Source organism: Dipodomys merriami, unplaced genomic scaffold, assembly GCF_024711535.1.
Source record: "Dipodomys merriami isolate MVZ:Mamm:240054 unplaced genomic scaffold, mDipMer1.0.p SCAF_10, whole genome shotgun sequence".
NCBI lineage: Eukaryota > Metazoa > Chordata > Mammalia > Rodentia > Heteromyidae > Dipodomys > Dipodomys merriami.
In genome coordinates, this window is record NW_027202271.1 from 33,793,751 (window position 1) to 33,937,929 (window position 144,179).

The window sequence follows — 144,179 nt, forward strand, 5'->3', positions numbered from 1 at the left end:
GAAGAACCAACTCTTTGTTTTGTTGATTCTTTCTATAGTTTTTTTGGATTCTAATTCATTTACTTCTGATTTAATTTTGATTATTTCTTTCCGTCTACTGGATTGGGGTTTATCTTGCTGCTCTTTTTCAAGGAGGTTTAGATGTGTCATTAAATTGTTAGTTTCCGATCTCCCCAATTTGTTGATGTAGGAGCTCAGAGCTATAAACTTGCCTCTGAGTACTGCCTTTGCTGTGTCCCAGAGGAGCTGGTAATTTGTGTGTTCATTTTTGTTGAATAGCATGAACATTTGAATTTCCTTTCTAATCTCTTCCATGACCCACTCATGATTCAGCAGTGTGTTGTTCAGCCTCCATGTGATACCGGACTTTCTTTGGTGGCTTTTGGTGTTGAGATCTAATTTTATTCCCTTGTGGTCAGAGAGAATGCAAGGTATAACTTCAATGTTTCTGAATTTAGACAAGTTTGCTTTGTGGCCTAAAATGTGGTCTATTTTAGAAAACGTTCCATGTGCTGCTGAGAAGAACGTGTATTCTGTTGCTGCTGGGTGAAATGTTCGGTAAATGTCTGTTAAGTCTAGTTGATCTATGCAGCTGTTTAGATCTGCGGTTTCTCTGTTGAGTTTTTGCCGAGTTGATCTATCTAGTGGGGAGAGTGGTGTGTTAAAATCCCCAACAATTAATGTCTTTGGATCTATATGGGATTTGAGGGAAAGTAGTGTTTCTTTGATAAATTTGGGTGCTCCATTGTTTGGCGAATAGATATTTAGAATTGTAATATCCTCCTGAAGGAGAGATCCTTTAATTAGTATGTAGCGACCTTCTTTATCTCTTCTCACGAATTTTAGTTTGAAGTCTATTTTATCTGATATTAGGATTGCAACTCCCGCCTGTTTATGAGGGCCGTTTGCTTGGTAGATTTTGTTCCAGCCTTTAACTTTGAAAATATGTTTGTTTTTACGGGCAAGATGTGACTCCTGCAGGCAGCAGATAGAGGGTTCTTGTTTTTTAATCCAACTAGACAGTCTATGTCGCTTAATTGGATAGTTCAGTCCGTTAACGTTAAGAGATAGGACTGAGAGGTATTTGGGGATTCCTGCCATGTTATCCACCTTCTTGGGGGCTGTGAAAACTGGGTTCTTCCTATGGTTCTTGGATTCTCAGTTTGGGTGCAGTTTCTTGGCCTTTGTTGCGTTCTTGTTGGTTTTCTATGTGTAGGACATCTTTAAGAATCTTTTGCAGGGCTGGTTTGGTGGAGATGTATTGTTTCAATTTTTCTTTGCTATGGAAGGTTTTTATTTGGCCTTCAGTTATGAAGGAGAGTTTAGCTGGGTACAGTATTCTTGGTTGATAGTTGTTTGTTTTTAGGGCATGGCATACGTCATTCCAGGCTCTTCTTGCTTTGATTGTCTCTGCTGAGAAATCTGAGGTGATTCTAATTGGTTTCCCTTTATAGGTAATTAACCTTTTCTCCTTGACAGCTTTAAGGATCTTTTCCTTGGTCTGGGTTGATCCTGTGTGGATTATAATGTGACGGTGGGATGTCCTATTCTGGTCTGGTCTATTTGGGGTTCTAAAAGCTTCTTGTATCTGAATAGGCCTATCTTTTTGTATGTTTGGGAAGTTCTCTGCTAGGATCCTGTTAAACAAATTTCCTAGACCATTAACTTCTGTTTCTAGGTGCTCCTCTACACCCATTATCCTTAGATTGGGCCTTCTGATGGTGTCTTCCAGGTGTTGGATAGACCTATCATATTTCTTGGACTTGTCTTGGATGGTTGTATGTTCTTTCTCTATAATGTCTAGGCTGTCTTCAATCCCTGAGATTCGATCTTCTGCATGGTCTAACCTGCTGTCAAGACTCTCTACTTTGTTTTTTATCTCTTTTCCTTCTAATTGGTCAGCTTTGATGGCTTCAAGTTCTTTGTTGAAGCTCTGTTTTAGGTCTTTTATGATTTTCTTTACTTCCTTAATTTGGTGTTCAGTGTTTGTTCTCAAATCACTTAGTTGATTGGTTATGGTTTCTTTGGACTCCCATTCCTTCTGTTGGGTTCCATTCAGCATTCCCTTTGTGGTCTCCCTGACTTCCTTCAGCTCTTTGTTAATGGATTCCATGAATGTCTTTAGTGATCTTTGTGTATTCTCTACCTGGTCTCTTAATTCGTGAATTACTCTTTGATTAGTTTCCTCCCTTCTGTGGGATTCCTGGAGTTCTCTTTGAGTGTTCTCTGCCTGCTCATGCCATTCCTCCCTTTCTCTTTGAGTATTCTCAAGTTGTTCACGCAAATCCTGTATCAGTTTTTGAGAAGCTTCCTCACGCTTATGATATTCCTGTATAAACTTCTGGGATGCCTCCTCTCTCTCCCTATCACACTCATACAGAGTCCTTTGTACATTGTCAAACTTCTCATTTATCATGTTTGCTATTAGTGTTTGTAGAGCTATTTGGGAACTCTCCTCTGGATTATTCTTTATCTGTTCTAATCCCTGATTATCAAGGTTGGGAATTGAGATACCGAATTTGCCATTTTTCTTGTGTTTTTCCGGCTTACTCGGCCCATTTGAGATAAAGATTGCACCAGTTTTGTGCTAGAACACTATCTTAAGGCAACCATCAACCAAAGTTTGCATTTGTACAGTCAATAGTCTACAGATACAATCTAGTTCAACAGATACATCTATTCAACATCAAATGACTATATGTTAAAGGACTTTGAACCGCAGAAAAGAATTTGGAAAACCAGAAATTATTAGGATTAGGGAGAGATGTGGGTAAAAAATAGGAATAGATTGGTGTGGGGAGGCACAGGGAGAGTTAACTATGTCCTAATCACAGTGCAGGAAATGAGTTGGGTAGGATGCAAGTAGAGAGAGAGAGAAAAAGAAGAGACGGAAAGGGGAATAAAGAGAGACCAGAAAAAGAATAGAAACGTAAAAATTAATGTTATTATAGAGGTTAAAAGACCGTCTATTTAGAGAGGAATGTGAATATGTTCAGAGAAGGGGAGGGACATAGAGGAGATGTGAAAAGCTTTAAGGATGGGAACGGGAGAAGAAAAGATCAGAAGTTCAGTAGAGCTAGATAAAAAACAAAAAGATAATTAAGAAAGAAAGAAAAAGAGAAAGAAGACAAGAAAAGAAAGGAAAACTCTTATTCACGTATTCCTAAAATAAAAATTATAAGATGAGAAAAAAAAAAGGTTACTGGAAAACAATTATTTTTTCAGAAGAGGCAAAAATTAAAGATTAATAAAAGTTTTAGAAGGGAAAAAAACTTATATATATATATATATATAAGGTAACAAAAAACAAAAAACAAGCAAAAAAAAGAAAAGAAGAAGAAGAAGAAAAAAAGAAAAAAAAAAAAAGAAAAAAAAGTCTTTTGATTTTTTTTGGGGGGGGGGGAGGAGTGGGAAGAATCCTGTATCTCCCTTTTGTCTGCAACCAGTCTCTTGTTGGAGTCTCTGGTCAGCTTGAGGTCCTGTGGCTTGATTGGTTTCTTAAGTCGGTTGGTTGGAAGAGGCAGAAAAATGCTCTGCTTTACCCAAGATTTTGAGATCCCCCTCCCAGGTTAGTTTTCTGGGAGGGTGGTCTGCTTTGAGAGTCACAAAAGAGGGGGATGTGGTGATGAGGCTAGGTTCTGGGTAGAGTTGAGGCCTTTCAATAAACAGTAGCTTTTCCCTGGGGCTATTTTGTGATAAAGCTCACAGCGCCCAGCCTGGAGCCATTCTCAGGGTTTCTGTTTTTCAATTGATTGTCGAGGCTGCTAGAGGGAGGGGCAGCCTCTGGCTCTGGTTACCCAGTGAAGCAAGGCACTCCGATGGCTGGCGCCTGAGCTGGGTGACTTTTCCCTGGATGGAGCTGAGTCTGGCAGGTCACTTCGCCTTTAAGTTCTTGTGACCTGCTAAATGACTCGTTTTATTCCAAGGCCTGAGCTGAAGCTAGCAGCTCCTCCGAACTTTGTCGGTATCCAAGATGGAGATCACCGGTGCTGGGGGGGGAGGGGTGGCCTTCCCTCCTCTGCTCCCTGAGGAGTGAGGATGTCGGGCTTGTACTCACGCCGAGTCTTGGATCCTGGGTCGTCTCTGGTCTGCAAACAGCAGGATGAAGATGTTCGCTCCTTGTCGGTTCTTGTTGGTGTTGAGTAGAATCCGCTCGTCCGCTGCGTCTGGCTCCTTCGTCTCCGACTCTCTGTGTCTCAGGTATGTCTCCGCGGCGGTGGTCGCCGCCGCCGCGGCCCCCGGAGCGGCAGCTGCTGCGTTTCCTTGGCTTCCCCTCTCTTGTCTAACTCTCTGTCCTGTGATGACTCACTTGGTGTGATTCTCTGGCTTAGGACTGTTCACTGGAACTCTAAAACTCCTTTCTATGCGAGAGCTTGTTCAGATTCCAGCTTCTCCTCCGCCATCTTCCCGGAACTCCTATAGTGATGTTTTAAACTTGGTCATAGAAATTATCTTAAGATAAGTGGCATCAGAAAATGCCAATTATAAAATGCTGATTATATAAATGTAATTGATATATAAATTATAATTTATAATTATACATTGACTGCATATAATTTATATTATAAATTATATATATATACTATATATCCTATCATATGCTCTGTAAAAATATATAACTATATAAACTATATAACTATAAACTATATATATATACATATATATGTGTATATATATATATATATATAGCCTATGCTCAGTACTATCCATAGTTTCAGGCATCCACTGATAAGGGGAGATTCAGATAAGGATGGATGACTATATTCCTGCCATTATTTTCTATGGAATTTTTTAAAGCATTCTTTTAGTTTTGTGCAAGTACTGGGGCTTTAATTCAGGGCCTGGACAATGTCTCTTAGCATTATTGCTCAAGACTATCATTTTACCACTTGAGCCACACCTCCATTTCCAGCTTTTTCATGTATTGGAGGTAAGAGTCTGACAAACATTCCTACCCAGCCTGGTTTCAAACCATGATCCTCAGATCTTAGCCTCTGTAGTGGCTAAGAAAAGGTTTTACCAGGTCTGTTATGAAAGTAAGAGTTATACATTTATTTACCACAACTTCAATGTTAAAAGTAGAGACTATTTCTTTCTGGAGACTCCAAGATTTTCTTTTGGAATATTGTACCTTGTAACTAAAAAGAAATCCTGACAAATCTCATAAAACAATCTTAAGTTGTAATAGGTGCTATGTGTCACTGAGAAACTAGATGGGCAGGGTTAAGATTGCAACAGGAGCTGCATGCCATATAAGGAGAAAACTCATTTCTTCAAAGTTCTGATGACCTCGTTTCTGCTTTCTATCTTCTCAAAGCTGAGGTCAGCTATGCTGTGTAAAGCAAACAGCTGAAAAACTGAGAGAGAACATAGAGAGCATTTGCACAGCATGGAAAGGCTTCGGGTACAATTCCCAGCATAAAAATCTGAAGACTCTGAGAGTAACAAGCACATTCTTAAAATCAGAGCTCTGGAATCCAGCCCTCAGGCTAGACGTCTGCAGTGAGCATGCAGGTCATACTTGCTTCAATGGCCTGTCTTCTTTCTTTTACTGCTACGTTTTCATATACAGTAACTACTTTGCCAGATATTGACAATGAAGATTTCATCAAGGGATGTGTTCACGCTCACAACAAGTTCCGGTCAAAGGTGAATCCCACAGCTACAAATATGCTATACATGGTAAGAAAACTTAGAACTTTGGGGATAAATTCTTGGTAATCCTAAATGATTTTGCTTTGCTTGTAATTATTGTGAACAGTAAAATCACCATCTGCACTCAAACACATTGTTTTAACCTTAACGCTTGCCATAAGCAAGCTATACAGTTTTAATTTTCTTTTTTGTGTACTTCCTTTTCTCTGGTTATGGGTAGACTTCTCTTTTTTGTCATTTGCTTCTCTGTTATTATTTGTGAGATTTTTGTTTTGTAGAAATAGTTTATATTTGTACAAAATACTGGTATGAAATAAGCCAGTATTTTGTATTACCAAACTTATACTAAATTATTCCAACACACACGAAGTTCCCACATGTAAATGATGTACTTTGAAACTATATACCTCTTACTTACCTTTTACCCATCTTATCTCTCTCTCTGGTCCTCTTTCTCTTCCCTAGAAGTCCCTCTTCTACTTGGGTCATCTTTATTTTTCTCTAGATACTACTTATTAAAGAAAACATGGGATTCTTAGTTTTGAGTCTGGCTTGTTTTTCTTAACATGATAATCTCCAGTTTTGTCTCTTTTCCTGCAAATGACATCATTTCATTCTTCTGTGTAGTTTAATAGTACTTTTATGGTGTATACTTAGGGTATGTATAATATTCCATAGTGTCTCTTCACTCTGGTAATATTTTTGTCATTAGGTAGAAGCTTTTAATTTGTATATATACACAATGGAATTCTATGCCTCCATCAGAAAGAATGACATTTCCCCATTTGTTAGGAAATGGAAAGGTTTGGAAAAAATTATATTAAGTGAAGTAAGCCAGGCCCAAAGAAACATAGGTCCCATGGTTTCCCTTATTTGCAATATCTAGTATAGGTATGAGTCAGGCGGAAAAGGTCAGATAATGTGATGTTAGGAAAATGAACCCTTAAATATGTATTTTAATGTTTTCGTTTCTTTCATGCATGTGTTTCTAACGCATTTATAAGATTATTTCTTTGTTGTTTTGTATGTCCCTACCCCACAGTGTAACCTCCGCTTTCACTTTATTTGATGTCAGTATAACATGTGGAGGAGATGGGGACAAACAAGTCGTTTAAGGATTCAGGTGGACCTGTTGCAACAAGGAGAATTACAAAATGTCATGTCAAAGCAAGCTTTACAATGTCGGTGTGGGGGGGGGGGAGGGGGGTATGATTGGGTGGGGGGGAGGGGGGAGGCTGGGAAGGGAGGTGAAGGGTAAACAAAGGAGGAGGCTGCAATGCTTGGTAAGAAATGTATGCATTATCCTGCCCATGTAATTGTAACCCCTCTGTACAGTATGTTCTCAAATAAAATAAAATAAAAAAGAAGCTTTTAATTTATTAATTCTATTTTATAACTTATTTCCTGAGACATTGCAATTCTGTTCAGAAAATTGCTGCCCATACTTATATCTTGAAGTGTTTCCTTTCTGTTTTCCTCTAGTTGCCTCAAAGTTCCAAGTCTTACAGTAATGTGTGATCCCCTTTCAAGTTTATTTTTGTACATGGGGATAGGTAAAGTTCCACTTTTATTCTTCTACATGTGGCTACCTAGTTTCCCCAGCACCATAGTAAAGAGGCTGACTTTTCTCCATTGTGTACTCTCAGTATCTTCGTCTAGATTCAGGTGGTTGTAGATAGGTTTATTTCTCAGCCCTCTCTCTTCCACTGACTGGTGCACATGATGTTTTTATGCCACTACTGTGCTGTTTTAATTACTATGGCTCAGTAGTATAGTCTAAATTAGATGGTGTAAAGCCTCCAGCATTGCTTTTTATCTCAGTAGTATGGACATTATAACAATATTAATTCTGCCAGTACATGAACATAATGTATTAGGAAGGTCCTTCCATTTTCTAATGCCATCTTCAGTTTCTTCATTGTTTCACTGTAGAAGTCTCTTTCCTCCTTAGTTAGGTTTATTCCTAAGTATTGTACTAGGAGAAAAGGAAGGAGTTGTTTTCTGATTTCTCAGCCAGTTCATTAGTGTATAGAAAAATGACTGATATTTTGTGTTGATTTTATATCCTGCTACTTTGTTGAACTCTATTATTTCTAGGGTTTTAGTGTAGGGGCTTCTAGGTATAAGATCCTATTACCTACAAACAGGGCATCCTACGTCAAAGTCAAGGGATTCACATTCGTGGTAGGTCTCGCAAGAGTGGGGTTCCTCTGGAAGTTGAGGCAAGCGTGCTGTGTGTGGAGTGAACCTGCGCGCTGTCCCTTCAGCTCAGTCAGCAATGTAGAATCTGAAGGAGGAGGGCACAATAAGATTTTTCCTAGGTGTGAGGTCTGCTGCACTTGTGATCCTCCTGCTCCGTCTTGCTTACCCCAGTTACATTGTCAAAAAGTAAATTCCATTCTTAATCATTATTTTTGCAGACTTGGGAACCGGCACTAGCCCAAACAGCAAAAGCATGGGCAAAACATTGTCAGTTTAAACACAACCCACAGCGGGAATCAAACTTGAACTTCACATCAGTGGGAGAAAATATCTGGACCGGATCTCTAGTCCTGTTTTCAGTGTCTTCAGCCATCTCAAACTGGTACAATGAAATCCAGTATTATGATTTCGCAACTCAGAAGTGCACAAATGTCTGTGGCCACTACACTCAGGCAAGTACTACCCATCTTTGCAGGAGAGAGGAAACAACTAGAATTCAGTGTTTTAAAAAAAAAAATGCCACAGGGCATCCTAGTTACTCAGGAAACTGAGATCTGAGGATCACAGCTCAAAGCCAGACCCGGCAGGAAAGTCTGTGAGACTCATATCTCCAATTAACCACCAGAAAACCGGAAATGCCCTAGGCTCAAGTGGTAGAGCCCTTTCCTTGAGCTGAAGAGCTGAGGGACAGAGCCCAGGCCAAGTTCAAGCCCCGCAAGCCACCAAAAAAAAAAAAAAAAAAAAAAAAAAAAAAAAATGGGAAGAAGTCTAGCGAGCGCTGGTGGATCAAACCTGTAATTAATTCTAGCTACTCACGGGCTGAGATCTGAAGATTGTGATTTGAAACCAGCCTGGGCCATTAAGTCCATAAGATTCTTAGCTCCAAGGAGGTTCAAGCGGTGGAGCACTAGCCTTGAGCAAAAAGTTCAGCGGCAATGCCCAGGCCCCAAGTTTAAGCCCATGGATGTACACAAGAAGAGGAAGGAAGGAAGGGAGGGAGGGAGGGAGGGAGGGAGGGAGAAGAAAAAAGCTAGTTCACCTATAAATGTAAGGGTAATAGCCTTCTTTAAAATAATAAATGAAATAGAATCTAGTGCCAGAAGAAATAGGGCTCGAAGAGGCTACTTATATCAACAAAATATGTGAGGCCCTTCAATCCAGACAGCACTAAATGCTAGTTATTCCATTAGTTTAGGTACATTGTATTATTTAAGGTTTTACAACATATATGATTGTCTGAATCTGAACTCTTTATCTTACCAGCTAAATAACACTGGGGAAGCAATTTCTTAACCTCTCTGAACCCTTCTGTTGATCTACATAAAACCTCACACTCAGAAAGGGACTATTTCAGCTCCATCTTCCCAGCTCCAGGCAAGCTCTGGACATCCTCCTACTGATGAGGCCCCTCTTCTGAAGTGGAGGCATGGTGTAGGAGTCTCCTGAAGAGGAGGAGAAGTTAGGATCACTCCTTGGCCTCTGACAAAGCTACGCATGCATGTAAGCAGTTGGAATTTAAGAAAATTAGTTTTCTCCTGTCCAAAATATTGTCTTTGTCTCCTTCTGTGAGAAAATTGACAAATCATCTCAGTTATTTTCAGAGGTCCAACTCTAAAACCTCAAACACATTTGACATTAACTTGACTTTCTTCTTTTTGTTTTGGCTCCTTGGAAGATGGATAAACCATGCCTTAACTTGTACATGTGAGTCTGGGTAAGGACTCAGCTAAACCATCTTCTCACCTCTATACATTCGGCATGCCGAATCACTTGTAATTCTTCTAGAGTACCTGGCTGAGGTTCCTTATTGAAAACAGATGTAAAAAATACAAACCAAATTCAACAACACATTAAATAGATCATACACCCTGATCAAGTTGATTTCATTCCAGGGTGCAATGATGGTTCACCTTACACAAATCAACAATATAATACAACACCATAAATAGAATTGAATGAAAAACACAGGCTTACTTCAATGAGATGAATGAGAAGCCTTTGACAAAATTTAACATCTCTTCATGATGGAAGGAAGGAAGTAGGAATAGAAGGAATATGCTGAGATAAATTAAAAGGTTATATATGACAAACCTATAGCCAACATTGTACTAGATGGGGAAAAACTGAAACCATTTCCTGTAAAATCAAGAATGAGACAAGAGTGTCTACTCCTATTCAATATAGTGCTTGAATTCACAGCCAGACTAATCAAAGCAAAGAAATATAAGAGATATGGATAGGAACACAAGAAACCAAATTATCCCTATCTGCAGGTGATAGAATCCTATATTTAAAAGACATTAAAGGCTGCATGAGTGTGTCACACATTTATAATTTTAACTCCTCAAGAGGTTGAAATCTGAAAATTGAGGTTCAAAGCCAGCTTGGGCAGACAAACTCAAGAGACTTAACTCCAATTAACTAGCAAAAAGTCAGAAATGAAGGTGTGGTTCAAGTGGTAAAATGGCAGCAAGGAATGAAAAACCCGAGCAAGGGAAGCTATGAGTTCAAGTTTCAGTATTGGCATGGGCATGTGCACATGCACACACGCATGCATGCATGTGTACACACGCATGCACACACACACTCCACCAGGAAACATCTTCTCACAATACATTGTTGAAAGACACCAAATCTACATATAAAAATCAGTAACTTTTCAGCAGTATGTCAGTGGGTCATATGTATAATCTTAGCTACCCAGAAGACTGACATCCGAAGACCACAGTTCAAACATAGCTGGGGTAGGAAAATTCTGAGATTCTTATTCTAGTCAATTGCCAAAAAGTTGGAAGTGAACCTGTGGCTCACAATCAGTAACTTTTTTACATGCCAATGTAAAATATATATGTTGAGAAAGAAATCAGGAAAGCAACATCATTCAATATAGTTTCAAAAATACTTAGGAATAAACTTAACTAAGGAGGTAATAAACCTCTGCAGTGAAAACTACAAGAAAATTACAAGATATTAGAAGATGGAGAGACTTCCCATGCTCATGTTCATGTAGAATCAATATGGTGAAAATGGTAATACTCAAAAGAATTCTACAGCTTCAATGCAATCCCCATCAACATTCCATGCACTCTTCAGAAATTAGAAAACAACCCAAAAATCCATATGGGTGCCACAAATCAAATAGGTAATGCAATACTGATCAAAAAGAGCAACATTGCAAGTATAATACCTGACTTCGAAAAGAGAGGGATGAAGGGACAAGAAGAAATAATAGAGCAACTATGATCAAAGTATATTATTGCATGTAAGGAAATATCACAATGAAACACCACACTTCATATAACTAATATATACTAATAATTTAAAAATAAAGTGCCTGACTGTACACTGTACACTGTACACTTTGTGTGTGTGCACATGCATGCATGCATGCATGTGTGTCTGTCCTGGGGTTTTAACTCAGGGCTTGGACAGTCTTTGAGCTTTTTTTTTCTGGTTAAGGCTGGCACTCTACCACTTGAGCCACAGCTCCGCTTTTAGATTTTTGTTGGTTAATCGGAGATGAGTCTCAAGGTCTTTCCTGCCTGGGTAGGCTCTGAACTAAAGTTCTCAGATCTCAGCCTTTTGAGTAACTAGGATTACAGATGTAACGCACCGGCACCTGGCCACATAAACCTCATATACTTAGTTAATTTTGCCTGGAAGTGTCTAACTTTTCACTTGACAAACTCTCAACTCCTATGTCCCTGGCTGTGTGAAGCTTGTACTTCCTCTCAGTTGAGAAGTTGCTTTGTTTTCAGTATTCATATGCTATTTTGTCAGTTTGTTAAATTGCACTAGCCATGCAAGTATACATGTATTTATCTATGTCTCTCCCAAAACAAATCACCTGCTGAGGGCCAGTGAACATTCCTGTATTTATCTTTCTGTCTTACTCTTTCTCCTTACTTCTTCTCTTCAACTGTTCCCTAATAAAAATGTTAGCCCTTAAGTTACTGTCTCAGTCTCTCTGTTCTAGGAGTTCACACCAAGGTTCATACTCAGTAGACAATAAACAAAACTTAGATCACTCCCATGAGCTGGTTTTCCAAGGCATATTGGAAGAAGCTATCTTCTATAGCTAAGCTATCTCAAAAGGGCATTATAACCTCACAATTCTCATCTGACATTTAAGGTATCTGCACATTTTGGCTATTGATATCTAGTTATATAATGCGCAAAACATTTTGTAAAAGCTATGCCACTTCCTAATGTGTTTATTCAACAACACACTATCTTTGTCTTCATTGGATATAGACTAGCATTTAGGAACACCAATGTAATAATATCAAATTATTTAGAATATATAGAACATATAAAACTCTTAGGATCATGCTACAATTTCCCACTAGATGGCACTACTGATTTGACTGTTGTTTTCATCTATCTCTGCCTCTATTCTCACTCTCCTAGATTTTTTTGCTATACTTTCACATTAAAACATGAAAAAGGGGGCACGTTTTACTGCATATCATATTTCTAATAATTATCTAGCTTGATTGATAGACTTAAAAGATAAAAATAATATGAAAAGGTTGTTAGAGAAGAAAGGAGAGACAAACCCTCCCTGTAGGTTCCCTAAACACAGTGCTTTTGTTAAGAAAGTATGGTGTTTCTGGTTCTGGAGGGCTTGCTACAAGGGAAAATACCCCACAAGCACATTGCTTAGGACCTGAGGGTTTTGTGACCAGGCAGGAAGAATTAGGTTCCAAACTCTCATTTCTAAATATGGAGGCACTAACATCTAGTTACAGTCCTTTGGGGGATCATCCTGCTTGTAAAGCATTTAATCCTAACCTTCACACTAAGCTTCAATAGTTTTTAAGGAATTATGTTGCTCTTGTACACTAAGAGAAGACATCACTCCGTCTGATAGAAGTTAGTTTTATCCATCAAGTTACGCTTATTTTATTTCTTCATTGTAATAACTGCCAAAGATCACCTTGTGTTTATACACAGATGTACACAAATGGTAACAATTGTTCCTAGCTAAATTTTGAGCATCTATAATTTCTTGGTAGTAAGAGTTGTTCAACTAAAATGGTATGGATGGATGTTCATTCCATTGTTGCCCCCTTCAGTAAAAAAAAAAAAAAAAAAAAAAAAAATCCTTGTGTGTCTCCAGGTTGTTTGGGCAGATAGTTACAAAGTTGGCTGTGCAGTGCAATTTTGCCCTAAAGTTTCTGGCTTTGAACAACTTTCCAATGGAGCACATTTTGTATGCAACTATGGACCAGGGTGAGTCTGCATTAACTTTTTTTTGTTTGCTAAGGAGTAACTTGAGGAGTACTTGAGGTAACTCAAAGAGATGGATAGGGTTGGGGAAAATGGGAGAGAAGAGAATGATGGGGCATAGGATACTGATCAAGATGCAGCACACTCACAAATTAATGTTGAATTGAAACCATTTATACAATTAAAGATAATTAAAAATTTTAATGTAAAAATAAGTTATATCTTAAAGTACTTATCTTTGTTATAGAATATACAATGTACTGCAAAGAAGAAAATTAATATGATTCTTAATTGTTCTGCCCAGATCTACTACAGTAACACAGTGGTACTTTTACTATGTGTGTGAAACATTTATGAATACCATATACATACACATATTTTTAAGAATAGCAAAACTATAATGGTTTTAAGGAATATTAGTTAATTCAGTACGGCAATAGCACTCAATGGGAAAATTAAATACAATAAAGTTAAATTTTAAAAGTTAACTTAAAATTTTCCAAGTTTTAAAATGTGGCCAATTTGAAAAAGTGTTGCTGATTTTTGAGAAGTGATCCTTTGAAAAATGATCCTCATTTCCTCTTTATATAAACCTACGCATACATTTAGAAAACTGTAATATTTTTCTCATTAAAGCTTTAAATCTGATTTCAATCGTTACATTACTGAAGAATGCTGCACACTTACAATGTGCCAAGCACTTTCTAGGTACAATTGTTTTAGTGTGTTGTTGGGTCTTCGTCCGTCCCACAAAAGACGGATGGAAATTCTCTGAATCTTTGTCTCCAAACAATCAAAATCATAGCACCTGCCACTTAAGGTAGCTATGAAAGTTATAAGCCCCACTCTACCTACGTGTTACAAGAAGTCCAGTAGTCTCCTTTCTGAGAATGCCTATAGCTTTCTTCATATATTTCACTCCATATATATGGCATTGCATAACAGACTATCCAAAAGGAATAGTAGAGAAGAGGATTAGAGAAAATTTGCTGTACCTAGAATACTTACTGTGCCTTGGAAAATACTGCTTCAGAGACACTCAACTGGTGGGCTTCTCTTTTTCCTAGGATCCCAAACCTCTAATCTCTCAGGCTTATGAAGCCAAATATGAAACTACTCCACTTCTTCACTAGAGCATGTTAGGTTCTTGGTCACTTGAGGGAACTAGAGAGATTCCTGGTTTGAACTCGGGGACTGCACTTAGCTTAGCCTAACACTCTTAACATGAGACACACCTCTGAAAAGCCTGGCTTTAGTCTGGTTATTTTTGGAGCTGAAGTCTCACAGACTTTTCTATTTGGTTTGACTTCAAATCATGATCCTCCAGATCTCAGCCCCTTAAAAAAGGGGCCAACTCTGCTGGCTAAGCTTTTGATATTAATCCCTTACAGTTTACTAGGCCTTCCCAGAAGCAAATTTTCCCCAAGATGATTGATTCTTCCTTTTTTCTGAAAGTTACAACTGCCTTGTTTTTAGCGTAAAATAGCAAAGTTTTCCTTCTTCAACTTGAAAATAAGGTAGCGTTAATGACTTTACTAAAATCACTCTAAAATTTAAAATGACTTAGTATTGTTCTGCCTATTTATGGACATCTTTTGAAATCTCTAGTATACTAGACTGTTTTCCTTTAAATAAAGTGGAATAACAAATTTAAATTCTGAAGCAACCCCAATTTGAACATATTTAACAGGTTGGAAATGAAGTGTTAAAATAAAGTTATACCTCTAATAGTGACTTCTTAATTTTGGAGGTAAAGGGAACTACTGAAAATAGGAAAGTCCATAAATCTGGATTACCTCTATCCAAAGTAACATTACCTTTTTGTATGAAGAGAACTTACCACAGGCATCTTAGCAATATCTGATTTTATATTAACAGAAGCTATATTCTTGGAAATATTGGATATTTTCACATCACCTTCTAGTTGCAGATACCTCAAAATACAGTTTATGATCATCACTACCTTGAAAATGAGTGTATTATACCAAATGCTAAATCTTATTTAATATTCAATAGATGTAACACTATCACAAACCTTTTAAAAATTTCATAGCTACTTCAGTTTAATCAGCTTCCTTTCTAATTGTGCATTTTATTTAAAAACAACTGAGACTCCAGTTTTCAAAGGGTATCACTATACAAATTTAAGAGTTCTAAAAGTTAGTAAAATGACAGATTAGCTTCAGTTTCTATTTCCCATTCTTCATGAATTTTACCAACTATGAATTTTTGGACTTTGAGCTTATTATTCTTCTGGATCTGGTTAAGGATGTATATATAAAAATTGCGAGTGAAAATATAAACAACAAAAACCCAAAATGCTAACAAACAGCCTTCTACTTCACAGAGGAAATTACCCAACTTGGCCATATAAGAAAGGCGCCACATGCAGTGCCTGCCCCCAAAGTGACAAGTGTGTGGAAAACCTCTGTAGTGAGTAAAAGTAACCACCTATCATAAAGCAATGTAAAAGATATTACTGTTGTCTTTATAAAAGAATTAAGAGTACAACTATTTGTTTTGTCTAAGTTACTATTTTTTTTTTTTTTGGTCCAGTTGTGGGGCCTGAACTCTGGGCCTGGGCGCTATCCCTCAGCTCAGCTCTTCAGTTCAAGGCTAGCACTCTACCACTTGAGCCACAGCACCACTTCCGGCTTTTTTCTTTTTGCTTATGTGGTGCTGAGGAATCGAACCCAGGGCCTCAGGCATGCAAGGCAAGCGCTCTACCACTGAGCCACCCTCCCAGCCCATTACTATTTTCAAGGAAATCAACAGAAGCTGGGCTGAGGGCCAGTGGTTCATGCCTATAATTTGTTACTCAGGAGGGGATCTGCTGATTGTGGTTCGACACCAGCCCCAGAAGGAAAGCCCAAGAGACTCCAGTGAACCACCAAAAAGTCAGAAGTGGAACAGTGGCTCAAATGGTGGAGTGTTAGTCTAGACCTAACACTCAAAAACTCAGGGAAAGTTATAGTAGCTGCTTCATTTGTATCAATTAATCCCAATCCCCGGTATGATCACAGATGTTCATAAGGGACCAGACTAACAGGAAGATGTTTGAAATGGACAACAGAACGTACTGTCTATCACTGATTTAGTACAAACAGTACCATCTTTCTGGAAAATACTTCATAATCTTTTGCCTCTATTAGTTATTTCTAATATTTCCTTATTTGAATGTTTTAGTGTTCCAGTTTTTGGGGTTTTTTGGGTCCGGTCATGGGGCCTGAACTCTGGGCCTGGGCGCTATCCCTCAGTTCTTCAGCTCAAGGCTAGCGCTCTACCACTTGAGCCACAGCACCACTTCCGGCTTTTTTCTTTTTGCTTATGTGGTGCTGAGGAATCGAACCCAGGGCCTCAGGCATGTAAGACAAGCGCTCTACCACTGAGCCACCTTCCCAGCCCCTAGTGTTCCAGTTTTAAATTGAATTTTAACACTATCTACTATAGTATAATTTTCCAGCAGTGATAATTTCCATTATCCTAAAAACATATGTATTAAACTTTATGTATATAAAATGTTAAATCTACAAAAAAAGCTCTGAATAACTTTTTCTTGGTCAGTGGTGGGGCTTGAACTCTGGGCCTCGGTGCTGTCCCTCAGCTCTTCAGCTCAAGGCAAGGGCTCTACCACTTGAGCCACAGCACCACTTCCTGTTTTCTGATGGTTTATTAGAGATAAGAGTTTCATTGACTTTCCTGCCCAGGCTGGCTTTCAACTGTGATCCTCAGATCTCAGCCTCCTGAGTAGCTAGGAATACAGGTGTGAGCCACCAGTGCCCAGCTTGAATAACCTTTGAAAGTCATTGCAACAAAGTTCTGTCAATTTAATGGTTCTAAAGATTTATTTTTTTCAACACAACAGCTTCACCTGTACCTAACCTTTTTTCAAATTCTCCCTGCTTTTGCAGCTAATCCACAGCGAGACAAAGTAACACGTATGTATATTACCTTGTTACAAGAAGCATTATGTGATTATGACATTGCATTATATGAAACAATGTGTAAGATGTCATCTATGTTTATTTCACAGGTTACTATTCTGTTGATTATCCCGACTGGCCCATATATTCTCGGAACAGATACACATCTCTCTTTCTCATTGTTAAGTCCATAATTCTAATACTGTCTGTTATAATGACAATTTTCATAAAGCACAAGTACCCTAATTTAGCTATTATGGACTAACAAATCAGGGGCAGAAAGAAGAATGTGGCTTCTAAAAAAATTATATACATTTTCATTGGGTATATTTTCTATTTTAAATTGTTTTTATTTTTTAATGTTCCTTCAGTAAAAAGCCTTATTTAAATGAAAACTATTCAGTATCTTGTCTCTATGAAACACTCACCTAACTTACTTTCTACTTTTTTATTAGTATTATTTTTAGGTTGCCATGTTAGACTTCTAGGTCAGTGGGCTCCACATTTCAACTTCCAAATCTACAAAATCAGTGATGTAGATTTAGGTGGTTTAATTACCTTCTGAGTTAGTTAACTTCCCACTAGTTAAGGAATTAACATTTGAGGGGAAAAAGACATTAACATTCTGGTAAGCATGTAAGACTGAGACAGGAGGATCAAAAGTGCCAGGCCAGCTGGCCCAGACTACACACAGAACCCATCTCCGAAGACAAGAAAGCTATCATTGATCCTCACTGCTCCTTCAACTCTTACCACTTGGTTTTCTATGTTTTCTTCCAACTGGTTGTCTTTTCCTTTACCACTTACCCAGACTCAAAACAGAGGAGTAACTACAGGATTTGATTTCAGAGGCCTGCTTATAAACTTGAATTGAGGCATAAATAAAATTGTAAAAAAAGAGAAAGAGGGGCTGGGAAGGTGGCTCAGTGGTAGAGTGCTTGCCTTGCATGTCTGAGGCCCTGGGTTCCATACCTCAGCACCACATAAACAAAAAAAAGAAAAAAGCTGGAAGCGGCGCTGTGGCTCAAGTGGTAGAGCGCTAGCCTTGAGCTGAAGAGCTGAGGGACAGCGCCTAGGCCCACAGTACAGGCTCCACGACCGGATCCCCCCCCAAAAAAAGAGAGAAAAAGGACAAGTCAAAATATTAGTATCAATAGAGAGGAATAAAGAGCACTGAAATGTTTGCATTAAGTTTTCTCAAAACCAAATGCTGGGAGATTATTTTATCTAGAGACTAAGCAATAATATCAGACATGGGATTTAATGTATAATTACAATTGCCACATTCCCAAAATACTGGATATAAAACAAAAACTAGAAGCTAGTATAGTTGTTCAATCTTAGTATAGTTGTACAATCCTAGCCACTCACAAAGCTGAGATCATGGGGCTCATGGTTCAAGGCCAGCCTAAGAAAAAGATTAGTGTATGCCCTCATCTAGAAGAAAATATTGGACACAATAGTGTGCACCTGTTATCCCAGCAACGTTAGGAAGCATAAATAGGAAAACGACAGTCCAAGCCAATCCGGGTAGAAAGCAAACTCAGATCTCAGAGAACAGAAAGGGATAAAGGCATAGCCCAAGAACTAGAGTGCAAGTGTAAAGCCTTGCATCCAAACCCCAATACCACCACCACCCTTAAAAGAATCTGAAAGTTACTGCTAAAATTAAGCTTCCACAAAACCTGCCTGTCATTCATTGATTAAACAAAATGTTCACAAAGACAAATTTTTCAAAATACACATAAAAGATTTTAAATACCGTTCTATTAACAAAAAAAAAGACAAAAGAAAAAGTATCAATATTATTTCTCACAGATAGAGGCAAGTAATGCCCTGGTTTCTAGAAATCCTTTACAAAAGGAGATAGCTTCATAAGTACTACTTTAGATTGGTGTGCGCCAACCAATACAGGGCTTGAACTCAAGGCCTGGCTACTGTTCCCTTTTCACTGAGCTTTTTCACTCAAGGCTGGTGCTCTATCACTTGAGCCACAACTTTTTGCTTTTTGGTGGTTAATTGGAGGTAAGAGTCTCACAAACTTTTCTGTCCAGGCTGACTTCAAACTGCAATCCTTAGAGCCACTAGTGCCTGGCTTCTAGTTCAGATTTCTATGTTATTTTTTCTTCTTTTTCTTTCCATCTGCTTCCATCTTAAGCTTAACTTCCTCAGCTGTAAGAGCTCCCAGCTTCTTCATCTTTGCTTTCTTAACTTTTTCTTTGATGCTCGCCACGTCAATTTTAGTTTCAGTAGAAGCTAGAAAAATTATAAAGAAAATATATGCAATTCTTTAGAAAAGATGTTAAAGGCAGTAACTTCACAGTATTATTTTAATAACTGTAGGTCATGTTACAAAATATAAAGCACCTTCCTAAAGGGAAGTGAGGAACTCATCCATCAGTAAAAACACATGAAAATGGCATGGTAATTTATTGATCCACTATGCTAAAACTATAGTTTTTCAATAATTCCAGACATTTTGACCTATATTTTCTTCTATATTTTAGAAATTCAGAAAGGTCACTAACACATCAATTTTCCATCTAGCATATAAAAATAATTTAAGTTACTTCTCATGAAAAATATTAGCTAAATAGGAAGCTACAGGTCATAATCATGAAGACCACAATAAAAACTTAAATAAACTGGTCACAAATTATTTTTAACAAGACTTTTGGTAGTAAAGACAGTATTTGAGAGTATATGATGGTCTTCCTAAACAATGCCAAAAGCATAAATAAAACAGAAGCAATAAAATAAACATAGCCTTTTCTTATCACTTAAGTTACAATATTCAGATCATAAAACAAGATAAAATGTCACTATACTAACAATATAGCCACCAGAGGTATAAGATTTAAGCTTCCACTATACAAAGCATATGCTATCCTTAATCAATACAGACCCAGTTAACTAGCTACCAGGTAATTCCAATATGCTGAAAACTATAATGAAATACATTTATTTATAATTATAACTGAAAATTATAATGCTATGATACTTTACTTTTATAAAACCAATTATATTCACAGAATATAGTGTTTTAAGCAATCCTGAGCAGAGAGAGAAATGCTGGAGACCCATTGTAATAAAAAAGGATGGGGCTGGCACAAAAACTGACATCCAGACCAATGTAAAAGAATACAGAACCCAAAAATAAACCAAGCAGTTACTGTCATCTGGTTCTTCACACAGGTACTAAAAACATGCACTGGAAAAAAAGAAAAGCTCTTGAAACAAGTAATGCCAGGAAAACTGGATAGCACACGTACAACACAGAAATTAGACCACTATAGTTCACTGCACACACAAAAAAATTCAAAATGGATCCAACACCTTAATATAAAACCTGAAAACTTCAAAAGTATTACAAGAAATATAGGGAAAACATTTCAAGAACAGAACTCCAAAAGCTCATAAAATAAATGCAAAAAAAAAAAGAAAAAAAATCAAATGAACAAAAACAGTAAAGCAAAACAGGATTTCCACAGAGTAATGTGGTAGTTCTGTAATTGACCTATCGTTTATATATAGCATTGCCAATAATCCTTTGGTTGTCCATGTGCCTGCCACCTGACTTTGGAGGGTTGATCTACTCAGAACACAAGTGCTACTAGAAGGAGAGGATGAGGCTAGAAATGGAGAAAAGGCAAAAGTGTTTCTTCCTCTTAGTTTCTTTTGACCTTCTGTCATTCCTCTGTCAATGCTCTACACAGTAACACCAAAACAAATGTTAAGCCAAAGATCAAATAAGTAAAAAGGATAACTTCTGAAAAGCCATTTCTGAGATGCATGATAGCAGACTATAGGATCTTAGTCCTTCACATACTCTTATTCTTATCAAGGATATAAAATGCTCTGGGTTTATCTTCCCAAGCACAGGTCAGAGCTTGGAGGACTACCATTCCTGGGCACTCTAACAAGCATTAACTGCTTGCTACTAATTTCCTAACTGCCTCTGTCATCTCTTGTCCCTAAGCTTAGTAACTAATGAAATGCCAAGACAAAATGAAGAAGAACATGGTTATTTCCTAACATGAGACAGTCAAATAAAAATCACTGTAAGTTTGTCATGAATAATATTAGGTGAAAAATGAACATTACCTTCCTTTGGTTTCACAACTGGTTTTTCTTTAGGTGGAATAAATGCTTTGTTTCTTTCCTCTTGTCTCTTACTAAGAACTTCTGCTTGTTTAGCCTACATTAGTTAGAAACATATTAGTAAAGTACAACTTAAACTTAATAAGATTTCAAGCAGCTATGAACTTTTTCTATTAATAAGACAGATATAATGAATTTTACCTTTACTGCTTCCATTTTCTGTCGTTTCTTCTGATTTGCCTTCAAAAAGTATTCACCACTAGCCAGTTCTTTATCAATCTAATGAAAACAGTATTTATAATTACATCAGAAATAATGCAATGACAATTTTCTAAGAAAGCTAGGGCATAAAAACAGTGGAATTAACATTCTATGATGAAATAATAAGCTTTAAGAAGGAACTATACTCAAAGCTGAAATATGAACATGGAGTTAGCTAGGAGAAAAAGGATTGTGTTCACTAATACTAAACAGACTAAATCAGGTGGGGAGGAAGGTCAGGATTCAGAAAAGAGAGAGAAAAAAAGATAAGTTTTAGGGAAGCTTGAAGAAAACCAAATACTAGGCAAGGAGGTGGAATATGACTTTAAAATGACTGAAGGTAAGGTGGGTATGGTGGCATGCTTTGGGATCATAACAATCAAAGGTTGAGGCAGGAGGATCATGAATTTGAAGGATTCTGAGTAGAAAGAAGAAACAAAAGCAGTATTTTTCTTTTAGACTGATCTAAAGTTTTAGAGTTCTGATGGAAAGTTGTGATACAAAGCAAAAAGGGTACTTAAAACCAAGATGGGGGGGCTGGGAAGGTGGCTCAGTGGTAGAGTGCTTGCCTTGCATGCATGAGGCCCTGGGTTCAATTCCCCAGCACCACATAAGCAAAAAGAAAAAAAGCTGGAAGTGGCACTGTGGCTCAAGTGGTAGAGGGCTAGCCTTGAGCTGAAGAGCTGAGGGATAGCGCCCAGGCCCAGAGTTTAGGCCGCCCCCCACAACCGGACCCAAAAAAAAAAAAACCAAGATGGGTATGAAGAAAAAAGGAAATTCTGGTCATGGTTAGAAAGGAATTTTACCAGAAATACAGCTGACAAAATGAAATTTGAAACTCAAAAAAAAGGTAGATGTTATAACTTAAGATGTAGTAAGCTACATCGCTCTTTAAAAAAAAAAAACAACTGTCCATTTACAGTGACTACCAGTGCACTAGTAACACTAGCCATCATATTCACAACATGAAGGCTCACTCTGAACAGCCCAACATTTGCTTAACTCAAAATATGCCTATTTACGCCTTACCTTCAATTTCCTGTATTTCACCTAAACTACCCTCAATAAACTTCCTGACAAAATAGGTTGATGTTTCCCCTTCATGTAAAGGTGGGCACTCAATACTGACCTGGCTTTCTGGCTGGGGTGGTGGGAATGGTGTATACTCCTTCTTAACACTTTTCTTCTTTGGTTCTTTGCGTTTGTTCACATTTTTGTGTTTGAACTGTGGCAAAAATCTCTCCCAACTTTGTGATCGTAATTCAGAATCTTTTGCTAATTCTCGTTTAATCATTAAGGTCTATAGTCATACACACAAATAAAAAATGTAAATGTCAAATTCATACATACTGCTTGGATAAATAAAATTTTTAAAGGGACTATTTCTGACCTTTCCAAATGCACCATAAAAATGCCATCTTAAAAATGCACAATTTGTCAAGCACCATAAAAGAATTACAAACTTAGATAAAGAAACACAATTTAATGAAAATTAAGCTTTTCAACCATTATTTCATTAAAGCATAGTAAGGAGGGTTCTCAATTAGCTGATGATTCCTTATAAGCAAATGGGAACTAGATAGGCTAAGAGAGAAGTAAATGTTTAGTGGTTTTGACAAAAGTCAATTCTATTCTCCTATTTCCCCAGTGCATTTCAATTTTGTAGAAACTGAAGCAAAAGAGAACATCAAAAAGACATCAGAATGTACAATTAGTTTTCCTTTTATCTGTAATGTCCTGATGTAACTCAAACTCACTTTCAATCTAATCTACTGATTTTCAAGCTTTCAAATTCAAGGGAACTGCTCAACAAATACTCACCATAAAAGAACTCAATATACTATGGTTATATTTCCAATTCTAATCACAAACTAAACTTTTTTCACACAAAAAAGGATATAGCAATGCTCTCTCAGAGAGGCTACAATGTTAGTAGTAACTTTCAAAAAAAATTTTAATGTTGGGCTGGGAAGGTGGCTCAGTGGTAGAGTGCTTGCCTTGCATGCATGAGGCCCTGGGTTCGATTCCTCAGCACCACATAAGCAAAAAGAAAAAAGCCAAAAGTGGTGCTGTGGCTCAAGTGGTAGAGCGCTGGCCTTGAGCTGAAGAGCTGAGGGACAGTGCCCAGGCCCAGAGTTCAGGCCCCATGACCGGACCCAAAAAAAAAAAAAAAAAAAAGAAAATTTTAATGTAATCTGAGTCTAGATATTATTAGAAAACAGACTCCTAAAAAAAAAAAAATCACATCTTTAAATACAATACATGGGCTTACTGTCCAATACAATTGTTATCATCTATAATTATAAATTCTGTGAGGTTTATTATTATTGTATTAGAAATATAAAATGAGTAACAGCATTTCTTTCAATATCTTTTACATTGGAGATATAAGCCTCAAATGACTGCAGAAAAGCTGTGCGGGCTGAATTCATCCCAAATAGCTGCTTTATCTGTCTATATATTAGGCTTTGATAAGTTTCATAAGAATTCAATCAAAGTTCCTTTGACTGGAAAGAACTTTCAATAAAACAAACTTGATGATCATTGCTGTGGTGATTTGACACTTACTTTAATGTTATAAATTGGATGAATATTCTTCATGGTATCTAGTACTACTTTTCGAACCTGAAATTTGCAAAGTAAAATTAGTAACTTACAAAGATCTAAATGAACATGATAGAAGAGAAAAATCCTATGACTCAAGAAATGTTTACCACACTGAATCTAATAATTTCTTCAACTGCTCTAAGTGGCTTCTAGACTTTTCAGTCAAGCACCCTTGAATACAATAAAGTTTCTCTATTATTGCTGAAAGATGGCATATTCCAACATGTTAAGCTAGTAATTTAAGGACAGAGGGTAGTTTAGGAGCAGAATATGAGAGTTCAAATTATGGGGCAGTCACTTCATATAAGAAAGTCAATTGATACTCCTATTCCAGCTTTTTCATTTGTAAAAGATAAAATTGTATTAAAAACTCAAGTACATTATAAGAATCAAATAACAAGTTTCAAAGACTTTACAAAACTGCAAAATATATTCTGATTTTCCCTTGTAGTGCTAGGGATCAAACACAGAGCCTTATGCATATTAGGCAAGCATTTTACTACTGAGCTATATCCCCAACCTTCAAAATAATGAAACATATAATATATGAAGCTATTAGTACTCCATGACAAAAGGGCAGTCAATTTGTGAGAAAGAAAGCCAATGGGATAGCTATTAAATGATTCCTAAGACGGAAGTAAAACAACACAAACAGATACAGATAGTGATAACATTAAAACGAGCTTACAGAAACTTATTTATTCCTTAGATTTCTCTCAGAACATTTTCAAGTTAAAGAAAACTTTTATGAGGAATGCTAAAATTCAAACAAAATATCTATTTTGAAGGAAATATCTATTTTTCAGTGTGACCTCTACTGGTATATAGATCAGTGCAAATTTTTAATTACTCGAATACATGGAGAATACCAGGCTTCTTTGTTATAGAGCAGGAACAGAAATGCCCATTTACATTTTACAATGGGAGGAGTAATGATATAAGACCTAATTCAGAAATGGATGTTTCCAGCCATTTTGATTGTCCAAAATACATTAGGAACCAGGAGTGATGATTCCCTCACATTACAGGACATATAAGTATTTACTGAAGGGAAATCAAACAGCACATTCTAAAAATGCAAAATGACTATAACACAATGTTATCCAATGAACTAATACAATCAAATGAATTTGTAAATTTGCTTAAAATAAATAAAGATAATAAGTCTTACCTCCTTTAAGCCACTAAAAGGTCCGATGGCTGAAACTGTATTTCCTTGAACCATGATATAACAGTTTGTTAGGAGTTCCAATGCCTACATCAAAGGAACATTAAGCAGAAATTAAACAGAATGAAAAACTAATGAGAAAAGACTTCAATTTTTCCATTGACCAAAAAAAGTACCTTCAATGTAGATCCTTTGGGACCAATAAGTCGTTGTCTTCTTTTTACAAATCTCTCTTTATTTCTTACTAAAGAACCTATTTTAATAATATCACATGCAACATCATCCTGAAGAATTCGTACTGCCTTTCCAAAAAAAAAGTAAAATAAAATCAGTTGTTTTTTTTTTACAACTGGTATTTATGTCCCAAGGCCAGACTAATAATGTCTGCACACAAACAGGAAAGTCTATGATAGAAAGAGGACAGGGAGGAAATAGGAATACAGGGGTAAGGAAGAAGATATTATATTACAGGCTGTCTAAACATGTAGATAAAGCAAAGTACTTCTCAATTTACCTGTTCAAATGAAACACTCCTTGCTAACAGTTTTATTAGGTCTCTGGCTCTAACAATAATGTATGGATCAAAAGTCTTCTTTGTAGTACACACAGTCATACTGCCCTCAATCAGGTCCAGAGTTGCATTAACATGCTACAAAAAGAAACAAACAAAAAAGAATGGCTTAAAATGAATTTAGTTTTTGATAATTACAAAGTCTTTCTCATCCTAACTTAATTTCTGGGCCTTAAAAGGCTAGGCTACCTCTCAAATCCTATCAACTCTTTCCCTGGAAAAAGCTGTGTAATTACATATGAGTATTTGATTACTTTCAAACTTCACAAAATCTAAGAAACTGAAGAAATTGAAATCTTTTACATCTGGCTTTAGAATACTATGTATTTATTGGAATAAAGACTATGTCTAATTTTAAATATATGCATGTGTACATACATACATCAACCCAAATGTGAGCAAAGTGAGTCCTATCTAAGATACTTTGGTAATTAAAACTATAGTTTCTCTATCCTGAACCCAGGATGTACCCTCAAAAGCGAAAAATAAATGTTGCTTTCAAACTTTTTTTCTGGTTAGGGTATGCAATATAAAGCAAAAGAAAATTATAACAGGTTCAGAAAGAAGCAATCAGGAAACTGCAGCATTAACACTGAATAGCCCAAATCAGATATCCACAAAGGAAATAAAAATGCTATTTTCTGACTTTACATAATATGAAGAATGCTTTAGTAATGAGTGATGAACACCTCAACATAAAGTTGGGTTTTCATGAGTTTCCAAGAAAAAAAAATTAGTTTAATCTCAGACTTAGACAACTAAAAAGTATAGTCTGTTGCCTGCTAAGCCATGATTGTTTCCAATAGGTATAACCAACTCCACAGCTGTCCACACTGAGATACACATTTTATATCACAACTAGCATGTACGTGATAGTTACCCATACCAAAATCTCATAATCACTTCAATCCTCAATTTCAAAAATAACAAAAATACTGCTCTCGTGGGACACAGTAGCAGACAAATAGAAGATAGGCCATATATCTTTCATCCAAAATGAAAGTTAAACAATTACAAACATAAGTCCCTCAGACTGGACAAAGATATGGTCATGATCATGGCCTAGAATAGGCAGTCTAAAATCTGTACTTCACAGGTGATAGTTTATTTTGGCTAGTTTACAAAACTGTAAATGGTTAGAGGTGTGTGAACATTTCAAAGCACTTTATTACTGACAAAGTCAAAAGTGCAAGAATTGTAAAAATACAAAGTTTACCTATAATGTTTAAATACCAAAGAAACTAATTTAGCCAGCTACCTTGTACCTCTAAAAACAAAACCAATCAGCATGCACATAATTACTTAAAAGTAATGGCATAAGCAAGAGCAAAATCTCAAAGAAATGTACAAAATATGCATACATGTTCACTCAAGGCTTTCTGCACCAAAGGCCAACACTCTTTCAAGTAAGCCTCTCTATATTTTGGAAACAAAGTTGCAAAACTGCTTTCTTCCAAGAGTCCTCTGGGATTGTCTTCTTTAGAAAAAGGGGGCTCCTTCCAACCATCAGGAACAGTAAGGAGTTCTGGTTCATCTGTAGAGGGGAAAAAAATGTACCCAGTACATTTTAATGGTCTTTTTAGTACTTTGTAAATATCACATGCACACATTCATAAATTCCCAATACTCTCCTTGCATTTCCTCTTCTTGGTTTTTGTATTATACAACAATCAAAGAACATGACTCAGTCATTATTAACCCCCTATAAAATTACCAACACATTCAACAAGATTATCAAAACATGTTACAAGTCTAGTAAGAAAGAAAACGGTTAGGGCATGGGCACTTCCTACATCCACATTAGTTAACATATGCAAGACAAAAAAGATGATACCTAAAAAACTTCTACTTCCCTGCACCATGGTAGAGTTGAAGGCTCACATTTGTTTATATCACTATGTTAAGTACTAATGACCTTTACTGACTTTCCTGGTGTGGAACTTCACTGTATAATTAGCATTTTAGGGTTTGGGGATCTGGAATTCCAAAGGCCTTTTCAGGGGCCTATTTCTACAAGTCTTTGACAGCAATACAAAGATAAGAAGAAGCTGTATTTTGAGTCCGACTTTATACAAGACATTCAGTCCATAAAGAGTCAGTGTGATTTTGATCTTTTTATATCTATAGTCCGTTCTGTGTGTTCGTGACATTTTTGAAAGCAACAATTAAAAAAAAAAAAACCAAACAACTTTTGATGCTTTCCCGACGGATCTGGAATGAAAGTTCAAGCTTTTTTTTTTTTTTTTAATTTTTTTTAACACTTTCTACAAGATTGGCTGAGCAAGTCCCCGGACTATTTCTCTAGTGATCTTTTCCATTGCTTCACATTGTAAAACCAAACTACGGAGCAGACAATTTAAAAATAGCGCAGCAAGGTAAACGAAACGCGTCGTCTACGATGCGTATCGCTGTGTCTGACCAAACACAAGCCAGAAACGGCAGCTACACATTTCAAATCTTCCTTACTGACTGAATAACTAGAGTGAAGGAGCAGGCAGTAACTTCCGGCCCGGTGGCTGGTCGGCTCCACGCCTTCCGTCGGCTAATCCCATCCCCTACCCGGCGGGGTCCCAGTCCTCCTCCGGCCGGTCCCGGTGCGGCCTCCGCGCTGCTCCCCGCCACGTCTTCACACCCGTCTTTTTCCAGGCCACGGGTTCCACTGCGGCTCGACTCTGTGGGGCTGGGAACGCGTGGCCGGGCCCCCCGCAGGCGGGTCCCCGCCGGCGCGGCCGAACCCCCTCCACCGCCCGGAGCAGGCCACGGACGACCTCACACCGTCACAGCCACGAAGGGGGCGGGCAAACACACTCAACACCCACCACTGCCAGGCTTCGAGTCCCCCACGGCCTCACCTCGGTTTTCTGTATCCGGCTTCTGACTTCGAAATTCTTTCTTCGTAGGTCCCACCGCTCCAGAGGCAGGACTGCCTACCGTGGAGGACGCCATTTTCGAGCGACTTCCGGTACCACCGGAAGTGACACGGTTCTTCAATCCTGCCGGCTAAAACAGCTGCCCGGCAAAATGAGTTCCGTGGAAATTCAGGCGAGATCCTCACAGTCTCCGTACGCTCAAGCACCAACTTCGGCGCTTCCCCACCCCGGGGCCCAGGCAGAGCTGAGAACATCCTTCCCAAGATACACTGCAACCTCGGAGTTCAACTGCATCCTGGGAATTGTAGTTTAGCAATGTGTTGATCTGTAGTTTGTTGGTCCCAGGGTCTAAACTGGAATCGTTTTGCTCCGAGTTTGGCCACTGAGTGCAATGAGACTACAGTTGATATCTCTCAATAAACATCTGTATGCTTGACAGGTATGTTCTAGGGTTTAGTAGGAGGTGCAAATAGGAAAATATATGGTCATCCAGGCAAGGAATGGCAAGAACATCCAGTATTCATTGAGTGGTGTGTGTGTGTGTGTGTGTGTGTGTGTGTGTGTGTGTGTGTGTGTGTGTGTGTGTGTGTGTGTGTCTGTCTGTCTGTCTGTCTGTCTGTCCGTGGTCTCTCTGTTCCTGAGCTTCTTTGCTCAAGGCTAGCGCTCTACCACTTGAGCCACAGTGCCACTTCCGGTTTTCTGGTGGTTTATTGGAGATGAGTTTCATGGCTTTTCCTGCACAGGCTGGCTTTGAACTGCAATCCTCAGATCTCAGCCTCCTGAGTAGCTAGGATTACAGGCGTGAGCCGCCAACGCCCGACTTCCACTGCTAACCTTTTGCAACTTAGTTTCACGCACTTTCATGCCATGAATGGAATAATCAGTTCTCCGCTGAGTAGTTAGGATTACTGGTGTGAACTACTGGCACCCGGCCATTTACATTGTTTTTAATCCTTAAAAAGTTAAGACAAACAGAACTCTGTAACATGGATGTAATTTTGTGTGAAGTAAGTTTTCAAAGCCGTTGTTTCTGATGGTCTCTAAATCAGAGAGAATATCTAAACAATATTTCTGAAGACAGTAGGGTCCACCAGCTTCATTTTCCACGGGGGAGATGTTCTAACGTGCCCAGTGGAAGCCTGAGGACAATACTGAATCTGTATATTCTGCTTTTTCTATATATGTATAAAAGTTTCTTTAATAAATTGTCACTATAAGAGATTCGCAACAGTAATTAACAAACTAGAACAATTATAACAATGCAATAAAATCATGTAACTAGTTCCTCAAAATATCTTATTATACAAGGCTTATTTACTGGATGATATAATATGTAAGGATATAATACTTACTTCATGTGATAAAGTGTGGTAGATGACAAAAAACATGTGACAGCATTAATCTGTAAGCCATTCAATATATTCAATCCTTTGAAGGAGGATCATAGATGAAGAACTGATTTCCTGGAAATCTGAAGAAGAGAAATAAGAGTAAGTAGAAACTATTATAACAACTAAACTAATACCCCCCCCCCAAATGACTGACTCCTTTCTATCCCACTACTGGATATGCCTGACTTAAAGATATATGGAGAGGCTCATCACTGATACTCTAAAAATCATCTTTGTCCAAATCCTAAGCAGGTTCTTGTCTAAAGACTTCTGAAAATTGATCTTCTTTCTTTCCCTTTCTAAAAATCCTTGTTGCAAAAACAAGGGAGTCATTGGTAGAGTAAATATCTATGAAATGAAATGGGATGGGATGGACATTGTCTGAAATCTACTAAAAAATTAAGGTTATCATGTACAAAACATAGGGTTACTTGTGGATGATCCCAAGACACCTTTTTGTTTTTATCTGTAACAGAGATTTCATTCCGTCCTTACAATTTTCTTAGACAGGCAATGATATATCTCTATAATAGAACAATCAACAACATGTGAAAGTTATGAAGTAGTGAATGCATCCTTCCATGTTCCCAGCAACGCTGCAAAACAGGTTTGTATTATGCTTACTTTAAGCAAGTCAATCGCTGATGCATGGTTGGTCAGACTTCAAGTCCAGGCTACTTGACCATTTGCAGCTCCAGAAAGACTACTGGGCATTAGGACTAGCACATTGGAAGGAGGGCTGATGGGATAGGTTGCAGGTGGTAAGAGACTTGGTCTTAAAGTATTCACAGCACTTTATTTTATAGCAAAAATTTCTACAGAAGCTTTGTTTTCAGGTGCATACATGTTTCAATGCTGTCCATTCTATTGTTAAAAATGACTATGGGTATTTGAGGGACCTTGGTGTCTGAAGACATTCTTTTCTGCTTGACTCTTAGGCTCTCTAGGACCCAAGCCAATAAAACATTCAAATTTCTTGGGGAATCTAATATAATCTCTCCTACTATTTACAGAGCAATCTTTCCTCTCTCTCTTTATGAGTGTTCTTATTGATAAATAAGACTTAATTTTCAGTTATAATATTCTTCCCCCTGAAGTAAAGCTGTAACGCTCTTCATACCATTAGGATCTGCCATAGCAACAGAAGGCTTTTAAATGAATGCATGAATATTCAAGATTTAACCAGCGGCATATGAAATATATTGATACTGCTGAAAATTATTTTATGCAAATAGAATAAGCTACAGTTTTTTATTGCAATACCCGACACAAAAGGAATATTAAGCTTTCTGAATATTAAGCTTAAGTCATTTGTTACCCCTATATGCTTCCCACTTCTTTCAGCTATAGACATCACAGATGGCTGACAATGAGATGAAATTTTTACACAAAGAATTTTAAACATTTAATGGATTTATATCTAAATAAGTCACTTGATTGTGTTGGTAAGATGTTGGCATTACCCTTCATTGTTTGAAATTCTCTATCTAAAATTCTAACGTGGGTTGGGGGGGAGGGGGGAGGCTGGGAAGGGATGTGAAGGGTAAACAAAGGAGGAGGCTGCAATGCTTGGTAAGAAATGTACGCATTATCCTGCCCATGTAATTGTAACTCCTCTGTACAGTATGTTCACAAATAAAATTAAATTAAATTAAAAAAAATAAAATTCTAACGTGGGTATAGTGACTCATGCCTGTAATCTCAGGTACTCAGGAAAAGCTGAGATCAAGATAGTTATAATATGAGGCCAGCCATACAAATATCCTCAAGATCCCATCTCAACTGATAAAAAGCTAAGCTCATTGGTACATTCTATCACCCAAGCAATATGACCAACATATATAGGAGTATCATGGTTAAGGCTACCCAGGCATAAAAAGAAACACTGTTCAAAAACTAAGGAAAAGAAGAATGCAGGCGTGGTTAAGTGGTAGAGCACCTGTCCGGCACGTATAAGGCCCTAAGTTCAAACCTCAGTAGCACCAAAAACAAAAACAAAATAAAATTAAAAGGTTATCTCCCTGACACACTGAGAGATATGCAGATTCAGCTTTTTAATATTACACACTTTACTAATGTGATAAAGCTCTATACACATTTTCCCCAGAAAGCACATATATCTGAATGCATATAAAGTACACTTGTCCATTGAGCCAAGGGACCAGATAATCAGAATCAGATTAAGTGTCCTTACCTTAAGCAATGTGGGAGTGATGTCCTAGGAACTTGGATCTGATCTTAGTAGCACTAAGTCCTCTGTGCTTACAGCATCCTGGAGAGGTAGAAGGGATTGAGACTTTTCTTTACCTTAGTAAACACATACTATCTACAATTAGAACTTCTGTGTGATTTAGATGCATTACATACAGGGATATATCTGAATACTCATTTACTCTATTGCAAGCCATAGAAGATAACTTAAAATAATTTAAGTAAACAAGAAAACTCACTGTCCTATAAAACCAAGTCTATGATCTAGGAGCTGGACAACACAAAGATACTAATGTTCCCTCTCAATTCCTAGCTCTCTCCTCTCTTCCTTTCTCCTCTCTTCTCCTCTCCTCTCCTCTCCTCTCTCCTCTCTCTCTCTCTCTCTCTCTCTCTCTCTCTCTCTCTCTCTCTCTCTCTCTCTCTCTCTCTCTCTCTCTCTCTCTCTCTCTCGATCTTTCTCTCGATCTCTTCCCTTTATGCCTTTCTCCTTTCTCCCTCCTCCCCTCTTTCTTCACTCCCTCTTCCCTTTTCCTCTCTGCCAACACTATAGAAGCCAGCTACCATGCTTCAAGTAAGCTGATGGTGAGACCCTCATGCAGAGGAAGCAAAGACTTCTGACAACAGACCTATGCAAGAGCTGAAGCAGATCCTGCAGTCCACTCCGGCTATCCAGTGGCTGATGGCTGCAGACTTAGCTGCTCCTTGGTCGGCAGATTCTGAGAGGCCATCAGCCACAAGCTGGCAGCTACGCTACTCACAAAGTCCTCACCCTCAAGACATGTAAATGTCATTTTAAACTGCTAACGTTTTGTAGTATTTTTTTACACGAATATGACTGGAGTGTGTCTAAACATCATAAAAACACCAGATTTGGATGGGAATGGAACAGGAAACTTTTTCTCAGTAGAAATAGTTGTCTCAGGTTCTTGCCACTAGGGGGCAAGTGGTTACAAAGGATAGCTTGTGTGAAAAATTGAAAGGGTTATAGGAAACTTATTATGTAGTGCTTAATATTTATAATAAGGGGTAAAGAGGTATGTAGAAAAAGAAGACAGCAGTCCTGACATATTGTAATCTGTAGCAATATGTTGCACTGATCTTGAAATGTTTGTTATGGAAAACTTATTGAAAAAAATCCCATGATATTAAAAAGATAGGTGAGATACATCCTTGTCTGAAACATCCTGTAGAAATTTTGAAAAATAATTCAACTGGGTGCTGGTAGTTTACACTTGTTATCCTAGCTACTCAAGAGGATGAGAACTCAAGGTTCAAAGTCAGTCCAGGCAGAAAAATCTGTAAAGAGTCTTATCTCTAAATATCCACCAAAAAGGTAGAGGTGGAGCTGTGGTTCAAATGGTAGAATGTTAGCCTTGAGAAAAGAATCTAGGGACAGTGTCCAGGCCCTTAATTAAAGCCTCAGTACCAGCACAAATAATAATAATAAATATTATATCATTATATTATATATCTAATAATTATTTAATCAATGATAATAGGATAGAGGAGAACAAATCTCATAATGTTGTCATTTTTATGTTTATCACATATTGTAGACTACATAGATGGAAAAGTATTGGTATAGAATCAGAAACTTTTTAATTAATTATAATTTTAGGACATTAACTTCATTGTAAGATGAAAACATCTGAATGAGATGAGTTCTGCTTTGAAATCAGTGATAGTGAGATAATTCTTTGGTTAAGGCAATTAGATTAAAACTAACAGACATCCATTAGGACTGTAGCTTAACCAAAAACAAACATAATGTTAATATTATTAATATTCATTGGTAGGATAGTCGGTAAGTGGTAAAACTTTCAGCCTTTACAAGTTCAAACTGATGCTTTTTTAACCACTGAGTAGAGGCTTATCAACTCTAAAGAGGCCCTAAAATAACTGTCTGATTTTTCAAAATTGCAATCAGTCCAAATACTGTGGCATATCATCCTACAGTGAACATAAGGGCTTATAAATAGAAATAGCAACAAGTGCTTTCTTTCCATAATGAATTCTTACCTTGGACAACAAATGACTGAGCGATGTTTACCTTCCTCACATGCCTGTCTGACTAGACAATGTGACCAGTCTGAGGACATTCTCCAGCCCCCAGATCCTCAGTAGTGTCTGTGTGTGGGATAAAATTAGAAAAATTATCTCTTTATACTTAAGAATACTGAGGGTACCCCCAAAGCAAGGCATTGAGAGCAGGTGCCAAACACACATGCACACACGAATTGTAGTGCTTTTCTCAATGGATTTCAGCAGGGTAAAGGGCCTGTAGAAGGAGGGACATGGAAACTAGTTAAACATTCAGTGTCACCTCGAATAGCTCAATGAAGATTCCTTAGGATGTACCACAACAGATACTACTATAATATCTTTGAATTTCTATTTCCAATATATGTTTGGTTCAGTCCCAATCCAGAATTTCTAGTATCCTAATTTCATTGGTCAAGTAACCATCATCTTGTCAGATAATGCAACATTTCTCTTCACTTGCAGATTCACAAGTAAGAGGGACTTAACAGTTCCTGATGAGAGGGCAGAGAGAACAGATCAGTAGGAAAATCTGTACTAGTCTTATTCAGTACTAACTCTTTAGACAATTTCTGCTGATGACTGAAACAACGGTGACCTTGAACATATCTAGTGGCTACTTCATATTCTAAATTGTACTAGACTCAAAAAATATTCCATTTAATGAGACAGGCACATTGCTCCTCTACTTGGTATAGAGGAGAAGGCAGACACTGAACTAAACTAAACTAAATGGTGGCTGTTAAGCAAATATTTGAGGTGTTGCATACAACAAGAGCATAGTGTTCTACAGGCATGATAGAGGAGTTTTCCTACCTCTTGGAAGTGGTACAAAGAAAAGGATTACAAAGGGATTCTGAGCTGGGTATACTCTACTGCAGTAAATGGTTTCATTTCTGAAGCTTTCATTTTCCCTGAAAATAAAGAACTCAGAAAGCTTGTAAGAAGTGAATTAGAAGGTCCCTTCTGGTGATTAGGAGCTGGAACCCTATTCAAAGCATAGTCAAGGCCTTTCTTTCGCAAGGTCAGTTTGAAAGTTTCTTAGGGGTTAAGTTCTGGCAGTAGTCTTATCCTTGCTCATCCCTGTAGCCCCAACAAGAAAGCTCAACATCAGGATCCCAAGATGCTCCATATCCTCCTTTGCTTGGATATACCCTGCAAAGACCATGTGAACATGGGGTTCACACTCTGTTTCCCAAACTTTTTTGTGTATGCGCTAAGCTAGCTGGTAATTGCTTCTGGATTGTTGATAGCCATCAATGCCCTGAAGGTTCTAGAGATTACTAGCAACTCCTTCAAATTATTCTCCATGGGACCTCACATATGAGTCTGAATCTCCATATAGAGACACAGAACATCCCTATGGTTTCCAAAGTAAACACCCAAATGACTTCCACTGGATGCTAGAGTATGCCTCTTTCAATATATCTCTCCTGTTTTATTGTACTATGGAGGCTATAAAAGGAAAATACTAACTCTTAGTCCTTTTTTCAGGTGAAGGAAGCTATGACATTTACTTCTGGCCAATCAAATGTTCCCAAGTCATCTTTGGGAACCAAGAGAGTTTCATGTTGTTCTTCTTTTTGCTTTTCCTGCTTAGATTATACCTGTGTTGGCTGGAAATGTAACAGTCATCACAAAACCAGAAAGATGAAAATCAAATGTACCAACCATCTTCAAAACACAGATAAGGGTAAGAGATTATCAGTAATAATTCTTCATTGTCAACACATAAACTAGCTACAATCCTGGAATTCCTGGGAGCTTCCTGAAGGTATGGAGCTGCTTGTGTGTGTGTGTGTGAGTGTATGTGTGTGTGTGTGTGTGTGTGTGTGTGTGTGTGTGTGTGTGTGTGTGTGTGAGAGAGAGAGAGAGAGAGAGAGAGAGAGAGAGAGAGAGATTGAGAGAGAGAGAGAGAGACAGGGAGAGAGGGAGAGAGGGAGAGAGGGAGAGAGATTGAGAGAGAGAGAACTGGTCCTGGGACTTGAACTCAGCATTTAGGTGCTGTCCTGAGCTTTTATTCTCAAGGCTGGTGCTCTACCACACAAGGCACAGTTCCATTTCTAGCCTTTTAATGGTTAACTGGAGATAAGAATCTTATGGCTTTTCCTTTGTTGGGCTCTGAACAGTGATCCTCAGATCTCAGCCTCCTGAATAACTAGGATTATAGGCAAGTCCAATCAGTGTCTGCCAGGTAAAAAACATTTTTGCCCAGTGTCAAGCACAGAGTTTGTCACATGCCACATATGTAATAAACATTTTTAATAAAACCACAGAGTGAGAATTATGAAAGGAGATGAAAGGAATTCCCTCAGGCAACTCTTTATCACATTACATTTCCAGGGGGTCAAACATAAGAGTTATATTTAGAGCCCAGCAATCACTCAGCAATCACTATGATCCTCACAGCAGAAAAAAACAACTAACCCAGTTCTCTGATGAAATTTGGGAGCAACTGTCTCCGTCTTGGAAAAGTTATACTAAATCTGATATTTTTTTATTTTTCACTGTATGTAAGAGATAAGAAACATCCTAACTGATCAACTCCTAATAATACTGATCATGTATCAATGGGTCATGGTCAAGAAACTCAATGCAGCCTTGATATACTCAGTCTAAAAACATTATCAAAACATGCTGACTTACATGGCATAAAAATCATTTTATTTTTGCACAGGATTTTTATCTTCTAGATATGATAAATATATACTAGAATAGTCTAGGTAAATAAGAACAAAGCTGTATGTGCCAACCTTGTCTCTGTAAGATGAAAATACTTTTAATTCTGAGAAACCCAGAGCTGTAATGGCTCCTAGTCCAATGGTAAGCTGTTGTGCCTCATTCAAAGAGACAGACTGAGACTGCTAATAGGTTCTTTTAAAAATGAAAGGCTGTTTCAAGCTGCATGATGGGGCATATTTCCTTCTCTATGGAAAACACTCCCAACATATAACATTTGGAGAATAACATTAGAGGCTTTGTTTTATAATAAACAAAAGGTGTTTTGAAAATATCACCACAGTAGGCTCTAAAATCAGATTACCACATATTTCTGAAATTCCATAATGTCTAAAATTGCACTTTGCCTAACCCCTATTGCCAGCTGAATTTTAAACAAGCTATAGAATTTCCGAAATGCATGGTTTTCTCATAGCTTCATCTGTCTGGAGTTATTACAACAAAATATCTGAGGTGGGCTACCTTTCTCAATAATGAAAGCCTTATTTATCTCGCCGCTTAGGAAGTTCAAGCCATGTTGTACATGCCATATTGTAAAAGGACCCGTGTAGTATCAGTTCTTAAGATTTTATACCTATACAACTAAACTTCCCACCACTGTTATGTAATACAGTTGCCATGGAAGAAGCGTTAACTTCAAAGTTTGTTTATATTTCGTTTTATCTGATGTAAACTTTCTTTCCTTGTGTGTAAGTTCTATCAGACTTTATGGATATCATTAGACTCACAGTTCTGGGGCTGGGAAGTCCAAAGTACTAGTACTGGCATCTCTAAGCTTTTAATGAGGCCTCATGCTACATCATAGAAAACAGAAAAGCAAGTTGAAGGTATAGAAGAAATAAAATAGAAGGGCTACTTAGAGCAAGAACTCCTAAAAGATCCTCATTTCACTCAGCAATCTAATCATCTCTGAAAGACTGTTCTTCCCAATACTACCACAGTGGTAACCAAATCTAAACATGAGCTTGGAGAAGACAAACCACTTTTAAGTATAGCAACTGTTAAGTGCCTACCAATAATACTTCTATACCCACTTCACTGCTTTGATTTCTAGTAGCTCCCTAAAGGCAAGAGATATTTTTGTTTAGTGACAGGCATAATGTTTGGCACATGGTAGATACCAAGCAAACATTTTTTAAATAAACAACCGAGTGAACACCCTGAAAGGAGATGAAAAGAAATCACTTAGGCAACTCTTTATCAGATTCCATTCTGAGAAGCCAAATATAAAAGTTACTTTCAGAATATAAAGACCCCAGTGTCTTTTGTATGTCAATTTCTAAATTCCTGGGTCTTGTTTTGGTCTACAATATTGTTTACATTATAAAAAGACCTCAAATTGCCTGAGGGTTTTTTTTTTACTAGTTTTGTTTATTTTGTTCAACTTGGATAGCTGTGATATGGGAATTACATTTAAGTCACTGAATTATTTATAAAAATATTTTCAAAATGGATCAAGAAAATGTGGTATATATACACAATGGAATTCTATACCTCCATCAGAAAGAATGACATTGCCCCATTTGTTAGGAAATGGAAAGACTTGGAAAAAAATTATATTAAGTGAAGTAAGCTAGACCCAACGAAGCATAGGTCCCATGGTTTCCCTTATTTGCAATAACTAGTATATGTCTGAGTCAAGTAGAAAGGGTCAGGTAAGTTGATGTTAGGTAAAATGAACCCCAAGATAAGTATTCAAATGTGTTTTTCTTTCTTGCGATTGTTTCTAACATATTTATAAGATGATTTCTTTGTTGCTCTGTATGTCCCTCCCCCACGGTATAACCCCTGCTTTCACTGTGTTTGATGTTGGTATAATTTGTGGAGGAGAAGGGCAAAAACAAGTTGTTTAAATAGGGATACAGGAGGACCCATTGCAACAATGAGATGCACAAGTCATTATGTTGAAAAACGAACTTTAGAGCTTTGGCGGGGGGTGGGGGGAGGTGAGAGGATGGGAGATGGGAAGGGATGGAAAAACAAAAAATAAAAATATTTTCAAGAAGGGAAAATAAGAACCAGAGCAAGAAATAATTTTGTATGTCTGATAACAAAGCTCTGTATAAACAAGAAATGAGCACTTTTGTCCTCTAGACCATGAACTGGTGAAGAACAGGCCTTCCTGGGAGCTTATAGTTGACTACCATTCATTTGTCATAAACACAAAGTATAAGTATGGATGAAAATATAAACTTTTTCTCAACAGGTGTCCCTAATTAGCCCAGACATGCTTGGGGCTACCAGGAACTCACAAAGAAAGACAACAGAACAATGATTTCATATTCTGCCATTACAAAGCAAGCAGAACAAAGACATTCCTGAAAAAAATCAAACCATTATAGTTTTCTGAACTTCAGATTGGATAAATCCATTTGGTATGTATTAAGTTTTATTTGGTCCTTTCTCACGTTTTTCTATTCTATCTTTGGCATCCCATTCTTTATTCTTGTTTTTCAGTCTAAAACTTTTACTTTATTTTTTTTCTAAAAGGACTATCAATTTTCTTTTACTTTTATTATTTTATATTAAGTTGTTGTACAAAGGGGTTTCAATTCCACAAGTCAGATTATGTGTATAATGCATCTTGATCAATGTTATCCCTTCCATGATTCTCCACATCTACCCCTCCCATTTCTACCCTCAAGTTACGTAGTTCAGTTTTTACAGAATACACATTGAATATGACCACATTTGCTCCCTTTCTTCCCTCCATTCACATTCCCCTCCTCTCCTTGCCCTCCTACAAAAATATATTTCAGTTTATAAATATTATTTAAATACCTTAAAACATATTTTTACTCTTTTCCAGATTTTTATATTAGCCATTATTTATTGTTAATCTTCCTAATGAAACACACACATATGTACATACAGGTATCTTTGTATATGTGTGTGTGTGTATATATATATATACATATGTAGATATATATACATGTAGATATACATTTATATAAATATTGTACATGTATATATATGTATATATAAGTATGTGTATATGTACATATGCATATATGTATGTAGATATATATTATATAAATATACATATGGTGAATGCTAACACACCATGAAATTGTAACAAAAGGAATTGTATACTGGACTCATCTATTATATAGACATTTGAGATATTTGATTGCCTCTTGAAATTTAATTTAAACAATGAAGGACATTCCTTTTTGTGCAATGTTTGTTTGTTTTCTAATAACTCAAACAACTTTTAAAAGCAACTATGTATTTATTAATGTCTATGCCCAGATCTCTAGATTCATCGTTAAGTCTCATCATCTCAGCAAAGGTTCAAATAAAATGTCTTTATCACTACATGTATGTGAGAGCTTACTTATATTATAACAGTAAATATATCAAGGATACATTATAACAGTTATTCATCTTATGAAGATAGCTGAAGCATAATTCTTAGGCCACAAGGGATATTAGTTAAAGCAAATAGAAGTGCTTCCTCCTCGTTATTAGTTTGCTGGAGATTAAGTATATCTGGCTGAATGTCATTTGTTAATAAAGAAGACACAAGATCTTCTGCTTTCAAGAAGTATTCATCTTCATTAAAATAAAACTGATGAGTGCTTTCTAAAATTACAATTTCCACAATTGCCTATTTAATATTAGTAAGACTCTCAAAATACTTCTAATTTTATTATTTGAAATCTTTACTTTTATATTGTGAAATAGATAAGTGTCCATGTTCTAGTCACTATTGGAAAAGAGAACAATAAGAACATGCTTGATCACATAACATCCCAGAAACATAAAAATGTGAAGAATGATTATCTTTTGATAGATGTTTGCTCAACATATATGATGAAAAGCTATGGAAAAACACCTCACCCGAGCCTGGACGTTATAAAGACTGCATCTATGGAATGCCATGCTTACTTGATATTTCAAAGCATAGTGTGTGAGTGTTTATGTGAGTGTGTGTGTGTGTGTGTGTGTGTGTGTGAGAGAGAGAGAGAGAGAGAGAGAGAGAGAGAGAGAGAGAGAGAGAGACTATCATTTCAGTAGTATATACCTGGAATAAGAAGTATAGAGTAGAAAAAGAAACAGATTGGGGATTGGGGCTCATTCATGTTCAGAAATTGAAAGTTAATTCTGGAGTCCTGGAGTTGGTGGAAAGTCATTGAAAAGTCTTAAATGAGGCAGTAAAATGATGAAGTTTCATTCTGTGATGATAAATTTGAAGAGCTAGATGTAGATATAAGGACAACAATGAAAAGGCAATTTCAATATTCTATGCAAGCATGTCTGTAAACCACATTTTTTAAAAACTTTTTTAAGTTTAGCAGAAGAGATGAAGGTAGCAGTGACAGAATTGAAAAATATTAAAGGAATAAAATCATTAGGATTTGAAGATCAATGAGATTAAGTCAAGAATGAAAGGAAATGAGAAGTCTCAGGTGATTTCTAGGCCTTTGCCTTCAGTGCTACGGGTGGGGGGGGGCACAGAGGTGCCATTAACTGTGATCAGGAGGACAGGAGAAGCAGATGTGGGGAACTAATGAGCTTTAAGTGCCTAGGGGGAATCCAGATGAACACATCTGCTGCTCAGGTGAGAAAGCAGGGCAGCAGAATTCAATAGTTACATCATTCATATGTAAACATCATGGTTGAAACCATTAGCTGATTCTATCAGCGGAGACCAAAAGTGACCTGGGAACTAAACTCCACAGGGTGTTGGAAGTGTCAAAGCAAGGGGATGGATGACAGGGAAAGGTGCTTCCAAGAAGGGGAGGAGATCCCCTAAAAGCCGAAAGTTCAGAATCTGAGTAAGTGTTTTATTCCTAGTGCTAGTCACCACATTAGATACATTTAAGTCAATTCTATTCAGTATCTTCAATGTTTGTGTAAGAATTCTAGAGGAAGCATTTGGACTTTCACCTAGAAATACAAGCACTGAAGGCAAAAAAAAAAAAAAAAAACTGAAGGCAAACAAAAGTATAAAATTCTTGGATGTTCATGTTTGGTCCTGTGAAAGAAGGAGGGTTTTGTGATGTTTTCTTGTTTTCCCACCAGGCATCAGGATTACTAACAGTCACGGTTATCAGACCGGTTAAGAATCTCTACTTAAAAGGAAAAAGCCCCCTTTACCCCTAAAATAACTACTAAAATATCCCTGCTATGGTACCAATTGGAAACCAGGAGGCAAATTTTAATTAAAATTATTTATAGCAAGTGGAGAAGCAGCTGCCAGTTCCTCTCACCACTCCTGAATGCACTATACAGCTGGCTATATTTCTCCATTTCATTCGGCTTAACCAATAATAACAGCTGTTCATTAGGCAGGGGAGGTTTTATTACCAGAATATATGACATGGTGGTAAAGAAATCTTTCATGTGAAGCATCTTTTTAAAAGAAAACCATCCTGTTATTTGATGCCTCTTATTTATTTCAAGTCAAAAAAGTCTTTAATGTCTCCATCTTCTGTACGGCTCAAGCATTTCTATGAATTTCCTTATATATTCATTTAATATCATAAGAACACTTTGTACTCTGTTAAACAAAATTAGGAAAAAACATAACAGGAAAGGGAAGTGGGAGGAGATGAAGAGTGACCACAGGATGAATTTGATGCAATATCTACTGAGTTTCTTGCAGAACCACGTTCTTAAATATATTAGCAATTCATGAATGAAAAACAGCACTGAGTCAGAGGCTAATCACAGCTTTTGGTGTGTTTATTTTGGTTTTTTGCTTGTTTACTAAGTTGCCAGTGGTTTTGTGTCCAGTAAGACATAATGTTCTAGTTAGGTGAGAAACAGAAAAGTCAGACACAAATTCCGTGCTATGAGCTGAAATTGCTTAAGCCAATGACATACATTATGACAAGATGTATAACCAACATATGGCACGTGTTTAAGTGGCCCACTTGAGAGAGATTCTAGTAGACCCTGCTGCTCAGAGAATTTTTTGGTAGAGGTGACATTGCCCTGATCTATATTTTTTTTGTAGAATAAAACAGATCTGATTAGCACAGTTAGATAAATTATCAAGGGAAAAATGTTTTCTCTGACGGGGGGTGGGAGGGGGGAGGAAATCTGGTAATTACAGAAAATTCTGTTAGAATTCATGGTCCCATTGCTAGGAGTGACAGAAAATCAACAAACCAGCAGAAGTGAAAATCATTCTCATCAATAGTCCAAAGGTAGGCACAACATGCTCATAATTTTGAACACAATCAAAATTCTTTTGATATAGTATTGTCTTTAAAATTCTCCATATAAGTGGTGCTAATGGCCCACATTTGTAAAACTAGACACTCAGGAGTCTGAGATCTGAGGATCATGGTTCAAAAGTCTGTGAGACTCTTATCTCCAATTAACCACCAGAAAACCAGAAGTGGTGCTGTGGCTCAAAGTGGTATAGCACTAGCTCTGAGCAAAATAACTCTCAGAGACAGAACCCAAGCCCCAAGTTCAAGCCCCACAACTGACAAAAAAACCCCACATTTATTAGAAATGATTATTCATGGAACTCAAATATCAATTCATTTAATTTCTCTTTTTTTCCCAAATATCTTTTTTACTTGAAGCTGATAGATAAAATGATTACACAAAATTAATGTATTTTCCCTGTCTTGTTTGTAATTTATTTAAAAATATAAAGACTATTTCAAGATAGATTTCTTTCTTTTCATATGTAAGTATGATACTCCTAAGCAATCCTTTTATTTATTAATTTATTTTTGTGCCTATCCAGTGGCTTGAATTCAGAAGTTGGGTGTTGACCCTCATCTCTTTTTGCTCAAAACTAGCACACTATCACTTGAGCCACAGATCCACTTCTGGCTCTTTTGGCAGTTTACTGGAGATAAGAGTGTCACAGACTTTCCTTCCACAGGTTGGCTTTAAACTGTAGTCTTCAGATCTTAGCCTCCCGAGTAGCTACTACAGGTATGTGTCACCTGCATGACAAGAAATCCTTTTTAAAAAAACAATGAAATATTCTCTGAAATTTTGGCATTGTATTTGAGAGCCAGAGAGAGCCAGTCAGGATCTGCAGGAGCCTAGAAAATGAATGATAGCCTGCTTACAGCCATTCTTCTACATGCACAAAGACCAGTGAATTACAGAAACTGAATTAAATCAAGGGTCTATGTCTACCAAACTTTAATGAGGGAAGAGGAATGGCTTCATTTTCATATTCATAAGAGAAGTAAGGGGGCTCAACTCTAAAAGATTTTTCTTTCTCTGATCATCCCAAATGCTGAGTTCCTCCATTTGAGTACTAAATTTACATGGTAGATATAGGAATAGACTAGAAGCCAAATTTATATCTCAAATGGACTGGAAGAGATTCTTTTCTCTTTGCTAGTCCTGGGGCTTGAACTCTAGACTTGGGTGCTGTCCCTGGGCTCCTTTCGCTCAAGGCTGACACTCTACCACTTGAGCCACAGTGCCACTTCTGGCTTTTTCTGTGATTAATTGGAGATAAGAGTCTCACAGACTTTCCTGCCCAGGCTGGCTTTGAACCACAATCCTTAGATCTCAGCCTCCTGAGTAGCTACGATTACAGGTGTGTGCCACCAGCACCCAGCAAGATTCATTTTAAAATAGAAGAGTAAATAGGAATGAAGTAAATAGGAGCAACTGAATTTTGTTTTAAAGCCAAGGTGGAAAATAAAATTAGGAATTATGTGACAGAAGGACTGGGACAATGAGAAGACTTTACTTCTGTGTTCAGAATAGTTGACTTATTTGAAGAAATTTGATTTAATTTATACAAATCAGGGACTTTGGGCTGACCACCTGAGCAGAAATAACAATAGATCCTTCATTCTCAGTATTATCTTTCAGTGGAAATCCCCATTGAGACCACGTACTGGCTGCTGGTTAATCCTCCTGTTTAGAAAGAGGCAATGTTCATGACTTTCTAATTAGCCAGGACAGAGTAATTAAAGTCTGCAACATACAAATGGTTATCCCTTCTCTAATTCCATAAACACCAGGAGGATTATCCATTAAACATGTTCTCTTTATTTTGCTATGAAAAATTTACATTCTGGATTCCAGTTGAATGCTGATGGCACTGACTTACCTGTTTCCTGCACATTCTTCCACAAATGGTGTTCGTGTTGGATAAACATTTATGAACATGATATGTGTCTTATGCATGAAGTTGCAAATAAACATGATACAAAAAAGGATATGGTAGAGCTATAAAGTTATGTTTAATCTATTAGTATTTCAGAGTTGCATGCTATTAAAGATCCCCCCCCCCCGGCTTCTCTCCCTATATCCCCTTCCCAATTTTGATACGGTGTCTTGTTATGTAGTCCAGGCTGTCCTTGGATTCAGAATCTTCTTGCATCTGATATCCAAGTACTGGAATTACAGGCATGTGCCACCCTTTTTTTTTCTTCCTGTTTTCTCATATGCTTATTTTCTTTCAAACTAAAATGGATCGGTATGACTGTGATTACTATAGTTCTATTGCAATTATCCTTTACATTGTTTAAAGAAAATGTAAGTTATACTTTTTTAAAGCATTTCAGAGTACTTCTGGGATTATTTGGTGGCTTAGTAGAGAAAAGGGGGAGGAAAAAAGAAATGAGAGATCAGTTAGAAGGAAAATTACAAATGATTACTTTGGTTTCTTTTCTTATTTCTAATTCTTTCTTCTAGTTCTTTCCAGATTACTAAAAAGGAAATGAGTTATACAAAGAAAGAATCTCAAGTAAACAACAAGAAAACCTTGTTGAGACTAAGCTAGACACAAAAGAGAATAAATATAACCAGATGTTGCATTATTAATGTTAATTAGCTCCTTCATTTCTATCCTGTACCCTGATTTATTATGTGGAATAGAGTAGGAAAATATCTGAAATCTTAAGTTCCCTCTGTTTACTACAGCTTGCTTTATTCCTTCACTTATTCGAACTAACACTGGTTCAAAATTCTGAGTAAATTAGATATGTCCTATCACTTACCAAAAAAGACAATTGAATAGAGTTTTCTCCTCTTTCCTTCAGGAAGGAACCTTTGTCAAGAGAAGGTTGTTACCTGCTCTTCAGGAGGTAGAAGACAGAACTCTTCCCATATCAATTGAGATTCACTTGTTTCCACCTCAAAATAACACATATGCTAACACAGTATATTCTGCAGTGCCATATTCTTATTCCCTTCCTTAGCATGTCCAGGTCTAATTGCTAATAATGATTGACAGCTTGACAGGATTGTGAGATGCCTAAGAGATGAATAAAGCAGGTGTTTCCAATGACCATAGCAAAGGAGTAATGACACATCCTGAATGTGAGCCGTACTGTTGAGTAGGCTTTGGGCCTGGATGAAACAAAAGGAGAAAAAGAAGGAAGGCTTCTAGCACAGGCTTATTCTGTCTTCCTGGCTACCATGAGATGAACAGCCTCCTCGGTCTCACACTCGGGCCCATAGCATGGACCTAGCCAATTTAGGAATGTAACTGTGAGCCAAAATAAGTTTCCACTCCTCACAGTGGCAAAAAAAGTACTAACATATCACATGTTAAGTTTATGGGTGCTTCACTATAGTGGGTGCTCCAGGGGCACACATGTAAGTTAGGAGAAGCATTCTTCCCAAATAGAAATCTCATTCTCTGCCCACCATTCCACTCTATTTCCTATCTCTGCTAGAATATATTCTTTACCTTCTTTAATTATATTTTTATCCTTTTTAAGTAGCTGTACAAAGGAATTGCCATTCAACAAATCAATTTGTCGGTACAGTGTATCTTGATCAATGTCATGCCTTTCATCATTCTCCCCATTCCTCCCAACCCAATACCTCCACTTGACTTTCCAGGTTTCTCAGGAGATACACTGAATATTATAACTGCATTCTGCCCCTTCCTTTCTTCCTTCTACCACCTCCCCTTGACCTTTCCCCTTCATACCTTTCCAGTGTGAGTTTCTCTTTATTTTAACAGCAACTCTAATACATAGTTCCATATTAGTATTTCTATTTTAAAACACATTTCCATATAGTTGAAGGCAAATGGTAAAAAAAAAATGCGAGTATTTTTAATAATTACCACAAATCAAGAGTAAGCAAATTTTAAGTTCTTAAATAAAAACAGTAAAAACTCAAAATGTTTGAAGATCAGGTACCCATTTATAGACCTACTAGGTAACATTCTTTGTACAAATTATATTTTCACTAAAATATGAAAAGTTTGCTATTTAATATATTTTTAACTCATGCAATATTTGTACTAGCAAATGGAAGATGTTTGGCTCATCAGTTTTTTTTAAAGATTATCTTTAAATAGTTGTATAGAAGAGGTATCATTTAACAAAGCAGATTATGTTTTATTTTATTTTTGGCGGGGGGGGGGGGGGGTCCGGTCGTGGGGCCTGAACTCTGGGTCTGGGCACTGTCCCTCAGCTCTTCAGCTCAAGGCTAGCGCTCTACCACTTGAGCCACAGTGCCATTTCCGGCTTTTTTCTTTTTGCTTATGTGGTGCTGAGGAATTGAACCCAGGGCCTCAGGCATGCAAGGCAAGCGCTCTACCACTGAGCCACCTTCCCAGCCCACAAAGCAGATTATGAATAAAATGTATCTTGATCAGTGTCACCCCCTTCACTATTCTCTCCCCTCTTCAACCCACCTCATCTCTAAGTTGTTTTTTTTTTAAATTTTTGTGGTCTATACCATGAGTCCTTAACTGCATTCCCTTCTCTTTCCTTTCCATTCTCATTCTTAAGAGAAAGATCCTAGTCAGCATTAAAAATGGATTTACTTGCTATGTGTTATATGAATATAATTCATAGTGAACCTCAGACAGCAACCATGTTTGACCTGACGGTGCCTCATTACACTGAAAGCATCATTACATGAGTAGCTGAGTCTCAGTCTATCTTTGTCTATCTCAGCCAAGCTCTAGTCAACTGCAAATTGTTCAAAACAGGAAACATGGGCTATAACCAATCAGCTGTCTCTGAACCTCACTTCTCTTTTCTGTCCATAAATGCTTTCAGTCTACTTGCAGCCCCAGAGCTACCAAAAAATAATAAAGGAATTATTTATAAAAATAATTTTAAAATGGTTTCCCAGAAAGCAACTCAGTTGCTTAATGACTCAGACAAGTCTGAGTCATTTTTGCATCTTTTTCTGCAGTTTTGAAAACAACATTGCAAACCATTGAAATCAATGGTTCATTTGTTTGTATACACTAGCTTGAATATTTAATTAAATAGTTGCATGTTGGTGCTTAATAAATTATTTTGAAGGCTGAAGTCTCAAAATGCAGTATTGGTCACTTTCTATAAGCTAATGACCTTTAGAAGCTCAAGAGACCCTAGTTCATTTTCAAGGCATTTGACAGTTTTCAAGACAATGAAAGGAATGTCACTGGACCAGAAGCATACCACACTTGAAAATATATAAAAATCACACTAATTGCACAGATGATTGCAAAAGGTAGTAGAATAATTTAAGGAAGTGATAAGCTTTTACTATTTATCAACTTTGCTTAGAGAATAACTTATCTGGCTGTATGTTCCTTTTTGCTCGTTTCTTAACACTGTATCTTAAAACGTCTTGTATGCAACAATGGGCTATAATAAGCTGATGGGAGCTAAGTTTAGTATACATTGGGAGGCCAGGAAAAGCAAATAGGAATTAAAAACTCAAAAACATACTTAATCAGGCAAACCAAAAACATTAAGCCTATTGGGGTCATGTAGATAGGGATCAACTTGATATTTATTAAATTTATTGAGAAGTCAGGCTCCTGCAATCCTAGCTACTAGGAAGGCTGATATTTGGAGTACCAAAGTTTATGGCCAACCTGGATAAAAGTTTCTGAAACCCATCTCAACTAGTATCTAGATACAGTGGAAACTGCACTCATCCCAGCTATACAGAAGAGGGTAGTAGTTTCAAGACAGATGAGGCAAAAAGTTCAAGGGACACCATCTCAACAGGAAAAAGCTGGGTATAGTGGTTTGTATCTGTCATCCCAGCTATGCTGGGGAAGTGTAAATAGGAGAATCATGGTCTAGATCAAGAAATAAGAACAGAGAAGAAAAACATTTTCTAGTGGGAAAGCAGAGAATAATTCTTTCATTTGATTCAAAAGCTCATTGTCTCACACACAGATAAAGTAGCCAGACACTAGTGCCTCATGCTTATACACTAGCTACTCAGAAAGCTGAGACATGGAGAATCAGAGTTCAAACCCAGCCTGGACAGAAATGTCCATGAGACTCCATCTCCAACTAACCAGGAAAAAGCTGAGCTGGAGTCATGACTCAAGAGACCCTAGTTCAAGCCCTGATACCAGCAAGCAAGCAAGAAAGAAAGAAATGTCAATGCTTCTCAATAAAAGGCCTTACAGCTCACAAAGCCAGTTACAGCTGGAACTTAAAAGAGTAATGGTTTTATTGCTCCATGACAAAGGTCTAAGTTTGTAAATACATGTAGAATAAGTGATGTACAAACATTGAAATCAATGCCTTCATTTTGACCCTTTTGCAACTGAACTCTAACTCCTCAGTACACACTGCTTTGTTTACTTTCCATGTCCTTATCTTTATCAGGGATTTCCAATTTCTGCAGAAACAAATACAATTGGGTAAGACTAAGTGTTTTTAAGACATTTCCTAGATATCTAATAATTGTTCTGGGAAGAGTGAGATCAGCTCTCCCTCTGCTTGTCACAGTGATTCATTAGATTTAATTTCCTGCTCTTGTCTCCTATGTTCTTTCCTTACACCACTCCCCCACCCCCCATGACTAATAACTCTTCCACAAAGTCCAAACAAATGGCCAACAGTATCTAGATTTTTATTTTGGGAAGTCTTCCCCAGCCAAAATTCAAAGAACCTCTTCACAGACAGCACTTTAGAAATTCCTGGCTAGGATGCCTGCCCTGAACAGCCGCAGTTGACATGCCTAAATGACCCGTTGACTGATACCCTGCGTGGCATCCTGCCAGCACAAAAGTTGTCATGCTATTTGCATCAAGAATAAGCACTGAGCGGTGATAAATACAGACCGGAAACCTGCTAAACAACAGTTACGAGGGATCATATCTTCTCTGGGAAGTACCTTTGTGCCAGCAGCACAGCATTAACACCATATGTCTTTTTCCACACTTAATATCTTTGGACACATGGAGTGTGAAAAATAGGAAGAGAACAGGAGTAGAAAGGAAGAGATTGAGAGTGGAAAGGAAGAGATCAGGAATGGAAAGGTAGAGAAAAGAGTTTATGCATGTGGCTAAAAACCCAGAGAGAGAGAGAGACAGACACACAGACTCTGAATGGAGTCCTAGTGTCCATTAGGAACCCAATGTCACTGGCACTTTAGCATGTGATACCTAAATCATCACATTCAAGGCCAAAGGGGAGAGCACAATTGGAGAAAATGATGGAGATTAGGCACATGACAATTGTTTCTAACTATGCCTTAGACCCTTGTCTTGTCCCTAACCAACAAAAGGATCTATTAGCCAAAAAGCAACTTATTGGAATGAAACTTTCTAGTGGGAGACAGCCCATCCCAAAGCACAATAGACGAATAAACATGTTGTGAACCTGGATTTCTGGCATACTGAGGGGGTGGGAAATCACAGCCATTCAGACAGTTTCAGACATCTAGACAAGCTTGACATAGTTTTAATAAATTCATCGTTGAAGTGAAGCTGTTAAGTGAGCTAAATATATGGAAGAGCATGGTAAGGATTCAGATGCAGGATTTGTTAGGCTGAAACTCTGTCCTGTGGCTAATTTAAGGCTCAAGAAGGTTAACAACTGGCCCAGTATCACTTTACAGATAATCTCTCATTTCCTCATTTGTAAACTGACAACAAAATTAAAATACAACCTCACAGTTTTGTTATTAGACTCAATGGTGAGTATTTGTACAAAAGACATTAAATTTATTGATGGGCCTTTTGGGTAGCAGCTTACTCCTTTGAAAAAGAGAATTGTCATATTAATTACAATAATCATTAGTGCCTTTGAGAAGTCATATATAAAACATAATTTATAGATATGACTCTCATATCAATATATAACTTTTCTTTTTGCTACAGATCATGTTTATGCTAAGCAAGCAATCTGCCACAGAGCATAATTGCTTTAAAATTTATAGTGTTTAGAAGTAGTTACCTTGGTATGACATATCTTTAGACTACCAAGGAAGTCATTTCACTTTTTCTTTAAACCGGTGTACAAACTGAAAAAAAAAAGTATCAGTCTCAAAAGCACCACACTTCTATAACCTCAAATGGTATCCATCTTATTTTACTTCAGATGTTTTTTTAGGTCTTCTGGCTAAGACACAAAAACTTAAGGTTATGTTCCAAGGAAGATACTTAACTTATGTCTCTTGGTTACCATTTCATATACCTTTGTAGTTCTTTATGTTAGGTTCCTTATTATAGCTTGTCTTGTAAAGAAACTGAAGAGCTAGAGGGAGAAAAGGCTGATACAAACTGGTTTTTCTTTCTCTGAAAGCTTTCCTTTTTAATCACTGCTAGTCTTTGTCCCCTATTCTATGGGTTGTCCCTCTATTCTAGGAAGTACTCAAATTATGAAGTCAGTTCTAAGATACAGTTACAAAAAAGGCTTTGAACACCTTTGTAGCCTCCTTATTTGTGAATATACCCTTCCAGAGGAGCCAAATAGAAAATTCTAACATTTTCACAAGAGTTAAGCTCTCATCTGGTCACTTAAAAACCAGTCTGTTGGAATTTTTTCATCTTAAAGCAAATTTATGTTATCTATTTATAGAGCCCTTTTTCTCAGAAAGAAATTGAGATTTAGAAGGTTTAAGGAACAATATTCATTAACTTTGTGGAAAATTCTCACAGTTATATAATTAATATCAAGTCAAGAAGAATATACATTGAACCTAAAATAGTCTTTTAGAAAACAATAACAATGGACATTTAAAAATGATGCATGTGAATGTCTATGACATTATTGATGTTAATATAATTTTCAAACTTTGAACCTATTTTTCAATCTTAGAGTCACTCTAGCCTGATTCTGTTGTTTCTTCACTGAATAAAATAAACTCCTAGCAGCTCAATGTTTTTATTAGAGAAGCTCATATTTTCTCTCTTCACCCAGGGTACTCTATTTTTATTAGAGTATGTTTTTACTTCTTTTTTTTTTTGAGACAAGATCTTGCTATGGAGTCCATACTAATCTTGAATTCTTGTTGCTTTGTTGGGATTACAAGGGTGTTTATGACTGTTTTAGCACTGGCACATTTCTAGTTCTTTAGTTACATAAATCTTGAATTTATACACTTGAGGTCAGAAGCTCATACTAGTTCCTCCTTCTTTCCTTGCATCTAGTATTGGTGCCCAGTACATAATAAAGTATATCCAGTCAATGTTTGACAAATGAATGAATATATGCAAAAATTAAATCTATGAGACACTGTAAAACACACAAAAAAAAATCATGACAAGGTAACACACATCGAAACCTGATCAAATGTTTATCTATTTACTATCTTCTCTTTATCTCAGAAAAATGACAGGTATTTTGACTCTAGGCATTCTGGATAGTATAGAATCACAGCCACCTCAGAAGGACCTGAGTTGAGGACATTGTATGAGGACAATTGTTGTTAATGGAATTATTTTTAGTCCTTGTATTTGGTGGAATGCATTCCCTTGTGAAGAATTTAAAGTGCTTCATTCACATATCTGCTTAGTGGTCACAGCTCCCTGGAGCTGGCTAGGAACATGATTATCACCTTATTTCATGAATGAGGAAACTGAGAAGCTTGCCTCATTCAGGAGCACTGCAGCAGCTTTTCAGAGAAAGATTAGAAATACTTTTTTTTAATTCTGGATGTTTCTATTGTGTGGAGTTGCCGCTAACTGTAATATCAGAGTGCTCAAAGCTTGCCTACTGATGAGAGACCCAGACATTCACTAACCAGAGTTTTTATGGCTCCACCTCTCAAAGCTGCTACTATCAAGTCAGATTCATTGTTTCCTAACATGGCCTACTACATAATTTGTGGGGCCCAGAGCAAAGTAAAGCCATTGGTTTCTTGTCAAAAATTAAAAATTTCAGGGAAGATCCTCCCAGAACATTAGACCAAACAGAGTCTTTCTGAGGTTGCTTCATGAAAGTAGCTTTGTCCTTACTATTCTGGTATCTTTCAGATCTTCATCAAGTTTTTTTTTTTTTCTTCTAACTACTGCTCCTCAACTCTACATTATCTATTGGCTATCAGTAACATTCTAGTAACCGTGTCTTCCATGCTGGCTTTAGGGTGTCATTTCTAAAATAAAAATCAGTTGAGATCATTATCTTGTTTAAAATATTTCACTGATTCTTCTCCTCTCTTGTATAAACTGAGTCTTGCCAGTGTGATGGCACATTCCTGCAATTCTAGAACCAGACTTCCCTTTCAGATAACTATTGCTATGTAACAAACCACCCACACACTCCCACTGAATGAAACTACATCAGATTTGGCAGATGAGGAAGGGAGACAATTTGTCCCTGCTCCCTACAGTATTTACTGGGCTCACTTGCTTAGTCTGTGGTCTAGTAGCACATACACAACTGTTTATTGAAACCTTTTCTGACTCCCTAGGCAGAGTTGGATGGTAGACTACAGTATCCTGTGCAGCTTATTGTTGGTTGTGTTTTTTTAAACATTTGTTCCCAGAGTAGACCTCTTGTCTCACTTTTCTTTACGACTGTCAAACATGGTGGAGCATTTAGCATATAGTTGTTGCTTAATAGCTCACTGGAGAATGGAAATTGTTTTTAAAGTTTGCTAATTTTGATAATTAGGATTACACCCCCCCCAAGCATGTTATAATCTTCATTAAAATAAGCATGTGGAGTTGGGGTAAAGATGATCCATGTAGACTCTCAGAAAAGATTTAATATGTGCCAGTTGCATTAGGTCATTCATTCATTTATTAAATTAGTCAGGCTTCCACAGGACACTGGGTACTTCTGCAAGGCACTCAGGAATGCATTCATTAAAAACAAATAAATATAAAATGCAGGCAGTCTTATGGCACTGGACCCTGTTTTGCTTTTTTTTGTTATCAATACGATCTAAAATGTAGATTCAGCCGGGCGCTGGTGGCTCACGCCTGTAATCCTAGCTACTCAGGAGGCTGAGATCTGAGGATCGCGGTTCAAAGCCAGCCCGGGCAGGAAAGACCGTGAGACTCCTATCTCCAATAAACCACCAGAAAAAACCGGAAGTGGCGCTGTAGCTCAAGTGGTAGAGCGCTCGCCTTGAGCTGAAGAGCTGAGGGACAGCGCCCAGGCCCAGAGTTCAAGCCCCACGACCGACAAAAAAAAAAAAAAAAAAAAAAATGTAGATTCACTAATTTAGCCTTCACTCCCACCTCTGTTTTCTTGACTACCTTCCCTATGGAGGGAGTAAAGACTGGGTGCTCACTTTCTCAGCCTGCCTTGGAGGACATGGGCAGTCATGTTGTCTAGTCAGCAACAAATAATTTGAAGTATGCTAGTACATTTTCTCCTAAGAGTTTTGTTTTTTCCTTTAAATAAGGAGTAAACATAGCTGGCTTTATATTCATCTCCCCCTTTCCTTGCTTCAAACACAGACATAAGGCCAGGAACTGCAGCAACCTCCCATAACTATGTGAAACGAGCACTATACTCTACTATGACAGTGGTAAAATGGAAGCAACCTAGATCCTCCATTATGTGGCTCAGTTGCTGCGTGAGCCTCTGGACTATCTACATACAGATACTATGACAATAGAACCCCATTTCTCTAAGCCATTATCTGTCAAGATTCCCCTTATTTGTAGTCACATGCATTCCTATCTAATATAAGCACAATTTAGCAGTTCTGTATAGAAGTTACTTAAGAGATATGCATGTGTGCGTGCATATGTGTGTGTATGTGTATGTGTATAAGAGGGCCTATATAAGTCTCTCAAAAACAGGGTATTTGTGTTTTATTTGTTGCAGCATTTCCAGAATAGAAAGCAATGATTGACACATAGTAGGTATGAAATATATGTTTGTTGAGAAAATGAATAATGCAATTGTAAGGAGTTGCCTCCTGAGTTGTATGCCCTAGATTTCCTTCTGCAAGATGAATTTTTAGTTGTATTCTTTACTGGGTTACTGAAACCTGACAGGCATTAAGCATACTTTGCAGCCAAAGTTTCCCACAGTCTCTAGAGAACTTGAAGACGTGAGCCACAAGAGACCTCTCAATATGGTAAAAATGCTATGTTCAATGGATCAAAATGTCACAAAAGTTGAACTTTCAGCTCTAGAAGCCATGTCACACACACCTGAATTCATGTGCTGCAGAACTCTGGGTGCCTAATGCCTTATGCTATCTGTCAGGCAGGATGAGTTCTAATAAGGCTGCCTCATGTACCAAAATGTAGTCATGACACGTGTAGTTTTCTGTTTCCTCTCTACATTTATCATCAGAGAGATGTAGGAGGCTCATGAGGCACAGAAGTGTTACTTTGGGTTTTATGTCCGGTAATCACAAAGTATTATACTGGTTTTCACATCTTGAATTTCTTTTTCTTTTTTTGTCGGTCATGAGGCTTGAACTCTGGGCCTGGGCGCTGTCCCTCAGCTCTTCAGCTCAAGGCGAGTGCTCTACCACTTGAGCTACAGTGCCACTTCCAGTTTTCTAGTGGTTTATTGGAGATAGGAGTCTCACCGTCATTCCTGCCTGGGTTGGCTTTGAACCACAATCCTCAGATCTCAGCCTCCTGAAGTGAGTAGCTAGGATTACAGGTGTGAGCCACCGGCGCCCAGCCACATCCTGAATTTCTAAATAGACTAGAAGCATTAAGTGACACTGTGTGGATTCTGCATTTAAATAATTGCACATGATCCATCCTCTCTCCACAAACCTTCAAGAGGTATTTTTTTTAAAGGGTGGATTCTTTCTCCTGGTTATCCATTCTAATGAAAACATCTGCTTTGTTTTCACCACTCAAGATGTTTTTAAAAATGAGGGCAGGTGTAACAAGTTTGGCAAGAAATGTACTCATTCCCTTACTTATGTAACTATAATCCCTCTGTACATCACCTTGACAATAAAATTAAAACTTAAATAAAAAAAAAGATGTTTTTGAGAAAACAGAACGCTAATGTGCTAAATAACTAGAAATAATCCAAATATCTTGAAATGAAGTACAAAATGACCACTACTCTTATTTCTCCTTTTAAAGATTTCTAATGAAAGCCAAGTCCTGATTCTCTAATACCAACTTATTGTCAATGTCCATTACTATTCCAGCTCCATAGAAAGTAAATATCAAGCCAGGCGCTGGTGGCTCACGCCTGTAATCCTAGCTACTCAGGAGGCTGAGATCTAAGGATCGCGGTTCAAAGCCAGCCCGGGCAGGAAAGAAAACCGGAAGTGGCGCTGTAGCTCAAGTGGTAGAGCACTCGCCTTGAGCTGAAGAGCTGAGGGACAGCGCCCAGGCCCAGAGTTCAAGCCCCACGACCGACAAAAAAAAAAGAAAAAGAAAAAGAAAATAAATATCAGCTGCATGACTTACAGTGGATTTTTGAGCTAGCATTTTCTCACCTCTAATGTCCAACAAGAATTGACTCTCTTGAGAACAGCCTAAAGTAGTTCAACAATTTGCTCAAGGAAAGCCTGAGGGGTTACCGCCTGTTCTTATTTAAAAAAATAAAAATAAAACACACATGCAGTAATAGGCGTTCCATTTCTATGAATGTACTGTGCCAGTTTAGGAGACATGAAGTCCTTAGCTTTTGCACAAGAAATTTTTCAATATTAAAAATACATTTTTAGTTTCCCATTTTTTTCCTTTGGACCTCATTAGCTCTAATAAGAGGGATGTGAACCTTTGATCTTTCCCCTAAATTGTGCTAGGATATTAAAGACATATTTAGAAGTTGGGGGTGCCTTATTTTCTCCTTCCTTTTGCTTGCCATTCATGATTCCCCAAGCACGGACAAGTCCATTCACCTATCCTGAAAGAATTTGTTTCTGGGGAAAAAAAATGTAATTGGATTCCTCTAGTGACCATTGACCCATGCTCTAACCTCAGCCATAACCCCATCCCAAGGGAGAGCTGAACTTTGATTTATAAAGGCAAGAACAGAGCAGTCAACTGACAGGTGAGGGACAAGCAGTAATGAAATACTGGGATCAGGTGGCAGCAACTTCATCTCCTTTCACAGGACACTGAGCAGGAATGAAGACTCAAGGGCACTTTCCAAAAAAAAGCTGAAGTGAGGATTGTCAGGGGCCAGGCTCTGCTGAAGCTCCCATCCGCTTCGTCTTAAAGAAACATTCCCAATTGTGCCATTAGCCTGGTTTCTGGAAGGAGGGAGTCGTTTGCAACTGAGATACTCTGTGTGGCTATTTTCTAACTTCGAAGGGCTTTAGTCCTCATGTAGGAAGCAATGAAAAGTATGAATGTTTTACAGATTACCTCTCCCAACTTCAGCTTCTCCAGACTTTGCCTTTGACAACTTCGTAGTTTCTGCTCCTTGGAGCACAGAGGTCAGGTCACTATTTTGGGAACAGACATCAGGAAGTCAGTTTGGCTGTGTTCATGCTCTTGAGTGAACTGAAGTAGCCACAAAATTTGGCTTCTTACTATGAAATGACACCTGATAGGGAACTGTCTGCTAAGGAGGTGTCAAACACAAAACTTCATCTGAGATCAGGAAGCATGAGTCGTGCTGAGCATGCGCAGGGCACTCAGGTTCATTTCTACATAATGAAAAGAACTGGAAAGGGTGAATATTAGGAAGAACGCTGAACAGTATCTCATGTTATTTGCTGGGGGAAAAAATTGGCTGAAGGACAGAGGCATGTCAAAAAAATATTGCAAACAGCTATCTAAAAGACTATTTAGTGTTTGAGAAGAACCAGAAAATATGTTAAGGATTTTCAAGAACGAAACAAATGTTTTTTGGCCACCAAATTCTGAGTGCACTACTCATTAACACAAGGACAGACATCCCCCAAAAGATAAATACACAGTTTCTGTCAAAGCAGCTCCTGGGTTCATCCTAGAATCCAGCGCTGTCCCCTCCCCTCTCTGTCCACAGCCACAGAACTGATTTTTTTCTCCCAGAATACTAGGTTATGACTGATTTTTTTCAAGAAGGGACTATTATGAGTTCCATGTTACAGTGAAAGAAACTGAGGTTTAGAAAGGCCAAGTAATAAATAGTAAACCCAGGTCTATCTTAGGTAAACACTCTAAAATCTTAACAGGTAAACCCTGTTGAAAATTCACTCATAATCTTCAGCAAGCACGACACTAACTAAAGCTAAGAAAGAGCCTGTACCAATCGCAGGCTCTTGCCTATAATGCTAGCTACTCAGCAGGCTGAGATCTGAGGACTGCAATTTGAAGCAAGCCTGGATATTAAAGTTGGTGAGACTCTTATCTCCAATTAACAACCAAAAAGTTGGAAATGGAGCTGTGGTTCAAGTGATAGAATGCTAGCTTTGAGCAAGAAAGCTCAGAGACAGTACCCAGGCACCAAGTTAAAAAAAAAAATCTCTAAAGTGTGACTCATCAGAACTACATTATTAAAGAACAAGGCAGACTTACTGCTCATGGAATCAAAAGCACACACATGATTCCTTCTTAGAGAAAATAATTTCACAATAGTTAATTTGTCAAAATGTCAGTATTTCCTTAGAAATGATGATTTTAAAAATTACGTGCAACTGGCCCCTTTGTATGGTTTGGCATTTAGCACAATACTCATGGGATTCAGGCTGTACTGAAAACCTTCTTTGACCTCAATAGTTTCTGATGACCTAACACTGTTAGGGAAAGCTACATGAGCTGCCAGGAATTTTCTGAGAGTTCCGTTAACTCCCATGGTTTAAAGGGTCAATATCTCCCCAGGAAAAGCACCAAGCGGGTCAGGGATGGCACTTACTAAATGCTAATAGTCCTGCAGTGATGTTAGTTCTGAAAGCATTAATATTAACTTTCTCCACTAGAGGACAGTGCTTGAAAGAATAACAATCTGACTACCTCTGAGTTAGACCATACCAAGGACTGGAACAATCACTCCTTTGTTACTTTCCCTAACCCATGAGCAGTGCACATAAAGGTTTTATTTCTCTGGAGGGGAAAAAAAAAAAACAGGAGAAATAAATATGTTTACTCTAACTTGAGGCAGAAATCATGAGGTTGTCTTAACTTGCTGATCAGAGGAAGAGCAATGCCAGTCACATTTAATATCCAGAATTAGAGAAAAAAGGCTCCTTACAGATGCAGTTGGAACACTTGTGTATCAACTGTTAAAGTGGAACTAAATGCTATATGACCCAATGTCCAGAAAAAAAATCTGTAGGTATGGTTAATCATCATTAAAATTTTTACTGTGGGGAAATATTTATTCAATAAATATCTTGCTTTCCTTTCTCAGTTTCATTGTCATATTTGTCATATATTACCATTATATATGTATTTCTATAATGGTAAAATATTTTGAGAGGGTTAGGTGTTTTTTAAAAGATAAAGGGATGTTTATTGGTAGGGACTAGTTAAAAGAGATTTTGAAGGTACATTTAAAAGCCACAGATCCCCTTTCATTTATCTGCATGAATCTTTTAGCAAGAGCTTCATTCATTAGAAAGACTGCCAGGGGAGGCACTGATTGTGTTTTTGAACTGTAATGAAAGCCTACAGTGTCAGGTCTTGTCCTTTGCTGTACCAAGGACCATCAGGAGCCTGGGGGATTAGTTGAGCATTCCTAACTTTTTAAGAGACTGATGTGGGAGTAAGGAGAGAAGAGGGATGGAGGTGAGAAGTGAAAGAAGGAGTTTATCAATGAATACTAAAGTCAGAACTCACTTTCCCTGGAGCCAGCCCAGGGGATTCATTAATCAGCCAAAGAGGTATTGAATGATCACTAAATAAGCCAATTGGAAAATACCGGAGAGCATAGCACAATAAATGGGTAGTACATAAGATTGCAAAAATTGCAAATCTTTTTTCTGCCCTGAAGGATAGAGGAGTACAGTCAACAATACAAATGAAAGGAGAGGTATTCAGAGAAAGTGGGAAGTGGTCAGATATAAGAGTAGGGAAATACCACTTCTACCCCAACTCAATCCAACAGGTCCTCTTTCCTCTAAAGCTACTCTCAACATTAGAACCAGATATAAAGATAAGGCAACTTTAAGACAATCACATTAGCCAATAGATTTGCGTCTCTAAATTATAAATGTGCAATTATACCCAATTAGCCATCCACCCCTATACTAGGAGGGCAACCTTTTCTGAAGAGAACTGTGTGTTCATCCTAATTTATTATCCTAATTGAAGGGAACCGTTTGGAGGATTCTGAAAGCAAGATTTTTAAGAAAAATCACCATCTTCCAGAAGATTAAGATTTTTGCCCAGCCCTCTGCAGACCCTGCTCAAGACAACAGACCACTCTGAGTAAAACAATTCTCCTCTTTGTAGAAGATCACCAATATACCAGGACTATTGTGTGGATGGACAGAAAAAAAAGGATGGTGGCAACTCTAATGCTTTTCATAGAGCTCTTTCTGCGTTGACCCATCATGTTCTCAGAAATAAGCTCTTTCTGCCTTCATTTTGGATTTCAAAACCTTAACCACAGGTAAGTGGAGACCCAATTACCATTTCAAAGGATCTTCTACCTTAAAAATCTTAAAGCAGGGCTTTTAAGCATAAGGACTTTCTCTTTTTTTCAGCTGAATTAGCTGAAAATGTAGAATACTGGATCCGATAGATTTTAGGAATCTTTTAGGCACCTTCCCAACACACTCAATACAAACATACATACATATACATATTTACATGTATATAGGTATATACTTACACACATATATAGACATACATACATATGTAGACATATATACATATATATATATATGGATTTTTTCTTGAGTCAAGAGCAAATATTTTGGAGAGCTGCTCATCTGATTCTCAGCCAGGTAGGCTGTTCAGCTGAGAATTGCAAACACAAGATTAGAAGCTCATATACGTGACTTTAAAATCGTCATGTTATCCAATGTTATCTTGCTTGTCAGAGAAATTTTATAAATATTCAGAAATACATTTATAAGTAATACTGAATTTAATTAAAAAACATGTGCTATTTATTATATATGGTCACTGGCCAACTAGGTTATTTCTAGTCTTATCAGAATCAACATGGCAATAGAATGTCTCCTTGTCCTTCCAACCTCCTCATTAAAATGCATTGAACTTGCTTTTTCCTACATATAAAGATAAGGTTATTAATTACAGGAACTGCTTATCAGCAAAATGTAAAATAGCAGGAGAGTCATTTGCTGGTTTAGGTATGAATAGAAAGAAATGGTGGGAATCGAAGCAATGTGAAAAGAAAATCATAGAGAATGAACATGACATCTGAAAATAAAATATTTAAATTTTAAATTAAAATGTTTCATGGGAAGCATTTGTATATTTTAAAAGAAAGACAATGATGAAGAATGATTATGTGAATATGTATATGTGTAAATTACAATTTAATATTGAAAGAATAAATTGTGATATACATTTGGTAGCACTAAAAACAGAAAAGATCACTTTGCCTTCTAGATAATTCTGCTAGGATGATGAGTGGTCAGGAATCAGTAGGGACAGGAACAGAAGTGACCTTATAGGCAATGCCAGAAGCCTGGCTTGTATTCTTGCATAAACTTGCCAATAACTAGATGCATCTTAAGTTGTGAGAATTTCATTTCACAGTTACTGAAAATAAATATGTGGCAAATAGAAAGCAGGGGATTATCTTCTCTACAGAAGCAGGAAAAAGGAGCAGTTAATTCTATCAACATTTTATGTGGAAAAATACTAACTGGGACGCTAGATCTCTGCTGTTATGTTTTCTTGTCTACCAATCAAGATGTTGGGGAAATGGATTCTCAACCCAGGTGTCCGTCAATAACTTCAGTCTTGAAAAGGGACCACATCCCTAGCTGGATCCATTTGCACTTAATTTCTGGGTCCTTACTCTTCATAGTGAGATGTTTTCATTTCCTCCACGATTAAGTTAGTGAAAATCACTTGTATAAATGCAAAAGTTTTCAGCCTACTCTCATGTGTAAATCAAATAGCAATCCCTAGCCTAGTGAAACACACATGGTGTCAGGGAGCCATATTGTTTGTTTTTCCTTTTACAAATAGGAAGGAATAATTTGGTTACAGGTGAGAGTAGATGAAACTTAAAAACCTAATAGTCTTTGTACACTCTGTCAATCCATCTACACACCTATCTATATATCTGCTTATCTTCCTCCTTATTTAAGAAAGCTTTCCAAAAGCTTTTTGAACTGTAGAAAACTTAAAAAAATCTTATCAGAAAAAATAGCATAAAAACAAAGATGTTCTACTGTGTCTTCAAGAAGGTCACACCAAGGCTGGCTGGGCCTTGTTCCCACTTGAGAGCTACAAGGAGAGACTTATGGGTTGCAGAAAGGGACAGTGGTAGCTGAGGGAAGGGGTGTGGCTGCGGGTGCTACCTTGTCCATCTGAAGAGGAAATGCTTGCAAATCAGCCGTGGGTAACAATAACAAGGCAGAACACTTCAGCCTTTACTAACACCAGTGAGAAAGAACTCATTATGATTGATTTTTTATTTTGGAGACAGTACTGGGGTTTGAACTCAAGGCTTCAAAAACTTGCTCAGCTTTCTTGCTTAAAGCTGGTGTTTGACTATTTGCACCATCATACTTCTAGGATGGAATTGTGTTTGCCCATTGGAGATGGAATCTAGAGGATTTTTCTGCCTTGGCTGACTTCAAACTGAGATCATCCAGCTCTCAGCCTCCTAATACCTAGGATTATAGGTGTGAGACAATGGCTCTTGGCGTTGTGGTTTATTGACTCAATATATGATCCTCTTTTTCAAACTGTGCTGACTGGAACACACACATAGAAAAATATTCTAAATAATAAATTCCAAGTATTAACTACCTCTCAAATCATCACTCATGAATGAAATAAGACATCTTTTAAGCCAGTGAGGGTAGAATAATTCCGAAAAATTACACAGTTAGCCATGTATAATGAAGGTATCTTGTTGGGGCTGGGGGGGGGGGGGAAGGTAGCATTGGAATGAAAGGGATAACAATGATCAAGATGCAATGTATTCCTAAGTTGACATGTTCAGTTGAAACCCCTTTGTACAACTTAAAAATAATAATTTAAAAAGGAGGGGGAGAAGATATTTCAATTCAATTAGTCTATTCTTTATTTGCTTGAATTTTTGTTTAAGTCTACATCGAAACCTTTTTTTTTTTTTTTTTGGCAATTGTTCAATATTTGTATAGTTGGCCAAGTGGTGTTTAATTACATAGTTGAGTCAGTGCTGGTTGGGGACGCTAAGCTCTCTGAGGACTGCATTCACAGCTGTTCAGCTACAATCCTTGGCCAAAGCTACACGTTGTCAGGTGTGTGGCTATGACCTTGGGGCCAGATCCTTTTCTGTCATTTTCTTTTCCTCTGGGTTTTCCCTCTGCCTTCTATTCAGATTTCTTTTAAATTAAGAATAAACTACTTCCTTCCATAAAAAGAGTCCATATGCAGAATTATTTTCTGTAGAGCACCTGTCTTGCAGGATCAAAAATTACATATGCAGGGGCTGGGACGGTGGCTCAGTGGTAGAGCGCTTGCCTTGCATGCATGAGGCCCTGGGTTCGATTCCTCAGCACCACATAAGCAGAAAAAGCCAGAAGTGGTGCTGTGGCTCAAGTGGTAGAGCACTAGCCTTGAGCTGAAGAGCTGAGGGACAGCACCCGGGCCCAGAGTTCAGGCCCCATGACTGGCAAAAAAAAAAAAAAATACATATGCAGAAGATATTTGTTGTTAGCCAAAAGAAGATACTTTGAAGTCTTAGGAATTCCAATACTACAATGGCAATATCTTTGAAAGCAGGATATTAAACCATTGAAGGGGCCCATCCAGTCATTTAAATAAAGCCCAGCTGATGAGATTTTACAGTCCCAGGAGCAACACTTTATAGCAAATATTAAGGACAGAAGAGACAGGGGGGTGAATGAGTTATGATTCACTATGACCACCAAGTTGGCTGCCTTAAACATGAGCAAGACTTCCATCTGAAGCCTTGACAGATTGTATCTGACTGCTACAAGCTTCCTTGATGAGGATCAATAATGTTACCTTGAAATTTATATCTTGGTAGATCTGGATGAATGCCTTAGTCCCAGGCTTTTATAGTAGTTTCCAGTCCTTGGGCAGTAAGCCGAATCCTGAATGGATTTCTCTTTTCACATGTTTATATTGGAAAGGAAAGGCTAAAAGATAGGGATAGGCTACTAAAATAGAACATCAATTACTCTCAGACGTAAGAGTCCTCAAATCCCTTTAGGTGGGCACTTTCTTAGAATAATTTATTCGACAGTTCTTTCAACAAATGTTTATAGGTTGACTACTTATACCAGTGATTGGGCCAGGTTTGGCTTGCAATGAACAGGGCACATCTTTCCTCAGAGTTTATAGGTAACTTCTGAAAACACAGAAATAAGCAATAAGGACGGATAATGAACTGGCAGGCAGTGGACAGCGAGCACTCCCAGAGGTGAAAGTGGCTTGGAGATGAACTGGTTTGAGAAGGTGGCTATGACATAGGAGGGGGAGATTATCAGGCACCACAGTTGCCTGGGCCTTCTGCAGCAGATTAATTCATCTGACCTTGATCTACGTTTGCATTGCTCAGACTTCAATATCCTGATGTGGTCTGGCCCTTAAACCACAGGATAAGCAAAAAAAAATATCTTCCTTTAGCTTTTGCTAAATGGTGAATAATTTAAAATATTTGTTGCTAAATGAGTGGAATACAAAATAGGCCTTTTTTAAAAAAAATAAATCATGAAATTTAAGATATTTTGTGCCATGATGGGTCACTTCAGGAGCAGAGTCTCTCTGTCTCTGTCTCTGTCTGTCTCTCTGTCTCTGTCTGTCTCTGTCTCTGTCTCTGTCTGTCTGTCTGTCTGTCTGTCTGTCTCTCTCTCTCTCTCTCTCTCTCTCTCTCTCTCTCTCTCTCTCTCTCGTGCGTGCGTGTGTGTGTGCGCGTGCGTGCGCGCACGCGCGCGTGTGCCAGTACTGGGGCTTGAACTCAGGGCCTGGGCACTGCCCTTATCTTTTTTTCTCAAGGCTAGTGCTCTACCACTTGAGTCATAGCTGTACTTCTGGCTTTTTGTTTGCTTGTTTCTGTAGTTGTGGTCAATTGGAGATAAGAGTCTTTGGACTTCCTTGCCCAGTCTTTGTTCCATCTGTGAGCCTCAAATCTCAGTCTCCTGAATAACTAGGATTACAGGTATGAGCCCCTGGTGCTTGGCTAGGATAAATTCTTACAGCAAAGTTTGCAAAGCCCATTGTGATGAGGAGCTTTTGAGGATTTTAAGCAAATGACAGGAGCCAGTTTGCAATTTAGAAAAATCTCAGGCTGCGAGGGAGAAACTGATTTGGAGACAGTCAGAGTGAAAGCAATTAGAGTTTCGGAGGCTACTGCAGCTACCGATAAAATGACACTGAGTCCAATTCAGGTGGTAGCAGAATAAAAAGTGCTTTCCAAGATATTAGAGTGAGTCAATCAATGGGATGTTTGCTGATTCATCACTTATTTAATAAACTTTTACTGAGTAGCTACCAAATTTTGGACATAGTTCTAAGTTCAGAGCAGGGAAAGACACAGTGCAGAGCCTTACCTTCCTATCTCTTTTAATAAAGATTTAGGCTAAACCAGCCTGATGCCTAATGGCTCATAGCTGTAATCCTAGCTACACAGGAGGCTGAGATCTGAGAATCACAGTTCAAAGCCAGCCTGGGCAGGAAAGTCCATGCCATTGTTATCTCTAATTAATTACCAAAAAGCAGGAAGTAAAACTGTGGCTCAAGTGGTAGAGCAACTAGCCTTTAGCATAAAAAGCTCAGGAACAGAGAGCTCAGGCCCTGAATTCAGGCCCCAGGACCATCTTCCCCTACCCCATAAAAGGGTTAGACAAAATCAAGCAAACAGAAATAGAAGTCAGTCACATAAATCAGTGATAAATACTCAAAGGAAATAGGCTAGGTAAAACGGTCTTTCTTTGGGGAGTATATCAGGAGATCAGAAGTGGAATTAGGAGAGTTGCGCAGAAAATGAGGTGAACATGGTAAATGAACAACATTGTTCTATATTGAGACTGGGGGTTAAAAAAGACAACCGAACACCTCTCTTTTTATGTGTTTGTTTTGTTTTGTTTGCAGACTTGGAGATGGAACCCAGGGCCTCAAACATGCTAGGCAAGAGTTCTGCCACTGAGCTACATTTTCAGCTCACTCAAAGACCTATTTGAGAATATGATGTGGAATTCAGTTTAGAAAATCCAGGAGAGACAATTGCTTGGGAATTCACACTGAAAATAGAAAGAATAGGTAGATAAATAGGCAGAAAAGAAAAGCTGGCCCAAAGACTAGCATGCACACATATATAACTTGCCTATTTAATTTGGATTCAGAGGTCAAAATAGCAGCACATGAAGCTACAGATCAAAACACCAACCACATGAAATGATGGAGAGGTCCTAGTGCCTCCTGAGCAGGTGTGAGGGTATGAATGCAGATGATTTATTCTCCGTGAGGCGGACAGCCCTCATCCCTATGTAATAAATGGGTGGTATGTCTCCCCAATTTCACTTGTTTGACAGTTTGAGTTCTGTGGGTCACATGCTATTAGTGGAAATAGCTCCATGCACATGGGAAGCTTCAGGCTATTCTCTGCCAGAGTGTGCTCCACACAGCTCTTCCTTACTGTCCACTTGAACTTCAAAAAGGCATCTGCACAGTCAGTCCCCAGACAGACTCCAACCTATAATGAGGCCCAGGGCCAGAAGCACAGGAGAGCCATTAAGATAATGAGGGAGTCTGGAGTTCTTTCTTATACAGTCCCTAGAGCCCCAATTAGGCAATTTTAAACCCCAAATTCCAAGGATGTGCTGATACTGAAACACCCCAGATTTGTTTTTCCTCCATCAGATAATGTGAGACAATAAAACCACTGGGGTGTAAAAGGAGGAAGTCCATAAACCCATTTCTGGCAAGAAGAGGAGGAACAGAAGAATATAAAAGACTTTTTTTCCCCACTCTCCACCAATCCTTTCACTACAGCTGGGTGCCTTTCTTCAACAGGTGTTGCCCAATAATGTGAGCGTTACGTTGACCTTTACATTGGCCGTTTGGCTGGAGACAGTTTTCTATGAGGCTGATTCAGATAGAATCTGCCCATTGGTTTTTACTGAAGTCATTCATAGTTATGAAAGCTACAGAGAGTCACTTGTAGAGTCTTCCAACATCAACAATGAAGAATACTCCACCTTTAAGGAAAAAACCCAACAACAACAATATGCCTGCTTGAAAGGACACTGAGAAAATAAAAGCTTCTGTTCTGAGGCTTAAATAGGCCTTTTCACCGATCATCACATCGCAGTAAATGGAAATGAGTGATTTCTTCCCAGACATGGGATTTAATTTGAAGAACAGGCTTAAAAGCCATCATATGCTGGCCAAAACCAGAAAAACAGACATCTTAGGAACATGTTGATCTGTTAATTGGTTATTCAGGGAACAGAGATAGAAAGATTTTAAAGAGAGGCCATAATTTGAGATAAAGAACATGTATATCTTAAAGCCATATTCCAAAAATAAACCTGTCCTTATTTTCTGGTATTTTTCCTTGTTTCCTGCATTTTTCCCCATATGCTCACAATGTCAGTAGATCACTGGTACATGCCCAAACTCTGAGGCTGTTTTCTTATTTGTCTAGACTATCATGTCACAGACATTGAAAACTCCCTACTTTTCTAAGTCTAGAAATGAGTAGATACCCAGTGACAACATATGTGTGTTCATTTGTAGTTGTTTCTTCTTTAGGGAAACAAATTGGTTAGAATGGATGCATATAATTCTATAATCATGCCTTCCCACACCATAGACAGGATGTACTTATAAATTTTATTCTTAAGAATAAGATTGGGGCTGGGAAGGTAGCTCAGTGGTAGAGCGCTTGCCTTGCATGCATGAGGCCCTGGGTTCGATTGCCCAGCACCACATAAGCAAAAAGAAAAAAAGCCGGAAGTGATGCTGTGGCTCAAGTGGTAGAGTGCTAGCCTTGAGCTGAAGAGCTGAGGGACAGCGCCCAGGCCCAGAGGTCAGGCCCCATGACCAGACCCCTTCCCCCCCCTCACCCCCCAAAAAGCATAAGATTACCTGGGAGCCAGTGGCTCAAGCCTGTAATCCTAGCTACTCATGAGGCTGAGATCTGAGCATTATGGTTTGAAGCCAGCCCAAGCAAGAAAGTCCATGATACTCATCTCTAATTAACTGCCAAAAAGCCGGACGTGGAACTGGAGTCAATTGGTAGAGCACTGACATTGTGCTAAAAAAAGCTAAGGGACAGTGTCCAAGCCCGAAGGTCAAACCCTAGGACTGGTACTAAGAAACTAAGACAGGTATGTTGACAGCCACTTTATATCACCTCATATTAGGCTGACATTTGAAAACAGTTTTAATTTGCTGGTCAGTACAAATAACTAAATAGGTAGCATTTCCAGTATGAAGATTTGAATGTTGACATAAAATAACAACTGCTTTAAGGAAATAGAGAAGAGTTTATTCTAAAGCAAATATGAATGATTAGGGACTAGGAGCATGGATTCAAGCTCTACTGAGTAATGAGCTCCAACATGGAAATGATTACATAAACCTTTATAGCCACTGAAAACAGTGAATCAGTGTGTTTACAAATGTGTAGGTAACATCATCAGGTCAATGGAGAACTGGATATGATTTAGATTTTTGATTTCTCAAATAGAAAGTTGGGTTAGTGCCGGCAAGCAGTGTGTCAAGGTCAGCAACACAGCCTGAAGGTTTTATGGAAAAGGATGTGAGGTCAGATACAGAAGCTGATAGTGAATGTCTATTATAAGAGGCTAAACAGAGCCAAAGGCAATTTGGGCTGTTGACCTGTAACCTTCTATCTCTCTACAATCAGTAATTCTACTCAGCCAAGGGCCGCAGCTGGAAGGGTCTTAATACAGATACAGCTTCTTCAGAGAATTTCTAGATAAGAAAATTGCAACTTCACAAAAATTACATTTGCTTGATGTCATTTAATAGGAGAGCACAGGGAATATTCTGGCTGGGCATCCTTTCATTCTAAAGGAATTTTGTTTTATTTTGTTTTGGGGGGTATCTTATTATGTCTTTCTATCTACTTAGAAAAAACAAAGAAGGGGAAAAGTCAAAAATCCAAAAAGACCTTCATTAAATGATACAGGTGTGTTGCTAGGTGGCCCTTGTTAAAGTCCTAGAGATGTCTATGTATTACCTTTTCTCTTAACTTTCAGTCTTTCTGCCTAAATTTCATCTTTAATTTAATTGATTAGTTCATTAATTAATTGTGCCAGTCCTGGGGCTTGATGATCTCTTCTTTCTCTCCCTCCTCCTCACCCCTGTATCTCTCTGTGCCAGTACAATGGCTTGAACTCAGGGCCTTGGCACTGTCCTTTAGCTTTGTCATTCAAGGCTGGCATTCCACCACTTAAGATGCAGATCCACCTCTGGCTTTTTGGCTGCTAATTGGAGATCAAAATCCCATGGACTTCCCTGTCTGGGCTGGCTTTGAACCATGATCCTCAGATCTCAGCTTCCTGAAGAGCTAGGCCTATAGGAATGAGACACCAATTCCTGGTCTCAATTACCTCTTTATCTAATGCTTCATTGAGAAAAATTTCAGGCAACTCATTTGTAACATAGTACTATTATTCTGGAGAAAATTTTTCTTATGAGTCATTGTAAAAAATGTAAATAGCCAGGTGGTTTACACCTGTAATCCTAGCTACTCAGGAGGCTGAGATCTGAGGATCACGGTTCAAAGCCAGCCCAGGCAGGAAAATCCGTGAGACTCTTTTTTTTTTTTTCTGCTTATGTGGTGCTGAAGAATTGAACCCAGGGCCTCATGCATGCAAGGCAAGCACTCTACCACTGAGCCACCTTCCCAACCCCCCCCCGCCCCCCCCCCCCCCCCCCCGTGAGACTCCATAAACCACTAGTAAACTGGAAGTGGCGCTATGGCTCAAGCAGTAGAGTACTTGCCTTGAGCTGTAGAGCTCAGGGACAGCGCCCAGGCCCAGAGTCAAGCCCCATGACTGACAAAAAAATTTTAAAAAGTAAATAAAAATGCCCCTACCACAATTAAATTTACTAAATTGTGCTCCTACTGTAGTAGCAAAGCTTCAATTTAATTCTCATCTGTCTGTAAATACTAAGGAAGAATTTGCCATCATTTTATGAGGATAATGATTGTTAGCTTTACAGCCATAATTACTAGACACAGGACAATATTGTGTAGACTGCAAGCTCTTGCATAAAGGATACAGTCTATGTCTGAGGTAAAGTGAGGGACTAAATGAGGAAACACTACTTTTAAGACTATTACAAATATCAGGAAAGGATTAAGAAAAGACAGCCACCATTGATATAAGGAAGGTTACATTCCAACACATAATTACACTCTCAGTTAAAAATAAGAAAAGTGTCCTTCACTTGCAGACATCACAGAAACTAGCCTAATTTTAATCAGACTTAAATTACAGATAGGGGAGTGGAAAGACCTGTGAAGGATAATTACATACACCAGATTACTACTTTTCTATTGATGAGAAAGGAAATTAATAAAACCAAATTTGCCCATTTCTCAGTTTAGAAGAGATGGAAGATCTCATCGTGAATGGAACAGTGTTTCAGAGAGCTAAGCTTTCAGGTGAAATACACACTGGATGGTGAAATTCAGGAGCAGGAAGAAGTCTTCCCCCAAACAATGGTGCCTTTATTCTTTGCAAGGGAAATTCCCTATGGAATTTCTCCATGACAACACTTACTATTCAAACTTGGACTACCATGGGGAATAATTGAAAACACTAAAACACACACACTTTCCCTGTCTCTCTGTCTCTGTCTGTCTGTCTCTCTTTCTGTTTCTCTCATCAAACAGGTGGGATTATTAAACTAGTGTTACTTACTTACTTCTGAGTAGGAATAATTTAGGTAACATTTATTTGTCGGAAGTTTATGAACTAGGTCCTCTAATAGCTATTGATATATTGGCATAATTTATAGTCTCATGAATCTTAGATACTAGTTGAAGAGAAAGCCACTAATCAAATAATGCCTAAATGCATATTTCATTATGGACTGAGGTAAAAGCGGTTCAGAGGGAAATCTACTGTTGTTGTTGTTGTTGTTTTTTAAAGCATGTAACTTCACCTCAGGTGGGCCCCCAGGAAGGTCTAGGAGGAAGTGATTATGGAATTAGTTGACTGTTGTTGGATGAACAGGTGACAATGAGGTGAGCAGAAGGATGGAAAGTTATTCTGAGTATATTCAGTAGCCAATCTAAAGGAAGTCTACCTAGCTGTAAGAAGAAATGAGGTACTGATAAGTGCTGTATGTGGCTGGAACTTGAAAACGTTTTGCTAAGTGAAAGAAGTCAGATGGAGAAGGCTACCTATTATAGGATTTCACTTATATGAAATATCTACGTGAGATCAGTGAATGAGAAGTGACTATCCAGTAAGTATGGATTTCCCTGGGGGAGGATAGAAAGGTTCTGGAACTCAATAGAGGTAATGATGATAGAACTTTGTGAATCATTGAAATTGTGTTGAGTTCTCCAATTTAACATGGTTAAAATGGTGAATTGTAGGCTATGGGGATTAGATCACTACTAAAGCAAAACAAAATATAAGGATAGTATGTTCAAAGATCTTCCTGTTGGCAACAGAACAGTGAGCAGAGCCCTTCCAGGAACTGAATGGGGAAGGATGATGTGAAAGGACAGCAGAGACAACTGGGAAAATGAGCAAGATATGAGGCTGGGACAAGATCAGGCAGAGCTATGATGTCCAGGGGAGGATTTGGTCTTTATCTTAAAGAGACTGGAAAACACTGAGAGTCACATGTGTGCATGCGTGTGTGCATGCATGTGTGTGTGTGTGTGTGTGTGAGCATGCATGTGTACTACTTGTGTATGTGTATAGGAGGATCATTATCTCATATATACACATTAAAATGAGATCTATCCAATAATTAAGAATGAGTTTTGTATTTATTATTTGTATATGGCCAGATATTTAATAGATAGATATCATTTCTTAATGCTGGGATTGACTCTATGGTCTTGCACAAGCTGGAAAAGTGTTATATCACTGAGCTATACCCAGATGAGTATTTTATTTTATTTTATTTTGTCAGCCGTGGGGCTTGAACTCTGGGCCTGGGCACTGTCCCTCAGCTCTTCAGCTCAAGGAGAGCGTTCTACCACTTGAGCTACAGCACCACTTCCGGTTTTCTGGTGGTTTATTGGAGATAGGAGTCTCACGGTCTCTCCTGCCCGGGCTGGCTTTGAACCGAGATCCTCAGATCTCAGACTCCTGAGTAGCTAGGATTACAGGGGTGAGCCACCAGCGCCCGGCAGATGAGTATTTTATATCTTACAAGAAAGGTATGATGGAAATTGAGATGAAGGAAAGGTAATAGGCACAACATGAATGTTACCTTCTCCCCAGTTTTTTGTAGGAATAATCTCTCTAGATATTTTTAGATAACCTATATAGTCTTGGCATTATGGAAACATGAGAATCTTTCAGAATGAGGGAAAGTAGAAATTGATACATGAGGCACGTGGTGGCAAAGGCTTTATGGGATGGCAGGGTTGACGATGACATTTGAAATGGAGGACCTCACTGGTGCCAGTGGGAGGGGCTTAGAGGTGTCCATGGTGATAACTATGAATGAATAAATGGTGAGGCATGAAGAGCTGGTCTTGGGTACAGTGTGAATAATTTTTGGTGGAAATGATATGAATTGTGTTTTTCATGATTTAAAAAGTCTGTTGATGATGGGTCAGAAGTTGTGGACTTCAGACATGGGAGGAATCATCTAGACTGACCACAGGAATGCCTGGTTGCATTCCAGCTCTCAGCATCTAGTGTGCACCACAATGAGGCAAAGGCTGTCTCATTTTAAAGAAGGTGCTTTAGGCTAATGCTTTTTCAAATCAGAGGTTTTCCAAGTAGGCACTGGCTTGTTGCAGGAAATTTAGTTATGCATAGCACACAAGATTCATAACTAAAATTGGGTCATCTATTGCAAAAACTAAGAAATTACAAATATAATTTTATAGAGAAACTATATAACTAAAACCCTCTATGTATATTAGGATGAACTAAGAATTCTTGTTTACCTTCTAGCTAAATGTATATTCTGTAAAAATTATATTCTCAATTGACATAGATTTTGAATGAACACATCTCTGAAAACTACAATAACTTTTTTCTCTGATGGTGCATTTCCATCAGTCGCTATTATTTATCTCCACAAGAATGTTTCATAATACTGGGGAATATCTTAAGTAAAAATCTGAGAATGGGTGCAGACTTCTTTTTGTTTTTTATTTATGTATGCATGAATTTATTTTCTTCTTTTTTTTTTTTTTTGTCAGTCATAGGGCTTGAACTCTGGGCCTTGGTGCTGTCCCTCAGCTCTTCAGCTCAAGGCTCGCATTCTACCACTTGAGCCACAGCGCCACTTCTGGTTTTCTGGTGGTTTATTGGAGATAAGAGTCTCACAGACTTTCCTGCCCAGGCTGGCTTTGAACTGTGATCCTCAGATCTCAGCCTCCTTAGTAGCTAGGATTACAGGTGTGAGCCACCAGCGCCCAGCTATATGCATAATTTTCTATCATCATATTTCAAGTACAAGATTTTGAGAGCCACTTTATAATAGAAAAATATATATTCAATGAGATCCATTGTAGCAAAAAACTGCATAAAATACTCCATGTTTTTACTATTATTATCTAGTTCTGTAACAGAAAGGTTTGTGTTGGACAGAGATACCCTCTTTCAAATGAACTTGAAGATTGTTCAAAAAATGTTTTAATCCAATTAAAATTTTGGTATTGACTCAAAGATATTCATAAGGGCAAAACCTAAAAGGTAGGATAGGAATGAAGGAACACTAGGTACTCAGAAAGCTTAAAAATCTCAAATAAGCTGAGATCTGAGGATCACAGTTTGAAGCCAGCCCAGGCAGGAAACTCTGTGTGACTCTTATCTCCAATAAAAAAAAAAATCTAAAGTAAGTAATAGTATCTTCAACACAATTCTGTGACTTAAAACTATCTAAAAATTTTGATTGTAAAGAAAAATTCTTATTCATTTTATGTAGTTAAATACAAGTAAGATCAATTTTGCATAGAACAAATCTCTATTATGTGTACATTTGCTTAAAAATTGGAAAACCCAATATACGTTTTAAAAAGCATTATCAAGAAAATGGCTCCTTAGTCCCTACAGACAATGGATAGACTTCTCAGAACACTTACCTTGAAAAAAATTACAATGGCAACAAAAAATGCGATGCCAAAATTCAACTGTTGAGATTCAATGATACTAATAAGCCTAAATTTAGAAATCAATGTTTTCTCAATTGAGTCCTTGATACCATCTTTCTTATTATTGTAAACTAGAAGAGAGATTTTAATAGAAAGGGTTATAAAACCCTAGGTTATCCATCACAGGGCTTTTGGAGGGTCTGTGAACCTCCAGTCCTCATCAAACCTTGTGATAAATATTGTGTGATAGATCTGTATTGCATCTTCTTGGCTAAACTGGAACTGTGTTTTCCAGAATTTCCTTCTCTGCACTGCAGATTTCCAGGATCATATGGGCATCAAGAGCCATTTGGCATAAGTTTTAGAAAGTAGAAGTAGAGCAGGGATTTCTTCCCCCACCCCCTCACGTTACTGGATGCTACTGGAATTCATGCATGCTGCCACAGATCATAGGCTTACCTTGTTGGCATGGGCAGCACTAGGCTCCTGCCAGATCCTCCTGCTAGATCTGCTTCCCTGAATCTTGGATTGGATGCATATTAACTCCATGATGGAAGACACCAGTTTTTCTTCTATAATATCTGTGGACCTCAGATGCTCTTTTCAAAGACAGAAACAACTGCTTGGCATCTTTACTAAGACCTCTTAAGCAGTTTCTACAATACTATAAAGCCATATGTCTATTTGTCTATAAATGTATTTACATATAAACATGTGTGTATTATATAAATATGTGTATATCTTATAAAATATACAATGATATGTGTATGTGGTTTTGCTTAAAGCCAACTGATAAACTATTTAAGCATACTCTTTTAGAATGTTGTGAATGTAAATCATACAAATACATACAATGAACCTAGTATGGGAAATGAAGAGGCCAGCAAAATGGTAAGAGGATACCAGAGACCCATAAAACCAACGTAAGAGAAAGGATGTAGGAACAGGTTGACTCAAACAGATTCAAAGCTGTTCAATGTACTACAAGAAAATTAAACAGAATTTTGGGACTTTTTCTTTGTTGTTATAATTTGTGGAGGGGAAGGGAAAAAACAAATCGTTTAAATAAGGATACAGGTGGACCCATTGCAACAATGAGACATACAAGTCGTTATGTCGAAAATGAACTATTCTTTTTTTCTTGTGCCAGTACAGGGGCTTGAATTCAGGACCTAGTAGCTGTTTCTTAGCTTTTTCAGTCAAGACTAATGATTTACCACTTGAGCCACAGCTCTTCTTTGGCTTTTTGCTGGTTTAATGGAGATAAGATTCTCATGGACTTTCCTGCCCATGCTTGCTTTGAACCACAATCCTCAGATATCAGGCTCCTAAATAATAGAATTTCAGGTATAAAGTACCAGTGCCTGCCAGGACATCTCAACTAGAAGAAAATAATTTATAGAATATCAATTTTCCACAAATTAAGGTGTAACTTTATAGTGTCTGACTCACAGATCCAATAGTAAATCCGACAAAGTCATTCTCCAAGAGCCAGAGAATCTTAGGCTCGACAGACACTTACTCTAGTAAAGCTTTGAAATGAAATCAGTTTCCTTTTTATTTCTAAAATTTAGATAATTTTTTTAACATAGTGATATGTACTTTTCTGCAGAGAACATCATAGCCTACACTGAAAGGACTTGTAGTTTTAAAAAGAAAATTAACATCTGAGCAAAAAAAATTATAACTGATTTCATTCAATTAGGTGGTTGCAAAAAATAATAAATATTTGGTTAATCCTGTAAACTCTCATTTAATTTATTATTTCCCATATGTATTTTGTTATTGTTTCCGTTGCTAATATGAAAATAAAACTGCTTGAAGTTTTTATTTTTTAAACAACAGTCATAAAATCTGCTCATCTGCTATTCTATTAAACTGTCATATTATCTATTTATCTAGATTTAAATAGCAATAGCCAACATTTACTGAGGCTTATTTTGTGAGCGTTGTCTCATTGAAGGTCCACAATAACTCAGTGATGATGATTTTGTGTCTGGACTGACACTCCACAGGTCAGCTCAGGGGAAGGAAGGAGTCATTTGAAGCTACATTATGGATATTTGAACCTTTGTCTGTCTGTCTGTCTGTCTGTCTGTCTCCCTCTGTCTCTCCCTCTCTCACAGATTTAACAAGAACTACATTGTCTCTGCTGGAAATCTTCTAGAAAGGTAAATACATTTATTAAAAATTCACTTCTTACTTCCTTTGCAGTCAGTGTCTACTGTGGGCAAGCACCCTTGCTGGCTGGAACATTTGGTATATAAATTCCTTGACGTGGCTTACCTCACCATCCTAACAGAATTGAGGTATTGCTAAGGTCCTGTTAACCCCCTTTCTCTCTCCATGTCACAGTTTCAATTATATTTATAAAAATGACTCTAGGCCGGGTGCCAGTGGATCACGCCTGTAATTCTAGCTACTCAAGAGCCTGAGATCTGAGGGTCATGGTTTAAAGCCAACCTGGGCAGGAAACTCCATGAGGCTCTTAGCTCCAATAAACCACTAGAAAATCAGACGTGGCGCTGACTCAAGTGGCAGAGTGCTTGCCTTGAGCTGAAGAGCTCAGGGAGAGCGACCAAACCCAGAGTTCAAGCCCCACGACCACCACCACCAACAACAAAAAGACTCTAAAATGTACTTCCCCAAATCCCAAACCACATTCACATTTCAGCTGACCTGTTTGTTTTCTCCGTGGATGTTCTTCAAACATTTCAAGTATGCCTCCTCACATTGAACACACTGCCTTCCTTCTTCCCATGGAAAAAGATATTCTCATTTTTGTTCTAAGTATTGGCAGTCTTACCATGAAATCTAAACCTGTTTTCCTCCCCTAATGTGTTTCTGTTCTACTGTTCTGACTATATATAAACCCAGGGTATATTTGGTTTGCAGAGTTTCATTCAACAGTGAATAAAAATATAACATTATGTTATATCCCTTCCTTTTCCCAAATTATAAGATGCAGGACATCGGAATCAGATTCAGTGAAAACAGGGGTTATACCATGGGAGAAGAACATACAAAAGAAACAAGAGAATCACATAGTGCATTATAAGTATGTTAAACAAAACAGTAGCAAGAAAAAAAAAGCTCTTGGGACCCTGTCTTGGGGTTCATTTTCCTTAGCAACATCTTATATGATCATATGTACATTTTTTAAACCTTTTTTGCTTGTCCTAGACATGTACTAGTTATTGCAAATAAGAGAAACCAAGGGACCTGTTTCTTTGGGCCTGGCTTACTTAGTATAATTTTTTCCAAGTCTTTCCAAAATCCTTAAGTAAAGATTAAGGTTGACCCATTGCAACAATGAGATGTACAAGACACTATGTTGAAAATGAACTTTACAATTTCGGGGGGCAGGGGGAGAAGAGTTGGGGAGGTGGGGAGGAAGGGATGGTAGGGTAAAACAAAGGAGGAGGTAACAATGTTTGATAAGAAATGTACTTATTACCCTATTCATGTATCTGTAATCCCTCTGTAAAGTATTTTTACAATAAAAATATATATGAGTCGGGGGCCCATGGCTCATGCCTATAATCCTAGCTACTCAGGAGGCTGAGATCTGAGGATCACAGTTCAAAGCCAGCCCGGGCAGGAAAATCCATGAGACTCTTATCTCCAATAAACCACTGGAAAACCAGAGGTGGTGCTGTGGCTCAAGTGGTAGAGCACTCACCCTGAGCTGAAGAGCACAGGGACAGTGCCCGGACCCAGAGTTCAAGCCCCATGACCGACCTACACACACATACACACACACACACACACACACACACACACACTCACACACACACACGGAAAAATACATCATTCTTCCTCTAAGATATATGTATGATTTATTCCCTCCTCTCTTTGACACATCAGCTTACTAATGAGACTGACTGACCATCTCATCTAATACCTAACTGTGAAGCCCCACACCTCATCCTTCTCATTCTGCTCTAATAAGTCTTCTATAGAAAAATCGTTCTACTACTAACATCTTACAATATTTATCTATTTATCCTATTATTGTTACTGTCAGTCTCTGTTTACCAGAATTTCAGCAGCATGGGACCAAGATTTTGCTCAACATGTTTACATTTCACAGCCACCTGCAGCAGAACCCACAATTGGTACTACATAAATGTTTACCCAATGAATACATGGATCTATGAATTAATTTTATAGTAATGCAAACACAGCTATATTGTTGTGTGAACTGCAAAACCTGTATGGTTGAAAATTTCATATATCAGTGAAAATGCTTTATTTCTAAAGTATTTCCACAGTGCTGCACAATTTTTCACTGAAATGGAAAGTTGAAAGGAAAGTGATGCTCCAAAAACACAGATTATTGTTACTTGCTATAACCACATGGCAGTCTTATACAAATTATGTAATTAGTAACAAAAGTTTAATAAATACACCACATAAAATCTGTATTACATTGCTATTCCATATGTTGAAAATGTTAGTCTAAAAAATGTTTTAGAAGATTTCAAAATAGAGGTTACCAACTCTTAAAATCCAGAAGAGTTTTTGGGAACTATTTAATTATAGAAATAAATTGAGAGTTGGAAGGGTTTCAAGAGGCTTATTCCAGGCTACATGGTAGCAGGAAGGGGCCCCTATCTCTCCTACAGCTCCTCCATGAAGACAGATACTCTTATCATTAACACTACTGCCCTCCTCACAACTAGTGAAATCCTCTGTGTCAGTTATCTGCCTCTGAAATTGGTCAATTCCTTTGCTTCTTGGCTCCTTTACCCTCATAGACTACACTTAGCTTAAATAACATCTTTTCTATAAATGCTTTGGGTTTCTCTTATACTAATTGTTTCTATTCCTGAGTATACCTCTTTTTTTGGTCTTGTATTTCCTAGTGTTCTTGAGCATTAGTACAGAAAGTGTTATTTTTCAACTTGCTCTTTACAATATCTAACATAATGCTTTAAAAATGTAAGTCGTTCACACTCAATAGAGTTTTGCAATGAATTGAATTGGGAACAAAGCCTTGGAAATGTGGTGCTGGTGGTCTTTCCATATTATGTGGCCCATCTGTTTGCCATCACCTGTTTCCCACCTGCTGTCATTACTAGCCCAAAACTCCATCTGCTACTACTACCTCTCTTCCAAGCCTGACTTGGCACTAAATCTATCAAACACTACACCAGAGTTGCCTAGTCAGCATCACTTTTCCTTAATGACTTTTACTAATTGCTAACTTTCCGTTTTAGATGCCTCTTGAGAGTGTGCCTATTTAGAATATGAGGAAGTTAACTAATACTGAATCAGGACAGCTTGTCAAAAACTATTTGGTAGAAGCGCTAGGAAAGCCTGGGGGTTCAAAAATGAAGCCGGAAGTTACAGATGGCAAAGGGTGACCTTGGGAGGTCATTTCCTCTTCATGGTTCTCAGCATGCTTGAATTTAAGACGAGCCAGTCAGGTACAATAATGCTAAGGTCTCTTCTAGATGTAATATCTCTGAGAATAGTCATCTTTTGCTACATCTTCAATGCCTCTCTTTCACAAATGCTTCGTGATCACTCTCCTGATGAAATTAAGTCCCTTACAGTTCCACTAATGCTCACCTATTTCATAGCAATCAATACCTATCCTGTAATGCAGACAGGCTAGCTGAGCCTACTCCATTTTTTTGTAGTCCTGCTGGCCTCTAACTAATGATCCCTTTGCCTCTGTCTCTTTAGTGCTGACAGAATAGATAAATGCCACGACATCAGTTCAACTACATTGTGGGCTCCTGACAGCAAGAATAGAGTTTCTGTAATGCTCTGAAATGTTTAGAAAAATTTGTTATAGCTGGGTGCCAGTGGCTCATGCCTGTAATCCTAGCTACTAAGGAGGCTGATATCTGAGGATCACGGTTCAAAGCCAGCCCAGGCAGGAAAGGCTGTGAGACTCTTATCTCCAATAAACCATCAGAAAACCAGAAATGGCACTGTGGCTCAAGTGGTAGAGTGCTCTCCTTGAGCTGAAGAGCTGAGGGACAGCGTCCAGCCCAGAGTTGAAGCCCCACAACCAACCAAAAAAAAAGAAAAGAAAAGAAAAGAAAAATAGGTTATAAATGATATGTACCATATGCAATAAATATTTATTGACTAAAAATGAATAAATCAATAAATGCAAAAAGTACAAGACCTTGACAAGAAAATCAAGAAATAAAAACAAAAACACTACTGAATAGGTAGGATAATTAAATAAATTTAACCGAGGGTTATAAATTGTAATCACCCTGGGAAACAACTCCAGAAAACAAATATAATGCATAATTTAAACATAATAGCAACATATAGCACACTTGATGTACAAATATGGAAGGATATGGAAATGAGGATGAATAATGTCTCAAGGAGTTAGAGTCTAGAGATGGACTAAGGCTTTCATTCTCACTCTGGTACTTTTTATCTCCCTGAAAAAGTCATGTAACTTTGTCTGCCTTTTATCTACTTCTAACTCTTATATATATTTTTATCTACTTGTACTTATAACCATATAGAAGGTATTTACTTTATAGAGCTACTGTGAGAAATGCATGCCTGGTACTAATTGTTTGATAAATATTTTGTTCTTACTTTGAATTGGAACTGAAATGTTTCAATAGCTTATCCTGTAGTCCACATGACAATAATATTAGTGGAAGCTTTCTCCTGGGAGCAGTGTGAGGTTTGTACAGCTTTTATGACTAATGAATACATTCTACTTACATTTTTATTATCTTAAAAATAGCTAAAAAGCACTAGGGCCTTTTAAAGGCTTCCTGGATTCTTGTTCATACTAAACCAGTTTACTCTTCCAGGATGGGAATCTTGTAATGTGGCACATGCCTGTAATCCTAGCAATTCAGATGACTGAGATCTGAGGATCAAAGCCAGCCTGGGCAGGAAAGTCATGAGAATCTTATCTCTGATAAAGAACTCAGGGAAAACCAAAGTAGCACATGGTGACTCAAGTGGTAGAGCCATAGCCTTTAACAAAAGCTCAGTAATAGAGCTCATGCCAAGATTTCAAGCTCCAGGACTGACCAAAAAAAAAAAAGGAAAGAAAGAAAGGAAAAAAGATAGAAAGAAAGAAAGAAAGGAAAAAAAGAAAGGAAGGAAGGAAGAAAGAAAGAAAGAGAGAGGGGGGAGGGAGGGACTGAGGGAGGGAGGGAAGGAAGGAAGGAAGGAAGGAAGGAAGGAAGGAAGGAAGGAAGGAAGGAAGGAAGGAAGGAAGGAAGAGAGAGGGGGTAGGAAGGGAGGGAGGGAAGGAAGAAGGAAAAGAGGCATGGAGGAAGGAAGGAAGGAAGGAAAGAGAGAAAGAAAGAAAAGGAGAGAAAGATACAGAGGAAGAAAGAAAGAGAGAGAAAGAAAGAGAAAGAGAGGAAGAAAAAGAGAAAGAGACAGAGAAAGAAAGAAAGATAAAAAGAAAGAAAGAAAGGAAGGAAAGAAGGAAAAGAAAGGAAGAAAGGGAAAAAAGAGAAAAAGAAAGAGGGAGAGAAAAAGAAGAAAAAAGAAAGAATAAAAGAAAGAAAGGAAAGGAAAGGAAAGAAATTGACTGGCCAAAACAAAAAAAGAAACTGACAAAATATAAACTGAACACTATTTCTTAGTAACACATGCTCATCAGAGAATATTAATGACTACTGTATAAGTCTGCTTAGGGTGATATTACAAAAATATCATATGATGGCTTAAATAACACACATTTATTTCTTATCATTCTGAAGGCTGGAAAGCTCAAGAACAAGGCACCAGTAGCTTTCATTTTAGTAAAGGCCACTTCTTTGTAAACAGCCAACCACCATCCCCCTTAGCCTCCATATAGCAGAAGAGGAAAAGGAGCACTTTGTAGTCTCTTTTCTAAGGGCACTAAGGCTGTCTATTAAGGCTTCCTGCTTATGATCTAACCACTTTCCCAAAGAGCCACTGGCAAACAGCATTACATGGAGCATTGGGTTTCAATGGTCATTTTAGAGGATTGCAACATTTAGTCTTCAGTACGCATGACTACCTGCTCTTAAAACTTCAGAAAGAAAACTCTATGGCATGCTTTTTTTCAGAAATATCTTTATTTCCAAGATAGTCAAATCAGTTTCCAAAAAATCTATCATTTATGGTGCATTCTGTGAGGCTAAACTGAATGTTGAGGACACACAGGCTTTGGAATTGGACAGGCCAAAGTCACTTCGTAGTTTGAATGTGACTTTACCTTTCTAAAGGCATCTGCATTAGAAGAATAACCCTGGTTTCCTTCCTCAAATGGTGATTATCAGGACTCAGTGAACTCAGATAGAGGACACAGAGTCCATTGTGTGACAGAGAATAAAGGATCAATATGTGGTACAGCCATTATTACTTCTAATGAAACATTCCTGTGATTTTATCTGCAAAATGGTTTAATTTTAAGCCCATTTAGAAATATGTATTTCATAAAGAGGTTCCAGGTTTCCACAATACAAACTGATTGAACAATCAGAGGGAATTTTTACGAAAGGCAAAATTTTGATTGAGCCGTGAATAGACTTCTTTTAAACAAGGTTTTATATAGCCTAGAAGAATGTCACATGCACAATGGATCCCAAAACCATGTCTCTTATTGCTGAAAACTTGCCAGTCTGCAGAATTGCTCACTTACATATAGACAGTTATACTTCTGGGTAATAGGAAAAGAATGAGCTATTCAAGCAAGGATATAGGAGAGTGTTCTTGAGGCAAGCAGAGCTCCACCATTTCATTTGGCTGCAATAATGTGAATTCTGAAAATTACTTCATTTGGTGGCATATAAATGTAAAGGGCTAGCCGGGCACCAGTGGCTCACACCTGTAATCATAGCTGCTCAGGAGGCTGAGATCTGAGGATCATGGTTCAAAGCCAGCCCGGGCAGGAAAGCCTGTGAGACTCTTATCTCCAATAAACCACTAGAAAACCGGAAGTGGCGCTGTGGCTCAAGTGGTAGAGTGCTCTCCTTGCGCTGAGGAGCGAAGGGACAGTGCCCAGGCCCGGAGTTCGAGCCCCACAACTGACAAATAAATAAATAAATGATGGAAGGGGCTGCTTCCTTGTGAATATGCGCATCCAACCATCCTTTTTCTGTCTCCTTCTTCCCAGAGTCTCACTCCTCTGGCCACTGCAGAATCAAGCCCAGGAAAGTTGATGAATAATTCGACATCGAACAACCCAATCACTTAACAAAGTAACCTGACAAGTCACTTAAATATTAAGAAATGTCTTCTGAAAAACAATCATCTCACTAGCAGATTGAGGAAATATATTTGATAAAATGTTTTTGGAAGTAATTGGATCATTCAAACCATCTCAACTCTAGTGATGAGCAGAGAAATAGTCCCAATTTTATGGAAACCCCCTGGGTTCTAGCATTCCATTCATAGCATTCCACTGACAGCTCACCGAGTTATTTATGCAGATCTTTCCATTTCTGTACAGATCTCATGTTCACAAGCCCACAATCTGTTATAAAACGTCATTCTTTCAAGAAACATCACATACATCATTTCATCACCTATTTTTATGAGTGCCTTCTATGGATAAGGAAGGTTTTTTTTGAAGCTATGGTTATAACAATTTGGACTATGAAACAGCCCATTACCTACTCATCACCTGGGCTGTTCATATACAGAGTATAGAGAAATGTTATTAATGAAATTGCTGTAAATATACTAGCTCATTAAGCCATGGAAAGCTGAGGAGCACTAAGAAGCTTGGTACTTATGGTACCATAACTATTCAGCATTGTGTTGTTTTGTCTTCAGTCTTCTTCCTATCATATAAAAGCAAGGGCATGATGATCAAGCAAGATAATGTGACAGTACAGTTCAGTTCCTATTTCCCATATACTTGCAAGCAAGCAATCAGTAAAGAATATAGCTCTACTAAAAAAATAGAATGGAAGAAAGCCTCTTCAGTAAATGATGTTGGTAAAATTGGTTCATCACATGTAGAAAACTAAAGCTAGATCCATATATATCACCCTGCACCAGAATCAATTCCAAATGGATCAAAGACCTCGAAGTCAAAGAAGACACCCTGAAAACATTACAGGAAGGAATGGGAGAAACTCTAGGGCTCTTTGGCACAGATCAAAATTTTTTTAATAGAGACCCAGAAACACCACAAATCAAAGAAAGATTGAACAAATGGGACTGCATGAAATTGCAAAGCATCTGCATGGCAAAGGACATAGCTAACAAGATCAATAGAAAGAGGGAGGATCTTCACTAGCCATACAACGGACAAGGTTCTCATATCTAAAATATACTTAAAACTCAAAAAATTAAATCCCCAACAACAAATCCTCAAAGAAACAACTGCCCTATAAATATGTAGGCTAAAGACTTAAAGAGAAACTTCTCTGAAGAGGAAATAAGAATGGCCAATAGACACATGAAGAAATGCTCAACTTCTCTAGACATAAAAGAAATGCAAATCAAAACAACACTGAGATTCCACCTCACCTCAGTTAGAATGGCTATAATCAAGAAATCTAATAACAACAGATGTTGGAGGGGATGTGGCCAAAAGGGAACCCTACTGCATTGTTGGTGGGAGTGTAAACTTGTTCAACCACTTTGGAAAGCAGCATGCTATGGAGGTTCCTCAAAAGACTCCACATAGAGCTACCCTATGACCCAGCAATCCCACTTTTGGGCATTTACCCAAACGATCACAAACAAGACCATACTAAAGCTACCAGCACAACTATGTTTATTGCAGCATTATTTACCATAGCTAAGATATGGAACCAACCCAGATGCCCCTCAGTAGATGAATGGATCAAGAAAATGTGGTATATATACACAATGGAATTCTATGCCTCCATCAGAAAGAATGACATTGCCCCATTTGTTAGGAAATGGAAAGACTTGGAAAAAATTATATTAAGTGAAGTAAGCCAGGCCCAAAGAAACATAGGTCCCATGATTTCCCTTATTTGCAATAACTAGTATATGTCTAGGGCAAGCAGAAAAGATCAAAAGCTATGTACATATGACCAGATAAGATGATGTTAAGTGAAATGAACCCTAAGACAAGGTAGCAAGTGGTTTTTTCTTTCTTGCTATTATTTTTTTAACATACTTACAGTGTACTAAGTGATATTTTTGTTTCTTTTGTATGTTCTTCCCCCATGGTATAACCCCTGTTTTCACTGTATTTGATTCCGGTGCCCTGCATCTTGTATATACACTTTTCTAATTTTCTGGTGCCCTGCATCTTGTATATACACTTTTATAATTTGGGGAGGGCAAGGGAAAAAACAAAATGTTTAAATTGGATACAGGTTGACCCATTGTAACAATGAGATATACAAGACACTATGTTGAAAACGAACTTTACAAATTGTGCGGGGGGGGGGGGGGAAGGGAAGGAGGAGTTGGGGAGGTGCGGAGGGAAGGGATGGTAGGGGAAAAACAAAGGAGAAGGTAACAACGTTTGATAGGAAATGTACTCATTACCTTGCTCATGTAACTGTAACCCCTCTGTACACTATTTTTACAATAAAAAATATATTTAAAAAAGAATATAGCTCTAAGAGTTCTATCTCTTTCACTCTCTTTCTTTTCCTCCCTCCTTTTTCATTCTTCCCTCTTTCTTTCCCTCCTCCCTTTTTTTTCTTCCTCTCTGTTTCCTTCACTTTCCTTCTCACTCGCTTTTTTTCCTTGTCCCTTCCTCACTTCATTCTTTTTGTCCTCTCCTAATTATGGAAAAACTCTAGCATTCAAAGGACGAACCTGTTTGGGGAAAATTAAACTGTTCTATGCTTTTCTGTTGGTGGTGGCATTGGTGTTGGCAGGGCTTGAACTCAGGCCTCAGGTTGTTTTTTTTTTTTTATTCAAGGCTAGTGCTCTATCACTTTGAGCCACAGGTCTACTTCCAGTTTTCATGTCATCAATTGGAGATAAGAGTCTCTTGAACTTTCTGGACTGGCTTCTAACTGATCCTCAGATCTCAGCCTCCTGAGATTTCAGTTATACTTTGAAAAGCTAGTAGAGGATCCTTGTGCCACATAATATCATTGAGTAATATTAAATCCTCTATTATATAACTTCATCAATAGTTACGTTGATCCTAAATATCTAGTTTGGATATTTGGATCTTCTTTAGTGAAAAGATACTTTTTTTTCATCATTGTACATGAAAGTACTGTCCATAAAAATGGGCAGATTTAAAACTGTTTATAAAAGGAGTGTATTCCAGGATTCTGGAAATGTAGAGATCTTGCAGAACTTAGTGGCAGAATTCTTTTTTTTTTTTTCATAAAACAATGGAGTCTTGGGAAAGAGCTCATTTTAAGAGAAGTTGGGTGTAAAAAGTGACTTCTAGAAAAATGGGCTTACAGCATCAGGGTGAAAATGATACTGGGACAAGATGGTTCTTCATCATAAAGTTATAATTTTCCCAGCACCCAGGGACTCTGCCTGAGAGAAGTCTCCTTGAATCTATAACTTAAACCACATCTTTTAAGCTCTTCTACATAGCACCTGTCTCCTTCCTTTCTAGTAAAGTCGTGCACCTGTTGATATGTTTTCCAGCTAATGGCTTTTTGTTCTACTTGACCATTGGCACCATGCAGCTAAGCATCCTGCCTGTTTTATTTTACACTGCCTTCATGTTACCTACCATTTATTTGTTGGATGATGAAGAAGCAGCTGGATGCAGGACTATTAGAAAAAAGGGAGCAGGGCTTCAATAAAAGGCAATAAAGAACACAAAATCAACTGCACTGAGAGCAAAAAACAACTCATCTGTTACTTGCATAGTATTGAGCTCTGTAATATGGACACCAAGCATCAGGAACGTTTGATGAACATCAACAGTCATGTATTATAAAGTGGGAAAGGGAGATGGATATAACTACAGGAATAAGAGCAAGTGATAAATGACAATAAATGACAAAAATGCTCTGTGCTTTGGAAAGAGAAGATGTGGAGAAGAGGATTGCTTTCATTGTTCACATATTGAAATGCTTCAGGAAACTCCCAGAACTTTTTGGAAAATTTGAGGAAAGCTCTCCTCAAATTTTATTTTTGTAAATTTATTTGCAGACTTTCAGTCACAATAAAGAGAGAAAGGGAGTTTGGAGATATGAGTGAGTATGTATGTGTGTGTGAGCTAATGCCTCAACATATATGTACATGTTATGACATTTATTTACAGTATACTCATAGTACTTATTTTTGAGGTTATAATTTATCCTATGTGTGTCCTAGTTTATGCGCATTTCTCAGTCCCTCCTTTTAAACAAGGAATCCTCTTGATTGTAAGCAACTTAAGAAGTTTGAAGACATACTTTCTTTTTTTGCAAAGATGAAAACATGTTTATTTCAGTGTGCTGATTTGAGGGAAGGAGGGAAAAAAATGAGAAGGCTGGAGTTACTTATAAAATTGGTGCATGATGGTTGAGTAAGGCCATGTCATAGTGCAGTTTCTGTTCCCTCTTTTCTTCCCTGTGGGTGAGCACAGGAAGCTGTTCCCTCACAAATTGGGGAGTTCAGGCTCTCCCTGACACCTTTGTTCACCACATAGAGAGAAGAAATGAAAATATCAATAATTCTTTTTCTCTGTCCAACCTTTCTTTTATGTGCACAACTGTAGGTCAACTATGGGAAACATTGTGTGCTCAGGAAAATAGAATCCTTACCAAAGCACCTTGAAACTTTCTTTCAGTCAGAAATTCATGGTTGCTTTCATAAAAAAGTCTCAGGGGAGAAAAATAAAACATAATGAGTAGGTCTCTTTTTTTAGAGAAACACTCCTTGAAAGGATAGGAAAGGCTAAAGTAAGCTATATTTTGTGTTTCCCCATCATCCTGGTACTGCTGGTCATATTTTGTTTGCCTTGGTTGCTTCTTCTTCTCCAATGATTATTTATAGAAAAATAAAAGCTTTCACAGGGTACTGGTGGCTCATACCTAGAATCCTTGAGACCTAGGAAGCTGAGATCCAGAGGATCTTTGTTTGAAGGCAACTGGAGAAGAAAAGTCTGTGCGGTTCCATTTTCAAAATAACTAGTAAGAAGCTAGACAGGAGACATGGTTCAACTGGTAGAGTGCCAGCCACGCAAACAAGCTCAGCTAAATATGGCAAAATTGCATACACACATGCATACATGAAGGCTTTTTAGAGAAAAGCAACAACTAGGATAAACATAAATAGGATATGTGATCAATGTAAAATGGAACTGGGTAATAACTAAGAATATGTAGCTTTCTGTCTGGATGAGGTGGATTTAGTCATTGGGATCAACATCTTCCAGTGGCCACACAGAACTGGCAGGTACCTCATTGACTTTGCTCACAGGGGGAAGCTATCAGTTGTTTCTTCCCATCTATCCATAAAGAAGTAGCCATGGAGGAAATCTGTTACTGTCAAAAGAATTAACATTGCATGAACTCAGGATGTACAGCTAAGAGGATCATGAGTTCGAGTCCAGCTTGGGTTATCCAGGCTCAAAACAAAAAAGTGGTAACAATTTGAAGGGTTGAAAAGCAAATAAAACAGTGCAAGCCAAAGATTAGTTTTTTTTCCCACCCCTTCTCCTCTATGTTTTGCTCTCCCTAGAGTTGACTCAAATGTCATCGCTGATGCCATGTGGCTAGCACAGCCACAACAAGCAAGAAAGTAAACCTTTCTCTATGCCTATTCTCTACCAGGCCAGCTCTGGACTAGAGAGGAAATAATTTAGAATCATTGATTGAGGACTTTTTGAAGCAAAAACAACAAACAAAAAACACAAAGTGGGCCGAGCACCGGTGGCTCAGGCCTGTAATCCTAGCTACTCAGGAGGCTGAGATCTAAGGATTGTGGTTCAAAGCCAGCCTGGGCAGGAAAGTCCATGAAACTCTTATCTCCAATAAACCACCAGAAGTGGCGCTGTAGCTCAAGTGGTAGAGCACTAGCCTTGAGCTGAAGAGCTGAGGGACAGTGCTCAGGCCCAGCTTTCAAGCCCCACGACCGACCCCCCCCCCCAAAAAAAAAAAAAACCAAACACACACACAAAGTGGTATGAATCATACAGAGACATGAAGTTGGCTTTACTTGAGGTCATTTCCCAATCAGATGCTCTCATTTTCCCCACAATGTCCTGGAGCATTATTGGAAATATTCAGAATATTTTCTGTGCCCACAGAAAAGGTTTAACATCCCTATGCATGACATTAAAGCAGCAACATATTTGTCAAAACAGTGAGCTGCTTAGGAGAAGATGTGGAACTTGAAGATATATACAGAGGATAGTCAAGAGGGAACATGTAGAATGTACCTAACTGGTATGCATAGAGACTTCCCAAAACTGAGTAACATGAACAAATTCCTCCAGTCTTATCAATGTATCAAGACCTTTATCAAGCAACTTTTCCAGCACAAAATGCCACCATTCCAAGTGAAAAAAAATCATCCCAAAGTTAAACATGCCCATGAAACAGAATGATGAATAATAAAACACATTATTAGAATTTGGTATACTTGCTAATGACAGAAGACACCAGAACAGCTCTATGGAATGTCTCATCCATCAGGGAGTTCACAGCTCTTAGTCTAGCTCCTAGTAGTTAGAAACTTTTAATCAGTAATCATGAATAATAATAAGCCAAAGAGCACCTTTTTTGTTTTTGGTACCAGTCCTTGGATTTGAACTCAGGGCCTGGGTGCTATCCTTGAGATATTTTTACTTAAGATAGGAATTCAACTCTTAAGCCACATTTTTCCACTTCTGGCTTTTTTGGTAGTTTAGTGGAGGTAAGAGTCTCATGGACTTTCCTGTCTGCCCTCCCTTTGAGTGGGCAGTCCTTAGTTCTCAGCCTCTTGAGTAGCTAGGATTACACATGTGAACCACCAGCACCTGCTTGATCACTTTTTATTGTTAACTCCCTCTCCCCTCCCCCAAACTGAGGACCAAACTCAGGGTCTTACACTTGCCTGGCAAGCAAGCACTCTTCCATTGAGCTAAATCCCCACCCCTCATTGTAATTTTACTGTTATATGGTTACTTATGTTAGAATCAAGAGCAGAACCACACCCCTGAATTCCTCCATACAGTCTCAGAGAAGCCTATCTATTGCTTCCCGTTTATGCCATTTTCTTTCTCAAAAGCCAGGTGTAGGAAACCTAAATTACTCCCCATCACTGGGAGAACCGAGCTTCCCCAAAGTATCCCCATACTTTTCATCTTCTATCACAAGCAAAAATCTACCTAACACATAAAACGGTATATTAAAGACACTTAAAAAAAGATTCGTTGAGCCAGGTGTGTCTCTGAATATAGCCGACTTCATGTGGGACCAGTAAGAAAGGAAAGGTAATGACTAAAACAATATATACTTGCTTGAGAAAAAATAAACACAATTTAAGTAGACACGTATTATATCATCTCTTTCAAACTGCAAAACATAATGTAGATTCTTATCAAGAATCCAATATTGTGCATAAGTTTTTCTACATGTGTACTGTCTGTCCAGAGCCTTCTCTGAGACCATCTGGCGATCTCATTTCCTTTCCCCTCTTTTCTATTAGGCAGAAAATGTGCTGTTTTTTGTTTCCTTGCCCATGCCCTTAATGAACTAATTGAAGTGCTCAGGGCTGACTTCAACGCCGATGCTGCTTCTCAATTACAAGTGTGCTTTCTGCCCAAATCTCCAAGACTAAAGATGGGTGGTGGTTACCAGTCCTAAAGGGATATCTTTTGAGAAGGGGGTGTTCAGACTGACCCAAGACCACTCAGAGAGATAAAAGAGGTTAGGAGAAGCTTTGTTTTGAGAGACCAAACTGTGAAAACATGGAAAACACATGGGAGGAAAGTAGAATTCTGTCATGTACAAGTATCCTCTACCACAATGATAACATTGACACTAACTAAAATGATTTGCTCTGTCATTGCTGTTTTATGCCCAAACTCAAGACCTTGTGCTCTGGCTCAGCTTTTTCTGCTCTACAATTTGAGCCACATCCTCCAGTGGAGCTTTCTGCCTAGTTAATTGGAGATCATCTCTCAGACCTTTTTTCTACCCCAGCAGGCTTCAAACCAAGACCTTTAGGTCTCAGTCTCCCATGTGGCTAGAATTATAGGTATGAGTCACAGGCACCCATAGCTAACTGAGTTGTTTTGTTTTGTTTTGTTTTCTCTCTTTCTATAGCTCAGAGTGGGCTTCGAAGTGGTTATTCTCCTATCTCACTCTCCTGTGTGTTGGGAATATGTATATCTAATTGAAATTTCATAAAAGTATGAATTACTAAGAGTAATTTTAGAAAAAAATGCCTGACTATGCCTTTCAACACACACACACACACACACACACACACACACACACACACACACACACACACACACACACACACACACACACACACACACACACACACAACCTTTAGTGCAGATTTCCAGAAGAGACTTCAGAGGTTAATGGCACCAGATGGTGGCATAGGATACGGGTTTTTCAATATAGCAATCAGGAAGGCAGTTAAATCAAAGTCAGCTTGGCCTTCTGGTTAACAGATGTACAGTTCAAATGACTGTCATGATGTTTAAAAAAGAAAATATAAAAAAGTAGTTTCAGTGACACAGAATCTCTCAACATAAATAGTTCCTGACAATATAATATCGCAAAAACGTGTACCACAGCAACTTCTTCATAAAAATACAATGTACTTGGGGAATGACCAAGAATAATAAACTCACGCTGACTTCAAGAGATCGTTTTCTGGTGAGTCTTTTGATGTTATGAAATGGTTGTAAGACAACACAAAGTGAATCTCAATTTTTAAAAAGGTAACAGTTGAACAGCAGCCAGTCTCTCACCCACAACACATCTAAACACTGGTAAGAATGCACCTTTAACATGTTCTCCCCCATTCTCCAAAACACAAAAAGGTTTTTCTTAATGTGTCTTACAGAACTAATATATATTGAACATTCCAATTCAGATGGATAGAGATCACTACATTACATACTCACTGAAATGTGTTTGACACAGAAGGAGAAATCAAAGGGGCCCTGAGAACTATGCCTTCAAGTTGTTTAAAGACTAGTGAAAAGTTAAGTATGTCCAAGGTAGCACTGCCATGTAAGGCTGAGAAAATCGTGCAGTCCACAACCTGAAAGACTATCTGGGCAGGCTATAATAAAACAATGCACAATGTAAGGCTGAGAAAATCATGCAGTCCACAACCTGAAAGACTATTTGGGTAGGCTATAATAAAACAATGCACAACAGGAGTTCAAAGAGAAGGATTTTTCCACCTGAAAAATGAGGAAGGGTCTCCTGGTAGAAATGATCATCAGTCTGTACATTAGCTAAAAGGAATTAGACACACAAACAGACGACAGCAGAAAGAATTTAGTGGGAAACAGATGCATGTCTGACATCCGTGGTCCAGGACCCACAGACTAATGAGATTAGTGATGAAATTATACAATGAGATTAGTGTGGATCACTCTGGCCCAAGCTCTTCATCAGACTTCTTTTTTATATCTGCTGATTCCCTTGGCTGGAACATGCTCTGTCTAGCCCTCTTCTCTTGTCTCAGCTAATTGTGACCCCTTTCTCCTTCTGTTCTTCTGCCTCTCCATCCCTCCACCCTTTCTTTCTCCTCCTCTTCTTCCCCCTCCTTTTTCTCCTCCTTTTCTTTCTCTTGCTGCTCCCTCTTTTTCTTCTTGTCCTCTCTTTCTCTTTCCCTCCACTCCTTCCTCTCCTCCTTGTTTTGTTTTTCTCCCTCCTTCTTTGAAACAGAGGCTTCCTATAATGGCCCAGGCTGGCCTTGAACTTTTGATCATTCTGCCTCCAAGTTCTGATTGCGAGGATTACTGGTATGTCCCACCATGCCTAGCTTTCTAATTAAGCCTTGCTGTCCCTCACTCCGTTTCTATTTCAGCCTGTGGAAATGCTGCTCTTACATATTCCTCTGGCACTTGGACTGACCTCATATCCTTTACCACAAGTGCTATGAATAGTTTCCTTATCTATACTCCTCACCCCCTACAAAATTACAGGTTCACTAAGGCAAAGACTTCAATTGTTCACAACTAATTCTCCAACAATAATATGTTGGAGTATTTGCTTAGTCAACAGTGTTTCAATTGCTTGCATGAAAATATTTTACTATATTAAATGAAAATGTTGTTGAGAAAGATGGTTCTGTGCCTTAAACTAGGATTTTTGTACACTTCAACAGCTTTCAATGCAGACTTGATTTTAATTAAAGCCAAGTTATAGATGGCAAGATTGCTTATTCTTTTAATTTTTTTTTTGAGTCTGGTTGTGTGGCCTGAACTTTGGGCCTGGGAGCTGTCCCTCAGCTCTTCAGCTCAAGACTAGTGCTCTACTGAGGAATCAAACCCATGGCCTCATGCATGCAAGACAAGCACTCCACCACTGAGCCACCTTCGCAGTCCTATCCTTTTAATTTTTAAAACTCTTTTAGAATCAATGAAATAAATAAATTCCCCTTCATTTCTATTTATCTCCACATGACAGGAATATGAAAATGGTTGTTTCTGTTATTTTGAAATCAGAAAATGGTCTTCACTCACAGATCCACTCACAGCTGGGACCTTTAAGGGGTGACTTGTTCCTGAGCTCTCCCTGTCTTCATGGATGGAGTCACACATTACCATGGGAGTGCTTGTCACACACCCATAATGAGACTGGAGTTCTTATGAAGGATGATTTTGACCACTTACTCAAATAAATGAATTGTTCTGGCAGTTTATGACCACAGGCTATGTTCTTGGAACCCATGCAGTGTGGATTAGGGTGACAAAGCTTAAAGGGTTCTAGCCACATACTTCTACCCTAACACATTCACAAAGCAACTTGAATACATCTTATTTTTATATATGACTTGTAAAACTCACTACTGTTTAAATATTATAGTTCTTTACTTTCAAAATACCTTAAGGTTATATTTTGGATCTTAAATTCACTCCAAAGGCCCATATCTTTAAGGCTGAGTCCGAATCCAACCCTAGGTTGGCATTATTGGGAGCTAGCAGAACCTGTAGAGGTAAGGCCGAGGGAGAGGTTTTCTGGTGATTGAGGGCATGTCATTGAAGGGGACAGTGAGACCATGACTTGTCTTCTTCATCCTGGCCCTGAGGCAAGTAGCTTTGTTCCTTTACCACTATATAGTTTCCTGCTACAGACCCCCCCAAAACTGACCATGTTTTCATACTTCTAACACCATGTCAAGCCAAACCCTTTTTCCTTATGAGCTGATTGTCCCACATACTTAATTTTTCTAAAAACATTGTAAACATGATGTATAGGGTGTTTCAGTTTCATAAGTCAGGTAATGAGTACATTTCTTTTTGAACAGTGTCACCTCTTCCCTCATTTTTTCCCCTGTATTTTCCCTCCTGGACCCCACCCTTCAAGTTGTATAATACATTTTCAACATGTTATCTAGTGAATATCACTGCTCTATTAGTTCACTCTTTGTCCCACCATTTCTGTGCTCTCCCCTCAGGTAATTTTTTTTAATGAAAAGTTAATACTTTTGGGCTGCAAATGTCATTGCACAAGTTATGCTTTTATTTAAAAATCATATTACATGTTCACATATATTATATTTAGCCTAATAAAATCACAATTGGCATATGTATTTGTATTGCATTTTATTCATCAGAATTTCTCTGAAATCATGAGTCTAAGGATGGTTTTGACTGAAGAAGGTCAGACCATCTTGGGAGTGTATTAAAATTCATATTCCTGGGCTCAAGTGGTAAAGCACCTGCCTAGCAAGTGCAATGCCCTTAGTTCCACCCAAACGAAAAAAATGAATGAATGAATAAATACATATTCTTGACCTTCCATATTATGATTTTGAGGATAAGCAGTAGACTCAAGTTATCAGTTGTAGGAAAGTATCGTCGTTAATTCTGATGGAAGTAGCCCACCAACATGCATTGAGAAAGAATAACTTAAGCCTTCTTCACACTCAGGATATAACGGTTTCTCTAAATCACTGCTGACTCTCAGCAGTCATGGATGCTATCTGAAATGACATGCTGCTATTCATAGACTTAATCATGATCTTGAGACGCCCTAAAGAGTATTAGGGAATCATTTGAGCTTTCTATTTGGCTAAATTTGTACTTTTGTTTCTGGTAATTAAATCACTGGGAGCTGAACAGTTTGTCTTATAAGCCAGCTGGGACCTTTCAATGGATAGACATCTTTGATGCCATGGTGCTAGACTTTGCTTACATTAGCTATAACAACCTCTGCTATCTTAGAAAATGACTATTCTTTCCAAATTTGTGACTTTCTACTACCTTTCAAGGTTTCACCAAGAGTAACAATAATTTTCAGTATAAAAATAATTTAGATTTCAAATATGAACAATATATCCATTTTAGACAGAATTTAAGTGACCAAGATATGAATTTAAAAATTCACCAATGTGATAGTGTGACACTATGCTAATAAAATGCTCCTAATTGAGGTGAAATTGAACAATCAATAAATTGGTTTACGTATTTATTAACAATAATATATCAACTTATATTCTCCTAGAAGCTGGGATATATCTTATAAGATACATCCAGAATGTTAAAGCAATCAAATATAAAAATAAGTATTTTATCCAGTGTGTCAGAATGTTTCTTATCATTAAGATTTTAAGTCTAAGTTTAGCTTTTCCAATCAGCATATTTTTTAAACAATTACAATGAGTGGTCTAATTCATCTGAACAGGGAAATTATAGAACTTAAAAAAATTACCACTGCATAAAAAAAAATTCTGGGGCTGGGAAGGTGGCTCAGTGGTAGAGTGCTTGTCTTGCATGCATGAGGTATCTGGATTCGATTTCTCAGTACCACATAAGCAGAAAAAGCCAGAAGTGGCTCTGTGGCTCAAGTGATAGAGTGCTAGCCTTGAGCTGAAGAGCTGAGGGACAGAGCCCTGGCCCGAGTTCAGTCCCCACGACTGACACAAACAACAAGAACCAAAATTCTGAATTAATGAGGCTTCTCTATATATCACATATACTATTATACATAATGAACATATTCAGAGTATTACACTATTTAACCTAGTTAAGAAAAATAAGGTAATTCTATCATGAAGGCTTTATCTCCTTTCCTCAAACAACAGGATTTGTCAGAAGACATACAAGTAGCTTTAGTAGAGAGAAGGCTATAAGATAAAGTTTGTAAACAAAGTTAATACCAGAAATTGTGTATCTCTGTTTGATATCTGAAGTATGTGCTCCACACTAATAACTTTAGAATATATATCAAAGTTGACCATTTCTACCTACTGATAATATGTGCCTATATCTTTTTATTTCTAGGTTGGGAAACAATTGACAAGCTCTGATCCTACATAGAGACTATGAAGAACAGAAGCAGAAGGAAGTACAGAGGTTTCCTTATTCTGGGCTGCCCATTTGTTAAATGATCACTGCATACCTAATACAGTTCAGTGAGATATATCTATATGTCTATATATCTATCTATGTTGCTAGAAGATTCATGAAGATAAGAAAGCAAAAAGGGACAGAACAGCTCTGTAGACTATCAAGTCAGACTGGTGTCTTTGCTTCATTAACAAGCAACATTTGTATAACACTGAGCATTTAGTACCATAGCTGGCTAACTCACAAGAAGGCAGCAGGTTCTCTGCTTTGCAGAGGGCCAGCAACACCAACAAAAATTTTCTGTTGTTTTCCTACTAAAGTAAGCATTGGGTTTGTCAAGGTAAAAAGTCTCCTAAAATTTACTTCCTAGCCTTGAAAAGCCCCTGGGAAGTATCTTCAGTGGCTGAGTTTTGCCAGGGTCACTGTGGAAACCAATATCCAATATGACCTTAGCTTCAATGGCGGTGATACAGAGGCTAATAGTATGGAAGGGCATACCTCCAATAACTGCCACTGTCCCAATGTTAGATAAAGAGGGTTAAAATGCATGTTAGTGAAGATGGGAATCCAAAGAAAGGAACAAATGGAGACTGAATTGTGGAGGAAGACTAACCAGAAACTTGTCCATTTTCAAAAGTAGAGGAAGAGAAGCCAATATCAAAAGACATTTTACTTATGAAACCTAGGAGATTGAGAACATAGCGGTACTATCCATAGTAGCTGGAAAATCCAAAGGCCACACAAGTTGAGATGCAAAGTCATGTAAGGTTTATGATTTATTAAACTGAAGGGTCATTCACTCCGTAGTATCCAGTTCGCTCATGGAGAAGTAGAATGAAAAACTCAGAAAAGGATTTGGAAATTTTCACACAGGGGTCAGTAAGAACTTAAGGTGTATATGTGTTCGTACCTTCTTTAGACGGCTAAGGATGAAAGCTTCAAAAAACACTCATGTCTAAGCCAGGTGCAGGTTGCTAACATAGCTACTCAGGAGGCTGAGATCTGAGGACTGCAATTCAAAGTCAGCCCAGCAAGAAAGTCTGTGAGACTCTTATCTCCAATTAACCACCAAAAAGTTGAGCTGTGGCTCAAATGGTAGAGCACTAGCCAGTCTTGAACAACAAAAGGCTAAACTCCATCTGCACAAAAACCATCTGTGTTCCCAGAGGAGCCAGAATAAGATTCATTAACAACAACAACAGCAAAATAGTCATGTCTAGCAGATAAGGATAGAACCTAGGCATCCGTGAAAACAGAAAAAAAAATTCCAAGACTCTGTCAATACAGCTTCAAAGCAGAAAAGCACATGTCAAGGACAGGACTGGTCAGCTATATCCTTGAGGTGTTTGAAGACTCAGAGGAAATGAAGGCAGATGATATGATGATGAGCATGATGAGAAGGAATTAAAGAAGCCTGAGGCTCCTTGGAGAAAAATTTGAAAGAAGATCATGTTGTAAGAATCCTCCAGGGGGGCTGGGAAGGTGGCTCAGTGGTAGAGCGCTTGCCTTGCATGCATGAGGCCCTGGGTTCGATTCCTCAGCACCACATAAGAAAAAAGAAAAAAGCCGGAAGTGGCGCTGTGGCTCAAGTGGTAGATCGCTGGCCTTGAGCTGAAGAGCTGAGGGACAGCGCCCAGGCCCAGAGTTCAGCCCCAAGACAGGACCCAAAAAAAAAAAAAAAAAAAAAAGAATCCTCCAGGGATTGTATAAGTGACACCTTATATTTCATCTACAGATCAGCCTAAACAGATGGCACAAATAAGAACCTCTTCTGAGGAGGCTTCATCTGGATTTATAACCCTGTTAGTCTCATTTCCTTATTTGCCTAAAGAAGAGCTAGAAGCAAATTCCATCTGCATTCCCAGAGGAGCTGGAATAAGACTAATTAACATGATGTTTGTGATAGTCCTGCTCAATGCTTTATAAAAGAAACCTGACAAATTAGTGATACACTATATTACATACTATAATCTCTCACCACTGCGGACCCAGGATTTAGTGCTTGATGGCATAGCTCTATTTCAAAAGGATGTAATTGATGTCAAACTTGCCAGGTTTTAATATCTTAAAATTAGCTATGAGAAGAAAGATTAGTAAAATTATTTTCACATCAAACACTAAGATGGTTTTCTGGAACAAATGGAAATCTTGACATTATCTTGATTTTTCAAATTTAGCAAATATAAATCCAACCTTTTTCATAATAATAAATCTATATTACGCCAAAGTTCTATCTCATTTGTCTCAGAGGTTTGAAATAAAATCTGCAATTAACCTATTTTATTTCTGTAAAATAGATTAAATACCCTTTTGATTCATGGTATTCCTTCAGATTTTATGTTTACATCCTGAATCATATTATTGCTATTTCAAGTACTTTATCATATTTTGCTGTAATTTTTGAAGCATTGGGAATTTGTGAAGAAATAAGAGTACAATTTGATTAATTATATAGTCCAAGGGTAATAATTATGCCTTTGGATTAATGAAAGTAATTTTTCTGTTCTATTAGAGGTAGTCCTTTTACAGACATAATTTTTTATGCAAAGGCAATAACCCTACATTTTATAGTTACATCTGGTTATAAATCATAAAACATTCTAGGCAACTAACTCCTACGTTTTCATAGTAACTAAAGATCAATTACCAAACCAAGCACAAGAAGTAGCTCAATTCCAAGAACAATCTAGACCCATCCAAGTTTTGTCTGGATCACTTTCTGTCCATTTGCCATTCCTTTTCCTTCTGTTCCCCCAACAAAATAGGAAACATAGACACTGGCTCCCTGCTTCTGTGGGTCAGAATTCAACCCATAGCAGGAGATATTAAATGTTCTCGCTCAGTTCCAAATGTCTAGGCAAAAGACTGGCTCCAGTTTTATCAATTGTCTGTCATTAAAAATGAATCAAATCTGGGCAAAAAGTGGTTCTACTGAGGCATCTGTGATGTTTGGTGTGACTGATCAACAGTGATAGTGTCCTAGACACACTGGACAAAATGGCTACCTGGAATCAGTGGCCCTTATAATGAGGAAGTGATGCTGTTACAAAAGGCTACCCTACGGAATGTGAAATATCCTGTTGGTTTCATTGGATTTTTTTTAAAAAAGAAGGCTCCATGAAGAACTGCTATTTGAGTTTATTTTTTTGTTAATTTTTTTAAATTTAATTTTATTTTATTTGTGAACATACTGTACAGAGGGGTTACAGTTACATGGGCAGGATAATGCGTACATTTCTTACCAAGCATTGCAGCCTCCTCCTTTGTTTACCCTTCACATCCCTTCCCAGCTTCCCCCTCCCCCCCCAATCCCAATCCTTCTCTTTCCCCCCCTTTTTCTCCCCCCCCCCCACCGATGTTGTAAAGCTCATTTTGGACATGACAACTTGTACTTCTCATTGTTGCAACAGGTCCACCTGTATCCTTAAACAACTGGTTTTTCCCCATCTCCTCCACAAGTTATACTGACATCAAATATAGTGAAAGCAGGGGTTATACTGTGGGGGCAGGGACATACAAAGCAACAAAGAGATAATCTTATAAATGCATTAGAAACACATGCATGAAAGAAAAAAACATTAAAATACATATCTAAGCGTTCATTTTCCTGACATCACATTATCTGACCTTTTCCGCTTGACTCATACATATACTAGATATTGCAAATAAGGGAAACCATGGGACCTATGTTTCTTTGGGCCTGGCTTACTTCACTTAATATAATTTTTTCCAAGCCTTTCCATTTCCTAACAAATGGGGCAATGTCATTCTTTCTGATGGAGGCATAGAATTCCATTGTGTATATATACCACATTTTCTTGATCCATTCATCTACTGAGGGGCATCTGGGTTGGTTCCATATCTTAGCTATGGTAAATAATGCTTCAATAAACATAGTTGTGCTGGTAGCTTTAGTGTGGTCTTGTTTGTAAACATTTGGGTAAATGCCCAAAAGTGGGATTGCTGGGTCATAGGGGAGTTCTATGTGAAGTCTTTTGAGGAACCTCCATACTGCTTTCCAAAGTGGTTGAACAAGTTTACATTCCCACCAACAATGAAATAAGGTTCCCTTCTGTCCACATCCCCTCCAGCATCTGTTGTTGTTAGAGTTCTTGATTTTTGCTGTTCTAACTGGAGTGAGGTGATATCTCAATGTTGTTTTGATTTGCATTTCTTTTTTTTTTAATTTAATTTTATTTTATTTGAGAACATACTGTACAGAGGGGTTACAATTACATTGGCAGGATAATGCATACATTTCTTACCAAGCATTGCAGCCTCCTCCTTTGTTTACCCTTCACCTCCCTTCCCAGCCTCCCCCCTCCCCCCACCCAATCATACCCCCTTCCCCCCCCCACCGACATTGTAAAGCTTGCTTTGACATGACATTTTGTAATTCTCCTTGTTGCAACAGGTCCACCTGAATCCTTAAACGACTTGTTTGTCCCCATCTCCTCCACATGTTATACTGACATCAAATAAAGTGAAAGCCGGGGTTACACTGTGGGGGAGGGACATACAAAGCAACAAAGAAATAATCTTATAAATGCGTTAGAAACACATGCATGAAAGAAACGAAAACATTAAAATACATATTTAAGGGTTCGTTTTCCTAACATCACATTATCTGACCTTTTCCGCTTGACTCATACCTATACTAGATATTGCAAATAAGGGAAACCATGGGACCTATGTTTCTTTGGGCCTGGCTTACTTCACTTAATATAATTTTTTCCAAGCCTTTCCATTTCCTAACAAATGGGGCAATGTCATTCTTTCTGATGGAGGCATAGAATTCCATTGTGTATATATACCACATTTTCTTGATCCATTCATCTACTGAGGGGCATCTGGGTTGGTTCCATATCTTAGCTATGGTAAATAATGTTGCAATAAACATAGTTGTGCTGGTAGCTTTAGTGTGGTCTTGTTTGTAAACATTTGGGTAAATGCCCAAAAGTGGGATTGCTGGGTCATAGGGGAGCTCTATGTGAAGTCTTTTGAGGAACCTCCATACTGCTTTCCAAAGTGGTTGAACAAGTTTACATTCCCACCAACAATGAAATAAGGTTCCCTTCTGTCCACATCCCCTCCAGCATCTGTTGTTGTTAGAGTTCTTGATTTTTGCTGTTCTAACTGGAGTGAGGTGATATCTCAATGTTGTTTTGATTTGCATTTCTTTTATGGCTAGGGATGTTGAACATTTCTTCATGTGTCTATTGGCCATCCTTCTTTCTTCTTCAGAGAAGTTTCTCTTTAAGTCTTTCGCCCACTCTTTTATTGGGCAGTTGTTTCTTTGAGGATTTGTTGTTGGGGGGTTTAATTTTTTGAGTTCCAAGTATATTTTAGATATGAGACCCTTGTCCATTGTATGGCTAGTAAAGATCTTCTCCCAATCGGTGGGCTTTCTATTGATCTTGCTAGCTATGTCATTTGCCCTGCAGAAGCTCTGCAACTTTATGCAATCCCATTTGTCCAACCTTTCTTTGATTTGTTGTGTTTCTGGGTCTCTATTCAGAAAATTTCGGCCTGAGCCAAGGAGACCTAGGGTTTCTCCTATTCCATCCTGTAATGTTTTCAGAGTGTCTGCTTTGAGTTCAAGGTCTTTGATCCATTTGGAGTTGATTCTGGTGCAGGGTGATATATAAGGATCTAGCTTTAGTTTTCTACATGTAGTTAACCAATTTTGCCAGCACCATTTACTGAAGAGGCTGTCTTTCTTCCATTCTATTGTTTTAGCTCCCTTATTGAAGATTAGATGGCTATAGGTCTGTAGGTTCATTTCTGGGTTTTCAATTCTATTCCATTGGTCCTGAAGTCTGTTCTTATGCCAATACCAAGCTGTTTTGATTACTATGGCTTTATAGTAGAGTTTGAAATTTGGTATTGATATTCCTCCAGCAGTGTTCTTTCCGTTGAGGAGCGTTTTTGCTATTTGGGGTCTTTTATTGTTCCATATGAATTTTTGGATTGCCTCTTCTATTTCCTTGAAGAATGAGGTTGGAATTTTGATAGGTATTGCGTTGAATTTGTAGATAGCCTTGGGAAGAATTGCCATTTTCACGATGTTAATCTTTCCAATCCAGGAGCATGGGAGGTTTTGCCATTTTTTAAGTTCTGTGTTGATTTCCTTTTTCAAGATTTTAAAGTTTTCATCATAGAGGTCCTTCACTTCTTTAGTTAAGTTAATTCCTAGGTATTTTATTTTTTGTGGGGCTATTACAAATGGAGTTGCTTTCCTAATTTCAGCCACACTTTTCTCATTGTTGGCATACAGAAAAGCCATTGATTTTTGGGGGTTAATTTTATAACCTGCTACTTTGCCAAAGTTTTGAATCAGCTTGAGTAATTTGGGAGTGGAGTCTATGGGATTCTTTAAATACAAGCTCATGTCATCTGCAAAGAAGGAGAGTTTTATTTCTTCTTTCCCTATTTGGATCCCCTTTATGTCTGCATCTTGTCTTATTGCTGTAGCTAGGCATTCTAATACTAGATTGAAGAGAAGTGGAGAGAGTGGGCATCCTTGTCTTGTTCCTGAGTTAAGAGGAAATGGCTTTAGTTTTTCACCATTGAGTATAATGCTGGCTGTAGGTTTGTCATATACAGCCTTTATTGTATTGAGGAATGTTCCATGGATTCCTAATTTTTCCAAAACCTTCATCATAAAGGGGTGTTGGATCTTGTCGAATGCTTTTTCTGCATCTATTGAGATAACCATATGGTTCTTATTCTTGCTCCTGTTGATGTGATGAATATTAATTGATTTGAGTATATTGAACCAGCTTTGCATCCCTGAAATGAATCCTGTTTGATCATGGTGTATGATTTTTTGGATGAATTGTTAAAGTCAATTGGCCAAAATTTTGTTGAGAAGTTTTGCATCAATGTTCATCAAAGAAATGGGTCTATAGTTCTCTTTCTTTGATGAGTCCCTGCCTGGTTTTGGGATGAGTTATTTAAACAATCTTATTAAAATAATCTTTGTATTGGATGCCACAAGCCCATAATCCCAGCCCTCTGGAGACTAAGGCAGGAGGATCCAAACCAACCTGTGATATAAAGCAAGACCTTGTCAACAAAACATCACACTTTATTATTTTGTGACATGTAACACACTATGGTGTGATCCAGCTGTTTACTGGGAGACTCCAACTGGAAAATTGGGTGAACAGGACACATTTGTAAACACATAAGACAAATGATCTTACCTAACTATTGATGGATGAAGGGGATGTTAAGATTTAGCCTTCTTCTTGGTTGTTGTAGAAGACACTTGGGTGCCAATTAAGTCCCAATGTACTTGCTTTCCTTCACTGCAAAGACTAAAAAGTGGAAATTCATCTTCACTACTTCTCCTGAAGCCACAGATGGCCCTGCTAATGAATTCTGTCCATAGCATATATGGAATTCTGCCCATAGCATATATGGACATACAACTTCTGTTTTCCTTTTCCTACTTAGATAGCTGACAGAATACCTGAGGTATATCAGCCACCCCTAAAAGTAGAGTAGGAGAGGGCCTGGGGTGCTTGCTTATGCATAGATGCTTAGACTTTCTGTTGGATGATTAATACTATTGAACCTAAGAACATGTTTGTTACCTGGGACATTTCAGGTAGAGTTCAGGATCCAGAGATGAGAAGACCATTCTAGATTATCTGAGTAGGACCAATGTAATAAGGAATGTCTTCATAAGAGGAGATAGACTGTCAGAGATAGAAAAGAAGTGCAGAAATAGAATTCAGTGAGGAAAATAGAAGCTACATTGCTGACATTGAACATGGAAGAGAGTCCATGAACCAAGGAATGCAGGCAGCCTCTACACACTAGTGAAGGCTAGAACATGGATCCTTCCATAGCACCTCTAGAAATAGAGCACCTCTAGAGCCCTGTGATCTATTTTTATTTTATTTTTTATTGTTTTTTTGGGGGGAGAGGTCTGGTTGTGGGACCTGAACTCTGGGCCTGGGCACTGTCCCTCAGCTCTTCAGCTCAAGGCTAGGGCTCTACCACTTGAGCCATAGAGCCACTTCCGGCTTTTTTCTTTTTGCTTATATGGTGCTGAGGAATCGAACCCAGGGCCTCATGCATGCAAGGCAAGGGCTCTACCACTGAGCCACCCTTCCAACCCCTCTATTTTTATTTTATTATGACCACCAACATTATAAAATAACAAAATTGTGTTGTTAAACTATATTTATGGTACTTTGTTACAGGGGAGGTAGGAAACAAAACCAAGGGCTGTAATTAAGGACAATATTGACACAACTAGACTCCTGGTAAGAGTTCACAAGGAATCATAGAAGCTCTAATTGCTCCCCAAATCTACTTATATCACTAGAGGAGTAATGCCCTTCCATAGATTAAAAGTATTCTTTCTGATCTGATAAGAAGAGCAATGTAGATTTGATTGGAAATCTGGATTCTCTTATCCAAAACTGACTTTTGAACTTAGCTACCCCAAGGGTTTTGTGACTAGGTTTTATCTATTGAGTGGAAATTTTATTCGTGTGACATTAAATATAGAACTCTCCTAATGCATAATTAATTCTTTCATATCAGGTATTACCTCATTATCAGATTTACAGAAAGTTGCAATGTAATTATAAAGCAGCTATTTTCAGCACACTCTGCCAGGTTATTTCTCTGCCAAATCATGGTGCCCTGGGACACAATACGTGGCATTATCAGAGACAAGTTGAGTCTTGTGAGCAATCCGTTCAGATAATTGAATCTTTATTATTGACAGTTCCCTTAGGAATTTTGGGTCCTGAGATCTGGTGTGCTCTGGGACCACACTTCATTAAGGTTTCCATTCTGAGCCAGTTTTAATTAAAGTATGTTCCCTTTTTCATTGGTATCCCATAACTTATTTTTCTCAGCAGGTCATAGTTATTACAGAAATCCAGATGTTGAATTAATCTGAAACCTCCTTTTGTCTGTCCTTTCAAAAAGCCTCCCCTTGACTTAGGTCAGCAGCTGAATGAGCATAAAAGTGTGTTTTCTTTTCCTCAGAAAGAAAAACAAAAAAGCAAAAAGCAAGAGAGAAAAAAAAGAGTGAGGAATCACTTTGTATCTTTTAGAAAACAAAACTGGTATTTGGAGACATCCATATGCTGATACCATGTGTGTGGCAATAATAAGATTATTATTAAAAGAATTTAAAGTCCTTTACATAGATTAATTTTAACTGTGCTCATTCCGAAATTAAACTGCAGTTTGGATGACATGAGCCGATGGACCCATTTCTGGATGATTTATATTTTTTATTCCTTTTCCAAAAGGAATTCCCTTAACAAGCAGTAATCATTATTTTATGCACAAACTACATAGATTTGATTATTGTTACTTATTTGTTTATACTGACAAACAGTGAAGGACCATTAACTGTGTCATTATCAGCTTTCAGAGAGACAACTTTGTCTCAGCAATACATGTTCTCCCTCACTGTGGTGAAAACAAAATAGAGCCTCTTTGTTCATCCAACAATCTAATAAATATTTATTGAGAGTCTTCTTTGTGAAAGGCTTACTACAAGATATTATATAAAATGTAAAATTGTCTCAGATGGACTCCACTTTCTAGACATTCAGTATGAAAACTAATGCAGGTTAACTAGGGACTCCTCATTGTACTGCTTTTTCCAATACAGTGTTTGGGAGGGCAACATCTGGTAACAAGAAAAACTCAGGAAAGATAGCTAGGAAGCATAAACTAGTCATGAGGCAATATTAGAGACAAAGTGATAGGAATAAAAATAATATCACAAGATAATAACTCAGAAACTGATCGACCATATAGGCAAGTATGAGGGTAAAATAGCAAAAATTAAAACATTGTCTTATGAAGGTTTGTTACAATTAGATATAGATAGATAGATAGATAGATAGATAGATAGATAGATAGATAGATAGATAGATAGAATGGAATTTTTCAGCAGTAAAATTAACACAGCTATCTTCAATAGGAAGGAAGAAAGGAAAAGTTTGTCAATTCATTTTCAGTTGTGACAAGACAATCAAAGGGAATAAAGGGGAGAAAAGCTTTAATATTTGATATAGCAAATCTGGAAGAAGTTTGAAGGAAGTGATGGGGTTGAGAGGTCAAGCCACCAGGGGTCAGGAGTTAAGTGAAGATAAGTAGACAACAGGAAGTAGCAGCAGGAAGTCACACCTACTCCCCTTTGGAAGGAAAGTAACAGGCCAGATGTTAGCAAGGAAGCGATGATACTGTTGTTTGTAAAGTTCTATTTACTGGCACAGAAATTGAGGCAAAGGGAAATGAACCCCGTTGAGAGAAGAATTATAGAAAAATATGACCAGGTGAGGTGGTAATTATTGAATAAACATTCCTACCCTGTGGTTTCCAAATGTTTCCCAATTACAGAGCCTCTTGCCCTTTTCCAAACACTAATCAGAGCATGAGGGAAATGAAGAAGAAATAAGAAAAAAAAGAAGGACAAAGGTAGCTTGCAGGTCTGTCTCCATTTTCCATCACAGCCTCCCCAGCCAAGAGTTGACTGTAGAAAAGATGAAGGGGAGTCGTTTTACATTGAATTAAAGACAAACACTCTGACCCACAAAAACTAGAGTTTTGAAGTCCTGAATGCAGGCTCTTTAATTTACTTCTGGGATGGCCCTGAGGGACAATGAGAGTCAGTAGGGGTGGCACAACAGAACAAAGATGAGTCAAAGATTCCACAAAACTTAAAGACAGTCCAGGGAAATAAGCTTCATGATGTTGTTGCATAGAGTGGTGGCCATAATAAATAAGACACTGTATATTTCAAAACTACTCCAAGAGTATGTTTCAAATGTTTTCACCACAGGAATAACTATGTGAGATAATACGTTTGTTAATTAGCTTACCTAAACATTCTGCAATGTAAACACCTATCAAATATCACAGTTATTATTTGTCAATTAGAAATACAATTAGATGGGTGTGGTGGTGCATGCCTATAATCCCAGCTAGTGGGGGGGGGGTGTGGAAGAAAGCAGATAGTGGTGTAAGGGTAGCCCAGGCAAAGTGAGCACCAGACCCTATCTGAAAAACAAAAGGAAAACAAGAGAGCTGGGAAGATGGCCCAAGTTGGTAGAGTGCTTGCCCCAAAAGCACAAGGCCCAGAGTTCAATAAAAGAAAGAAAAAGATAAGAAAAGAAAAAGGGAACAAAAGGTAATTGCGAGAGAGCAATAAATCTCATTAGTGATTTTTCCTATAGTAAATGCTGTAGTTCACTCCCAGACTCTTCCATCATAACCATTTTGGAGCTGGAGCCCTGGTTTCTCAGGACTGTGAGTATAGGCAGCTGACCTTTCTTGACTGAATCTCTCAGAGTTGCCTGAAGCCAGAGGGAGCTGGGCCACGTCTTCTCCCAAGAGCAGCCTACATAGGAGGACTGGTCCATGTAGGACCCTGTGAAGTGCCCTCCTGTCTCCATTGATATAGTGAGACCCTGGTTGTGCCTTCAACTTTTCCTTCCACTTAGAATTTCCCAAACTCAGCACTATTAACATTTGGAGTTGGATAATTGCTTGTGGCCTTGACCACACTATATTACTGGGTACTTAGCAGTGGCCTTGGCCTGCTAGATTTCCATGTATCTCCAGATGGTTCTAAATATATGATTGGGTACAAAATCTCCCCATGTTGAGAAATATGAAACCCCACCCCTCCATCCCTCACAGGTGTTGATTCTAAGAGCATCCCCCAGTAAACTTCCTGTGCGCAAAACACTTGGTCAGTGGCACACCCGAATGAGTGGTTCACTTGAGAAACACTGGTATTTGTTTATTGCTAAATTATACCTCTACTACTGTAATTATGTTATGTACTCTATAGAGTAAAAACAAAAAACAATTTGAATGAGATCAAAATAGACATAACCAGTAGTTCTACCAAGTGCCTCTATTCCAGCACAGAATGTTTTCTCACTAGCACTCCCTGGGGACCTATGTGCTACACTGGAGACCAGTGATCTGGAAGCTGGAAGAAAGCAGCAGGAAAAAAAAGTAGGGGAAGGCCTTGATCTGATCGGTAATTCTGAGCTAGGGGATCATGGAGAAGAATTTGAAGAAAGACAGGGAATGTTATGGTCATTGGTTGCGGATAGAAAACTCATCAGTGTTCATCTAGCTGGCATAAGATTACCACAATAGGTATAATTAGGCACCAGATAAAGAGGCTTTGTGGATAAAGCAAAGCTGTAGAGCAGGTGTGTGTGACAACTCTTGCAAGTGAGCTGTCCATTAAAATTCCTATTGAAAATAATGCAACAAAAGCTTAAAAGCTGAGAGAGCTGTGAAGGTTAAAAAATAAAGGAAGACCAGGAGTTAAAGATCAGAGGGAATTTCTAAATTATGTCATTATTGAATTGAAGGAAAATTCTTGAACTTTCAAGATAGTCTTACATCTAATGGAAACTGAGTCATCACACACTTAGAAGCTTACTACAAAGCAACAAGTTACTTTAAAAAATAGAGAGGTTTTTTTTAAAAGAAATTTACACAGATTCAGCAAATAAGGTTTATTATCAGTACGTTCACATGGAGTAATAAAAACAAATGACATGGAGGCTTTGAATATTATAAGCAATAATGCTGAAAATGTGCTTTCTTGTGTTTGCATTGAAAACTGGATTTTGTTGTCGTTTTGGGTTGGTTGGTTGTTTTTGTGCCAGTCTTGAGGCTTGAACTCCAGTCCTGGGCACTTTCCTGGAGGGATTTTATTTTTGTTTTTGTTTTTGTATATTTTAATGTTCAAGGCTAGCATTCTACTTGAGCCACAACTCCACCTCCACTTCTGGTATTTTTTTAAATTTAAAGAGTTTAGTGGAGATAAGAGTCTCCTGGATTTTCTTGCCCAAGCTGGCTTTGAACTGAGATCCTCAGATCTCAGCCTCCTGAGTAGCTAGGATTATAGGTACAAACCACCAGCGCCTGGCAAGACTGGAGTTGTTTGTTTGTTTGTTTTTTTAATAAGTTTTCTATTGTGAAAATACCGTACAGAGAGGTTACAATTACAGGAGCAACGTAATGAGTACATTTCTTTTTTTTTTTTTTTTTTTTTTTGGTCCGGTCGTTGGGCCTGAACTCTGGGCCTAGGCGCTGTCCCTCAGCTCTTCAGCTCAAGGCTAGCGCTCTACCACTTGAGCCACAGCGCCACTTCCGGCTTTTTTCTTATGTGGTGCTGAGGAATCAAACCCAGGGCCTCAGGGCCTCAGGCATGCAAGGCAAGCGCTCTACCACTGAGCCACCTTCCCAGCCCATGAGTACATTTCTTATCAAGCATTGTTGCCTCCTCCTTTGTTTTTCCCCTATCATCCCTTCCCTCCCACCTCCACAACTACCTCCCCGCTCCCACTCCTGCCAAAGTTGTAAAGTTCCTTTTTCGACATAGTGCCTTGTACATCTCATTGTTGGAGTGGGTCCACCTGTACCCCTCTTTAAACAGTTTAGAGTTTGTAAGCTCCTTCATAGTACTGCTCTACTTTTTCTAAGTCTAGCATGATAACCCAGTCCACAGAACCAGGGACTTCCATAACAAGGAGCCTTGCCTCTGTGAACTCACTGAAGCATGGGACAAGCTCTAACCACAAATTATGTAACCTTATACAAAAGATTAACATGAAGAAGATGAAAAGAGATAGCCAATTAGAACATTTTAAGTAGTCAGAATAGAAAATAAAACAAATAACAAGTGTGATAAATTTAACTATTTAAAACAAAGTTGCCACAAAATTTACTCTCTAGAGAGTAAATAAGATCAATAATAGAGATCAATAAATGATGAAACTGATACATTCTTAGAAGGAAGCAACTTTCTGAAACTGAAAAAAAATCTTTTCAGTGATCAAGATGCCTTGTACACATAAACAGACAAATTAAATTTGACACCCCCTTGTACAACTATTTGAACATCATTAGTAAAAATTCTTGTTAATATTATGACATTAAATATAATATACCATATAATGTACCAATAATGTACCATTAAACAAGTTGAGTTAGAATTTTCAAGCCTACATACCAAGAAAATTAAAATGAACTGGATTTAAAAATGATTCTAGAAAATGGTTTTAAAAAGAAGATCACGCAATCTTTCTAAAATCCTTTTTTAGAAAAATAAATAAAGCAGGAACAAACAAGAAAATGCTGAAACAAGGATACAGGTTGACCCATTGTAACAATGAGATGTACAAGACACTACGTTGGAAAAGAACTTTACAACTTCAGGAGATGGGGGAGAGAGAGGAGTTGGGGAGGTAGGGAGGGAAGGGATGGTAGGGGAAAAACAAAGGAGGATAGGAAATGTACTCATTACTTTACTCATGTATCTGTAACTCCTCTGCACAGTATATTTACAAATAAAAGATATATTTAAACATTTTTTAAAGCAGATCATGCCAATCTTTTTAAAATCCTTTTTTAGAGGAATAAATAAAGCATTCTCTAAATAATAACATAAATAAATAAATAAATAAATAAAACATTCTCTAATTCAAATTTTCAGGGAAACACTAACGCACACAAACAAAGGAGAAGTTATGGGAGAAATGAAAACTACAAATCAATATATTAAAAATTAAGAAACAATTAACTTCAAGTTAAAGCCTTAATTACATGCCATTGTTTCTTAATTTTGCCAGGCACTGAATATTGGTGAAAATAGTTACTCTTGTGGAAATTAACCAGATAAACTTGGCAAGATAAAAGTCTTATAATGTACATTTTTAATATAATGGATCCACTCAAAGAAAAGCATTTCTACTAAATAATCAGAAATGTGGGAAAATAGAGAAATGGTCATTACAATATGAGTAATAGGAAGAATAGCTTATTAAAATTATACTATTCAGTTATGGGGGAATGATTAAATATATTCTAACATCTACTTTTTAGAAAAATGGTTTGAAACTTTTGAGGTGGCTCACATCTATAATTCTAGTTAGGAGGCTAACATTGGGAGAATCTCAGTTTGAGGCCAAATCTGGCAGGAAAAAGAAAAGTTCATCTCAACAAATATAGAGGTTTGTGTGCTGGCATGTGCCTGTCACCCAGCTACCTGGGAAGGGTAAGTATGAAGATGTGGTCCAGGCCAGCAGAGACAAAAAAAAAAAGAAAAAAAAAGAAAAAAAGAAAAAGAAATCTTATTCAAAAATAATGAAAACAAAGAGGGTTGATGTAGCTCACGTGTAGAACACCTGTGGGGCAAAGGCAAGGTCCTGAATTCAAATCCCAGTGTAACACACACACACACACACACACACAAACACACACACACACACACACACACACACACACACACACACAAAGCTTTTTTAAATGCAAGGTACTAAAATAATTCAAAGAATGCTTAGAAACATGAAAAGATTATAATGCAATACTATACAGTCATATTAAAATAAAGACTGAACATGGAACAATCCAAAATTTGTACCAAAAACCAAGCAAATGAACAAAGCTGGCCAGGGCAAAGAATAAGAACCTATCTCAAGTGTAACCAGAGCAAAGGAGGGCTGGAGGCACTGCTCACTTGGTGGCGTGTCTGTCTCATAAAGATGAAGTCGTAAATTCAAAGGGGGAGAAAAGGCATCTCTTTCAAGCAAATACATTAAGGGAGGAAATAAATCCTTCAAAGAGAACTAAAAATTATGTTAGCTGAATGGACAATGACTTGACTGAACTTACTAATCATTTCATTTAGAAGGCAAACCAGTTGTACATGGAGCTTATTAAAGCCAGTCAATTTATTAATTAGGTAGTGCTATCCATTTGCTTTTCTAATATGCATTTTTAAAGGGGAAAAATTCCCGTTTATTGTGAAGGGTACATACAATAAGAACATTTTTCACTGAGCTATTTTTATAAACTGTTCTTTACAGATTACCCTTTTATTTAAGATTAGGAATAGTTTCACAGGTTATTAAAAGAATCAATAAATAGTGATATGTAATCAATGTTTGTTCTTGATAAATTTTTCTTGCTTTTACTAAGTTGATGGCAAGAAACCTGTGGAACCCCAGGCACCACGTCTCCAAATTATCAGCTTGTTTAAATATCTGCAAAACAAGCCAGTACATTGACACATAAATACTCTAGATTAAGGCAATGTTTGTATAATGACTTTGTGCTAGCCTATATTTTTATCATCTCAAGCACACACAAAACATTGAATTAACCAAGAAAATGACAGTGTGAGGAAAACCAATTTTGCTTTTGGGGGACATAATATTCTTTTCTTCTTTCTATCACAAAGCTGAAACATTGAACAGTGATGTTTGCCTGCTTGTCCTTCTCTGCTGAATGGAATGGAAAATTACATAAAATTGAACAAAGCAACTGCCTTGACCTTCTCGGTTAGAAATGGAAGCGTTTATTCAAGCATTTACGTGGTGGCCCTGGTGCATGTCGCCCTTGAGTTAATGTAAACTGTTTTGTTCAGAGGTATAAGATAAGCAGCTCAAGGCATGCGGTTTCCTCACTCTGCCTTTGCTGAACTTCTCCAACTGGTACAATTTAGAAGAAGAGTCCTGCAAGAAAAATCCTTTGTGTCTGGCCTCTCTCACTTGGACACTTCCTGCAGCAGATCCCTAACAGCTCTGTTGGATTCCATTCTCTACAGAACTCCAAGTTATTCCTTCTTCCTTCCTTCCTTCCTTCCTTCCTTCCTTCCTTCCTTCCTTCCTTCCTTCCTTCCTTTCTTTCTTTCTTTCTTTCTCTCTTTCTCTCTCTCTCTTTCTTTCTTTCTCTCTTTCTTTCTTTTTCTTCCTTCCTTCCTTTCTTTCTTTCTTTTGGCATAAATTGTTTCCACTACCTTCCTTAACTAAAACCCTCAAGGGACTACAATTGTACTTAGAATATAATCTAGACTCCTTTCATTGCTTATAAAATTTATAAAACCAAGCTCTGGCTGACTCCATCTTGGGCTATTCATCTTTCCACAACTGGATCAACTACACATAATTTTTTACTTTTCAAACACACGTCAGCTCCCCCCAGAAGAGCCTCATTCTGCTCTTCTCTTTGCAACAGGTTCTCTTTGTCTTTCCCCTAGACCTTCCCATGGCTGCCATATTTCTTGCATCCAGGTTTCAGTTCAACCATCATCTTTTCAGAGAGATCAAATCCCATAGAACAGCCCAGCTCCCTGGTTACTTTCCCATAGGTCTACTGTGATTCTATATCGTGGATTAGTAGTTGCCAGTGTTTACGTATTGCTTATTTTTTATTTTTCTACTCATCACTGAAATTTCATCTCCATAAAGGTAAATAATCTTGTTGAGAATTCACTTCTCCATCCTTAATTCTAGGACAGTGACTAACATCCAGTGCTCAGTCCATAAATATACTTTTACAGGAACAACTAAGTGTATCTACACAAATGAACATTCAGGAAAGCCCGTGAGATTCTTATCCCTAATTAATTACCAAAATCTGGAAATGGTGCTATAGCTCAAAGTGGTAGAGTACTAGCCTTGAGTACAAAAGCTCAGGGACAGTGCCCAGACCCTGAGTTCAGGATCAGCACACACACACAAATATTGTAAGCTTAAATTTATGGCAATATATACAGCATGCATCTGATATGCTTTAATCAAATATACCTCCCCCATATTAATCTTCCTTAACCTCTCTCCATTTTAGCAGTTTTTGGTGTGTATCATTATGCTATTATATATGTGTGTGTGTATGTGTGTATACATACATGTATACTTATACATGCAATAATATTCATACACAAATATTATTATTACATATGTATATAATATTTTTTCCTATATGGATTAATCATTGTAACATTTTAGGTCTGAGATATTTGATTAGTTCATCTCTAGTTGACTGTCAAATGGAATATTGTGTGTTCTCTAATTCTAGGCAAATTTACCCTTATAAGATTTTAGAAGCTCTGCCTTTCTTCATGATCTAAAAATAATACACTTCCAGTTGTGAAGAGTATAGAAAAAAAGTCATTTTAACTTGCTAACATGGTAAAAACATGATCAAGTGATATATAAAGAATAAACACCCACACGTACATCATGGTGTTCACAACACAAGAGATGCACAGCCTGCAAATTTCTCTTTTTAAAGCTCAGCTCAACAGGGAATAGTTAAAAGGAAACCACCGGCCCCTACCTAGTTACAGCCTTGCCTTTGTGTACTCTTTCCTGGCAGATGAAGAGCAGGGAAGCCCCAGCTTGCATTGCTCTCCTGGGATTGGAAAGAACAAAAGAAAAGTAAATACTCTGCTTCCAAGAATGACATTTAAGCAGCAATATTCTGTCTTTCCTTTTGGTTTCTCCTTCCTTTAGTGGCAAGGCTGAAACCTTTTGAAGAATTATTTTTACTTTGGGCTAAGAGGATTTTTTGTTGTTTGTTTTAAAATAGTTGAGCTTATTTTATTTCCCTCCTTCTAATTGTCTAATACCATATCCAGTTGCTAATTTCTAAACACTTTGGATTCTTCCATGGTGCTTTTGGTAATTTTTTTCAGATGATGTATTATTTCAAGCACCATAGGTATACTCACAGTTAATGTAGATTGTGATGACTTCCTGTGTAAATTAATTCCTTCTCGAAGATTAGGCCTCAAACTTCATCTGTTGTAATTCAAATCTCAAAGGTGACAGAATTAGGAGGCAGGGACTTGTGTGTGTGTGTGTGTGTGTGTGTGTGTGTGTGTGTGTGTGTGTACGCTCGCACATGTGCGTGTGTGTACGTGTATGTATAAGAGAGAGAAAGAGATCAGGAATGGATCACTAGGCGATGTCCTTACAAGAGAACCGAGATCCATTGTCTCTTTTGCCATGTGAAAACACAGTGAAAAAGGTGCCAACTATGAACTGGACACCAAGTCTTCTCCAAACTTGTTCCTACCTCCACCTGAGACCTCTGAATTTCTATCATTTATAAGCCTGATGGCGCTTTTTATAGCATCTCAGACAAACTGACACATACCTACCCCAGTGATTTGCTATGATGGTACACACACTTGGCTAGACTCAAGGATTAATAAGAATATTGTCATGCCACACTTCTGACAATAGTCATATTGCCAGGCTCCTAGATCTAACAGTGTGAGGGAATGTGAAATCGCCCACAGGATGGCTGCACTTCTGCTGGACTAGCCATAGTTCACACTGAGACGGGGGCTGTCACTGCTGCCCATCCCCCGAGCCCTATTTTAGATCTCGGTACCTGTGCATATTCAATTTAAAAAATACTGCCAAAATGATGCCTGGATCCTGCATCCTTCCTTCTGCATGTCAACACAAGTCCACATCTCTGACATCACTTTCTTAGTTTTTTCCTGACAGCTAGTGCCAAACACTGAGAAGCATCTCCTCAAGAGAAGAGAATCCTCTTTAGTTTTTAGCAGTTACTACTACAAAAACTTCAAAAATACCATAAAGCCTGTTTCGCATGCCTTTGACCCACACCTGCCTGTCCTTAATATCCCATTCTTATGGGTGTGCCCCTAACCCTCTGGTTACTCATTTTTAGTTCTAAGTTACTTTTTCCTTTCTGTATTGTAGGAATAGCCGAAGTTTCAGTCCTTGGCTCTCTGTCTTTAGCACCTTGTAGACCATAAACAAATTGCTTCCAGGAGTTGGTAGATAATCGAAGTGAAGCAAGTAGTAGGAAAAAGAAATAAACTATGTGGCTCTCTTATTAGTTCCTCTGTCTTGGGCATAGTGAAACCAGTATCTGTTCACTTACAGAAAATAGACAAATAACAGACACAATGGCAGCTGATGGGCTGTGTCTAGGAGGCTGAGTTTGTGGAGAAGCGGGAAGCAGCTGATGCTCCACTCTAGTCAATGTTGGCCAATAGCTAATGCAACTACTACTAGAAAAGCTCTTCCATTTCTTAAAAAAAAAAAAGCAACAAATAAAACCCAGAAATTCAGACTTGATGTGAAATCTGTGTGTGTGTGTGTGTGTGTGTGTGTGTGTGTGTGTGTGTGTGTGTGTGTGTGTGTGTGTGTGTGTGTGTGTGTAAAAGCATGCACTCCAGTGCTGAGGCTTGAACTCAGGGCCTTGCACTCCACCCCTTGAGTTAAACCTCCATTTAATGCTTTGGGCTGGTGAATTGGAACTAAGAGTCTCAGATTTGTTTGCCTGGACTGGCTGTTAAATAGGATTCTCAGATTTCAGCTTCCTGAGTAGCTATAGATTATAGGAATGAGCCACTGGCTCCAGTCTTGATGTGAAGTCTTTGACATCTTATATTTTTCTCAATTACAACACATCTACAAAACAGAAAGAACCTGCCAAGGAAAACCCATTTCCACATGAGAAATGGTCAGCCAGTTGGCAGCTTCTTCACCCAGCCAACTAAAAGCAGTGATTTTTAAACTGTGGTGCAGGACCATCCACTGTAGAATCATGCAATCAGGCTAATGGGCTCTAAGTGGCAGTTTTAAACGAGAAAGAATTGGAGAGGAGAAATAAAATTTAGCGGGGCTCCAGTAGCTCATGCCTAATTCCAGCTACCAAGAAATCTGAGATTTCAGGATTATAGTTGAACATCAGCCCAGGCAGAAAATTCCATGAGATTCCATCTTGAAAATAGGTGGGCTGGAAACATGGCTCAAATGGTAAATTGCCAACCAAGGTTGCAAGCAAGTCAAGCAAGTATAAGAACTGAGTTCAACCCTGGTACTGCCAAGAAAGACAGAGAGAGGGAGAGACAGAAAGAGAAAGGGGGGGCTGGGAAGGTGACTCAGTGGTAGAGTGCTTGCCTTGCATGCCTGAGGCCCTGGGTTCGATTCCTCAGCACCACATAAGCAAAAAGAAAAAAGCTGGAAGTGGTGCTGTGGCTCAAGTGGTAGAGCGCTAGCCTTGAGCTGAAGAGCTGAGGGACAGCGCCCAGGTCCAGAGTTCAGGCCCACGACCGGACCCCCCCCCAACAAAAAGAAAGAGGGAGGAAAGGAGAGAGAGAAGAAAGATGATACAATTTAAGACAATAGACTATATCTTATTTAATAAGGGCATTGTTATAGTAAAAATACAGTCATATGTGTGTCCCTGTGCGTAGTATAAATGTAAAAATGTCTATTCCTAACTGTATGAAAAGTTTGAAAGTCACTTTCCATGTGATATTATTCCACATCTTTCATTTAAGTATCGGTGGATGTGAAATGAGTATCTATAGGCAAGTTTATTTTTTTCCTCTTGAACTTCAGGCCTGTATTTTTAATGACTTGCTGAATATTATATATGTTTCATGGGCCCTATAAATGCAGTAAAATAAAACAACTAAAAGATTAGGCTTTGTACTCAGACATACCTGAGTTTGCAACGTGGGATTTCTCAGCCTGTCTTCCCATCCTTAAGATCAGGATAACTAAACTCTCAACATGAGATTCTAAAATTTTTTACTTTAAAATAGTGCCTGGAGCATACAATTATAAACAAGTATTGCTTGCGCATCTAGACATTGTTCTGGGCACTAAAGATGGATGAAAAACTTCTGCCCTACCATCTCAAAAAAAAAAAAAAAAGGTTGCTTCTCAGTAGTTTGAGAAAGGAAGTTACAAATCAATAAAACATTCCTTCATGTTTGACTGAATACATAACAGTAATCCCTTTGAAATGTACTCTATCAGCACTCTTTCAAATAGCCTCTTTGAAGTTTACTAACTTGTGACCACAAGAATGACCTTCTACTTCCTGCAGGGAGCCAGCCAGCCCCTCCTCTCCACCCCTCTCTGCCCTGGTTCCGGCTGACCACAAGCCAGTTCCAAGAGACGTCTTTACAACCTATACTGTTGTGCTAAGGAACTTGGGGTACATTGTTCCCCTAAACTTCCCTGTGAAGTTTCCTCAGTGACACCCATGAACTGACACATGCATGATTTGGCACTGTGTCATTGACCATGTGGTTACTGTAAGTATGATGATAGTAATAATAAGGATGAAGTAAAACCACAGACACAAAGATTCCTCAATCCCTCCCCTTCTCTCATACCTATGTCTTCCCTCCTAAATCCCTAGCTCACTGAATCACAGCACCACGTGCAAGTGTGCTCACGGAGAACCTCTGATCCTAGCTGCAGCCCTTAATCTGTCTCTTTTATACTCCTGAAATCCATCCAACTCTCCATCCTTATGGCCAGGGTCTATTATCCTTTGACCAAGGTCCTGGGGCCACCTCCTGGCTGACCTTTGCATCTAGACCCTCATACCAACACCGTCGGTTTCTTCTAAAAAGGACTCTGATCCTTCTACAACTTGTTATCCATCTAAGCTCTAGACGCTTCATGTTCTTAAGACGCTCAACTCTTAAGTATCATCTGGTCTCAAATTCTGTCCTCATACCAGTTAGAAGCAGGAGCAGTCTCTACTACTTTCAAAGGTTGCTGTCGACCTTATGGCTTTTACATGAGTTATCCTTCCTCCTGAAAAAGTTTCTACTGTCCCTGCTTTTCTAATTTCTCATAATCCCCACCCCACCGAAGTAAACTTATCTGCTTTATTCTCTCCCCATATATACACATACATATATATGTACATATGAGCATATGTGTGATACATATATATGCAGATTCCTAACAACCAAAATCCATTGCAAAGTGCATAAGAATTTCCTGCATGTGTTACCTATTGCTACTATAACAAATAATCAAAAGTGGCTTGAAACAATACAACTAAGTTTGACAGGTCTCAACCACTTAAAATTTAGATATTAACCTAAATCAAAACATCAACTAAAATCAAGACAGTGACTAGCAGAGTTACATTACTGTTTGTAGGCTCTTAATAGATTCTGTAAGCTCTTAATAGATTCTGTTTCTTCATCTTTTATTGCTCCTAGAAGCCAACCATATTCCTTGGCTTGTGACCCTCTTTTTTCTATTGTGTCCCTCTGACCTTCTCTTTCTCCTCTCCTATGTCTACGATCCTTTATAGATAGCCCAGGATAATCTCACTTCAAGGCTTTCTGATTAGTGAACTTAATTCTATCTTTAATCTTAACTCTTCTCTGCCATAAAAAGTAATATATTAATAGAGTTCATGGATGTGGCCATCTTGGAAAGTTATTGTTTAAGGTACTGCAGCCTTCATAAATGGTTCAAATAAAAATATGTGATTAAGGTGCTTGACAACAAATATTACCATGAATGGTAATATTATTCTTGCCACATTGATTGAAGATTATTAAGGTAAGGCTAGTTTATTGTAACATAGAATGCCCTGAATTTCAGTTGCCTCAAAAAGTAAAGTTGTTGTTTAAAAAAAAAGATGTTTATTACTCATATTAATTTCTAGTAAGACTGCACATGATAGTGCAGCATACGTGTAATCCTAGCTATTTAGGACACAGAGGTAGGAGGACCATGGTCTAAGGCTAGCCCCAGGCAAAAATATGAGAGCCTATCTAAACGATAAACTAAATAAAACAAGACAGGTTGGTGTGTGGCTCAGGCTGTTGGAGTGCTTACCTAGCAAGTTTAGGTCTGAATTCAAAACACAGCACCACTAAATAAATAAATAAATAGAGAATAAACCAGTATTTCTGCTTTGGCTGCTGGACTCAAAGCTCCATGTTCCTTCCATTTTGTGACTTCACCATGTATAGCATGTAATCACCACTGTGAACTGAAAGCACTCCTCAGTCCACTCAACTGGAAGTGGAAAAGTGAATGTATATGTCATATGAGTTTTATAGGTGCTACCAAGAAGAAATATATCACTTCTGATCACAGTCTAAAGACTGGAGGCCAGAACTGATAAAGGAGTAATCCATCAGAAATATGATCCAGACTCACCTACAAAGACAGGGTATACCGTGAGATTGTTAAAACATGGTGTCCAGGACTCTTCTTGGGCAGGAACTGTGCTCAAAGGTGATGTCAATCAGAAAACAAACCTAGAATGACTCTTTGTGAAAATTGTGTTTGAGCTGAGAAAGTGAAATAGAAAAATGGTAACTGCTATGGATATTACCACTTAGCTATGTAGCAGCAGCACTGATGCAAATGTGAGTGTAAATAAAAGGAGAAGTTCCAGGGAATGAAGGAAGAGGCCATGCAGCTGAACCAAAGTTAAATCAGTGTTTAAGATAGACTAAAGCCAATCTGCAAAAATCCTCACGATTTATGAAATCATTTCAGTAACAACCTGAAATTATTTCGGGTACAAAATACTTTATAATCCCTGTGTCATGTGTATGTGTATACAAGAGTGTGTTCAAGGATAAGATGTATTGTTACAGGTAGATTAGTTTCTATGAAAATGTGTTTGATCATGCCTGTAATCCTTACTACTCAGGAGGCTGAGATCTGAGGATCACTGTGAAAAGCCAACCCAAGCAGGAAAGTCCGTAAGACTCTTATATCCAGTAAACCACCTGGAAACTGGAAGTGGCACTGTGGCTCAAATGGTAAAGCAATAGCCTGGAGCTGAAGATCTAAGGGACAGCACCTACCCACCCACAACCAACCAACAACAACAAAAATTATGATGATAAATATAAAATTAAAACAAAACCAAATATTATTTTGGTAGATAGAAAATAAAATCTAATCTGCTTTACACATATGAAAGAAAATAGGGTATCTTTGCAGAATCAAATTTTGTTCACAAGATGCCTTAAAAAGGTACTCATGTCTTTTCTTTTTTTAGTTTCTTTTATTGTAAAGATGCTGTACAGAGGAGTTACAGTTACATGAGTCATATCTTTTCTTTTGGAGTTTAGGGCACGACTAATCATATACTACACATCTAAAGATAAAAATGATAATCAGTAAAAATGTAACTTTTCTAGACTTAAAATTATTACTTTTTTTTACTGTTAGTTTTTTTTAATTTAATTTTATTTTATTTGTGAACATACTGTACAGAGGAGTTACAATTACATGGGCAGGATAATGCGTACATTTCTTACCAAGCATTGCGCCTCCTCCTTTGTTTACCCTTCACATCCCTTCCCAGCCTCCTCCCTCCCCCCCATCCCAATCCTATTCCTCCCCCCCCCCCCCCACCGACGTTGTAAAGCTCGTTTTGGACATGACAACTTGTACTTCTCATTGTTGCAACAGGTAAGACTTAAAATTATTTTTAAAAAGGGTTTAACACAAAAATTCAACATGAACAATATTGTGTTATTGTCAGTCAACAATAAATATAAATGGAAAACACTATAATGAGGGTAATATTTCAAGACAAACCAGAGTCACTATGAATTTTTAATATCTCAATATCAATAGCCAGAGTACACTAAGTAAAATTGTAGAGAAATGATTTATTTATATCTCTTGATAATATCAGTACGATTGAGGAAAGGAAAACAACAGGAAATGAAGAAAAACCTCGATGATATTTAAGGTATGCAAATAACTCAGGATTAGTCATTTTATGTTGGTTTTATAAAACCTCATAGATACATTATAACTAACTATATTCTAGAAAATGCAAATATGGCAATAAGAATGAAATAATAGATCTCAAATGCTTTTCTAGTAAACCACAGACATTATTTTTTTCCACCAGGGGAAAAATCTGTAATTGAATTTCATCTTATTAGAAAGGCATGATTTCCTCGAGAGGTATAAAATGAAAATAAGAACATTAACAGTTGTAATAGTTGGGGCTGTTTTGTAAGCACCACAATTGACTGAAGCTAGTTTGAGAATGAAATAAATTTACTAAAAACTATCAGCTAGATCAGAGAATTGTGTGGGCTGGAGAAACAGTTTCAAGACAAGCCTCATCAAGGAACATTTAGAACTAACACAAGAGGTTTGACTGGGAGTGTGGCTCAAGCGGTAGAGGCAAAGGCCTGAGTTCCAACCTTAATACTGCAAAAACACAACAAAACAAAGAAACCAACAAAAACTATAACCAAAAGACCAGTTAGCCAATACCAGCCACAGAGTAGCAAAATAACCCATACCCAAACTTTCTCCCCATCATCTCTGAGTTAAGTATGTTTCTGCTGATATTTACAAAGCCAATCCCCATGCCTGTAGCTTCACCACATGGGAGTCTGAGAATGCACTTTTGGGGTTTGTTTGTTTATTTGTACAGACCACCCTGAGAAAACAGGGTTTCTAATATAGAGAACTATTAAATGAAGAGAGGGAGTTCAGGACATGTGGAGAATTTGGTAGGAAGAATTCCAAGATGCCTTCACATCTTTACCCCTATAACATCTGTGATTACATAACAACATTTAATGAGCATGGAATTAAGGACCTCAAGTAATTTACATTGAATTAACATCACAGATGAATATATTCAGGGAGCATCACCTAACCATTTTGTGACCTCCTGAAAGAAGATTTAAAGTTTTCCTTTACGTCTTTAAAAACACGAGGTCCAAAAGGCTGATAGCTAGAGGAAAATGGATTTGGCCAATGACCACGTAATTGAAAGAGGACACTAAACCTCGGATAACAGTCCAGATTCAGCTGACACTTAAATTTTAGCCTTGTAGGACTTTGAACAGAGAACCCAGTTATAAACTGTCCAGACTTATGACTGAACTCTGAGATAATAAGCTTAGTTTAAAACCACTAAGCTTGTGGTTACTTGTTATGCAGCAACATAAAACGACCATAAGCATTTCCCACAGGTATTGTATGCCAATGTCAGGATGACAAATTATTAGCAATCTTACCAAACATTTCCAAAAGGCAAAACAATTGTAGGAAAAGTAAGTTGTGTTTTTATTTGAACCACTGCTTTAAAAAATAGCATAAATTAATTGTACAAAAGGGCTTAATTGTGTTAGTTATAACTGGCATAGAGTATGTATTTTAATCAAATTCACATGTTTATATTGCTCTTTCTTAACTATCTTTGCCCCTCCTTTTAACAGAACAAAAACAACATGAACAAAGTATAGAAATAGCTGCCATAAAATACACACACACACACACACACACACACACACACACACACACACACACACACAAACATCAACTTTAAGTTTAAATTTCAATCTGCTTAATGGTTCATTTTGATAGCAGAACAATAATTTGCTACTCCTAAATAAAAATAGTAAAAACTATTTACATTGAGAAACAAGAAGATCTGTAGATTCATGACCCAGAGATTGTAAGGAAGCCTAGGCTAAAACTGTAACTCTTTTGCTACGAGTAACACCTAGCCATTGGGTTACCCAGGATTACTTGTAAATATGCACCAGGTTTACTGCATACTAAAATTATATTTTGTATAGTGACTAAAGTACATTAATAATACCAAGGGCTTTTTGTTTTTTGCTGGTCATGGGGCTTGAACTCTGGGCTTGGGCGCTATTCTTCAGCTCTTGAGCTCAAGGCAAGCAAATCTACCACTTGAGCCACAGCACCACTTCTGGTTTCTGGTGGTTTATTGGAGATAAAAGTCTCACAGACTTTTCCTGCCCTGGCTGGCTTTTCACTGTGATCCTCAGATCTCAGCCTCCTGAGTAGTTAGGATTACAGGCATGAGCCACCAGCACCTGGCTGGTTGTTTTTTTTTAAACTTAAAAATGTGGCCCCTTAAATTTTATATTTCACACATACCTACAGGACAGCACTGTTTTATAATGTATGACAATTCCCAATGTATATTTACAGATTCTGTCATCTCCTATGAAATCCTACATGACTTAGAAACAAGCCTAGCTCTTTGACAATAGGTCGACACACAGAATAATGAGTTCTTTCCTAGAGAAGGGCAGGTAGATTTCTTCATCTGCCAAACACCTAGTGTCTCCTGGGTCTGGGACACAATGTGAAAGAATAGAGACTTCATTCAATGACACAGCAGATGCCCCAGACCCAGAGAAGAGATACAAGCCTCTTCCTTGCAGAGATTAAACTGAAAGCCATGGCTGCCCTTCTGATTCTTGTGAGTCAATATGCACCGATTACCAGCTCATGACCCAATATGCCTTCAATTATTTAATTTTCCATCTTCAAACATAAAATGATAGAAACATTTTCACCTCATAGCAATTCATACTATCAAACTTTGGGTTAGGCCTAGCCAACCTAATTTGGGTGAGATCTCTAAATAAAAAATCGACAAACATAAGCAGAAAATAGATCTAATATGCCAAAGCTAAATTTCTAGGAACTGTTGTATTACAAACAGTATGGAAGTCTGAGCACACTGTCAGGAGAGTGTAATCTATTTTATGCTTCTATTCTGGGATCTATTTCTTCTCAAGTGACATAAAAATTGAAACTCAACAGCAGAGCACTTGTCTCCCAGGTACCAATAAACAAACCAACAAGCAAACCAAGGGACACAAAATGACTTCATTCTATGCTAAATACAGCCAGGATGCCCACTCACCATTTCTCACCTCTACTCAAGATCCTCTAATTTCCTGATGCCAATGGAAACTAGGTAAGCTCTTTTGGCAGGATCACAAGTGTCAGCAAACAAGAAGAAGATGCAATGGAAGACAAAAAATCAGAAATGAAGTCATCTCTGTGTTCTCTCCAGCACAAATATAACCCTTGCTTTCACTGTATTTGATGTTGGTATAATTTGTGGAGGGGAAGGGGAAAAAACAAACCATTTCAATAGAGATACCGGTGGGCTCATTGCAACAATGAGATGTACAAGTCCTTATGTTAAAAAATGAACTTTACACCTTTGGTGGGGGTTGGGGGGATGGCAGGGAAGATGGGAAGGGATGGGAAGGGGAAACAAAGGAGAAGGCAACAATGCTTGATAAGAAATGTACTCATTATCTTACCTTGTAATTGTAACCCCTCTGTACGGTATTTTCACACACACAATAAAAAAAGCAGAAGGATAGAAAAGAGAAGGAATTCGAAGGAATTCCTCAGTGGTTCCATTTCTCCATCCATCAAGTATGTGCCTTTAAGATTTCACCAGAAGGAAAAATAGAAAAGAGAAAGAGTAAGAACGTGAAACTAGGTTTTGAGGTTTGAATTACAGGTGTTGAAACTGTAAGACTAATTGCACAAATTACACAAGCATTTTGAAAAGAAAGCGATCCTCAAGCACTAAGAATAAACTTTAATCCATAAAGTAAAATGTGCCCAATTTTGTTGCTTTTCTCTGAGAAGACCCCAAACAAATAGATTGAATGTATTATTATTCAAGCAACTCTAGTCATTGATATCAGGGGCTTTTAAACTTTACAAGCCACGAAGTATTAATTTCCAAATAAAGTTACTTGAAAACACGAGCAGGAGTTACAATATGTGTGAGGCCCAGTGGATGGAATAAATTCTGTGCCTGTTCTTCCCTTACTCTGTCCTTACCCCTCCCCAAGCTGTCCTCAAACCTCAGACTTCATAGGTCACATCAGAAAATAAACAGATCAAAATAATCCTTGTAGAATATCCAATCAGCCACAGTGTGGGTCAAAACGCATCACAGCATCTTGGATCCAGTGACTTTCGAAAGAGCTCTTATCTCAATCAAGTACCCTAGCTTCAAACCCCAGAGATCTTAGGATGAATCAAAAACAAGGTCTACTACTATAAAGCTCTATATGAAAATTTAAATATTGTGATGGTCAGAAGTATGAAGGTTAAAGATGCTAAAATCCTTTATAAGAGGTGGTATTATTTGATAACTCAAGATGGACTAATAAAAACAGAAGAGAAGGAAGACATTTTTGGAAGACTCAGATTTAAGTGATAGGAAGAATATGAATTAGAGGATTTGGAGTGAGAATAATAAGTATATAAGCTCTACATTGTTACAGGAACATGGAGCCAATATTTAACCATGACTAAAGAAGGAAATGAGATTAATTTAATGAGGCTAAATAAAAATCCCATCACATGCATTTGACTTTGGGAATAGACACAAATATTTTACAGTCAACCTGGTCCCACCCGAAGCTCTGTCGCCTGAGAGAACAGGTGGACCATGTTAGGTCACTTCTGGATATTTCCCATTAACAGTCCACAGAGAGTTGAGTATTTGTGCTGAAGTGAATGTTCACAATGACAGTAGTAAGGGCTCAGAAAGCTGTGAAGATCCTTCACATCATCCTCCCAACACCATCTGACCCCTGCACTTCCTCCCCTCTCCCACCGCAGTCTCTTTATGTCACTTCCACTGGCCTGGTCACCACCCCCTCTTTTCCCAGTGGGCTAGTTTAGTTATGAGAATTAGAACTGAAACCATTAGAGCAATAAAGAAGGAGGACAAATGACCCCGTTCGTCTCACATTTGAGGAAGGGCTTTTAGAAAGCACCGCAGTCCTTTGCCCTGCTGGCTCCCCTGGAGGTTTCTTCTGGATTACATGAAAGTTAACAAGCTTTTTCTTCCCTGCCTCCTAGGGCTAACACCCATACTACTCTACAGGAAGGAGAATCATACTTCGGATTCATTTAGCTTTTTTTTTATTGTGGAAATACTGTACAGAGGGGTTACAATCACATGGGCAAGATAATGAGTACATTTCTTATCAAGCATTGTTGCCTCCTCTTTTGTTTCCCCTTGCTTTTGAGACAGGGTCTCAGTATGTAGCTCAGTGGTTTGAACTCCTACATAACCTAGGCTGTCCTTGAACTCAAGATACCCCTGCTTCCAAGTACTGGGATTACAGGCTAGTACCACCACCCTGACTGGAAGGAGAATGATAGAAGAAAATGTTAAATGGGCTGAAGCCCTGTAATCCAGTTATTGGAGAGACAGAGAAAGTGGGGCTCAGGTCAGAGGCTGGCCTGGAACCAAAAGCTTGAGATCTTAAATAAAAAACAAAAAGGAAGAAAGAAGAAGAGGAGAAAAAGCAGGAGAGGGGCATGGCTCAAGAGGTAGAGAATTGGCATATAAAGCTTGAGACTCTTAATTCAGTCCTCAGTATTCCTAAAGGTAAATAATATTGTAAAGACAGTACAAGGGAAAACAATATGAAAGGTCTGCCAAAAGTAGGCTCCTGATGGTCAAACCTAAGGTAAGTTTGTGCATGACTGCTAACTCTCAGTATTGCTAACACAATCAATTTTAAATGTGTGTTAAAACTCTCAAGAGAAAATTTTGCTTTTTAAGCAACTTCAGGGTTACTCGTACAAATTTCCTGAGCAGATGGTTAATAAGAGTTAATCACAACATAATATTTATAGCCTGTATCACATAATTTGTATTCTGTCATATGTTTAAATAGATCTTGTCTTCAGAGATCTCAGGTCTCATGGAGAAGAACTGTAAATAAACATGGCAATACCACTACTTTGTGATGATTTCTAACAGAGATCAGCACATCAGTGGGAAAGAGAGACAGAGTGCAAACTCCAAGACTAACCAACTAACCAACCAGCCCCCCCATACACATACACGCCAAACAAACAAATGATTCCTCATATTTAGTGGCTTTACCTTAAAATGCACTAAACCTAGAAATTCAAGATATAGAATAAAATGTAATTGTTAAGCCTTGTTGGAATGTGGCCCCTACCACAATGAAGCCATGTAGTTATTCAATTCAGGTGAATAAACATTATCTTTTAATTGCTATCTTATTACCCTGACACAAGCTAGAGTGTGCTGATCTGTATCTTTCAAGGTACATTTTTATTCTATAAATGATGAATTTTAGGAAATAGGGTGTATAATGGAAGAGCAATTGCTCTAGAAGATATGGGCATAACTTATTACCTTGTGAATTAATTCTGCCTGGGCTGCATTCCAGTATGTCCAAAGAACAATTTCCAACAAAGGAAAACCTACCAAAGGTCAAGAGCAAGGTCAGGAGTGTTGCTGCACCCCACCCCAGGCATACCCCAGAGTTGTCAGGATCCTGTGTGAAATTGTCTCAAGTACTGCATTCAGTAAAATGTGCCTAAAAGTGCAAGGTGTAAGTGGAAGCAAGGGCCACGTGAGGGATCCAGAAGAAAAATGATATTCTAGAAATCACATGGCACACAGCTGCAGCTGAACAAAATTGAACATTAGGTACAGCCAAGGGTAGATTTGTATGCAGAAACAGTTATTCAGGATATGTTATTAATATCCTTTTGTGTTAAAATTGCAGAAATGAATTGCTGAAATGAATTCTGTCTCAGGCTTTTGTGTTAGCTCTCTCATTCTAAGTAAAAATCAAGCCAATGGTGAAGGTAACACAGAATTGAATAATGATGGGTTTGCTATTGCAAACATTGCTTCTAAATTTAATAGCTTCTGTTGACTTCTAAGTTGAAATGCTTGACTGACAAATTCTTCCAAAATAATAAGGTAATTGAGATAAATCAAATTAATTTTGTGAGTACAGTGAAATTTGAGTCCCTTTAATATTCTAGTATGATGTATAACCTTAGCAATATTCATCAAAATCAATTCTTTAGTGACACATTTGAGATTGAAGCAATAAGATCGTTGCTTTAATATGCCAGATTTCCTCAACTCTATAAAATCCTAATTACGTATACATTTCTAACATAATATTAAATACAGTGACTATGATTCTTTTAGATTCTTTTGTCATAATTCTAACTGTTCCCATAGTTCTTTTGCTGCTGCTCTCTAGAGATGATATTCCAATTCTTCACTAATTAGGTTACTTTTAACCTGATGTGTTGACAAAAATAAAATGAAATGTGCAACTTTAGACATCCAGGACAGTTCTCACTAAGTACTATTTAAGTGGTTCTGATCTAAGAAGTCACTTTAGCACACTTGAGCTTGCCCAATCGTTTGAGGCTTTACCCAGATTTTTACTTAACAAATTCATAAGCTCTACTTCTTGCCAGGATTACTGCTGGGTCCAAGACACCAGTGGAATCCTTATAATCCCCTTGATTATTCAATCTAGAATCCCATTCATACCCAATCCCCCTGTACTTAAAAAATTCCTACTTTCTCTTTGTCTATAAAACCCCATCTTTTCTTCACCCTATTCACAACAGTTTTATTTGGGGGATGTGAGGGGTATTTGCCAAATATTCTCCTGCCTTCGGGGCTTTGACTGGCTCTTTTTTCCACACATTCTCCCAGATATAAGTGTGGCTTGCTTCCTCTGGCCTTCAGGTCTCTGCTGAAATATCCCTTTCTCAAACAGGACCAGCCTAAGCACCCTATTTCAAGTTGCTAGGTGCCCTTGATCCTCATCCTCTCAGTCACATATTTCTCCATATCGCTAAACATCATCTGGAGTTTATTGTTGATTATTTACTTGTCTATCACCTATTTCTCCTATAACTCTGTGAAGAATTTTTTTTCCTTTCTTTTGGGTTCAGTAATAAATCCTCCTTACTACAAACAGGGCTAGATGGATGCTGAGCAAGTTCTTAAAAATTATTTGCCAGCCGGGCATCAGTGGCTCACGCCTGTAATCTTAGCTACTCAGGAAGCTGAGATCAAAGGATCACAGTTCAAAGCCAGCCTGGTCAGGAAAGTCCATGAGACTGTTATCTCCAATTAACCACCAGAAAACCGGAAGTGGCGCTGTGGCTCAAGTGGTAGAGCGCCATGACAGCACTCAAGCCCAGAGTTCAAGCCCCAGGACTGACCAAAATGAAAAAAAAAAATTATTTGCCAAATGACTGAGTGCCAGATTGAAATGAAAGAGCGACTGTGTTAGTCTTACTGTTTTTGGAGAGAGGAGCTTTTCAGGTTTGGGATTTTTTTTTTATTTTTATTTTTATTTTTGGTATTGAACTCCGGGCCCTGTGCTTGCTAGGTGGGTGTTGTACCATTTGAGCTATACTGCCAGCCCTCCTACTCTGTATATTTTTGAGGATGGGTTTCCTATTTTTGCGGGCAGCAGCCCAGACTACAATCCTATTTCTACTTCCCACCAACACGGGTATGACAGGGCAAAGCACTATGTCCAGCTCTTTCTGTTGAGATGGATCTTATAAGCTTTTTCTTTTTTGCCTGCCCTGGCCTCCAGTATAACTGGGATGATAGGCACACACAGCTGTTACAGCTTTTTTATTGGTTGAAGTGGGAAAACTCATTAATTTTTTTGCCCCAGATGGCCTCAAACACAGATCCTTCCACTCCCCAACAAACAGGTAGCCAGATCACAAGCATGCACCACTGTGCCCAGGCATCTTACAGGTTTAAAGAATGTACAAGCTCTGCTACTATAAGCAATATGGAGATTTGGAAACACCTTTTCTGTGCTAAAAGCATGCTTTGGATGACCTCTGCTTGTTTCCAACAGTCATAGATGATAGTTACTCACGTTTAAAGACATTATTACATTTCCTTAAAAATGTTCCCTAATCATAATTTTTAGTCTTTAAAATCAGCCTTATCCTTTAATTAGTCCAAAGTGGTTATGGAGGCGTATCCCCTAGTGCAACTCATTGAGCTTCTTTAGCACAATCTGCTGTTTTCTCATTTGTTCCATCAGCTATCAGTGGGGCTCAGAGAGGAATAAATTGTTTTCTCATGATAAAAGGTCTGAGCAGACTAATTAGGTCAGTTAATTCCCAGGCCACATTTTCTTTCTTGGCCATGCATGGCAAATCTGCAAACCATAGCACAGTTAGTTATCACAGAGCCTACCAGTTCCCTAACGGAACTCCCTGTGAGGGAGATCAGAGAGGCTGCATAGAGATCAGAAAGGAGTTTTTGCCTACATGGATTTTTGTGTAAGAAGGAACTCTGGGAGGGACAATCATTTCTCAACTTCTTTCATAACTATTAATACATGAACAGAGCAAAAGAGAAGCTGACCTATACTTCCCTCTATCTGGCTATCTGCTTTATCTTTTTTTTTTTATAGAAAATACAGGGTTGTCGGGTAAGGGGTGGAGCCATTTATTATTCATCTTCCTGAATATTCATTATGTAGAAGTAAGAACATCCTGCCCTGGCTCGAACTATGCTCCAGAAGACAAACTAAGTTTCTTTAATAAGGACAATCCCCACAGTTTATTTTATTTATTTATTAAGCCAACTTGGCACTTTATCCAACATGGGATGGGCCTGGTGAGAGGCCGTAGAATACACACCTTGGCTAAATGAAAAGGTCCAACGGCACTATTGAGAAAAATGTCAGACTGAACCTGGGGCTTTTCAAAGTCACATGTTGAATGAATGGTGCTATATTCAAAGCAAAAAGTGAACATAAAAGTATTGGAATGTCTACTGATGCTAGAGGGGATGACAAGAATCCTTCCGTTCAAGTTCTAAGAAATAAACCAAACAATGACCTTGTAGATGACTTTCTGCAGTGGACATCATACTGTAGAAGGATACCGGATCTAACCGGCCCCATCTTGGCCATGTGGTAGGTGACAGGGAATTGGGTATAACTGGCACCATCTTGTTATCATGGTGGAGGAAGGTAAAGTCCCATCCCTGAGATGATAGACATGCCTGAATTCCTAGAGGCAGGAGTGGAGACTTGGACAATAGGTTACTGGATCTGCCAGTCTTGGGTCATCAACTCTGAAGCTCCCTGTAATCCTGCCCCCTGACCAGGACCCGATTTAGGTACAGACCAGCTCAGGAGCTGTAGCCTGGCTTTCTCACCATGGGGTCCCACTTCGGTCTCCATTGGAGTTGATCTGGTTCTTTCTTTGCTTTACTGTCTTGTCTCAGTTTTCTAAATGTTAAGTATATCGGAGGCGGCTGCAGGTCTTTGAGACAGGTCTTTGACAATTACTGGCTCTCAAATAAAGACACCCAATTTGACCTCTCAAAATGTGGCTGTGGGCTGGGAAGGTGGCTCAGTGGTAGAGTGCTTGCCTTGCATGCTTGAGGCCCTGGGTTCAATTCCTCAGCACCACATAAGCAAAAAGCTGGAAGTGGCGCTGTGGCTCAAGTGGCAGAGCACTAGCCTTGAGCTGAAGAGCTGAGGGACAGCGCCCAGGCCCAGAGTTCAGGTCCCACGACTGGACACCCCCCCCAAAAAAATAAAAAGATTTAAAAAATGTGGCTTTGCTGTTTCTCGTGACTGAATTCACATCCAACCATCCAGAGTGTTAGAGGAAAAAAGGCCCCTGTTTTTTTAGTGAATTAATTTTTTATTAACTTACTTTCTTATTATAAAGGTGGTATACAGAGGGATGACAATTGCATGAGTCAGGTAATGAGTATATTTCCGTTTGCACAGTGTCTTCTGTTCCCTAAACTCTCTCCCCTATGCCTCCCTCCTGTCTCCACCCATGAGTTGTACAGTTCACTTTCTTCCGTGTCCAGTGAGCTCCATTGCTGCATTTTTTCACCCCTTTTAAGACCTTGTTTTGTAAGACTAAACTCTGTTATGACTTGAATACGTATCCACCCAAAACTCATTTATCAAAGGCTTGGTTTGTGATGCAGCAATATGCTGAATTAGGTCTTGATTGGTGACTGAATTATGAGATTATTAATGGATTAATAGATCCTGTTCATTAATGAGTTCACAGCTGAATGGGCTATGAAGGGGAAGGTGTTTGTTGGAGGAAAGTGACTGAAGAGGCATGTCCTGAAAGGATATTTGAGACCACAGTCCTCTCCCTCTCCCTCTCTCTGCTTGCATGAGATGGTATTGCATCCACCACCGCATGGTCCCAAGGTCATGACTTCTTCCACACTTCAGGCCTAGAGCAAAGGTCCAGCCAATCCTAGACAGAAGGCTCTAAACACATAAGCCAAAACAAACCTTTCCTACCTTTATTTCAGATATTTTGTGATAGCAACAGGAAGCTAACACATACCCAGTCTATTGTTGCTTTTAGGAGAACTTGAAAGATTTTCATGAAAAGCTACCATCAATCATTGAAGAAACCAGAAAGTTTCTAGGTCTTAAGAGATGGAAGTTTGTCTTTCCTTTTGGACAGACTCACTCTTACTTTGGAAAGATAATTTGACAAGGCTTGCCAGTTTTATTGATAGGAATGAAATATAGGTCTATCACTGAAAGGAGAAGTTGGAGGTCATTGTTTCCCTGAATGCAGAGGTTGAAACTGAATGCCATGCTATATAGATAGCATTACTCTCTCGACTGCTTTATGCTTTTGTTCACTCTGGCTCTGGGTTATGGCTATCTCTACTACATTTCATTAAGGATGGCATTTTTGCTTCCTTTTAATCACTTTCTTCTTGGTGCTTTTGCATAGTTTGTGAGAGGATTAATAGTGGTAAAAATTATTTTAAAACTGAAACTCTTCTAAAATTGAAAGTGACTTTTACACAGTTAGACTATGTTGTCTTATCACTGCAGCAACTCCCTAAGGTGAGTATATTGTGGCAGATAGAATGAATTGCAATAAATAGAACTTCAGAGGAAGTGCTTCTCCTTTGGCAGAGGCCTGGCTCCTCTCCATTTAGACAAAAAAAAGTCATATGATCTTCTTGGTAGAAAAGGCGAGGCATGGTGACAATGACCATGGTTGGGTAGCTACATGGTTCTTCCTGTTACCTGCTGTGAAGGATCCTCATGTTTATCAGGAAGCCAGGAAGAAAGGAGAGGGGGGTCTAAGAACTGAAAGGAGAAAAGGAGAGAAAGGGCCAGATGCAAAGAAGAAGCAGGACAGAAGAGGAGGAAGGAGGGAGGGAAAGAGAAAGGAGAGACCAGAAGGAAGGAGGAGAGAGATAAAGGAAGGGTCCTAGTGACACAAGACAAGCATGGGAATAGGCAGTAGCTGAACAGAAAGCCTCCTGGTGGAGGTGTGCCTTGGTCCCTAGAGCAATCAGATGTGGTGAAGTCCAGGCCAGAGCAGCCTCCCTGAGGGCTGCAAACCAGAGCTGGGCTATGAGGTGATATGCTTGCCTCTACTCTGCCAGCTCTCTTCACTCCCCAAAATGAGCAGGCAGAAGTGGGGGTTTTCACACTCGTATCTAAGAGCTGTGAATTATGTATAATCCCCCCCCCTTTAAAATGTTTGAAAAGAGCTTCCCTCTTTCCTTCCCACCCCTTCATCTTCCCACTGTTCTTCACAGCTAAAGGCTTCGGAAGCACCGAGATGGATCTTACTTCATGTTCTCCCTTACTTTCTTTCTGTAACCCACCCAATCTGCCTCCAAATAGCCTCCAAATAGCCCTGGCTATGGAGGTTACCAGTGGCCTACTCTGGTTTACAAAAGTATTTGGGATATTGAGCAGCTCCTGTTTGAATTCTCTTTCCTCTTTCTAGTTAACCTGAGGAGTGAACCTACAGGCATCCTCCAGGCTTTCCCGCATCTGTCTCCTTTATGGGATCCTACTCAAACCTCTCTTTTTCACTTCCTTGTCACCCTTTGTATATTCTAGTTTACTAGTAGAGAGATTTCAGGTAAATTATTACTTCTTTGGAGAAGCCATATTTTACTATCTAAACATGTCAGTTCCTCTTCTTATTCTCATTGAATCATGTTCCGGCTGTAGGTTTGTCTACCTGATTTGCAATCTATAATATTTTCTATAGTTATTAGATTAATAATATCTGTATCTGACAGTTGACCGTGTGTACATCATGAAAGTGGGGTTTATGGGTTTAACTTTGTATTGTGATTGTGGGATCTTATACTTAATTGCCAGTACCTTGCCTGGTACAGATGAATCTCAGTATACACATGTAGGATAAAATGTCCAGGCTGTAGTAGACAGATGTCCCAAAGTGTTTGGTTTGCAGTGAGGCATAGACCAGAGACAAAAGGAATAGCACTGAGAGCTTAAAAGACTGACTGTGGAGTTTGGAGACAAAGATTCAGATAAGCATGATCCCTGCCTCAGACACTTAAAAATGTGCAGAAAGTTACAACATCCCTGGAGTTAACCAGGGCATTATGATTACTCTCCCAGGGAGCCACTGTCAGATACTAGATGAAGTCAGACATCTTTGTGACTTCAAAACATGTCAGCTCAGCAGAAGCATTCACAAAATACACAACTTCAACTTCAGCTTTTTCTAGAATGGAGTCTGAATCCTAAAGACTCATCTTCCTCACTCCAGGGCTCCCCCATTCAATTCTAACACATGGCCAGATTTGAGAAGCATTAGACTCAATAACTCTGAAGGTCTTTTTTACCCCTGCATTAAAATATAATTAGGATTTCCTTAATAGAGACTTTATAATCTCCAAGTCATGGATTTATTATTAATTATTTCATTCAACAATGATCTGTTTCAGACTTCTTTATCCACAAGGCACGGAGCTACCTTTAGACACATACATTCATTAGAGGTGAAATGAGGTCAGTTGACAGAATTGTCTCTTCCCTTAATGAAATTACAATACAACCCAAGAAATAATTGGGGGCACAAGGCATTATATGAACTATAATTTCAGTTATCTGTCAGTATTATCAAATACCCAAAAAGGTCTCCAAACCAAAAATAAAGAGAGTCCTCTTGACCTGATGTACCTTCCCTTTTTAATATCTAGTTAGCCAGGATCTCCTTTCTCTTTCTCCTCTATGTCTGTATTTCCAATCCCTTTTTATAAGTTTGTACAAACTAATTTTCAATCTGGAAATGTATTGAGCAGACATATTTGGCATAGTGTAGGAGTTGAATAAGTACTTTCAATCAACTAGAAGAATTACTGCCAGCTTCTCAGAATGATTCCTATTTTGTGTCAGAATAAAGGTCATGGTGGCAGGAAAGGCAATAAGAAAATGAAACAGAAAAAACAAAGCTGAAGAGGTGAAGGTGGGAATGTTGTGGCAAAGGTCAGTGATGGTGGCATAATATTCAAGTCACAACCACTTCCTTAATGTTCATAGCAGGACAGGGCAGAGAAGGAGAGGAGGGGAGGAAATGGAAGGGGAAAGAAGGGGAAAATGTATAATAAGAGGGGTACCTTTGAAGTCCAAAGTTGATGCCAACTCTGGCAGGTGTTAGAAGTGCAAGGTGGAAGAGAAGGAAAGGAGAGGGAGGTAGAGGAAAGAGATAAAGGTTCAGCAGAATCCCAGGTGTGTGTGTATGTGTGTCTAATTGTATTGTCACCAGGACTTTCCAGGAGTCTGTAGGCTGATGGATGCAATACACTTGTCACACACACTGGAAGTAAGTGATGGATAATGTCATTCTATTCCATGCCCTCTGGGTCTTTATCTTTTCCTGTATTGATACCAACCTTGTAGGGTACTATTACTTCATATTCTAAGTATTGCCATGAGTCAGTGCCTAAAAATCTTATGGTGTTTAAAATTTCCATATTAATAGGGCAGGGAAGAAGAGAGTCATAGACAAGATTCATCAACTAGATTCTTTATAGGAATTACATTCTCATGAACTTATACCATAGCAACAAGATACATTCTGGTATTCTCATTTTATGTTTCAAAAGCCAGATGGTTAATGACTCCTAAAGCTTTAATGTATCATGTCTACCAAGTTCTATGGTGTAAGTACTCCTACCTGCTGAAATTGTTTTGAAGGGAAAGAAGGTAAGGAAGAGAGTGATAGAGGAGGTGAGACTGATTGGAATAAATAAGAAACATATATAGAAAGGTAACCATGGTAATGATGAAATGACACACCCAGTATACCTAATGTAAGAAAGAGAAAGAATAAAAAAGAAGGGAGAGAGAGAGAAGGAGAAAGGGAGGGAAGAAGGAAGGAAGAAAGGAAAGAGAGAGAGAGAAAGAAAGAAAGAAAGAAAGAAAGAAAGAAAGAAAGAAAGAAAGAAAGAAAGAAAGAAAGAAAGAGAAAGAAAGAAAGGAAAAAGGAAAGAAAGAAAGAGAGAGAAAGGAAGGAAGGAAGGAAAGAAGGGAGGGAGGGAGGGAGGGAGGGAGGGAGAAAAACCAAAGAAAGGAACAAAGGAAGCAGAGAGGGAGGGAGAGAGAAAGAAACAAAAAGAAAATGAAGCTCTGAAAGATGATACAGCATCTATAAAAGGTACCTTGAAGGAATACAAACATGGCAGATTAAGAAAAGAAGAGGCCAACTTCAAGACAGGTGTGATCAGGCAGAAAAATGAGTGAGAGCAATCTGAGCTGACCTTGCCTTTCCCCTGTCTGGTCTGACAGTCATGAAAGGAATCTCTCTTCCTCTTGAGCAGCAGCTCCAGCGGTTGCATCATCTTGCTGGTGGCGCCTGGTGTCTGCTCCTTACTCAGATATGGAAGCTAAGGAAGTAAAGGCCAATTTGTAAATCTAGCAAAAGAGGTAAGAGATGTTTTCTCCAGTTTGTCCCTGGAGAAATATGGTGGCAGAAGATATAAATATGCCAAGTTGCTAGGAAACCTGTACATCAGGTGTAAACTTGAGTAGCACAGTATTCATGGCCAGGAAATTTGCCTTAATTTATTTTTGTTTGCTACTCTACAAATAGTTAATAAAAATATCTAGAATCTAAGCATAGTGAGAATGATAAGAGCTTGACAGTTTATTTTTTTTAATTTTTATTTTTTATTATGAAAATACTGTACAGAGGGGTTACAATTACATGGGCAAGATAATGAGTACATTTCTTATCAAGCATTGTAGCCTCCTCCTTTGTTTCCCCTTCCCATCCCTTCCCATCCTCCCCCCCCACCCCCCCACCCAAACCTCCCCGCCCCCCTCACCAAAGTTGTAAAGTTCGTTTTCGACATAACGACTTGTACTTCTCATTGCTTGACATTTTAATGACACCATCAATTTCTCTTTTTACATAACCACCTTCATTTCTCTTTATCTATTTACCAGTCATTTTGTACCCCCCAAATCCATGAAATGGCTACAGATCAGGAGGGGGCCACCCAGCTGTAATCCCACCACACAAGTGGCTGAGGCTGGGGGATTGTGACTTCAAGGCCGACCTAGGCTATATAGTAAAATATGATCTAAAAAAAGAGTTTAGGATCCAAATCAGTATATATATTGAACTAAGTAAAATTGGGAAAGTGTATTATACTCAGACCAAAGAGGCTGCTACTAGAGCAGATCAGCAGATGTTGAGGGAGGTGAACCAGGACCCAATATACCAATCTTTCTTCCAAGGGCACACCCTCTGGGATACAGTTTCTTCTGGGGGCTCCCCATGATCTTTCATGTGAGCAAGAAACAGAGTGAATAACCCAGAAAGAAAGGCAAGAGTCATACACAGCACGTATTGGAAAGTTAATGGGAAGCTGGCAGAACTGTGGCCTCATCCAGTTTGCTGAAGGAAATGAGGCACGAATGTCTGAAACTGAACCTGTGTGACTCAATATTTGACCTAACATGTCATCAAGTCCTCCAGGTTTCCAGAGATCACTACAATCATAGATAATGCAGCAGTGAGTTCACACACCACACCTTCTGTTGGCCTTTTGAGAAGCTCTTTGAAAAAATTAAATATATATTTAATGAGCTACCCTATGTTTCTCCTCCTCATTTCAGTGGTCTAGCTGCATTGGAACTTGATGTATAAGCTCTTCGTGAAAAGCAATGAGACAAAAATTCAAATGTACATGACATGGGACAGCCTCTGATGTGTGGGACCTGGGGTTCTTAGGGCCAGGGAAATGCAGAGCTAGAATAGAACCCCTGGATCACAGAGATTTCCATTATCCACATGTAGCTGAGCTTAGTTCATCCAGGGAAAACTAGAAATATTTCCTAACCTAGGAAATGATTTTCTTATAAATCTGAGAGGAACTTCTTATGCCTTTTTTTGATGTATGACCTGCATCTCTGACACAAATATGTTGTGTTGATTTTTTATGACCTTTTCAGAGACAAGATATATAATGAAGGGAGCCTGGACTCTGAAGTTAGACAGAAATGGGTCTGATAAACTCTGTGACTTTGAGCTAGTTATTTAATCTCTCCTGACTATAAAAAAGTGGGCTATTAAAACATGCATTGGGATATGTTACATGGACTAGAAATCACCTTCAAAAACCACATAGCATAGAAGTCATTGAAGAAATTATACTCAGTGTTTTCAAAGCTAACTACTGTAGTTGAAACGCTTGAAAACCAAATTATGCTTCCAGATGATTAGATGGACCTCAGATATCCCTCCCTTCCCTCTCCCTGCACCGAAATTTCCTGCAATTGTATATACTGGATGGGAATCGATTTATAAATCAAGAACAATACATTTTAAATGATCCTATTCTAGCTTAAAAATCAACTTCTAATGATTTGCCTCAAAGAGACAATCAGGCTTTCCATTAAGACAAATTCAGCAGCCACAGAAAGCATCCAGGACTAGACAAAGCAGATAGTACTATTCTTCCCACAAATGGATGACTCATTTTCAGCTCAAAGATGGAACACAGGACAAAACTTCTCATTCACCCACCATGCTGCTTAGAGGCTGCAGGGGACAATGGCAATACTCGCTCTTTTTTTCTTTTTTTGGCACATTCAGGCAAAATGTTATGTCCTTCCTCACTGGACTTAGTCCCATTTTTGCAGGTGTAACCTTTATAAGCAAGTCTGGAAAAAAAATGTGTCAATTGGAAGTGCATTCAAAGCCCATTGAGACAACATATTTCACTTGGCTCTCTTTAACCTTGAGGCCACAGGATTGCTTCTCTACTATGCAAGAGAAGGAAGGGCTCAAGGCCAAAAAAACATCAGAACATGAATATGACACTTCAAAAATGTCTGAAAAGGACAGGTGTGTTTTTGAAAAAATCTTTTTTCCCTCTTGCTTTAGCTTTTGTGTGCAACCCGGATATAGCTAATAAATCTACCTTTGCAGCCTGATAGAATTTTCATGCTGCATTTAGGAAGATAGGCACTCAATGGATTGAAAAGTTGTCCCCGTGTTATCAAACGATCATGTTCTCTTATTTCACTAACAAATGTGCAGACAAACACACATTGTTGCAAATGCGAGGAAATCACTAGCTTGTGTTTGAAACTTAAGCCTCCCCATTCTTCGGAATACAGTGGTATTCATGACATAAGCATGGCACCAGCATTACCCATTCTTTCGTCTTCAGTGCACTACAACAGTTAATATCGTTCAGTATTCTGATCCCAGACAGACAACTCCTGTGGAGGTAGTGTCATTGTAATAAAAATTGTCCACAGAAACATAGGTTTTTATCATAAAATAAAATATTCAAGGCCTGCTACTGCTGTCTCATGCCTGTAATCCTAGATACTCAGGAGGTTGAGATCTGAGGATTGTGGTTCCAAGTCAGCCAAGACTAAAAAATATCTGTGAGACTTTTATCTCCAATTAACTATCCAAAAGCTAGAAATGGAGCTGTGGATCAAGTGGTAAAGCACCAGCCTGGAGTGAAAAAGCCAAACCCAAACAAGTCGCCATATTGGCATTAAAAAAGAAAAAGAACCATTCAAAATGAAAACTCTGATGTTAGCTCCAAGTCTTCCTTCTTCCTGTGTCTTAAGTATGAATGAAAGATAGAGAGGATAAAGGAAATTTTTCTGTGGATTTGGCTGCCTTTCAATCTAGATATTACCTGTTTTCTACTTAAACTTAGCTCATTTCTGGCTGGAAAGGTGGCTCAGTGGTAGAGCGCTTGCCTTGCACGAATGAGGCCCTGGGTTTGATTCCTCAGCACCACATAAACAGAAAAAGGCAGAAGTGGTGCTCAAATGGTAGAGCGCTAGCCTTGAGCTGAAGAGCTCAGGGACAGCGCCCAGGTCTAGAGTTCAGGCCCCATGACCAACAACAACAACAACAAAAACCAAACCCAGCTAACTTCTTTGAGATGAGAAAATGTGTACACAAAGCAATGGTGATCCACCAACATTACAGAGAAAAAACAAAATAGGGAACTAAACTCTATTTTTGTTTGTCCCTTCATGGAATTTCTCTCTGCTTTCAGCAGGAAAAAGAAATCCCCTTACAGGGCGTTTCCATCCCTAGAATATTTATAGACTGATGTCCTTTTTAGTCACCACTGAGCTAAGCTGTAATTTTTACATCATTTCTTAGAAGTCATTTCCTCCCTCTGCTTAATCATTTCGCTCACTTCTGACTCTGACTCCACCCAGTGTGCACACAATCCTCTAAGGAAGCAGAAGGAGGCTGAGAAGAACTGAGCCCCTTGGTACTACAATGTGTTCTCACCTGTGACTCCAAAAGTGTTCCGTGGGATTCTTTAGTTACAACTCATCTATTGGGAAAGCTGCAGTCTTTATCAGAGCTGAAGGGATGCCACTGAAGGATAAACAAATTGCACTACTTTTGATGCCAGGAATACCTGGGTTCAAACCTTGGCTACCTCCCTGATTACCTATTCAACAAGAGGCAAGCTGTTGAGCCTGTCTAAATCTTAGTTTCTTTCCTGAAATAGCTTGGAGGAAATACTATCTACATTATAGGATTTTTAGGCTAGGAGCATAGACCAAGTGGACAGCACTTGCTTTGTATTCATAAGGCTCTTGGTTCAATTCCCCCGCATCAAATCAATTCTCCTTTGTGCGAGTTAAAGTTAGTTAATCTATGGAAATGGTCTGTATACATACATATGTATATATATATATACACACTATATACTGTGCCTGGCACATAGTACATGAAGTATAGCCACCAATTCCTCACTACTTCTCCTCCTACTCAACTTAATGTACCTGAAATTGTTTTGTCACTGTGTTTCTTATGCACAGGAAGTTTATCCCACCTCTAGGGCCTCTGCCACAGCTACTATGAAGCTTGGATAGTCTTAGATATTCTTTTATGTCTGGTTTCTTCTAATCATTCCAGTTTAAGTCCACATCAGCTTTCTCTGATCACCAAATCATCTGTCTCTTCCTCACGCATGCTCTTACCCAGCCACTTTATAGTACCTTCCTTAGTTTGTCTAGCTACATATGACATATGACTGTATTTGTTTGTTTAACCTCAAGGAGGTCAGTCTGTCTCCCCAAAAGAATGTCAACCTTGTGAAAGAAGGACTTTTGTCTACCTCAGTTATGCCATATTACCAATTCCTAAAACACTGCCTGGCATGCCATGAAGATTCATAAGTACTTCCTACGTAGATAAACTGATACTTCTAAACCTGGCCTAGAAAAAGTGAGGTAGGTCACACTTCCCACAAATATCATCACCAAATAAGAAAAAGGAATTTTATGGTGTTCACTCAAAGTTTTAATATCTTACCCATTCATTTCTGATGAATAGAAAAATTCTGGAACAATATAAAGTGGTTCATAACACTGAACATATCTTAATCCTATCTTTGCCACTTCCATCTATCTGAATGACCTTGGATGAATCAGTTACTATTTTAAAATTGGTTTCCTCATCTAAAAATATAAGGACGTCCATGGATTAGTGATCCAAGCCTTTAATAGCCCACTTCCCCAAACATTGTGCACCGTCAATAACAGTGATTATTATTGTTATGGTTATTGTTATTATAGTAATTATTTCTGGCACCAAGTTTTACAAAGAACATTAACAAACAAGCTCATCCAGAAGAGGACAAACAATCTAGTGAATGGTCTAGAAACCACAACTGGTGAGGAGCCACTCAAAGAGCTGAGGATGTTTGGCTTGGAAGAGTTAGTTAAAGAGAAATATGAGAGCTTTTCTAAAACAAGGAAAAGAATGGACTTATTGGAAGAGAGGTTTTATATATATAATATAATATATAATATATTAAACATATAAATATAATATATATATCAACAGTGTTCTAGGACATATAGCCAAGGAGAGTTAAATCTTAAAATCATGATTGAATAATCAAACTGTCTAAACCCCAAATAACACTGAATTCTACTTATAAATGGAAACTATTAAGACATGGGTTGATGAAAATTAAATTTATGAAAGTAAAATATTAATTATATGTTTTGATGAATTTTGATTAATAAGTTATATGATATGTGAAACCATTGATTTTATTTTATTTTTTTTGGGGGGGGTCCGGTCGTGGGGCCTGAACTCCGGGCCTGGGTGCTGTCCCTCAGCTCTTCAGCTCAAGGCTAGCACTCTACCACTTGAGCCACAGCGCCACTTCTGGCTTTTTTCTTTTTGCTTAGGTGGTGCTGAGGAATCGAACCCAGGGCCTCAGGCATGAAAGGCAAGCGCTCTACCACTGAGCCACCTTCCCAGCCCCTATGAAACCATTTTAAATCACTGATAAAGACTCAGCTTAATATGAAAAAATGTGTGTGTAATATCAATTGCAAAAACTAAAAATTAAATAAAACAGTGAAATATACACATATATTCTCTTATCAGAGAGAGTAGAAGAAAAGGAGAAAGAAGAGAAAGGGAAAGGAAATGAAGAGGGGGGAGAGTGGAAGAGTAAACTAGGAAAAGAAGAGGGAGAAGGGGAAGAGAGAGGAAGAAAGAGAAGAAAATGACTATCTAGTGCTTAATGATATGGAAGATTTCCTTGCTCTCTGAGTGCAGAGGCAGAGGTCAGACAAGCTTTTGGAATGAACAGCATGAAAGAAGTGGCTTGGCAAGGCGAGTATTTCATCCCAAGAACCCAAAGGGCTAGACTCTGCTCTAATGCAGGTGTTGCGGCTTCAAGCAATGGGCATTTTAGTCCATCTTTTTTTCTCTTCCACTCCATCACAGGCCTGTCAGTCTCTCTGAACCTCATTTTCTGGATTCTGTCCTAAAAAGCAGACGTCTTGTGCTTTCTGATTCTAAAAGTTTAGTTTTCATCTAGATTATTTTGTTGGATAAATGTGAACTTAGTCAGGAATTAGACACTTACCTGAATTGATCAATAAGG

The 144,179-nt window shown here is 38.3% G+C and overlaps 2 protein-coding genes and 1 long non-coding RNA gene across 6 annotated transcripts; 2 read left to right on the forward strand and 1 right to left on the reverse strand.

Annotated features, from left to right (window-relative positions):
- The first annotated feature begins 3,554 nt into the window (after window positions 1–3,554).
- On the forward strand, window positions 3,555–17,401 carry Glipr1 (GLI pathogenesis related 1). 3 transcript variants are annotated; one of them, XM_069988878.1, is made up of 7 exons: window positions 3,555–3,568; window positions 4,099–4,200; window positions 5,588–5,682; window positions 8,076–8,309; window positions 12,980–13,092; window positions 15,437–15,522; window positions 17,001–17,401. In XM_069988878.1, the coding sequence occupies exons 3-7, from the start codon at window positions 5,671–5,673 to the stop codon at window positions 17,204–17,206; spliced, it is 651 nt and encodes a 216-aa protein (XP_069844979.1). In that variant the 5' UTR covers window positions 3,555–3,568; window positions 4,099–4,200; window positions 5,588–5,670; the 3' UTR covers window positions 17,207–17,401. The 3 variants fall into 3 exon arrangements, with proteins under 3 accessions (XP_069844979.1, XP_069844971.1, XP_069844963.1); XM_069988870.1 differs by lacking the exons at window positions 3,555–3,568; window positions 4,099–4,200 and having other exon boundaries at window positions 5,301–5,682; window positions 17,001–17,027; window positions 17,123–17,401; XM_069988862.1 differs by lacking the exons at window positions 3,555–3,568; window positions 4,099–4,200 and having other exon boundaries at window positions 5,301–5,682.
- A 1,361-nt stretch (window positions 17,402–18,762) lies between these two features.
- On the reverse strand, window positions 18,763–28,692 carry Krr1 (KRR1 small subunit processome component homolog). Its single transcript, XM_069988849.1, has 10 exons — window positions 28,573–28,692; window positions 27,082–27,254; window positions 25,664–25,798; window positions 25,326–25,451; window positions 25,153–25,236; window positions 23,943–23,999; window positions 22,504–22,674; window positions 21,315–21,392; window positions 21,117–21,210; window positions 18,763–19,268 (listed from the first exon to the last, which is right to left on the reverse strand). Exons 1-10 carry the CDS (start codon window positions 28,664–28,666, stop codon window positions 19,129–19,131), a joined length of 1,152 nt encoding a protein of 383 aa, XP_069844950.1. The 5' UTR covers window positions 28,667–28,692; the 3' UTR covers window positions 18,763–19,128.
- Window positions 28,693–28,725: 33 nt separating this feature from the next.
- On the forward strand, window positions 28,726–60,544 carry LOC138804548 (uncharacterized). 2 transcript variants are annotated; one of them, XR_011365291.1, is made up of 5 exons: window positions 28,726–29,029; window positions 30,027–30,080; window positions 35,833–35,925; window positions 39,178–39,346; window positions 60,250–60,544. It is a non-coding gene; the product is annotated as an uncharacterized lncRNA (long non-coding RNA). The 2 variants fall into 2 exon arrangements; XR_011365294.1 differs by having other exon boundaries at window positions 60,391–60,544.
- Window positions 60,545–144,179: the final 83,635 nt, after the last annotated feature.

What these genes read in the sequence shown, in the direction of transcription:
- Glipr1 (XM_069988862.1), top strand. Translation starts at nt 5,509, where the DNA reads ATGCAGGTCATACTTGCTTCAATGGCCTGTCTTCTTTCTTTTACTGCT. An exon ending in CTACAAATATGCTATACATG is followed by an intron (nt 5,683 to 8,075) that starts GTAAGAAAACTT and finishes TTATTTTTGCAG; the next exon opens with ACTTGGGAACCGGCACTAGC. An exon ending in TCTGTGGCCACTACACTCAG is followed by an intron (nt 8,310 to 12,979) that starts GCAAGTACTACC and finishes GTGTGTCTCCAG; the next exon opens with GTTGTTTGGGCAGATAGTTA.
- Krr1 (XM_069988849.1), bottom strand. Translation starts at nt 28,666, where the DNA reads ATGGCGTCCTCCACGGTAGGCAGTCCTGCCTCTGGAGCGGTGGGACCT. An exon ending in CCAAAGGATCTACATTGAAG is followed by an intron (nt 25,237 to 25,325) that starts GTACTTTTTTTG and finishes CCTTTGATGTAG; the next exon opens with GCATTGGAACTCCTAACAAA. An exon ending in CTTTTAGTGGCTTAAAGGAG is followed by an intron (nt 24,000 to 25,152) that starts GTAAGACTTATT and finishes TGCAAATTTCAG; the next exon opens with GTTCGAAAAGTAGTACTAGA.